The 144,179-nt window shown below is 38.8% G+C and overlaps 2 protein-coding genes and 1 long non-coding RNA gene across 3 annotated transcripts; 1 reads left to right on the forward strand and 2 right to left on the reverse strand.

Moving 5' to 3' along the window:
* Positions 1–10,941: 10,941 nt before the first annotated feature.
* LOC114470868 (uncharacterized) lies at positions 10,942–15,736 on the forward strand. Its single transcript, XR_003674924.1, has 3 exons — positions 10,942–11,065; positions 13,071–13,073; positions 15,726–15,736. It is a non-coding gene; the product is annotated as an uncharacterized LOC114470868 (long non-coding RNA).
* Positions 15,737–35,310: 19,574 nt separating this feature from the next.
* LOC114470966 (neuronal acetylcholine receptor subunit alpha-7-like) lies at positions 35,311–92,144 on the reverse strand. The gene is made up of 9 exons (XM_028459420.1): positions 91,990–92,144; positions 68,770–68,909; positions 62,128–62,172; positions 60,464–60,573; positions 51,688–51,935; positions 48,350–48,544; positions 43,618–43,704; positions 36,508–36,617; positions 35,311–36,431 (listed from the first exon to the last, which is right to left on the reverse strand). Exons 1-9 carry the CDS (start codon positions 92,057–92,059, stop codon positions 35,829–35,831), a joined length of 1,608 nt encoding a protein of 535 aa, XP_028315221.1. The 5' UTR covers positions 92,060–92,144; the 3' UTR covers positions 35,311–35,828.
* Positions 92,145–112,251: 20,107 nt separating this feature from the next.
* Positions 112,252–127,770, reverse strand: LOC114470967 (neuronal acetylcholine receptor subunit non-alpha-2-like). The gene is made up of 6 exons (XM_028459421.1): positions 127,721–127,770; positions 124,267–124,421; positions 119,141–119,185; positions 117,720–117,829; positions 113,977–114,892; positions 112,252–112,584 (listed from the first exon to the last, which is right to left on the reverse strand). The coding sequence occupies exons 2-6, from the start codon at positions 124,387–124,389 to the stop codon at positions 112,417–112,419; spliced, it is 1,362 nt and encodes a 453-aa protein (XP_028315222.1). The 5' UTR covers positions 124,390–124,421; positions 127,721–127,770; the 3' UTR covers positions 112,252–112,416.
* Between the last annotated feature and the right edge of the window lie 16,409 nt (positions 127,771–144,179).

Raw genomic sequence — 144,179 nt, forward strand, 5'->3', positions numbered from 1 at the left:
TCTCTGGTCAAACATTCTTGAGTTCTTCTGAACCGTCCTTTTTTGTTTATTCTCATCTGTAGTCAGTGTTGTCCTCCTCCTCTCTATCTTTGTTCGTGTTGGCCTTGTTCCCTTGTTAGCATTCCTCCAGTTCAAGAACAGTTCCTCTTTCGAAGGTGTTTGGAAGGTTTTTCCCTTTTCATCCATAATGTCACCACTCGGGAATGTCTCTTTTGGACATACAAGTTTGCAGCTTGTTTTGTCTCTACATCAAGGGTAATCCAGCTGTTGTCAGCTCTATTGGCAGTGTTGTATTCTCCACTGTCAGATCCAACTTGTATAAACACATCACTACATCCCAGTTCACAAGCAAGGCAGTATTTTAATGTAATATATCTTAGTTCATAAGCGTGTTTCTAACTGCTGTTGTTAGTTCTATTGGCAGTGTTGTATTTTCCACTGTTAGATTTAACTTGTATAAACACATTATTATATCTTAGTTCATAAGCAAGGTAGTAATTTCATTGTACAAGAAAACGTGTTTCTAACTGCACATATGACAATAAACACTTTGAATTTAAATTTAATGTAATCCTTAATCACCCCACCACCTAGCAATTGAAATGAATAAATGACAGACCTTTTTTACTCTTGGTTCCACATTTAATTCAGTCTCCGTAAAATAATCACAGTCTGAGTTTTGTTTCCAGTGTTTATATAGATCTGGGTCATATCCATGATTACCATCAGTAGTGTTGTTGTTTCGGTGGATCCTTTGTATTTTCCCAAGTTTTCCATCGTTTTGATGAGAACTGGTTTTCCGTCCTCTTCTTCCAGGATATAAATCCTGCAGTTTTTTGACCACGTCTTCACAATCTTTCCTCCTTTTTTTATTTGGCGTGCCTTCCATGCAATGCTTGCATTTTGTTTCGTCAGGTTTTCATTGATGTACACCTTTGTTCCCTTCAGTTTATTTCCTTGCTTGAGTATTTCTCCTTTGAATTTCATATTCGTGAAGGTTATTTTTACAGCTCTGTTATCATTTTTCTTTGGCAGGAGATGGCAGGAGTTGATGTTGTCAGGGTTCAGGACAATGTCCTTCGACTCCAGGTAGTCAATGACCTGTTGTTCAATCGATTTTGTTTCTTCGTCACTCGCGTAGCTCCTGGGTTTTATCTTTAGGCCTGTGATGATGACATCTTTCTCTCTTTCCTTTTGTTCCAGCTGTTCAACCCTCGCGTTCAACAATTTTCTCTTCAGCATTTCTTTCATTCTTTTCTTTCAGTACCTTTGTTTCGCTTTGTAGTTTTTCCAGTGAGTTTTCCAGCGTCTTTTCCAACGACTTTATCTCAGCAGATAGGTTTTGTAGACCCTCGCGTATCATCTCCTTGACCTCTTCCAAACCCGAATTGGGTTCTGAAGGGCCTCCCTGCGGTTTTTTCACCATTTTCCTTCAGTCTTGGGCCCAGTTTTTCAGGCTGTTCAGGCTGTTCAGCTGTAGCCAAGGTCGTGTTATCGGAGCAAATGAAAACACGTCTGCTGACAATCCTGGAGTTTATTGGAGAAGGTAGCTTTGGGAAAGTTGCCGAGTGTCGTGCTCACAACAGCAGCAAATTGGTGGCAGTAAAAATCCTAAAGAAGAAGTATTTTCAAAATGTGGAGGACGAAGTAAGTGTTTGGTGCCTTCAACAGAACTTTAACTATGAATTTTTGGGGTAAAGTGATAAAGATGATCTAATTGTCCTTTTTTCCCCCTCTAGCTGTCAGTGTTGAAGACCATCAGCTCTCTGAATGCTGATCACTTCAATCTGGTGACATTTTATGAGCAGTTTGAAAACCTGGGCTATAAGTGCCTCGTCTTTGAGCTGTTGGACGTGGATTTGCTCCACATGGTCCGTTAATTAAACGTCAACTTCATCCGTCCTATTGCAAAGCAGGTATGAACCCTGTTTTTCATTAAAACTACAAAGTTGGACTCATTGAGGCACATTCACCCGAAGACTGGGATGCCGAGTACTCCATATTTAATGAAAACGGCAAATGTGGACTCATGGAGGCACATTTGCCTGAGGATTGGGATGCTGTGTACCCTGTTTTACATAAAATTGTGGCATATTAACCCAAAGATTGCAGTACCGAGTACCCTCTCTCATGCAATTGGCATAATTTTGCGACATTTTTGCAATAAACATTTATGACTTACCTGCTTTGTTAATGTTTTTATAGTTTTGACCCCGTTCTCAAACATTTTTTTCTCAGCTTTTTGGGGAAGTACCTGACATTGAAGTGTGCTACATGTTCTGCAGAGCTGCTAAAAGTCCTGGATAGAAATGAAGAGGGGCTTTGTTTTTATATGTCACTAGGGGTTTGGGCATTGCCCAATACATGTCAGCCTGAAAAACTAATTCCAAACTCCAACATGGTAGCATGATCTCAGCTTCCTCCTATGGTTACCAGAGGTCCATGTGGCCTTTGTCCCATCTATTCAACCTCATGCAATGCTTCAACAATAATGCCACTGATACAATAACAGATCATATATTTAGAATTGGTAAAACATTTGTGATGGAATAAAATCTGACAAAATATTATTGATTAATGAACAGTAGTGATAATTTTGACTCTGTCCATAATCATTTCCTACTGAAAAGATCAGCACAGTACAAAAATAATTAAAAGGGTTGATGATGGGTGATCTAAAAAAAAAAAAACTACACATCAAAATAATAAAGAGCCTCTGCTCTCTACTTGGATGAATTATTCACAGTCAAACTCAAGCTTTAAAGAAGACCAGCACATGATGCCAAACTTTCTGAGTCCAATTTCTCACAGCAACTGAATCAAGAGTGAAAATCCTCCTTATGTACTCCAGTCCAGCTGATTGTCAACAACTCACAGCCGTGCTCAACTCTACAGGTGCAGCAGATCTCCCTGTTTGGCATGTTGAGCTGGACATGGCTGTGCACTTTGTGCCAATCTGTAACAGTATGGTAAATCCCCCAATAGATCCCCTGGAATTATGAAAGCTTTTGGCTTAAGTAAAAGCTAACCAACAATTTGATCTTATTTCAAATTTTTTTGGTATTTTCCTGCATGAAAACATCGGAGTGAAAGAATCTTGTCAAAAAAATTGCAAATATGGCAAAAGCTGCATTTGTTTGCACTAGACAAATGTTTTATCAAGACCTTGATGTACTTTGCCACCATGTAGACCCCTACATGTGTGAATGTGGACAGAAAAATAGAAACGTGGAGAACGATTAAAGACAGATTCACTCAAATTCAGCCAAACATTGGCTCATCCATCTTATTTAAGTTGTAGTGAGTTGTATTTCACAGTTTCAGGGTGATCAATATGCTGTACTACTGCGATACGTTCAATTAAGACTTAGACTTTCTTTATTCAAACTTCATTCAAACTTGAACTTTACAGTACAGTAAAAATGAATTGTCGTTGCATTGGCTCGTATTGCAGGAGAAAAACAGCAGCAACATAACAAATTTACATAAATGTTTGGTCAACTTATTTTTATAAAACAAAAAAGAAATAGGTTTATTACTAAAAATGTCAGTAGGTTAAATTATTAGATGAATCAAACAAGTGATAATTCTGAAAAAGATGTTTTCTTATTGTTGTTTTTTTCCATTATATATTACTCCTCAACAGGATAGGTAAAATTCTGAGAAAAATTCCCTTGTAGGGCTAAACTGCATATGACATTACATTATTATGTTTTTTTAAGTGTGGAGGAGTAGGGGGTACATGGTTTTATAGGTTAAATGTCTGAAGCGGTACAGGACTGTAAAAAGTTTGGAAGCCACTGTCCTATGTAATATTTTGGATTTTCATGCTCAGGGTTTGCGAGTTCGAGTCCCGGTTACCTGATTTTCTGTGTTGTTTTTGCTCAAAATTTTCCTATTATAGTGTTCTTTGGGTTTAGAGGTTTAAACCCACTCCCTGTTTCATCAGTGTGTTTACTATGGTTGGGTAAAAATGCAATCCAAGATAGAGGAATTATTTAATTCAGAATTTAAATCGGAATAAACCAGCCACCTAATTCAGATTTAAATTCAATTTGGAATAAAATTTGCATTAGGAATTAAATGTTTAAAGATGATTTGACTTTTATTCTGAATTAAAGAGGAATGAAAGCTCCCATGTAAACATTGCCAGTGACAAAATAATAAATAATAATAACAATAATAACTAGAACTGCAAGCAGTTATTAAAGGGGGCAAAGCCTTCCCGTGCGACTCTGCCCCCAAGTTTCGAGGAGCCCGTGGAAGTACGTCATGAAGGATGACGGGCTTGTGGTGAGCGTCAGGACATAGGCCAACGTGCCATTTGCTGTAAACAGGTGGATGTGAAGTTTTGGAAGATGTGATTTAAAGTGTGAAAGTTTCAGGCCATAATGCAATTGCACTCATTATAGCGCCACCTAGTGGTGCACTTTTTGGTATGGATGATCTCTGTGCTCTTCTATAGTTACCCTGTAAATTTCACAGCCCTCAACATATTACTTCAGCTGAAATAAAGGTTTGTTTATTTATATGTTATGTAAATTTGGTAAAAATCAGTTGGGCCATTTAGGAAATATGAATTTCTCATAATTGCAGTGCCCCCTAGCGTCCTATGTTATTCAAATTTGGCTCATACCCCCGCAGTCTCATGGCAACCAAGGATCTCAAAATTGGTGGTGTTAGCAAATATTTTGATCAAGATATGCAACAGTTTGCGTTTTAATAGCTAGCTAGAAAAGTTGACTCGTTAATATTTTGCGCATATTTTGCCTGAACAAAATTTTTGTTGCTGAACTGTAGATCAGGTCCAAATGAAGACTCTACTTGCCAAGTTTCACGCTGATTGGAAAAAACCCCAAAAAGGAATTTGAAAAAGTAGGTTTTTGATATGTAGTGACTTACAAAGAGCAATGTGCTGTGGGAGTGGGCGTGGCCTATGTTAGAAAATGCGACTCTATATTGGGAACATGTGGATATGAATTTTATGAAGATGTGAACTAAATTGTGAAAGTTAAAGGCCAAAATGTTTTTGCAATTATAGCGCCACCTAGTGGCACAATTTTTGGTATGGGTGGTCTGTGTGGTCTTCTATATCTACCCTGTAAAATTCACTGCCCTCAACATAATAATTCAGCAGAAATAAATGTTTGTTTATTTATGTGTTATGATGTCATTAGCCACGCCCACTTTGACTAATCGCGAATAACTTGGAGGTATCGCCTCAGGAGGGACCCAAGATCATATCCTCCAAATTTGATAAAAATTGGTCTTGCCATTTAAGAGATATAAATATTTGTTATTTGTAGCGCCCCTTAGTGGCCAACATCATTCAAATTTGGCGCATACCCTCACAGTCACATGCCAACTATGGATTTCAGTTTTGGTGTTGTTAGCATTAATTTTGACCGAGATATGCGCCAGTATGCATTTTTATTGCTAGCTAGAAAATTTTACTCGTTAATAATTTGTGCATAATTTACCTGAACAAACTCATTTTGATAACTGTATATCACGTCCAACTGAAGACTCTACGTGCCAAGTTTCATGCTGAGTGGACAAAACCCCAAGGAGGATTTTGAAAAAGTAAATTTTCCAGTTTTTACAATTTTGCTCTGAGAAAAGTAAGGCGGAAATGGGCGTGGCCTAGCCCAGGTAATTCAGTGCTATTCAAGGAATTTGTGGATATGAAGGTTTTAAATTTGCAACAAACGGTGTGGGAGTTATTGACCAAAACGCGTTGACCTTTGTTATAGCGCCACCTGCTGGCGGATATTTGTAATATTTGCGTCCAAGGTCCCCTGGGTGTTTTGGACCCAACCACCAAAGGGCACCGCCCTACCTTGCACGGTTTAGCCTGCAGCACCACTTTTACCCAAGGAAACACAATAATAAACATTATAATAATAATAATAAAAATCCTTACAGGAGAAGAATTAGAGAAGATGAAACGTCTCTAATTCTTTATTTATTTCCTGCACTAACAACTGAAGATCACTACCTGAACAAAAACATTGGTGTCATCAGCAAACAACACTAATGTCAATATTTCTGACACTTAAATAAATCATTAATGTAAAGAATAAACAATTGTGGGCCCAACACTGCCCCCTGTGGGACACCACTAGAAAAGTCCAGGCATTCAGAAAAGTCATCTCCCAGTTTTGCTTTCACTCAGTAAAATAACTTTTTATCCACTTATTTCCTCTGATCCCATATTTCACTAAAAAAATATCATGATTGATGTTATCAAACGTCTTCTGAAGATCAATAGATATTCCAATAATATGCATTTTGTTATTTACATAACTTAATATTCCTTCTATAAAGTCTAACAATGCATTCATTAAGTATTTTACTTTTGTCCAAAAAGTTGTCAAGACAAGTGATAAAAAGTTTTTCGAGAATTTTTGAGAATTGTGGAAACATAGAAAGTGGTTTATAGTTTGTAAAATGACCTTTGGCACATTTCCAAATCAAATGAAAATAGCAGATTAAAAAAATCACTTGCAAATATAGAAAAGAGGTTTTTAAATACCGTCAATAACATAAGTCATAATAATATTGTTACAGTCATTTGAAGATTAATTCTTACATTTTAAAACTATTTGAACTATCCGTTTTCACTGTAGAAAGGAACATTGAATTTAAATTTATTTATTTATTTTTTTTAACTTATTTTTATTGAAAATCTTCAATACAGGTCAAATACAACAAAAGAAAGCCCAGTAGTATCAGACAAAATGTAGGCACATTATACATTACTTCTTATATCTTTAAAGTAGAGCCAGCATCACAGTGGGGGGAAGAAAGAAGAAAAGAGACAGTTTATAAACATATACACGTGCATCTTGCTTCCCTTCTTTCTTTCAACATGGAATAGTATAAACAAATCAGTCATTAGAAATGTATCTTTGTATTAAGGACCATTTATCCATGAATACATCAATTTTCATTTGCAGTCTTGCTGTTATTTCCTCCATATGGTACACTTCTTTTAGTTTGTTCTTCCATTGAGTAATAGTGGGGGGCTGAGGCTTGAGCCAAGAGACCGTAATCATTTTCCTTGCAACTAAGAGTAGTATTCTGAGTATAAATTTAATATCATTTAATCTTATGTTGTTGGGAAAAATTCCCAATATTAACAAATTAGGTTCTAATGGGATTTCAATGTTGAGACAATTCTCAATTTCTCCTTGTATGTCTTTCCAATAGTTAGTTAATTTTGGACAGTCCCAAAACACATGGGTATAGTCTCCCACCAAAACACAGCCCCTCCAACACCGATCAGAGGTTCCACCAAACTTAGACGTGACAAAGGGGCTTCTAAAAAATCTAATTTTAGTTTTCCACTCAAATTCTTTCAGGCTTGGACTATTTGTTATTTTGTGTCCCTCTCGCAATGTCCGTTCCCAGTCATCATCTTTAATTATTATGTTCATTTCTAGTTCCCATTTTCTCTTAATGTCCTGTGTATTCTCTGTATTTTCTTGTAGTAATTTGTAAGCATGAGATATGTATCTACTGTTAATTTCCCCCTTTATTACATGAATAACAAATTGCTCTAAATTTGTGGGTGGAGTTTGTAACAGGGTTATGTAATTATGCTTAACAAAATAATTCCTTACTTGTAGATATTTATAAAAATCTTGGGCTGGCAGGTCATACCTCTGCTGGAGTTGCTGAAAAGACATTAAACTTCCTCTTTCAACCATTTGGTCCAGCATAATAAGACCCTTTCCAGCCCAATTTTTAAAGCCAGAGGAAGGTGGAAACTCCAAATTATGATGAATATGTATCAGTCTGCAAAGTGAACTCGAAAGATTTAGTGTCTTTCTGATATTTGACCATATGGATAAAGTGGTTTTGACCCATTCATTTGTAACTTTCTTCTTCTCTTTTGACCATGCATCTGGATTTATAAATGGAATCGTATCAAGAAACATTCCAGGACAGTCTCCCTGTTCCATTCCAAACCAGATTGAGTCTTCCTCTTGACACACCCATGTCAGCAGAGATCTAAGTTGAGCTGCATAATAGTAATTTTTTAAATTTGGTATATTCAATCCACCAATTTCTTTAGGGCACATGAGAGTTTTGAGTCTAATTCTTGGACGTTTATTTTGCCAAATAAATTTTGAGAGCCATTTATTGAGTGTTGTAAATGTAGACATTGGGATTTTAATAGGTAGTGACTGAAATAGAAAAAGAAGTCTTGGTAATATGTTCATTCGAATTGTTTCTATCCTCCCTACTTGTGAGAGGGGCAAAATTTCCCACCGTGTGAAATCTTTTTTAATTTCATCTATCAATTTACTATAGTTAGATGTAAATAATTGTGATGTTTTTGGAGTAATCATTATTCCAATATATCTAAATCCTTGATTAGAGAGTCAAAAATGAACTTTATCTCTGGAATGTGTGGGCCATTGGCCTTTTAACAATATTGCTTCTGATTTTGACTGGTTTATTTGATAGCCCGAAAGATTGCCATAATCCTCTAAAGCTTTCATCAGTGGGGTCAATGATGTTGCAAGGTCGCTGATATATGTTAAAATATCGTCCGCGAAAAGTGAAATCTTATGTTCTTTATTATTCCCATCCTCAATGCCCCTAATATTTCTATTCATCCTGATTGATGCTGCAAGGGGTTCAATATTAATTGCAAATAAAAGTGGACTGAGGCAATCACCCTGGCGGACCCCTCTTTCTAAATAAAAGAAGTCTGAGCAGCATCCGTTTACTCTAACATGTGATTTGGGGTTTGTGTATATAATCTTTATCCATTCCACGAACTGTGGATGGAAACCCATAACTGATAAAGTTTTATATAAGAACTGCCAATTGACCATATCGAATGCCTTTTGTGCATCAAAGCTGATTAGCATTGAATTTTGCTTATTGTTTTTGGCTTGTGTTATAATATTTAAAGTTCTTCTTATGTTATTGGTAATGTGCCGGCTTGGGATAAAACCCGTTTGATCTGGGTGAATAGTTTCTTTATATGTTTTTGTATCCTTTTAGCTAAGATGCCAGTCAGTAATTTTAAATCATTGGATAACAGGCTAATTGGTCTGTATCCTTCACAATGGGCTGCATCCTTTCCTTCTTTATGAATGACTGAAATTATGGCCTCAGGCCATGAATCAGGTATGTTACCATTCTTAAGTGTGTAATTAAAAACCTTAGTCAGTAATGGCAATAAAACATCAATAAAACATTTATAAAATTCTCCAGGAAGCCCATCAGTTCCTGGAGACTTGTTGTTTTTTAGCTTTTTAACTGCTTCTCGTATTTCACCCTGTGTAATCTCTGAGATCATGCTTGATGCTTCTCCTGCAGATAATAAAGGAAGGTTTAGATTTGTAAGAAAGGCATCACACTTCTCCCCCAATTTGTCATTCATTGGATTTGGTTCCTCATATAGCTTTTTATAGAAGTTTGCAAATGCATTAGCTATTTCCTTTGGTCTGTATACCTTTTTATTAAGAATTGGATCTACTATATCATGTACTACTCTATCAGCTTGTATTTTGCGAAGTTGGAAACCCAACAGGCGACCAGCTCTGTCTCCCATTTCATAATATTTTTGTCTCGTAAATCTCAGAGCCCCTTCTACTCTGTATGTGAGAGTTTTATCTAATTCTTTTCTAGCTTATTTTAGTTTTATTAGTATAGTATTTGATCCTGAATTTTTATGTTCAATTTCTAAGAGTTTTATTTTATTTTCAATCTTGATTTGTTCCTCTAAGCGCTGTTTCTTTAATCTAGAAGATATTTGAATCATTTTTCTTCTTATCACAGCTTTAGCTCCACCCCACAAGATAGGTGGATCAACTTCTCCATTATCATTTGTGGGGGGCGAAATTATTAGTTCATATATTTTAATCCTTAAGCCTTGGGTAACTTTCCATTGTGTGATTTTCATGTCTTCAACTTTGCTGGGTCAGACTGCCTTGTTCAAAGCACACGATATCTCCCCAAAACAATAATCGCACAAGGACGCATAGGCACTCTGTGTGCGCACTCACATGCTCACACAGTCACATGTCACACATACACACGCCATACACATTCATTCACACACACAAACACACAAACGCACACCCCTCCGTCTCTATGACAACCGGCAGATAACAGAACTGGTTGTTTAGACCCAAAGAAGAAACTGTTTTTCTTTTCCACCCTCTGTCCTCACCTCCTCCCTCTCCCTCTATCTCTATCTCCTGGGGGGAGGAGGGAGGGGGACTGAGGGGAATATACGTGTTGGATCAGAACTGTATGTCACTGAATCATCGGACCTCCGGCCGGGATGGTCACTTCTTTTGTTCCATCTTGTACTTTTTTTCTTAGTTTAGAATAAACTTTTTTTTATAAAATCATCAATGCTTCTCCTGGACTCCATCATTCAACCAGAGCAATAAATCATGTCTCCAAATGAGGTCAACCGCAAATTCAGCCGTAACAATTGGCGTCACGAACAGGATCCATCTTCTGCCAAGGGGGACTTCTGCCGCGACACTTAAAACCCCAAGCCTCACGGTGGTCTACCCCTCAGACAGAGACTGGATCATGAACCATCGGTTGAACCTCAAACACCAATTCGGACTAAGGTAAAGCTGCCTTTATAAATATATATATATATATATATATATATAAATTTTCATTTACATACGTATATATTCGCTCTGTGTTGATTTTTTTGGAACCAGTCAAGCATTGTATTGATTTTCAGCTTTGATCTTGATCTTGATCTTCAGCTGTTCTGTGTTTTGACGCAGTGAATAGAATGCCATGAGAAAGGCTCAAATGGTTGAGGTTCTTTGCTTTTTAATGCTGTGGGTTCCCTCTGTTTTTCTTCGGGCTCGGATATTTTGTTTGGGGCATCGGGTGCGGCTGGTCATTATTTACTTTGGGTTTTTTTCAGGCACCCACGGACAGCCTGTGAGGTCCTGACCACAAGATAGACAGGCAACCAAGGTTTCCAAAACACCCCGCTGCCATGTATTGAGTTCACCTCTGTACCGAAAGCAAAATAGATTAAAACCCCGAACCTAACCTAAATTGTGTTTCTGTGAATTAAACAGATGAAGAATCCAATAAACAAATAATATATGCATACGCATATACAATCTTGGTATGATGTGAACTCAGATCATGCTTTCGGTGAGTTTTACTTCTTTTTTGTCTTTGTTTTTATTTTGTTTAAACGTGAATCAGATTTCTCCCTTTGGGTGTTTGGCTTTAATGCTTTCATTTGGACGAGTGTCAGTTTTGGCTTCTGTGCGCCTTGGTTTTTTTTCTCTGTTTGATGGGTTCACTCTAAAATGAATATGAGCAACACACACTCAAACACACACACAGATGAATACAGTATTTCATTTTATTTTATTTTAATATTACTGTTATCATCATTATCATTTTTTTTTTTTTTTTTATTCTATTGTTAGTTTCTGTTGGCTTTGTGGTTGCCCCCCTGAAGAAACGACATCTTCAATGAAAGAATGAAATCACCTTCAACTCTTATGCTAATGAAATGTCAACATCATTCAAAGGACCAAGCATCAGAAGGAAATGGACTATCAAAGGTCTGTGACCTTTCAGGACTCAAGAACTCAACTCCCATTCAGCAAAGCAATGCTGAAATAACTCGCTCAGTCCCAAGTCAACTCTTCATCGTCTATGAATGGGCCGCATGCCAATGCTGGGATTAACACATCCTGCCCCATCATCAAAGACTGAGAACCTGTGGGCGTCGGAGTGATTGGACACTCCCCCACCAATGAGTTGCGAGTTAAACGCCACGATTACTGCCTGAATGATGGGCAGCAACTGCAGACTGATCACACGTCTGCTGGAATATCTTCACCAAAAAAAGACACTGTTTCAAAAGCCACAAGGATACCAAGCCACAAGAAGTCCACCACAGCCTCTGGTGGTAGTGCTATATCACCTTAGCCTTGAACTTTGGCATGGAGGGGGACAACTAGCAAATAGCCAACAAGCTTCTCCTTCGATAGGACAATACTAACCCCTCTATCTTCTGACTGTGCACTAGATTATTTTGTTTTCATTTATTCTCTCACACGCAGACAGACCAGATATACAGTCACACACCCACATTCATAACTATGAACTTCAAACAGAACCCTTCTGTTTGCCACATAAGACCATGTGTACCCATTATTTATCTTTGCTTTTATTCATTATGTTGCTCATTTATTTACACTGCTTTTGCCTTTATGAGAAAAGAACAAACAAAAGGGAAGAAAATAGTGTTACTGATAAGGTTGTTTTTTGTTTGCTTTTCTTTCATTTTATTTTCTTGTTGAGGGGAGGCCCCCCACAATGCAAGATATGGTTACATCCGCTGAAGAAAGAGCCCTCTGTTGCCTCAGCTTTTGGAGCTGAAGTTTTAATTTTTATTGGCCATGATTTTTTTGAGCTCACACGTTTTTCTCCTTTGTTATTTCTGAACGATTCTTCTTTTTCTCTTTTGTTTTTACTCAATTTCAGGAAAATTGAGACAGAGATTGAGGACTGCAGCCTCAACCAAGTTTACATTTTGACATTTTTTGACCGATACCCTCGTAAACAATCTGTACCTTACCCTTTTTGAAGCTGCTTGCGACAGACAGCCTAGTTCAACATTCATTGTTTTCATTTTGCGCGCCTCCCCCTTACCGCGTCAGACTGTCTTGCCGGCCCGAAGCCACTGGACAGCAGGGGGGGGTACCAAATTTTTCCTGAGAAAACTGTCCCATTAGTTGCTATGAGTACATAGGCAATTACTTTTTAAACAAGAAGTCCTGGTTTAATGTGCAGAGAAAAAAAAAAAAAAAAAAAAAAAAAAGGATAAACCTTGCTAGGGAAAGCGCTCTTCGGGGGATAGTGGTCCACCTGATTTGATACATGCTTGGTAACCGAATACCGTTCTGAACAAATTTCTACGTTCCCTTAGAGTGAGGGTTATTAGAGGTTGCGTGCTCCGTTCAATCTTAGAGGTGCCCAATAAAGTCCTGACAGTCTGCGTTGGTGTTTATAGTTCTCCCCAGCGGTAGCCGGAGGTTGAGAGTGTGTTCATAGTTCTCCCCAGCGGTAGCCGGAGGTTGAGAGTGTGTTCATAGTTCTCCCCAGCTGTAGCCGGAGGTCGAGAGTTGTTGTTGTGTCCATAGTTCTCCCCAGCTTTAGCCGGAGGTCGTTGTTGAGCTTTAGCCGGAGGTTGAGAGGTCCCCCCCCCATAGTTCTCCCCAGCTTTAGCCGGAGTCGTTGTTGAGCTTTAGCCGGAGGTTGAGAGTTCTCCCCAGCTTTATATTTTACAAAGCCGGAGGTCGAGAGTTGTTGAGTTTGTTGAGTTAGACACGGCCGTGCGATTCCTGCCTGATCAGCAGATGAGCAGACTGTCGGTACCACACGGGCAATAATCTAAGTGTAGACTCCGCAAAGGCGGAAGTAAAAAGGAGCGTACCTCTTAGTAATCAGATGATACCAGTAAAAAGCAATTAACACTAGCATGCCCAAGGTTTTCTTACTCCTGTTGCCCTGCCCAGAGGCCGCCAAATGACACTCATTTGCAACTCAGTGGGCCACCTCTCTTATGTAAATAAAGCCTTTCGATCGGAATGTGCAGCTAGGCAGTGACAAACTTTGGGGGTTGGTGTAAATGATGGCCAGTGTTGAGAAACCAGTTTCTCCCAGGTAGATGTTTGTTAATCCAAATAACATTATATGGAATTATTGGATAAGAATGGCCAAATTAATATGAGCCATGTGTGTTGTGATCAATTAATAAACCACAATAAATAAAATTAGAAAAAGAAAAACAGTATTAACAGTATTCACTATTTACCTTTATTGTTTTTGAAAAGTGCTTATAAATAAAATGTATTGTTGCTATTTATGGTAAAGCGAGATTTCCGAGTGTGAAAAGGACTGTTTGAGTTCTCAATTTAAAAAGGTAAATTCACGAGGTCCACCATTCACCAACCAGGTCCATGATTATTTTATTAAGCTATTATTTTACAAATTTGAAGAAAGTGCACAAGATGCACAAAGAATCAATGCTTCAACAGGGAAAAACAATCTAAATCTCTGTTTACATCATCAGTTATGCTGACATTATCCCTCTTGACCTTTGACCCAATGCGGAAGTACGAAGCCGGACAAGTTTGGTATCAAGTTCTGGGTGGCATGTGACCTTAAATCCAAGTATGTGTGCAAAATCATCCCATATCTTGGCAAAGACCCCAGTCGTCCACCTGGGGAGAGATTGTCTGAAAATGTGGTGATGAAGCTTATGGAACCGTTTATGGACAAAGGAAGAACTGTTACAACCGACAATTTTTTTCACTTCATTGTCACTAGCACGTCAACTGCACAGCCGGAAGACCACCCTCCTTGGCACAGTCAATAAGATTCGCCGGGAGCTTCCAGATTCAGCTAAAAAGAATTTGGCCCATGAGGAATTCAGCACAGAAGTGTTTTCAACCTCTGGTGCCACACTGACTGTTTATGTGCCCAAACGAAAGAAGACTGTCTGCCTCCTCAGTAGCGTGCACAGCGTGGTGGAGACTGAGGCTACTCGGAAAAAAAAGCCGAACACAGTCACCAACTACAACAGCATGAAATGCGGTGTGGATGTCATGGACCAGATGGTTCGAAAGTACACTGTGCGTTCAGGAACACGGCGTTGGCCAGTCGCTGTGTTTTACAACATGATTGACATTGCAGCGCTGAACGCACATGTGCTTTATCAGGCATGCACTGGGGTCAACGAGAGAAAGGTGGACTTCTTGCTGGAGCTTGCAAATGAGCTTGCCCAGTCTCATATGGCAGCCAAGGAGGTGAATGAGCAAAACCTTCAGCAACAACCACCCACACCTGATGTGGGGAAAAGGGCATTGTGCCAGGTGAAGTGTTGCTGCAGGAAAAACCGTGCCACCAAGCGTTGTATGTATTGTGACAAGTTTGCATGTGGCAAATGCATAAAGGAGGTGTGGCAGTGCCAGAAATGTTCACAAAATCTCTAATAAATAAATTTCACCAAGAATGCAGCAAACAAACTGTTGCCGTCTCACTATTACTACTTACTACTTTCTGTTGCAAAAGTTGAAATATAAGTTGCAACCTCTATGTAGCTGCTGTATGGGAAACACAAAGGAGATTACAAAAGGTCTTTGTGTCCTGAAACCAACCCAGCCACCCCCCCACCCTAGCTGAGGGGGGAGTAGTGGCCTCAGTAACATAACAATGGTCACAAGCTGAGTTGTTCACACCCGCCATCTGACACCAGCTTGGACTTTATAGGTATAGGTGTCAAATGACACCACTCTGGTCATGCTAGTGTTAATTAACACTAAAAGGTTGCCAAGCATGGGGGGGCAATAAGAGCTCATTGACCCCAAGAGACGAGGTGGACTGGCTATCGCCGCTGGTGGGTTAGATGAGACCTATATTCTACTTAGACACTATGCAGCAAAACCTTGTGAATGCATGGACGTGAAAATTGAGGCATGAACGTGTGCGGTGCATGAGTGACTGAATGATGACACGTTACGTATGCCTGAGAGAACCGTTGTGAGTGCGAATGTGCCGTGGACGTGTCACTGAGTGATTGATGAATGGCTGTTTGACTACACATGTTCCTCTGTTTCACCTTCCTTTCCTCCTGGGTTTTGATGCACTAGATCTTCTCCCTGTTTTTGCCAATTATGTAGTGGGGTGTTCAGAAAACACTGCTGCTTGTTAAAAAAATTATGGTTTTAGGCCTTGGGCCTTCTAAAAAGTTTACCAGGTTTTAAAGGTTTTTTTTCTGGGTGTTTAAAAACACCAAACGACGTTTTTTTATATATGATACCACTTTCAGTGGAATGACTGGCTTTGACCTTGACTGACCTTACTGTTCATGTTCAGTGTCCATGTTTTTTGTTGTTATATGTGTATACTCGTTGTGGTGTGCACTTGTCTATGTCTTCGTCTTAGTTGTTGTTATTGTGTAGCTTTTTCCAAAATACAGGTCGCTGGCTGTATACTCAAAGGAGACGAATCAGATCCAACTAAAGAAAAGAGATATTTTAAATTATTCATTTAAGTCTTAATGTTTTCCTCTCTTTCTGTTTCTGAGTGTTTCCTAACAGACAATGCCACCGCCTTCTCGACTCCGATCCTACCCCCTTCGCCGCCATGCCTGGTCACTGCTCTTATGATGAAGGATGAGAATTAAAGGGAAGTATTGTCCATAACTGTAACTGGGAAGCAAAGGGGAAATAGATTGAAATAGACACGTGACAATATGACATATTGTGGATGTTCTAACATAATATCTATTCCAGAGACTACAGAGACTTCCAATCCAACTGCAAAAGTGGGGACAGATCTTCAAATTTCCAAAGGGAGCGTACAGTTGACCCTGGCTTTGACCTTTTAAGGCTGAGGAGGAGGAGGTCGAGGAGGCTGGAGGGCACAAAGGCAGGCGGACACAAGAGAGAGGAAAACGGAGACACATCCAAAATGATCAAATAAGTGATTTTCCAATGATATTTATCATATGGTTTTAAGAATCCAAATGTATTCTTATGTAAAAAAAAGGGAAGGGAGCGGGCCAACGTCAATGGGTTTAGACACGTCTAAGGGAAAAATTAACTGTTCTCAACATTGGGTTGGTGGCCCAATCTGGGTCGTCTGAGATTTAAAAAAGGGTCCTCCTGAAATTCTTGATAATTGATTGAAATAAGAGATAGTTTAAAGTTAAGTAACTTCCAAGCATTATGGGAAGCTCTCCAAACCGTGCTGGAGCTCGTCACTCCTACGAATGGGATAAATGCAGAGAGCAAAAGACAATATGATTGTTCGACTCAACTTAACTTTAATCCTTAAAGGGCCAATAATCTTGCTAAACTCTGGTTCAGACACAGAATAGGAGACACTTTTGCCACCAATTGACCTTCAAAATTAAGTAAATTACATCTCAAATAATAATTATGAGGGAAAAAAATGAAATAAATGAACTGACAAATTCAGCTCTATAAAAGAATTAGGCTATGTAATTAGGTGTGGAGTGTTAACATTATTCAGAATAAATAAAGGATAGAATAAGATTTCTCCTTCACAAATAAGAGATAGCAAAGAAAAATGAAACAAACAATTTAAATAAATAAATAACATTATTTATTTATTTGGTTAAACTTATTTAGCTTTCTCACATCTCCATGTCTCCCAATTGTATGTATTCATCTTGAGAAGACATGTAACCACACTCCACACTTGTCCGACTTGCATGTCCTTCTCCGTCCGACCTTGTAAGCAGTGGTTCTCAAATTGTTGCTTCTCACCAGGTAAGTAGACGTACCACAGTTTGAGAATCACTGCAACTCCAGCTATGCTTCTTCTTACTCCAGGAAAAGAAAATCGAATTAATACTTCCTGCTTTTCTTTCAGCCTCATATTTTCCCACTCGCGTGCGAATGGGCTCCAGAGCTAGCATGGCTAAAAGCTCACTAACCCACACCTAACCATTGTGTGATTCTTTTAGGATCTGAAAAGTTTTGGTTTTGTTTTGGTGTTTTTCCCCCCCCCTTCTGTTCAGGTACCAGCTAAAGCCTACCAGGTACCAGGTACCAGCTAAAGCCTCAGTAGTGGGATCGCGCCTGTGTTCAGGTACCAGCCAATCCCAAGAGTTTTGTTTTGGTGTTTCCCCCCCCCCCTCTCTCTTCTGTTCAGGTACCAGCCGATCCCAAGAGAGGTTGCCAGGTGTGTGGAGACTACCCTTCCTCAGACAACAACCAATCATCTACAACGCCGACCTAGAAATGAACGACTGAAGGTGGACCGACACTTTCCGAATTCAACTTACGACCCACACGGCAGTGAAGGTCGCGGAGCGAGCCACGTGGATTCACGCATCACACTCCAGGAAGGTGCCAACATCACCACTGATCGTGGAACCGCAGTAAGGAGCGTTTCCTCTTTTCTGGATTAGGAGCAGTGTTTTGAGGAGCCTTTGTTTGCCTTGAAAGTTGCAACGAAAGGCAGAAAAAAAGTCCCCGGGGTTACAAGCTAATCTTTCAAACGGGGCACATGGTCTGTTGAAACCTTTGAAATCTAACCTTGAGGACATCGTGGGAGATCACAAGCATTTTCCCGCTGTGATTGAAGAGGTCACGAGCCCCTCTGTTTATGCCACAGGAGCAGGCTGGAATTATGCCACTATTCTGTCGTTTCATGTCACTCGTGTTCTGGTCATCGATTGGCACGATGGTCCTGTCCGTAAGTCCAGTACTCCTCTGGCTCCTGGCCTCCAAGGGGGCAATCGAGGACACTGGACTTGAACCAATGAATACAAGTGTTGTTCCTAATGAATGCTTCTTTTTGCAGGGTGACTAATGCAAGCAGAAATAAACGTTGGATAAACGACATCGTCCTGCACGACACTTTAGCTGCGACCGATGTCACTCATCCGTTTTTCACGAACACCTGGTACCGATACGCGCACTATCAAGCTAAAAGTAGAGGCCTATCCAACTGTTATGTTTGTTCTTACATGCCTGTGTCATCAACACACCCCCGCTTAACCGCGATACCAATGGATGCTTCCGACTCCTTTTGTTATTTGTCTTACTCTAACTTTGGCATGGGGGACCCCAACCGTTGTTCTAAACCGCCAGTAAAAAACTGACTACACTACGCGATGACACATCTTCCGCTATGTATGTAGATTACACGCGATCCACACTTTTTCCCTTCTGTTTCGCCAGAAACGGAACTCGCAATTTTACTTAGTCCTGAATGCGACACCGCAAATAATTCGCACACATGTGCCCACGTTCATACACCCGGGACTAATAGCACATTTAATTTAGCAAACGGTTTTGACTATGCTCAACTATTCCCCTTTTGTCACGAAGTAAATGCAAATCCCACACTCCTTTGGACTTTAATCCACACGACGATCTGGGGTACGGCTGCGCGTCGAAACCTTAGAATACAGGTTTAAGTCCTTCGTTAACGCGTCATTTTTGGCCCTTACTGGCCTCTAGGGGGGAAATCACGAATATACGCTTAAGGGTCCCACAAAGTAGAATGGTCCTAGACCTACAGACCGTGGCCAAAAGAGGCGTTTTGCGCAATGGTAGGTGCATCTTGCCACGCGACGCCATGAACAAAGACCGCCACGTCCTATAACCCTTCCGCCGCCGGAAGTCCAGCCTGAAGTGTTTATGATGAGTGTTTTTGATGTCTCAGATGATGACTCTGCTTACTGATGACACCTACATATGTTTTTGTTGCTGTGCTGTGCTGACATTTATACCATGTGTGTTTTTGCTACTAGTGATATATATATATATATATATATATTCCATATTCATTGATTACCAATGATGTTAGTTGCTAAGGATATTTGATTTTATTGTGCAGATGGTCTTGTCTCACGTAATATTCATTATGTGTTCATGAGGTTCTTTGCCTTCTCCTCCTTTTTCTTGCTCCGACTTTGAGGGATGCCTGTGTCCCCTGGGAAAAAAATAATGCTTATATCCATAGTGTTATAACGGTGTCAATATCATTTGTCCTATGGACCATGAGGTTGCGCTAGAATTACACTAATTTTGATTAATGTTTTATGTGTTTTGGGCTGTGCTTTGCTAAAGTTAAACAACTTACTAACTAATTTCGTTTTTTTTGTGTTGGACTTTGTCCAAAAAGAGTGGATTGTGGGGGGCGAAATTATTAGTTCATATATTTTAATCCTTAAGCCTTGGGTAACTTTCCATTGTGTGATTTTCATGTCTTCAACTTTGCTGGGTCAGACTGCCTTGTTCAAAGCACACGATATCTCCCCAAAACAATAATCGCACAAGGACGCATAGGCACTCTGTGTGCGCACTCACATGCTCACACAGTCACATGTCACACATACACACGCCATACACATTCATTCACACACACAAACACAAACGCACACCCCTCCGTCTCTATGACAACCGGCAGATAACAGAACTGGTTGTTTAGACCCAAAGAAGAAACTGTTTTTCTTTTCCACCCTCTGTCCTCACCTCCTCCCTCTCCCTCTATCTCTATCTCCATGGGGGAGGAGGGAGGGGGACTGAGGGGAATATACGTGTTGGATCAGAACTGTATGTCACTGAATCATCGGACCTCCGGCCGGGACGGTCACTTCTTTTGTTCCATCTTGTACTTTTTTTCTTAGTTTAGAATAAACTTTTTTTTTATAAAATCATCAATGCTTCTCCTGGACTCCATCATTCAACCAGAGCAATAAATCATGTCTCCAAATGAGGTCAACCGCAAATTCAGCCGTAACACATTTATCTCCAAATAATCAATCAAAGTTTGTTTCAGCTCTTGAACTACTTCTGTATTGGTGAACAATGAAACATTTGCCCTCCAATATTTAAAGACGTTCTCCTTATTCAAATCAAGGTGTAAAATCACAGGTGCATGGTCACTCAGTGTTATTGTTCCTATTTGGCAGTCGGTTACTTTGTACATATGTTGCTGAGAGACGCAAAAGAAGTCTATTCTGTGCTTGGACACAGTATGACTGCGGGATCATTGTGTGTGATGTCAGGTTAGTTGTCGCCTTCCTTGTGTCTGGTCTTGGTCGCTGTTCCTACTCCCCTGTTTTGGATTTAAGTTTTGATTTTGGAATAAAAACCTGGATTGGTTCCAGGAACGATATGCTACGATCCTGCCTCCTTCTTTCCCTGCATTTGGGTCCACACCAACACCAAACCGTAACAATATACTGTCTACTATATACTACCAGTCAGTGTTGTGCTAGTTACTGATAAAAAGTAACTAGTCACTGTTACTAGTTACTTCATTCACAAAGTAACTCAGTTACTATTTTGATTACTTACACCAAAAAGTAATGCGTTACTGGAAAAAGTAACTTTTAAGTTACTTAGAATTAACGAGTGTATTATTTATTTTGGGTCATTTGTGTCTGTACAGCTTCATATTAGTGCTGTAATAATATAATTCACTGTTGATCAACTGCTATAAAACAACCATATATGATGTGCAGATAAAGCACAAAACAGCTGCTCCAAAATTAAAACTGTAATTTTTCAGCCTTAGCTGAAGTAAAGTAAGCTGTGCATATTCCATGTGTACATTCTGCTGTTGAAAATGCTTATGAAAATAAATGTGGAAAAAATTAATTCACAGTATTTTTCTCAGCTACACAATGCTAAACATATCAGGCTAATGAGCTGCTGTTAGCAGTGACTCAGCAGCAGCGACAGGCTGCTTATTTACAACAACATACCGTGCAATAGTTTGGCTGACCTGTCCCTAGATAACAGTCAGTCTGTTAAAATCCAGCCGCAGCGTTAGCTTAGCTTCACTGATGCATCTTTTGGAGACAAAAATAATGCGCGTATTTCCACTCTGAGAAGCACGTCCTGCTCTCGCATTGACTCGCCATGATTGGCGCACGTGATGTAAACAGAAACACGCTGACAATGCTTATTCTTCTGTTTTACCGTGTTTGGCACGGTGTCCCGCAAAAAAATGTAGCGCCACTGTAAACAGGAAGTACACTGCAGCTAGCAAAGTAACGGACAAACGCACCATATTGTAATGGTAACGGCGTTATTTCTTTAGAAAAATGTTGCGTTACAGTACTAGTTACTGTAAAAAGTGATGTTGGGGCGGTAACGCGTTACTTGTAACGCGTTTCCGCCCAACACTGCTACCAGTGTGATTAGGATGACGAGCGTTCCCACTGAAGTATACTTCCAAGTTTCCCAACATGCATTTCAAACCTACAATGATAAAAACCTGAATCACACAGAGGCTAAATATCTCTGATTCTCCACCTCTGAAAGTTCTGGAAACATTTTAAGTGAGAAAATGACCAAGTAGAATATCAACATGTGGTCATTTGATCTCAAACCCATGGAAACACATTTCATTCTAACATTTCAGAGATTTTTGGAGACCGGCCATTATGCTACTTCTGGTTAACTTCGAAAAAAAGAGCCTTATTTATAAAAGTGTTAAAAACTAACGGAAGCCAAGAAAAGAAGCTTTTGATTTTTAGCTTGAAGGAGCAATTTGAGTATGGGTGGTTGAGTATGACTAGTGTGCCCACCGTGCATACCGTGCAAAATGTCCCCATATAGTATACATCTGGTTATTTCTTATGTACTCATTATTTTTCATATATCTAATGTGAACGCACTACATACTCATTTTGATGTCAAACTATAAGCTGCTACTTTTTTCTCACGCTTTGATTCCTGCGGCTTGAACAATGACACGGCTAAATTGTGTTTTTTTTCCCAGTTTTTTAAGCTTCATTCACAAAATTGAACTCCATCACATTAGACCAGGTGGAACAATGAAATTGTTAACATTGAATTGTTTTTGCTCGCACGGAATCATCACTCATTTTGTCATGATGCACACTGCCTCATCATATATAGCCCGGAAATTACGGTAGTATGAGTAGTACATTAGTAGGACATTTAGAACAAAGTCAGTTTCTGTAAAATTAATGACTACGTTGTGAAAAGGAAATTCCAGTGGAAGTGGGAATGACTTGGAAAGTGGAGTAAAAACAAAATGTATTGCATTGTGTGCATGAGCTTGTGTGACTTTTTTTGGCCAGCGTCAGTGGCAGGAAAAACAAGTGTGAACTCAAAGATTGTTTGACCAATGATGTGTTTGGACTGTGACAGTGTGAGAAAAAGCCGACAGGTGGCCTGGCCTCACGCAGGCCCAGAAAAGCCAATCAGCAGGTGTGAGTCCCATACCTCAGGGGGTTGTGGGAGTGCTGAGCGACACAGACTGGGATGAGCCAGAGTGAGAGGGAAGAGCGAGACAAGAAGGAACATCTCAGCATGTAATAAGAGATTGCAAAACTCACTTTATCCTCACAACCTTAACCTGAACTGCATTATTTGACTTACGACAATATTTGCAATGGATTGGACTTGAATTGATCAGCCATTCCTCACTTCACTTCTGTTTATTTATCACCTTGGTTCCCAAAGTGGAAGAGGTTGGGAATTGAACGATTCCAACATTAGTGCTAATTTGTATTTCGATGTATGAATTATATAACAGTATGTACTATACAAGACACCAACAAAATCCAAGCAATAGTTGACAGGTAGTAACTATATTTATTTAATTTGGGGAAATCTTTCTAAATAATTTGACGATTGAGCAGGATTTTGGAAAAATTTGGTTTCTTTCAACAATTTGAGAGTAAAAATGACTTTCAATGTGTTCTACAAGGATGGGAAAACTGCTAACCCCTGTAAATATTGTAGTGTTTCATTGAATTTGTGACAAATTCAATGAAACTGTTACTGTACTTGAATAATTGTAAAGTTCTACTTCCAAAAAAATCTGTTGCGCAATTCTTCTTCACAATGTAAATGGTGAAGCGACACTGCACCCAGCAGTTCATCTATGGTACTGCAGCAAAAATGAAGCAGAAAGCAGCCGCCGGCCTGATTTTATCATGAATTTACAACATTAATCTACTACTGAGGATTTTTAACAACGAGGTTAGCCTCCGAGAGCTGATTGTGTCTGAAAAAAAGGAAGAAAAAATAAGGGCGGAGCTCCTTTCTTCTTGTAAATAGGATGTAATATTTAATTTTTTTTTACAGCAGTTTTACTGTGTTTTGGACTAAATTCTAGGCTTCATTGGACTTTTGAATGTCTTAGGTAGATTTTGAGAACACTTTTGATAGAATATTGGGATTCCGTAAGACATGGCATTGCTTTAAAGTTGAGCAGTGCTGTCTTGTTTATGTCGCCAATTTTTTTTTCCAAGTTTAACAAAATAATTAACTGTTTGCTGTGATGGTTGTGTCTTAGAATAGTTTATATGGTTAAAAACAGAAGATTCTAAGTTTTCAAATGGTATGTGATACTTGTGATTTAACGTGTATTTGAGAAGCATTTAATCTCTTAACAGCGTGAATGAGTGAGAACATGCATTTTGACCCATAGTCAGGACGTTGGATGTTAAGGGGTTACGACGCATCGACGCAAATTTTTTTAGTCAACATTATCAATTATGTTTTTACATTATTTTTTTGCATTATTGTACATGTTACACTCATTGTGGTTGGCACAAATCTTTAGATTCTGTTTTTTCTTTTGCCACCCCTGTGGCATGATGACACACTTCACTGCAGCTCAAATGTCACCCGTGTGGATCGGATTCTAATCTCTGCTTTGGTTCATAACTTTTTTAATTCCCTGGGCCGAAGACAGCAGTAACACGCTGATCTCAGCAGTGTAACACTTTAGGAACATGCAATCTGTTCTCGCCCACGCTCCTGCAGTGCACAATGTGTGGGAGCATGTTTATGTATGTGTGAATCTGATGTGGCTCTCACATGGACATGAATCTCAGTCTGTCATAATACTCTGACCAAAAAAAATACTTCATTGTCCTGCATACTTTAATATATGTTAGCAAGAGTACAATAAATGCAAGGCTGATTGAAGGCTTATTTAGTCACCTTTTTCATAAGTAAATTAAAGCTTATAAGTATGGCTGTTTCCGCAAAAAAAACTCAATTATGAGTTAGTACAGTCATAATTATGAGAAAGAAAGTCATAATTATTTGATGAAAAGTCATAATTATGAGATACAAAGAGCATTTGCAGCAGTCTACTGACACTGACTGTTACCATTCTTGATTACACTTTGAATAATAATTCATTCAAAACAAATATTTTGGCTGTTTATTCAGTTCTTCAATATTCAACACATATTGTAGAAAATCCTTTATTGCAAAAATGATTCTGTCACATTTTTTGCATGTTTCTTTGAAAATATTTTCTTTCTGATCCCATGGATATGATTTTCCTTTTGAGCAGAGCACCCTCCAGCAGTTATCACAGTATCCATGAAGTGTTAAAGTATCGAGTTATATTTATGACTTTTTATCTCATAATTACGACTTTCTTTCTCATAGTTATGGCTTTCTATCTCATAATTATGACTTTTTATCCAAAAATTATGACTTTCCATCTCAAAATTATGACTTTTTATCCAATAATTATGACTTTCTTCCTCATAATTATGACTTTTATATCTCGTAATTATGATTTTCTATCTCATAATTATGATACAAATTGCTCTTTTTTGAAGAATGAATAATAAGCAGTATAACACACAAACATATTGCAACAATGATTGTGTGCGTTTTCTAGCAGTGGGCAGCCACTGTAATTGGGAATCTACGCAATTTCCCTATTGTTCCCAGGGATTCAAACCATCAACCACTGAATAATAAACCTGAAAACAAAATCAACAAAACAGCATAACAACTAAAACATCAAGGCTTTGTTTACATTTGTTTACATTACATTTTCAGGCCTGAACCACAAGAATCTGTTTGTTTTGCGATGTTTGTTGACATGGTTACAGTGGAATTATTATCATTATTATTGTTAAAGCAAATTGTTGTCACGTTAACAAGGCATAAGTCACACAGTCATTACATTTGTGTACATGTGTTCCTTTTTTCTGACACTTGGACACACAAGCGATTCATAAATGTGATCAGGAGACTGGCATCTGTTTTATTTGGGCTATTAACTGGTTATTATGTAAAATAGCTTGAATATAGAAAGAGTTGAGAATTTTGTTATGTTATTCCATCTTTGCAGACTCGTTACTGATTTACACTCAAAATGTTGGGTTTCTTTCATGCGTCGCTAAAAGAACACTTCATGTTCTCACCTCAGTGATCCTCCAGTTTCGGCTGAACCGTCCTCACCTCGGTGGAATAGAGACACATTTCTGATTGAATTGCATCATGTGTTGAGTGACTACAATGTCACCACCAAATCCCTGAAGAATTACACCAGCAAACCTCATTTCTAATTTTCAAGAAGCAAATTTTCCCTCATGACAAACTGTCAGGGTTCACAGCGGTCTGAAATCAATGTTGCTGTTGGTTTTCTACATTTAACCCTATATGGTATAGAAAATATATATTTATTATCTGAAATATATCTAATGTGTGATCATTATTAAATATACTTATTAAATGCTACTTTTCATTTATATAATGTATTTATACAATGATAAATACATATTCTTAATATGTACAGTTGGGTATTGAAGGGCTTTTTTTTATTTTATTTATGAGAAATGCATGTGAGACCAAATATACATTTTGAATAGTATCAACTGTAATCTTGGAATCCTAAATTAAAATTTTGGTTTTTGTTCATGATCATGTTTTATTTTAGTTACTGACTTTTGTTGTTAACCTGTTAATCTATTCTCCAGGTCTGCGGCTGCGTCCGAATAGCCTTTCCTATCCACTTTTCCTTAACCCCCGGAAGTGTTTAAATGGCAGCCATGATAAGGAGCGTTCCAGTTCCCTAAAAGCTAAGGAAAGGAGGCTCAATACTTCCTTTATAACCTCCTTTAGCCTATAGGAAACACTGATGCATCCTTTACCAAAGGAGACTAGGGCTGCGTCCGAAAAGTCCCTCCTGTCTCCTTTCCTATCCACTTTTCCATAAACCCTTGGATGACGTCAAGGGGTTAAGGAAATGTGTTAGCAGAGGAGGTAGGAAAAGGCTGTGACGTTTGTTTTGACAATCAAACGCACTTCAACTAGGTGACGTAATAATCAAATTAGTGACATCTGGTTTGTCGTGGTGAAAAAACTACTAATTTCCGAAAATGGACTAAAAACACATTTATAACACTTTCCACAGAACGAATCTAAAAAAATCACAATATTTAAATGTAAATCAAAGGAAAAGAGGTTACCAGGCTACGAGGAACAAAAGTGAAACTAAAAGAACGTCACATTGAGAATGGTTGCTCACACTCACCTTCCCAGAAAAATGAATTATGTTGAACAAAACATAATGTGGCTAAAAATGTCTCTGATCCCTTTTTCTTGAACCACTGAGTGTCTGTTTTATGTCAGTTATAATCTGATAATGTCTTACATATCATAATATATGTTTGTATATGTGTTTTAGATTATTTAAATTTATTCAAGGCATATTATTGCATCGGTAACTTACATGATCTCCGTTACTTCTCGGTCATCGTGAGTTTCTGTGAGCGCTTGGGTGTGAATGTCTCTTTAAATGTTGTCACCGCAAGGAATTGTGGGTCAGCATTATCTCATCTCCTTTTTTAAAGGATGCATCAGTGTTACCTAGGCTAAAGGAGGTAAAAAAGGAAGCATTGAGCCTCCTTTCCTTAGCTTGAAGAAAACTTGAACCCTCTTTATCATGGCCGGAAACTCACGATGACTGAAAAGAGACACTCAAGAAAAAGGGATCAGAGACGTTTTTAGCCACATCATGTTTCAATCAACATATTTCATTCATTCACCTAGGAATACTTTGTGTGGTTCTACATTCGTACAGTATGTCTACAGCGTTAGGTAGGCCTATATCTTGCATAAATGTAACAACTTCATAAAATCAAAGTTATTTTGGAATAATGTTGATATCTGAGTGGAAGGTGAGTGTGAGCAATCATTCTCAATGTGACCTTCTTTTGGTTTCACTTTTGTTCCTCGTAGCCTGGTAACCTCTTTTCCTTTGATTTACATTGACACCTTGTGGCTTGAGGCTGCCACAGTGTAGCGCCCAGGGAGCAGTTAGGGTTAAGGGACTTGCTCAGCATCCCACAGTGATGGCCCAGGTGACTCTGATTACAAGTTACAAGTTTCCTTAACCACTAGGTCACCACTGCCGTTGAGTAGGTAGGGGGTCGCCAGATGCCTTCAAGAAATGAAGAATAGTTTTATATTAATTTGAGCCATTTTTTGCCTACTTTTTACCATTTTCTGCAACTACCACAAACTTGCCATGTTTTAACCTATATTCATCACTTTTTCTTGCCATATTTTTCCTCCTTTTAATGCATTTTTGCTACATTTCTCTCATTTTTGACAAGTCTCTATCAAGTTTTATTGCCTTTTCTGCACATTTTTGGTACCCTTTCCCCCACTTTTTCCACTCAATGTTGTATATGTTAATTGGTCTCTAGATTGTAATTTATTGACAAATGGTTTGGTTTTTTGCACCTATGCCCCCAAGGAGTGGTAGTATTTGTGGGTTGAAGCCTTTAATTACACATGAACCAGTAGATGCTGAACCTTCTTATGTATCATGTTGCTATCATTTCTGTGCTGCAATCCATCATGTGCTGTCAAGCTTCTTTTTTTATCATCAGTTATGTAATGTAAGTATGTCAGTGTGGTTCAGTGACTGGTTTGCTTTGCTAAATGCTACTGTTTTTTTCACACTCAGTGAACTTGCATTTTCTCTGTGTGTGAATTTGTTCATATTTGAGGCATTTGCTTCAGTCATTTTTTACCTATTGTTCTTTCTGTCCAACAAAGTGCCTATAAATTAAATATATCAATATATTTTTCTTATTCCTCCTCGGCATCCAAAGTGGCAACAACATTTATTAGTGCAATTGTATTAGGACACAATTACAAAACTGCTGCATCTGTTTAGACTAATTGTATTATGAGTGGTGGGGCTCATCTATAAAATCAGCAAAATGATGGTCTATTGTTCTATGAATCTGTGATCACTGTGATTCACTCTTATCCAGGAAGTTTATTATCATTTGTGCCATAGTATTTAGTCATCTTAAAGATGTAAATCCTTGTTTTAATCAGAAATTTAAAAAAATGGTTTAAAGTGACATAAATTGGTGGAAAAGGTGGTGAAATGGTTTTTAAAAAAAAAATAGAAATTGGTTAAAAGTTGCAAATCATGGTGGCCAAAAATGGACAGAAAATGTGATAAAAAGTGTACATTTTTGAACAATTAGTTTAAACTGGCAAATAATGGGCATTACACATTGTGAATGTGGTTAAATGAAATAAGGTGAAAAGAGGTTAAAAGTGACAATAACGGGTCAACATATGCGACAATAGGTGGGGAAAGTGGTGGAAAGGTTTTAAATGCTGAAAATATCTTGAAAGTGGAAAAAATGTGCAGAAAATGCATTGAAATTTGATGGAAAAGTGGCAAAAATGGGAGTAAAAATGCAAAGATGCATTAAAATGAGCAAATATATGGCGAGAAAAAGTGATGGCAAGTTTGGTGTAGGTGCAGTAAGACCCCAAGGTTGAGAACCCCTGGTTTAGACTGAGTTTCTTGTATCGCTTTTTAAAGATGAACACAGTGCTTTTCTCAGCTTCTGTCATTCAGTCTTTACCTTGTTTTTTTATTTCCATGCCACACTTAATAAATAATTAGTCTATTACACGCTACAGGAGCCATAAGTTGCAACTATGGAAGGCTCTGAATGTTTCATGCACACATTGGCTGTACACAATGGGAACAATTGGATTTTAAAAAAAAAAGAACAAAATATGATCAAAAGAAGAATTATGGGTAGAAATTTCAAGTTCATAATTCAGTTTCAAAACAGTAAATTCAATTTCACGTTGTTTCTCTCAAATTCAATAGCAACTATTCAAATTCATTTTCAAGTGGCACAAATGTCAGACCATAAATAATGACCTATAAGAAATTAACGCCACTTCTCGAGTACAGTTACAGTCATGAAAACTGCAGAAGTGGTTGAGAGGTGCATGGCATCCACTTCTATCAGAATCCACCTCATTCCTGAAGGTGCTACTGTACATATGAATGCAGGTACAGCTTCCTGTGTCATAGAGGAAGTAGAAGTTAGCAGGTGGTAAATAAAGAACGACGGCAGTTCTTCCTAAAGTAGTTTACTTACAGATCTTGGTAAAGGAAATAAGAGGAAGTCCAAATGGATGTCCAAACTAAACGAATTGTTTTTGTATGTGTTTTATCTATTACACAGGAAGTTGAAATGAGATGCTATTGATGTTTGCAGTTTTCAATGTATAATATAATTGTATTGTATTTAATATTGCATTTATTAAAATAAATAAAGTGATTTGAATGTGATATTATTGCTGTAAGCAGCTGGAGAGAAGCCGATTGTTCTCCTTAATTTTTTTGCTCCTGTTTCTCCAAATAAACTTTCCTTTTCATGGAATCCTGCACAACTCTGAGCTCCATCTGACTGCTTGGAGATCATCCACAAACATCAAACAACTGGATAGTCATGTCATGTTTTTATTGACAAGAGACAAACAAATATCTGCCTATGTTCGAAATCACAAGAAGGAAAACATGACCCATTTTCTTCCAATCCTCCAATAAAATATTTTGGCCCAATTTTTGAGCTAAATTAGTTTATCAAAATAATTACTTTCCTCCAATGTTTTTTTTATATTAAGAATGTGAGATTTTTCCAAGACCAAATTCAAGTTTGTACAACTATCCAAGAACAACAGAGCAGCGGCATTTGCTGCTTAAGAAGGGCAACGAAGCAATCTCACAAGTCTCATAAAAACAAAAAAGTGGCTAGAATTGTTGCTCATCTCTTACCTTGAAAAAGAGTCAATAGAGGGTTCTAAAATTGCGCATGTTAAAATAACAGTAACTTTTTGCAACATCTAGCAACAAATCACATATGTGAATTTTTTTAAGTTACAATAAGTGTATTGTGCAACCTCTAAATATGAATTGATTTGCATAAAATTGGGACCCAAATAATTTGGCAAGATGTGGAACCTAACACAGGATTCTAATCTCGATAATCTAAAAAATGTTTTTAATTGGACCACCCTAATGTACACAACACATTTTCCACACACCCTTTAATTCTGTTCCTTCTGTTAGGTGGTTATAGACAAAATATACTTATAAAAAAGCTCGCACCATGCAACATCCATATAGGTGCTCCACTGAGCACTAAACTTACAAACAGAGGTACTCACGTTACTGTAATTAGATTACTTTTATGCGCACTTGTACTTTTTTGGCCATATTTCTAAATCAGAAATTTTAATTGTACTTAAGTAAGTTTTAAAATAAAGTAATTAATTACATTTCTACACACACCCGTTACTGAGTAAATTATTATTTTTGGTTTTAAAATGATCAACGGACAACTACAAAAAATGAAATGGCCAGACAATCAAATGCATCACTTTGGTACGAATGAGGTTGTATATGAGTGGGATTTTGTCATCCGTCAATGCTGTGTGTTGTCCAAGTGTGTGTGTTGTGTGTATGTCTTTAGTGACAGCTTGCTCACCCAATCATGCACCCCTGCTGAGCTGGAAATTGTAAGGCGATGGGTCCCTTCAGGACTGGTCGAGCCTCTGCCTGCTGACCAGTGAAAAGAAGGAGCGATGACGTCACTAGAGGCGTGGCGAGGCAGAGAGAGGCGTGTACCAGTGCCATCCTTCACTGAAATTGTTGGACAATTTTTTAGTAAAAAACATTCTGAGTGGCCTTATTTTAGTTTGGTTTGTTTGGCCTACAGCTCCCTCCTTCAGTTGATCCTTAATTCTGACGTGGGTAATTGTAAATCAATAACTGAAATAGAAGGTTTTCACCAACGTCACTTTCTGGGAAGTAACTTGGATGCGCGGCCATGTTGAAAGTAAGCGGATGTTGACACAGAGGTAAACACTGCGATGGATAAATCACATAAAAGCTCCTCAAAATGCATTATAGATGCAAAGGCACACAGGGGAGGACTTGGTCCGCAGGAAAGGGCATGATATTTAGAAAAGATACGGTTTATTGGTGGTGCAGATTCATACGAGCCGGCCAGAAAGTCTTCCGTATATTATGTATCCTGATATCGTCAACAACCTGGATTTCACCAAGTCCATACACAGCGGAAGACCTTAAATCTTATAGAAGTTTGGAGGTCGGCAGATAACTCAGTCAGTTGTAATAATTTCACAGTGAACCTGCTGCGTACTTACTCTAAAATAGTATACAACCCCCAGGCAATTTTAGATTTAGGCAAATCAAACAGTTATAGTCCGTTAGATGCGACTACTCTGAACCTTGAGCCTCGGATTGCTACGCTGGCAACATCCAGTGACCTGCAAAGCAGCGGAGCCTCTTACCAGTGGTGTCCGCCAGCGGAGGAGACGTAAGCGGTGTGATCAGAAGCAGGAGCAGGGCTAGCAACCAAGCTAAAAGCTAATCCTCAGAGAACGCTGCTTCCTTCCATCCTGTGTTCTAATGTCCGCTCCCTGCAGAACAAACTGACTACCTGAAGCTGGATTTAAATGCAAGACGGGAGATGAGAGCGGTGTTTGCAAACTGTATACACCAATAACAACTGGTGCAACAATGGTGAGCTTCTCATGTCACTACTCTCCTGATGTTGAACTACTGACTATTAAATGCAGACATTGTTCTCCCTGATTTGCTATAACTTTTGGCAGTCTATAAAACTCCACGTTTTTCACAGTTTGACCGATTAGTACAGCCAAAAACAGTATGGTTGACATTCCTCTGGGGATTTGCTCATTTGTGTGCTGTTCGTAAACCTGTTGCTTATCTCCAAAATGGCGACTTCCGGGTTGATGACGCGCTGTGAAAACCCTCTATTGTAGGTTAGTGCCCGTGTGTCTGCTTGAGACCAGGGAAGGTGGCACACCTTCATCATACGCTCCAGTACTCCTAGGCTGGGGCGTTAAATGGAGGTTATTTTCTTAGATTCATAGTTCATAAATGTATCTACACTTAGAGCCTGAGAATGTATCTATTTTTAATTTAATTCATTGTTACTTTATTTAAAAAATAAATGTACATGTTAACAAACCTTTTATTTTATACAGATGCCTTTGTGGAAAATAAATGATGTTCCAATGTTTGGTCTCTTCCTTTTTAAGTTTATACATGAGATGTTTACTGTGTGCGAGGGAACCGTAGCAAGATTTATTACCAAAAATAAACATGGGGTGTGAAAGTAACTTGTAACTTTTACTTTGTGAACTATTTCAATGAGCGACTTTTTACGTGTACTTGAGTATTTTATGTATGACTTACTTGTACTTGAGTACAATTTCAATCTGGTAACAGTACTTCTTCTTAAGTAGGATATATCAGTACTCTTTACACCTCTGTCTTCAAATGCTTTGTATTTCGCACACAGATGTATCCTGTGATGGCTTCTAGAATTATATTCTTATTGCATAGTAATAGATTATGTTATTGCGTAGTAAAAGCGTATTGTAATATTATTTAATAATGAAATTGATCCCTCACTGTGTCTGGTCATAATGAATATAGTGACACAGATGGTCACAATGCAGTTACTGATGTTCAGACTCTCAAAATCTTTTTTCGAACTTGCATTACTGCTGTAATGGGATTCTGTATTCAAGCTTCTTCTCATTATTCTCCATTTGACAGAATATTTATATTTTATACTCATTTAAGCTGATCTCTCCAATCAGTTTTGGTCTTTTCAGTTTGAAGCTTCTGTTTCTTATTAAAAAACGCTTTGGAAAGATCATGGCTTATGCTTTCATTTTGGTTTTACATAAAGCCACAAGTTTCATCCATCTAACCCTGCATCATTACATTTGGTAATAAAAAATATATACAGGGTAATATATGGCAGTAACTAACACAGCCAATAGTAGGAAAAAAGCAGAATACAACCTGAATATGTTGCCAGTCACTTTCAGGAGACGTGATTACACTGTATCTCCTCCAAAGCTAAAACAGAGGAAATCAAGGAAACATCAAAGTGATCAGCAGACGCCTCTGAAGAACACTGGCAGGTGACAGTCGAAACATGTCAGGAGAGAAAATACATATCCTGAAAATTGTTAGTCTGAATAAATGAAACCTTAACATATTATTCAAAAAGAAGAACTCGCTGGAATTATAACGTGGAAGTCAAGGAAACATCAAAGCGACCAGCAAATGCCTCTGAAGAAGACTGGCAGGTGACAGTTGAAACATGTCAGGAGATCAAAGTACATTTCCTGAAAAACATTTGATGAATAAATGGGACCTTAACATATTATTCAAAAATTACTTGCAGGAATTATTACGTGGAAGTAAAGGAAACATCAAAGCAATCAGCGGACACCTTTAAAGAAGACTGACAGTTGACAGTCGAAACATGTCAAGAGAACAAAGGACTGTAAAACAGTTGTGTGAATAAATGAAACCTTAACAAAAATGGAGTTATGCAGAGGGAGAAATACGGTGAAGAAATAGTAGTTTTATTAGTATAGCGAGTGAAAAACTCCCACTTACAATAATGGCGATAAAGAAACTAGTGATGGCGGCTACGACAGAAGGTGTGCTGTTGGCAAAAATGGCAACAAATTAAATATTCAATAGCACTATTTAGCTTTTACTGACATCTTCCTCATAGATTTACATTATTTTCTTTAGGTCAAACTTAGGGTTTTAAATTGTACTTCAAAGTTTTTGACGGTCTTTCTTTTATCTCTATCCACAAGAGCAGAAAATGTCCATCACTTTTAAAGAAACAGTATGACATCATGAAGATCCATCCAGTATTTGTCTTTTCGAGCAATGGTTTTACATTTTTATAAAAACTAAGTGTCATAACTTAAGGCAGATTATCTGTTTTCAGTGTTAACGTTAACTAGACGCCATCTTTAATAGTACATATTGCCTGTAAGACTTTTAGCCTACACTTTTTGTTTTGCTACAATATGCTAGATATTGAATCAATAAGTCTTCTTTACATAATCCTCTACATAATGTTGTACAAAGACAAAAGCAAGATGAAATGTGTTTGTATTGTTTACAGCAGTTGAAAGAACGACGCCACATTTAGTCAAAGTTGATCAAAGATTGGATTTCACAGTGAGACATCTCAGTTTAAGAACTACTCTATTGTCATTACAAGGATCACATACTTTTAGTGACATCCATGTTAAAAGTTCCAAACGTATACAGGTAATCAATGAGACACGTGTCCACCTAAGTACAGATTAAAACATACAACAGGACTACTGAGTATAAACCAACACTATGAACTATATACAGTATATATATACAACTCATCATCAGCAATCTGACTTCCCCTCTAATGTACAAAATGTGCTCTCGTATCGTTTTTATTTACTGTTTCTGCACCTCAGAATTTTGGAATGATTTGAAAGTGTCTCAACATTTTATGTATTTCATGTTACTTGCTGAATGAGATCTTTGCTAGTTACTAAGTGGCCTGTAGTGGGGTGGACTGGCCATTTGGCATACCGGGCATCGTCCCCGTCCAGTCCGCTATGGTCTGCTACATTTTTTATTTTTTTTTGACGAACGAGTGGAGGCAGACATGGCAACAGGTAGCCAAAAATGGTCCAAAACATGGCAATAAATAGTTAAAAAGGGCAAAAATGTGTAAGAAATAGAGACAAAATGTAAGGAAAAAGGAAACAAGTTTTATCAATTGGGCAAAAGGTAGCTTATTTGGATGAAAAGTGGCCCAAAAATTGGAGAAAGGACAAAAATTTGATAAAAGAAAAAAAAGAAGTTTCGATAAAGAACTTGGCAAAAGGTAGTTAAAGTCTGAAAACTGTGTCAGAACTTTTTTGAAAAGGTTAAAAAATTGGACAAAGAAAGTTGTGAAATGGCCAAAGGAAGTAGGTCAAAAGGAGTTAAAAAGTTTCCCCCTTTAACGGTTTTCCTTTTAAGGAATAATAACTAAAATAAGACACAAAGAGCCACATGTTGAGCATTACTGACTTAATAACGGCTTCTACTCGGTGTCTGCTGATAATGTATTGGGCTGGTCTGGACAGAAAACGTCAGGGCAGAATTTTTTTCCCACCACCCCTGGTATGATTTAAGGTAAAACAGTAGAGTAGTATATACATTTTATGTTAAATCATTATTTGCTAAATTGGGGGGGGTCAAAGCATTCATTTAGATTTTTCTCTCTAATTTTCATGACTACTGTGCATCGTTTGGCATTCTCTCACTTCCAGTTATGTGAAGTCTCTGGAAACGGCTTCTATGAAGTTGGGTGCTGACATGAGGATGGTGAAGGTGCAAATGATGGAGAAAAGAGAAAAGGCCACGAGACACAGACGATCCACCACTGCCGCCGCAAATTTCCACTCGCTACAGATGGCCTCGGCGTCGTCTTGGTCCCGGAACCTCTGAGCTATGTACGACACCTCTTCCAAGATGCGCTGGATCTCCGGTGGAGGGATGTTCACCCCCACACCTCCAACCCCACTGCCAGATCCTCCTGGAACTTCTGCTTCATCGCTAGGTGAGCCGTGGGTTCGGCCCCCGAGGGCTAGCCCAGAGTCGCTGGATGGTGGGCAGTGAGAGCTTTCACTTGGGTGGTAGTTACTGTAGTAGAGGCCCATGGAACCGTTGGAGGTTCCAGCTGAGCAAGGCGGGCAGGATGTCTGAGAGAGGGGCAATGTGAGACTGGGCAAGGCGCCCATCTCTATGGAGCTGGTGCATGAGTGCTGCTGGGTGGTGGTTGATCGATACTTATAAGCACGATGCTTGCGCTCATTTCCAGGCTGTTTCATCCGCAGGAACCAAGCACACCAGTTCAACAGGACAACCCGAACCTAAAGTGAGCAGAAGAACAGAAGTGTACTCAACTAATGAAAACACACATTCATCTGAGGTGATTCCCCCACTCACCCATTTAGGCATCTTCCCTCCGTGAGGGTCGTGATGGTGAAACTGCAGCACGATCACAGTCACCACCACAGACATGCCCACAATTATCATGGTGCTGGCAAAGTACTGAGCTGTTTGGAACACAGAGGAACATAAATCAACTGCAGGTGGGTTTTCTATCACTTCACATTCATACTTTTTAGATATTCTGATTCATGGCAAATGCCAAATTAAAGTCTTGATGTAGAATGCACAATGCAATCGTGGGGTAGGGTATACATTTTAGAACATCCTCAGGTCTCAGAGTGAGGTCTCAGGTATCAGGCTTCAAAAATAAAAGTCATCAGACTCAACGGCATCAGGATATAAAACACAACATGTCGTTTTATTTTGAAGGAACAGAAAGTACACGACTAAGTCATTTTTTTTAAAGTTAAGATTTATCAAAGTACTGTTTGATCAATATGTAAATACATAGTTAAATGAAATGTTGATATATCTTAACTTTTTAAAATAAATAGAAAATAACAGTTTTCACTGTCTCTCGTATACAAAGCACCAAATATTAATGGGAATTTAGGTTATCCAAATTTCTTTTTTTTTTAAATTTCTATTACATTAATAATTTTTTTTAATAAACACAAAAACACTTGTATATTGTTGTGGTATCATTTCTAAAGTGATTTCTGCTAGTAGTGGGACGGGATATTGACAGTGTTGTGTTGGGTTTTGTTGTTCAGCGTTCACATTCACTGAATATTATTTGCTGCTGGAGCACAGGGAACAAATATGATTGCATGCTTCAGTCAGGTCTGTGCTCCACCCACGGGCCACCTGGTCTGGTCTACATACTGTAACGGACTGGGTTCTATGTTTTGGTTATGTTCCACTTGTGTGTATTCAGTGGTTAACTGATGCTGAAATTTCCCATGGCCGAGAAAGCATCATGGTTATGTGCAGCTTTCTCTGCCAATGTGTGTCTTTGTTTACATGTGTTCTGAGTGTTGATTGGCTCAGAGGCTGGGGAAAGGGCGGGGCGTAAGCGGGAAAAAGACGAGTCAACAACTCTGTTCCCATGGTAGTGAGTGTATGACGGTGTAAGACGGTTCTTTGTGTGTTTGATTGTTTATTTTTGGCGTGTTACTACGACCTACATTAAAGCCTGTAAAACTGTGATAACAGCTCGAGTCACGTCATTACAATATTTTTTGGGCTGCTCCCCCTTCTCTCCCCGAGGCACAGTGCTATTAATCTACCGGCTGCAATACGTTCAAGAAAATATTAATTTACGTCGGGTTTGCTTCGGGCTCGGGCCTACAATTTAAGTTAATGGGTTGGGGTCGGGTCAGGCTTTATGCCCGCGGGCCCAGGTTGGGCTGGATTTTTTGGTCCCGATCTAAACTCTAAGGCACGGTCCAATGTATATACAGTACCTACTGAATGCCATCCAGCTAGTTCAAACCAGTGGAAAGTTACAAACTCTAGGTGGTGCACATTTTTTATTTTTTATTTATTCAGTTTATTTCCGACATGGTTACATTCACTTTTTTTTTTTTTTTTTTTTTTTTTTTTTTTTGTACATGCCGAAAAAGGAGACGAGAGAAGCAGTTTGCTTATCTGGGTCCCGTCCCCTGTTTTGCCATCGCAAATTTACATGGGTTTACATGTCTCTCTGGTCAAACATTCTTAAGTTGTTCTGAACAGTCCTTTTTTGTGTATTCTCATCTGTAGTCAGTGTTGTCTTGTTTTTATTGCTCCTCCTCTCTATCGTTGTTCGTGTTGGCCTTGTTCCCTGCCAGACGTTGTTAGCATTCCTCCAGTTCAAGAATAGTTCCTCTTTCGAAGGTGTTTGGAAGGTTTTTCCCTTTTCATCCATAATGTCACCACTCAGGAATGTCTCTTTTGGACACACAAGTTTGCAGCTTGTTTTGTCTCTACATGAAGGTTAATCCAGCTGTTGTTAGTTCTATTGGCAGTGTTGTATTTTCCACTGTTAGATTTAACTTGTATAAACACATTATTATCTCTTAGTTCATAAGCAAGGTAGTAATTTCATTGTACAGGAAAACGTGTTTCTAACTGCACATATGACAATAAACACTTTGAATTTAAATTTAATGTAATCCTTAATCACCCCACCACCTAGCAATTGAAATGAATAAATGACAGACCTTTTTTACTCTTGCTTTCCACATTTAATTCAATCTCCGTAAAAAAAATCACAGTCTGAGTTTTGTTTCCAGTGTTTATATAGATCTGGGTCCATATCCATGATTACCATCAGTAATGTTGTTGTTTAGGTGGATCCTTCGTATTTTCCCAAGTCTTCCATCGTTTTGATGAGGATTGGTTTTCCGTTCTCTTCTCCCAGTGGTGTGATATAAATCCTGCAGTTTCTTGTCCACGTCCTCACAATTTTTCCTCCTTTTTTTATTTGGCGTGCCTTCCATGCAATGCTTGCATTTTGTTTCGTCAGGTTTTCATTGATGTACACCTTCGTTCCCTTCAGTTTATTTCCTTGCTTGAGTATTTCTCCTTTGAATTTCATATTCGTGAAGGTTATTTTTACATCTCTGTTATTATTTTTCTTTGGCAGGAGATGGCAGGAGTTGATGTTGTCAGGGTTCAGGACAATGTCCTTCGACTCCAGGTAGTCAATGACCTGTTGTTCAATCGATTTTGTTTCTTTGTCACTCGCGTAGCTCCTGGGTTTTATCTTTAGGCCTGTGATGATGACATCTTTCTCTCTATCCTTTTGTTCCAGCCGTTCAACCCTGGCGTTCAACAATTTTATCTCTTCAGCATTTCTTTCATTCTTTTCTTTCAGTACCTTTGCTTCGCTTTGTAGGTTTTCCAGTGAGTTTTCCAGCGTCTTTTCCAACGACTTTATCTCGGCAGATAGGTTTCGTAGACCCTCGCGTATCATCTCCTTGACCTCTTCCAAACCCGAATTGGGTTCTGAAGGGTCTCCCTGCGGTTTTTTCACCATTTTCCTGTAGTCTTGTTCAGCTGTAGCCAGCTGTAGCCAGCTGTAGCCAAGGTCGTGTTATCGGAGCGAATGAAAACACGTCTGCTCTCTCCAAAGACCAGAGACACTACTGAGTCCCGAAATTGCATTAGACAAGTACACATAAAAGTTTTCACCAACCTTTACCGTCCTGCCAAATTTCATGAAATTGCACTCGCAGGAAGGGCCTCAAAATGTGGAGGTTAAAGAATAATAATAAGAAAAATCAGTACAGAAACAATATTTACACCACTTCTGCTGCTCGGGCCCTAAAAATGGGTTTTGGAGCAAGGGAAACACTGAGATCAATTAAAGACGGTCAGTAATCACTGAAAATAGTTAAAAAGTAAATATTCTCCTCTTTCAGAGGCAAAGAAACCCGTTACAATAAAAAATAAACAAGTCCAATTGGCACAAATACTCATTCTTGTAATGAGCTCCTTCAACAAAGAAGAAAAAAATAACTTCAGAGTCAAAAGAGGATGAACAAGAAACTGTCTTAGATTTGTATTTATTTTCTATTGTATTACACTTACATAACAGATTGAAAATAATATTTTTATTATTACCCCTATTATAATTTTTTTCATATTTCAACTTCACATCAACACGTAATAATGTCAAGCCACTGAGGACACCCTCAAGTCTTCAGCTAAATAAACTCCTCGCTGCTTATTTTAGCTCCAATTTACAGAAAGCAAATGATTACTTTTCCAAAACACCTGGAACTGTTCACATGCACGCACTCACACACATGTTCAAAACAGAGTTATGTGTTCATCGCTCTCACCTCTACGCCAAAAGCCAGAGTGCATCATATGAAAGCACCTGCCACTATTAGCAGAGTGACGATGGGTCCCGTTATTCTCATTCACAGGGAGACTCCAGCCCCCTCCTGGTCAGGAATAGCGGTTTCCTCGTCGTCACCCTGTCCCCTGGAGTGAGCAGTGTGAGCTCGCCCCGGGGGGTCTTGCCCTTCCCCACCGGCAGGGGGCTCCTCCGCTGTGCGGGAGATCCCTCTGTTGTAAAGGGGCTCCACCGCACTGCGGACAGGCCCTCTAGTGACGTACGGCCCGCTGCCGCAAGGGGGCTCCACCTTTGTACGATTGGGAAGCCTTGGGCTGCGCGGGTGGCCTCCGAAATGGGGCACCGTCACGCTACTTTTGGGCTCTCCGGTCTGCCTCCGGGAGAGGGCGCCATCGCTCCGTGTATGGTCGATCGCTTAACATCTCTTTCCGTGAGGATGGAGGAATAATTTTCCGCGCGTCTTTCACCGGAGCGGGTGGAGACGTTCGGAGCGTGTCTCTAACTGTTTTGAATGGGAAAATCTTTTCAGTTCAGATTGTTTACTCGGGTTGATGGCTTCGGCCATCCTCGTGATCCACCTTGGTCGCCTTCACATGAGGAATTTCCAACTGTGGGTGGCCTCACATGGGCTCTATCCTGTGCGTCATGGCACATGGAGGGTCTTGGTTACGCCAGAGTGCGGCGTACCCCAGGCTTCCTGACGGACAGGGTGCCTATGGGCAATCTTTACGTCCAGGAATGTGGTCTCCACAGACGCCAGCCTGACAGGCTGGGGTGGTACCCACGAGGGCGTGTCTGCAATGGGTCGCTGGGATGCGATCCTCCGGCGCGCTCACAGAAATTACTTGGAACTGTCAGCGGTGTTCCTCTCGCTGATCCACTTCCTACCGTCTCTCAGGGGACATCATGTCCTGGTGAGGACGGACAACACCACAGCGGTGGCATACATCAACAGTCAGGGCGGGTTGCGCTCATAACAGCTCCCGCTGTGCATGGACCTGCTGTCACAGGGGAGGGGCACAGTTTTCCACGCGCGTCCAGACTGTCTGGCGCTGTGGGCTTGGCCACTGAGTGGCTCAATCTGTCAGCCGTGGGATTATCACAGAGTGTGATCTTCACCATAGAGTGGTGGAGGTGGTTTTGGAGGGAATTAAACACCCTCCTTTTGAACCACTAGAGGAGGCGGGCCTGAAGTTTACCTCTCTTAAGGCTGTCTTGTTACTGGCTCTGGCTTTGGCCAAGAGGGTCAGTGACATCCATGCGCTTTTGGTTAATCCGTTATGCTATCAACTTTTCCCAGATGATGCAACCTGGCCTTTGTGCCAAAGGTTGTAGGCTTGTGTTCTCCCATGGACCTTTTCTGGCTCACAGGGTGAGCGGCGACCTAATGTGTTATGTCCAGTTTGTGCGATTCACACTTATATGGATATGATGAGGAGCCTGAGCTGTTCATCTCCTGGGCCAACCCCCACAAGGGGAAGCCTGTTACTAAGCAATGTCCGTCACACTGATTGGTGGATGCTATTGCTTTGCTTACTCATGTCAGGGTCTGCAGAAGCCTGCGGGTCTGCAAGCACACTCGACTCGGGGTCTTGCCACATCCTGGACTTTGTAAGGGGAGTGTAAGTTCAGGACATCTGTGCAGCGGTGAGCTGGACCTCGCCCCTCACCTTTGTCCGCTTTTACATGCTGGACGTTTCCGTACTGTGCGTGGCACCGGCGGTTTTACTGTCCTGATGTGATCAGACTTCGGCCCTGAAGGCTGGTACCGCTCGATAAACATGTCTGCACTACGGGAGTTCCCATATCTCATAGTGAGACATCTCACAAAATATTATGTATAAAACCCCAGTTCTATGAGTAATATGAGTAATACGTCACACCAGACAACCCTTCTTGCTCGAACAAGGAGAAGAGGTGCTTATCCTCCTTTTATAGGAGGTGGGTGACCCCTTAGCGGAATGTACGCACTTTACCGGCCAATCAGGATTGGCAGATTGAAATAAATGCTTCTGAGGAATGCAGAAAGAGGTTGCATCCCATAGTGAGACATCTCACTCATATTACTCATAGAACCGAGGTTATATACATAACTTAAAGTTCTCGCCAGCACTGTTGAACATAAGGGCCCACGCCATTGTCATCTTGCTCCCCTACGGACTAATGTCCGTTGTTTTTTCCTTTTTTAATCGGTACTGTTGTAATAATTGTTTCACACTTGGAAACAAAAGCGTGAACGGGTTGTTTTAACTCTCTTTTTAATCTGAATAACCCAGAAACACATTCATCAGCCGCACCTACTTAATACAGGCTATTTGCTTGGATGCTCCCGTCTTTACCTAGGGACCCTGACGACCCCTGCAGCCGCTTAGCTGTGCTTTATGCTGCCTGTGAGCGTCCTCTGCTTAATCACTGTCCAATATAAACAGTGAGCTTCAACCAGACGGAGTGTTTATGTCACGTGATGCTGCTTGTAATGTTTATAACTTGCAACGGATCATTCTACATGCACGCACGGATGTGAATACTGTTGGGTTGAAACGAGTTTGAGCTTAAAAAGACATTGGTTTCATTCTTGTCAGACGTGTGCGGGCAATGTTCTCTCGGGTAAGGTATTGCGGTGCACACAGGATGCTCTACTGTGTGCATCCTCCGCTTTGTAACCTATAATCACCGTCCAATATAAACAGTGTGCTTGATAATCTAAAAAAAAAAAAATCAACGAAATAAAACAATGGAAAAAGAAAAAATTAAAGAGTGTGTGTATTGGGTGTGTGTGTCCATAACAGTCAAAATATTACTGCAGGTCCCACATAATATCTCATTTCAATTCGGAAAGTGTATCTTGGAATCAGTCTTTTCAATAAAAGATTATTTCTTGTCTATAGTGTCTCTAATTATTTATTAGTGGAGGACCTAGACCAAGCATGAGTACCTATCTAAAGACATTCATCATCACCTTCACCTATTCAACAAATACAGTAACTTTTGGCTCTAAAGTAAGGCAGCTACAAAGATTAAAAAAAGGAAGCTTTACTTCTCTAAATTTGGCCCTTAGAGTGTTATACATTTCAAAATTTTCTGCGTCGGTGGCGCTCGCTCGCACACCACGCGATCTTCTAAGCTGTGAACAATTCCTGGTGAGAACCCTGTTATGGATTCGATACATTACATTTTAAACAAGGCCCTCTAACTACCAGGGATCCAAACACGGTGTGATCCCTGTCAGACATCAACAACTCCAGTAAGAAAAAACTTAGAAGGAGGTCACAATAAAAAATAAATGTTAAAGGCACAAACGCATGAGTGAAACCCACCAATTAGAGGAACGGAGTCAGACGTAGCCGGCATGATCTCTGCCACCAGAAGCATGAAGACAGTCAGCGAAAGCAGCACGGTGATGCCTGAGAACACAGCAGCAGTACACATTATGATGCCTTCAGGGTCACTGGGGTAGAAAATGACTAATAATTACTGATGCAACTGCAACCATTTATCAAATCTCAAACATTTTGACATACACAAGGTTGTTACAATCTAATAAAAAAACTCCATGACTTTCTAATTCAAGCCTGCCTTTCCATCCAGACATGGCACACTGAGATGATATGGTGGCCTTTTTTGATTGAAGATTCATCATACATTCTTTTACCACTGGGTTTATGGTACGAGTCAGGTAGGCAAAAACAGGTAAACACACATGACGCCATTTTCAACATTGTATGTTGATAACACCATCTTATTGTATGAATAAAATCATGCTGATATCTGGTAATCAAAGAGCTAAACAATGCTCACTTTGCCCATAATCTTTAATTAAACATCATAGCTTTCACTTCCGCCCAGCATCCGGTTTAGAGTTTGTTGAATCCCAGCGGTCTGCCTCTCAGTTCAGAAGTAACAAGACAGAAGCGCACGAATATAAGATTTCTGAGGAAATAGTATTTGAGTTGCAGAAGAACTTTCTGCTTGAATGATTCATTAGCCTTTTCGATAAGAAAACAATATAAATGATGAGGAAGTAGTCAGCCCGACAACTCTGTCAGTGCAGCAAAGGAGAAGGCAGATTAAAAAATACTGAAGAATGTAATTACAGTTTATATTAAAGCTTTATATTATATTCAAGGGCTTTATTTGTCATTCATGCGCATTTGAGTTTACAGAATTAAATTATGTACCCAATTCCCCTATTAAGCCCTTTTATAAATTAAATTGAAAAACACTATATACAAGTGAGCAACAAAATTTGAGTGCAAATGTGCTTTAGGTCTGGGGGTTGGGATGGGTTCTGATTGGACAGGGGGGAACGTGACGTATTCACGTCTATAGAGAAAAACACACAACAAACCTTTTCTTTTCAGCTACAACATAGAAGACCACATGATAACTGTTTTCAATTTTATTTTGATTGTACTTTTGAAGCAGCCACTCGATGCTAACATACTTTCATCCGCGGAGCAGGAGAAGGAGATAAAAGACTGTACCTTGGTCAATCAAAGCCAGCAGTTAGTGCAACAGCTGTTCCACCTCCACTATACAGGACGCTGTATAGTCCTGTATAGTGGAGCATGTGCAGATCGACCAGAATTAACTTAAAGCGGAATTAAGAGTTTACAAGATATTTTTTAATTCAGAATTAAAATCTGAATAAACCAGCTCCTTAATTTGGATTTAAGTCTTATTCTGAATTAGATTTGTTTTAGGAATTAAGTGTTTACAAGGTCAGTTTAAAGAGGAATTAACTTTTATTCTGAATTAAATAGGAATTAAAGCTCCTATGTAAACGTGGCCAGTGATGCAGGAGCACAGGACCACACAGTGCTTAATTTGTAAATCATAAGGTCCTGAACAAACGCCGGGTGTTGTTCCGCCTCTAAGAGAGAGACCAAAATGTCAGGGAATACATTTTTTAAAGTGCCTTTTGCTAACTGAATGGGCTAATAATATCACTTGAACACCAACAACCAATCAGTGTTAAAGAAGCATGGACAATTGCCCATTACGGAGCATCCGTTTTTCAATCTCTAAGCGACAGATGTCGTGTTTCAGCAACAAGGACAGGGTAAAATCACCGCTAATTTAGCCACAAAGGGCACTAAACTTTCAGAACACAAAAAACCACAAATAAAAAATATTTACAAACTTTTACACCTATTGCATGAGGCCAGACCGGGGAGTGCACTGCTCCTCGCTGTGTAGCGCTCTAAGGCCATTGTTGTTAATGTTATTTCCTGCATTAATTTGCTCCACTTTCACTCCAGGTTTGATACACACGGATTTGGCAGTACGCACATTTTATTGTACATGAGGCCCCTGGACTTTCTGTCAGAGGCCTGTGAGGGCCAATGTTTGATAGTCATTCAGGGTTGCCAAGGTGGAGCTGGTGGGGGAAGGGACGATGGTGGAGGTTTTCAGGCAGGTGGAGACAACTGCCTGTATGAGGGAAGTGTTGAAAATGTCCGTCATCACCTCAGACCCCCTGCACCCCACAGGAGGCTGCCATACTTACTGAGAGTGTCTTAAACATGATTGGTAAATCAGGTTACACTCTGCCCTGTAGGCTTCATTTTACTCCAATGATTGAAAGAAAGTACAAGACTTCAGTGGAGAAACTTAAAGACAAACTCAAAATGGCCACATCCAAAATCTCCCTTAGCACTGAACATTGTTGGAATCATGTCTCCTTCAATTTGACAACACTGCCAGTTGAATAACGCCACACAGCAGAAAACATTGCCTCCTGGCTGGAAGGTGTGGCAGAAACAATTGACTTTTCATTTCAGAACATCCTTGCTATTGTCCATGGCAATGCATGTAACATTGTGGCAGCTCTCAGAATCTTGGAAGAGAGATTTGGGGTGGCATCCCATCGGTGTGCTGGGCATACACTCCAGTTGGTAATCAACCATGCAATGGACAACCCTGTGATTGACAAGCCACTCTCAGCTACACGGTGCCTCGTGAAGCACATCAAGAAAAGTGAGCCAGCTACCACTAAGCTGAAGCAAAAACAAAAACAGATGGGCACAGTTGAGCATAAACTGATACAGGATGTAGCTGTCCGATGGAACAGTTCATACTACATGATTGAACGTCTTTTAGAGCAGCGATGGCCAGTGGTTGCGACGCTATCAAATCCAGAAATCACACAGCGTGGAAAACACTATCTTGATCAATGGAATCTTCTGGAGGAACTGGAAGAGGTGCTCAAGCCCTATGAGCAAGCCACAGTTTTCCTTAGTGGTCAATTTGAAGTCACTGCCTCTGTTCCCCCCCCTGCTGAAGGGTCTCCTGGAATCCACCCAAAATAAATCAATTGATTCTGCTGCCATGACCTTTTTCCAGGCCAAAGAAGAAGAGGAGATAATGGCAAGGTGGCAGGAGTTGTTTGTGTTTCAAGAGGATGGGAAAAATGTCTCCCTCATTGCTGCTGCAATTGATCCCCGTTTTCGGAAACAGAAGTTCCTTCCATCAGATGATGCTCTCAAACTACAAGTACTAATACAGACTGTTGCTCTTGATATGAGAAGAAAGCAGATATGGTTACAGGCAGCTGTGGGGCAGTTAGCCTCAGCAAGCTCCCCACCAAAGAAGAGGTCCTCCTGCTCTTTGTTGGACACTTTGTTGGGCACAGATTCTGAGGGTCAAGACAGCAATCAAGAAAACATGGACCAGGATGATAATGGTGGCAGGGACAGTGAGACAGTAAGGAAAGAGGTGCTATTGTATTTTGGAGTAAATCCTATCCCATTATGATAATGACCCCCTTGCATGGTGGAAGAATAACGCCATGAGGTTCCCCACCCTGGCTGCTGTAGCCAAATCAAATTTGTCTATACCTGCCACATCAACGCCATCTGAAAGGCTTTTTTCAGTTGCTGGAAACATTGTAAGAAAAGGTCAAGCCTGACTCCTAAGCATGTTGAAATGCTCCTCCACTCCAATGCATAACTGTATCTTGTCTTGAAATGTGCACACACTCGAAAAAAGATTTTTTTTACTTTGTCTGCACATGCTGTCAAAGGTCAACTCCACAAGAAGTGCAATCTTTTTTAGACAGCAATGCATGTTTTGTTATTGAAATTAAATAAATGAATTTATTTAATTGCTTAACTGTGACCATCACCAGCCCTCCCTAAGGAAGGATAAGAAACACTTTAATAAAGGGAGAATATAAAAAGAGAGGACAGTGTTACACCTGGGTGAGGGGGTGTGGGGGGCATTGTTAAGGAATTCATGTTTTTTTTCATAACCGATATGTAAATCAACATGTATAAATTGCTGTTAGTCAATTTATAGGGAGATAATCAATAATCGAATCGAACTGAAAAAATAAATAAATTCATCGTTAGATTAATCGAAGCATCGAAAAAAAATCGCTAGATTAATTGTTTAAAAAATAATTGTTTGTCCCAGCCTTAAATAACAGGAAATATTTCATCAACGCACTATTTAGTGCATGTCCTTGCATTTAGCATAAAAACGGTGTCGTGTCCTATAAATGTTTTAAGATAAAGCATAAATCCGGCCCTTTGGAGCATTAATTTCGGCCCGGTCGAGAAAGTAAAAATGATAGAAAAAACATGAAACATTTTATAAATAATTCAGCTGTAGATATCTCAGCCTCTCCAAATACAAAAAATCTATTAAAATCCACAATATTTGCAGATCTCAGTTATCCAGTTCTTTTCCCACATGACGACAGTCATATTTAATCTCAAACTGTAAAAAAAATCAGGCAAATTTTAATCAAATTATTCCACAAAATTTCTCCAAATTCCCAAAATCAGGGATATTTAAGTGAAGATCCTGCAGGGGCTAATATATTCACATACTTTTATCATTTATACGTCGAAGTGCAATCCAGGGCACAATGTTGAATTCGCACTTTTTCCACCTAAAATCTTGGATCACTTAAGCTCAAACTGGTCCATATTTGGCCCCTGAAATGAGTTTGAACCCCTAATGTAAAGGGTCAGAACTTTGATCTACATATACATTCTTCTTTTCCTTACATCTGTTCAATCATATTATTTGTGTCATTCTCACCAAGAGAGATCTTCTCTCCAGAGTCTGCAGGTAGAAGGAAGACGAGCAGAGCCAAGCCAGAGATCAGCACACAAGGAATGAGCAGATTTAAGCCATAATACAGGGTCCTGCGGCGCATGGTGACAGTGAAGGTGACGTCAGGATAAGGCTCCTTACAGCAGTCGTAGTACAGCTCATTCCTCTTGGCTGGAACACCTGGAGGAGGAGTGTTGGGTTTTAATCATTTGTGACTTAATACATGACTTATTTTCAGGTCAGCTCCAGTGTTTACAAAGCAACTGAAATTCTTCTTGTGAAATGCCTTTCTTTGTGATTTTATTTAACACAAGATCAGAGCAAAATATCAACAAATTTACCTTCATTTTAAAAATAATAAAATTATGATAATGTTAAAAGAAAGTGACTCAAAGTCAAAGTGAACAAGTAATCAGCTCATCTCCAACATAATGTCAATGTTCTTATTTTACTATTCATTAACTTTTCTTTTTTTTAACCACAGAATAACTAGATATATTCGGCTTAAATTACAGAGAAACACTAAATATTTTCACCTGCTGTGGGCAAAATTTTCCTTAAGGGAACATTTTGGAAAAAATGTAACATATTGTTCTCATTAAAAATGAGAATATTGAGAATATATACCAATATTTATTGCTTAATGAAGCAGAACAATCCTAGCTTTCTAGTTTTTCGTAATACAGGTTCGAACATTTTTCCTTTCCCTTTCCACCCAGTTATCATCAACCGTATCCATGGAAACCTAAGAACAACTTTTTGGTGTACATTTTTAAAGAGGCAATGAAGGACATTAGGTGCCACAACAGGAACCATTGAGTTGTACCTCAGTGTGTGATGTCTGTGACCAACTTTCATGTTTTCCATTCCACCCCGTTACCACAAAAAGGTAACGGAGTGGAAAGACCTTCATCATTCAACCCCAGGTTAAACCAAAATTAGGAAGAATTCAGCACTGCTGCTATGCTGCTCATACAGCACAGCTAACATGGAACATTAAGTGAGCTACTGCAACTTTTGTATTCCATGATTTTCAACATCCCAAATGTGCCCCTCATAAAATTTTCACCCAAATATACTTTTAAACTGTATGTACCAGGGTTTAATAACAGCTGTTATTATGCTGAGCAACAGTGACGTGCCGTGACCACTAGGGTTGGGTAGGCAGGGCGGTGCAAATCGAGACCACCAACGACAATTTCATGTTTCTGCTGTCAAGTGTTAATTCAATTCACTTCAACTTTATTTGTATGAAGCAATTTACAACAAAGTCATCTCAATGCGCTTATCAAAATATAAAATTTATAATAAGAAAGTAAAAAAAACCCACAAGATCCACATTAACAAGATGTGAGTAAAGTTTATAATTTCACTTTATTATTCTAATCCTGTGGTTCCCAACCTGTTTCCTTGTTGTGATCCCATTTTTATATCACAAACTTCTGGCGGCCCCAAAGCATACCTGTCAAGTATTCCGTTTTGGCCGGGAAACTCCCGTATTTTTCCTGTCTTTCCCATCATTTTCCCGTATTAGTATTATCCTGTAAATATCCCGTATTTTAATGTAATAATCATTAAAAGATGCCTTACTAAACTGAACGCCGTCACTAGTCTCACGAGAACTACCACCTGAAATGACCTGAGTGGCAGTTCTCGCGAGATTAGTGCCGACAGCGGCAACAAACTCAGAAAAAACTCAGAAAAGAGATGATGAATGAAGACATTCTGGTGAAAAAAAACAAAGAACTCGTATAAATACGTTGTGAAATGTGACAGAGAGTTTATCTTCCTAAAGAGCAGCAGGATGGGACACAGTTACACATTGTGTTAGATTAATAACTGAGATTTCAGCATCTACCACGGCGTAAGTCACCATGAAAAATTCACCAATCATAAGCGCCACAAATATACACTGCTTTAAAAAGTGTCAAATGATGTAAAGTCTGCAACAAATGTGTCTAATAAGTCATTAGTGAATACCAGAGAACCACATGAGTGAGCATGAGAAATTATAAGAAAATATATAATGAAAATAAAATGGTCTAAGACAAGCAATGTGAAATTAACAGTAAATATGAAATGTGTTGACTTGTATATAAACTGTAAGTATATTAAATAAACACGTGTTTCATAAACACATTTATGTTTTTATTTAGGCTGTTTCATAATTTAGGAATTAGGGCTGGGCGATGTATCGAGATTCAAGATGTATCGAGTTTTCTATTTTGGCGATATTGAAAACTATATTATTTCATATATCATATGAAACAAAATACTAGTTTTAGGAGTCGCTGCTTTTACTTCTCAGAACAACATGTAAAGCTCAGTTAGATGATTTAATGAGTGGCACATATTGATCAGCTGTTTGTTAATAAATGTCCCTGTGTAGCATTTTGCATCAGCAAATTTAACCCAGAATTGTCTTTCTGGTCAGACTTTATTTAATAAAATGATCTAGATTTATATCATATATCACCATTTTGAGAAAATATATTGAGATATGAGTTTTGGTCCATATCACCAGCCCTAGTAGGAATGTTCACAGCATTTTAATGTTAATAAAGGTCGACCTACCAGATTCTAATCACATAATTGTATTTAATAAGTGGTTGACAAGTGGCTATTTTAGATTTCTTGTACACTTGTCTTAAAATATAAGGGTTACTGGAGCTTGGTTGGGCGGGTGGGTTGGCTCGTAGTGGGCGCTAAAAATTTGACAGGTATGCCCCAAAGACTTTCTTTATCTAAAATTAGTTTTTTGATCATGTTTGTTATACTGTGTTACAAATACAGTGACAATACACACCAGCTCAGATATTTTCATAACGCTTTTTATTTTTACTACATTTATTTTTGAGAACGTGAAAATATAGAATACAATTAAGAGAATGCATGCAGTGTTTTATTTTGAAAAAATATTATTATTATTTAAGCTCTTTGAGCTTTTGGCCCCTTTCTGCACTGTATATCTATTGATCTTATTGTCACTATAATTTTGTATATTATTGTATATTTGCATTATTTTGTATATATTCTATTTATATTACAGGTACTTTTTTCTTTTTCTTTGTATTTCTATTTCTATTCTTTTTCTATTTTTTAAAGGCTTAACGGAGAACTTGGGGAAATTATGTTTGTGCAAATAATGCACAAACAAAAATCCTTGAATCCTTGAAGTATGTAATGTTTTTCCAACTGTGCAAAATAATTAAAGAAAAATAAATTAATACAGATTAAAAAAAAATTTAATTAAAGTTGAAAAACACTGTTCTAATCCATCAAAGTATTGGCGAATGGCATAATAAGCACATATGCTCACTTACCCACAAGATCCCACTCCCCATTGGGTATGTAAGTGGATGTGTCCACATCCAGCATCTGCAGGTCCAGCAGCCAGCCGTTGTGCGTCCACGAGCCAAACTTAAGGTCACACTTCTGCACGTCGAAGGGGAACCAGCGCACATCAATGTAACAGGTGCTTTTCAGGATGCCAGGGGGAATGTACTGACAATAACCTGAGGCGTTCACCAGGACGTTGGTGTGGAATGTAGCGTCAAACCGCTCATCCGCACTGGAAAAAAGAACAACGTGACATGGGTGTGAAATTTGGACGGGAAAACAAAGCTTAAATGCTAGAACACACTCACTATGGAGGACGAGGAGTGCCACAATTAAATAAATACACCGTTCAATAATTAATTAAATGTGTCAATAAGTCATTAAATCACATTGCAGCACTTTATGAATTAATTTTACCTGTCAAACTTGCTAATCAAAATGTCTGTGGAGGCAGTTTCCTAACACTTGATTGGTTACCTGCACATCAAGTCAAGCTAAATCGATCCCAGACAATGGATTGAGGCAGAGCTAGTATACATTGTTCTGATACACTAGATGGCGCTGTACAATCTGTATACTGCTTTTATACTATATTCCTGATTCTACATTCTCAGCGAGGTCTAAAATCTCTCAACTGGAAAGTTCATGCACATATGATGCACATTGTCATAGCCGCCATGATTGGAAAGAGTCAAGGCCAAAGCAAAGGATTTGGTTGGATTGATGTTAACCCCACCCCCACGGATTTGAACGAGCAGATAAAACTATTTTATGAAGTGCAGCAAAACCAGACCATGAAATAAATAAATAAATAGTGAAATATTTAAACTTCATAAATTTAAGAATGAAAATGAATGTGAATCTAAAATGGATTTAATTAATTATTGACAAATTTAATTTAATAATGAACTGTGTATGTATTTATTTAATTGTGGCACTCCTCGTCCTCCATAGCTCGAAGCATGTTGCATTTAGAACTGTCCGAGTGTCCACGCCAAATGTCCGTGCTAGCTGCTACATGTTTAGCATTGAGGTGGTAGTGGAGGCTAGAAGAGCTCTGGTGATCGGCAAACTCTTTTTTGCACAATTTGCACACAACTGGGCTTTTGTTTTCCATCCGGTTTTTTTAATAAACTAAAATTAACACCAACAAAGCTGAGAAATACGGTACAAAGCAAAATCCCTCACCTCAAACTATTTCCAGTAAAAACACACAATGCACCTTTTCATGCAGCCACAAATCAACACCCCACAATACTGTCTCAGGTCAGCCAGATAATGTCAACAATCAGAACCATCCCAGGGTCATCTCCAGCCCTGATGAAAGAACTACTGTAAATGTGGATCGTTACAGAGTTTGAGGAGGGGTCTGCTTTTTTGGTCCTAGTTGAGTAATATATGGCTTTTACTGGAGGTTTAGGAGTTGAGATTTATTTTCCTCCACTGTGTGAGTCGCTATCAGCTGTGGCTTCAGGTCGAGGGGGAGCAATGTAGTGAATTATTCAATCTCTGGCCTTTCTTTATCTAAAAGCATGTGCTCAACGCTTGTAATCAACGCTCACACACATTCAAGCAAAGAATGTGTGTATTAGAGAAGCATGCACTGTTCTTACAATCTGTCCTACATTTTCACCAAACTGTCATCTCAGCTTGCCTGTATTGTTCCACAAGCTCTTAAGACTATAAATACATTAAAATGCCTCAATGCTTTTAAATGTGCAGGGCAACAATGAGGAAAATAAATCTACTCAATCACATTATTGTGAATAACTTACAATTACTTGAACTTAAATGATGTGAATATTAGAATTAATCAGTGATGCGATGTAAAATGTAATAAATTAGTTTAAGTGTTTAATTGTACTGCAATAAAAATAATTCAAATGATAAAGTCTCCAGTTAATCCAGAATGCTGCAATCAGTACTAACAGGTACAAGCAGGAGAGAACATATTTCTCCAGTATTGGCTTCCTGTAAAATCTAGAATAGAGTTTAAAAACCTCCTGCTAGCCTAGAAAACTCTACATGATCAAGCTCTTGTGTATCTTTAAGAACTGTTAGTGCCCTATCATCTGGGCTGAACTCTCCGCTCTGAGTTTTCTGGTCTTCTGAAAGTTCCAAACGTGTCTAGAAGTTGAACAGGAGGCAGAGCATTCAGCTACCAGGCTCCTCACCTTTGGAACCAGCTCCCAGTCTCAGTACGGGAGGCGGCTACTCTCTCCACTTTTAAGGCTAAACTCAAAGCCTACTTGTTAAAAAAAAAGCATATATTGTATAACAGTGTGGACCTAACCACTAGGAACAAAACCCCTAAACCTAAAAATAGGAACTAACAACTAAAATGATATAATAGAACACCAATATTACATTCAAACACAATCCACCACCACCAGTAGTGGAGGGTGAGGGATGCGTGGGATGTGGTTAAGATGTGGCCTCATCTACCACACCTCACCCTCATCATTCAGAGGCATTCCATCCACACATAGTCCTCCAACAGGTGCTGGCCAGTCAGACACTGTTGTGATGGAGTTATAGCTAATCCCCTACTTCTGACCCCTATAACATACCCATCACACTGCTTACACACCATTTACACCCCATACTCATTCTCATTCCACTCACACATAGTCTAGCACCAGGTGTTTCCACGCAGGCAGACATGCTAATACTGTATCATGTTTTTCTGCAGTCTGTGCCTTCTCCTCGTCCTTCTCTCTCTTTTCTGTTTCAGGTGTCTTGAAGCTGCTGGTAGTTCCTGATCTGTGGTTCATGACTCAACTAGTCTGGGACACTCTGGTGTTCTATCTCTCTATCCTGTTCTACTCTTTTTGTCCACTAACCCCTACCAGTCGAAGCAGATGGCTGCCACCTCTGATCCTGGTTCTGCTGGAGATTTCTTCCTGTTTTTTGTTAAGAATTATTTATTTTGATAAGTACTATGAGATGACTATTGTTGAACTAAATAATACATTATACAGCACCCAAGGTCAGTTTACAAATCGCTCAGAAGCAAAAACAATGATTATGTATATTATTTACAGTATGTGCATATTATGTTGTAGGAGTGTGACGATATCTTGATACGGCAATATATCGCAATATTGTTTTTGATCGATCGATTATCGATATGCTCGCGCCAAGAATCAATTTTTTATTATTACTATTATTATCATTATTATTATTATTATTATTATTATTATTTTTTTTTTTTTTTTTTTTTTTGGATTTAAGATTTATTTTATTATTTTCAAAACCTTTTCTGCTTTTTCACTAAAATGTGCAGGTAGGTCTTCACAGAAATGTTGTCACTGTTTGTTGAAGGAACCAATATATTGTTTACTGGAATATTGCACTATAATGGTGTCACTGGTAAGAAAGGCCCTATTTTTTATTACAGAAAGCACTTTTGGAGATACTTATTTACAGAAATGTTGCACCAAAATAGTGTCGCTGTTATTTATTTCTTGTTATGTCATAGATTATCGTAGATTGATTTCTGACCAATATATCGATAATCGCAGTATCGTCATATCGTGGGATAATCATTATCGTGAGCGTTGTATCGCTTAATGTATCGTAAGGTACCCAGAGGTTCCCACCCCTATTATGTTGTATCAATATTTTAAGATTTTTATTATATCATGGAGTATTTTGTTGTCACAAAAGTGCAAAAAACACGTATACATTTTTGCTCATTTAAAAAAAGGCAGAAACTTCAAGCTGCACAGGAAACACACATTTCTATCGATACGATAGATTTGTGAAAATTTGGAGATGGCAACACAATTTTTTATAATCATTCATCTGTAATCGTTGCCTCGACCCAACAATCTTCCAACCAAAACCTAAAAGTGCATTCATTCTTCACTATAAATGGTTCCTGTCATGCCACGCCCCTCACCCTCCCACCCCCCATGCAGCTTGAATTAGTTTTCAGTGTTTGATTTCCTCATTTGGACGTCCTTTATGTTCCCCATCGATCCCCAGGCCAAACTTAGAACATTGACTTTAGCCTCTAATAAGTTAAGGTCAACAGTTTGCTGCATGGCTTCACAGCTACACACTTTCACTGTATGGACTTTATGGTTGCCTGATGAACACACAATGTACACAACAGAATCAAAGCAACATCTGAGCTCACACTCATTAACGTTGAGTAAAGCAGACAGGCTGGAGTCAAATACAGTTTACTGTTTGCCTATAATTATTGAGATTTTTAAATGGTAAATGGACTTGATTTATATAGCGCTTTATCACCACACTGAAGCAGTCTCAAAGCACTTTACATATCAGCTCATTCACCCAATCACTCTCACATTCACACACCAGTGGGACAGGACTGCCATGCAAGGCGCTAGTCGACCACTGGGAGCAACTTAGGGTTCAGTGTCTTGCCCAAGGACACTTCGACACATAGTCAGGTACTGGGATCGAACCCCCAACCTCTCGATCAGAAGACAACCCTCTACCACCTGAGCCACGGTCGCCCACGGTCTTCCATTTCCATTTGTTTCATGAATCATTTTAAGATTAGATATGGCATTGAACGTTGTTCCCAGAGATCTGGATACATAACTCAACATAATAATCTTGGTTAAACATAATATGGGGTTGTGTGAAATGACTAAAACATTCAAGAAAAATATGACTGATGGTATTTATTTGCTCCTTTGGATAAAGTAGCAGCTTTAATTTAAATGTATACAGTATTATTTTTCAGTGCTTTGAAACAATATTTACTTAAAGACTTAAAGATTAAAAAGACAGATACATGGGTTGAAGTCGTTCTAAATAAGTCTGAATCCATTCACTATTCAATAAACTGTCCGACTAGTTTCTCATTGGCTACGCACTGATGAGCACATTTACTCAGTAAATGAACAACAATTGGAAAATACTGTAGTTTGGTGATTACATGTGTTAACAGCTTTGAGGTTTGTTGAATAATTAGTTATTTTTAATCTAACTTAATACTTCTGTGCATTGGCCCTGCCATGGCTCAGGGGAGCTGGAGACGCCCAGAGTGTGGGCACACTCTGTTTACATCACCCATCATGCAGATTTATACAGGGGTTATATAGACCCATTTCATGTGACGTATGCATACTAAATTAGGTGCATGTACGCAGGCTCGGTGCAAAACATCTGGAGAACTGCATTGTACTAGCATCGGCACACGATTGAAACACTTTTGTTTTTGTATAAAAACAACACAATGCCATCGCGTTGCGTTGTTGAATGCACAAATAGGACTACCAACAATCCAGGACTTAAGTTTTACAACATACCGGCTGGTGGGCACCATTTTCAGAAGAACAGACGAGATTTATGGTTGCATGCTATCGAACAGAGGCTGACAGCTGACGTATCTGACACACACATTCTAAATTCATGCGCACCAGTCCAACGAAGGCGTAAACAAACGCGTACCCTGCGCCTACATGTCTGCATGTCTGATCTGTATTTTCCATTGACTTAGAATGGGTACATTGGCGCAATGCACAAGTCACGTCCGTATGTGTGCTTGCAAACGTGTTAACGCGTTAACATGTTAACATGTTTGCAGACACTTTAATATGCATTCACATTAAAATGTATGCACTCATACGCCACACCTGGACGTGCACCTAACAGACATAAATATATCAGTCACACATAGACGCAGGTGTGGCGTGAGTGAAGCTATAGCGATCAGGTGACCTTCACTTTCGATCTACGTCTACTTGACACTTATTAGGCGCTTAAGCATGTACACATGTGCAGGTATGTGTGTGTGAGTGTTGAGTGTATAACAGACCACCATTTAGTCTGGTTACAGTCTGTGTCACGACACCCGTCCATACAGTGGTAGTGACTGTAGTGTTACGCTCTGAGTCAGATCGTTGCTGTGATTGGACAGGACACAACACTCACACACACCGACTGACTTGCATGTGTGTACACGCCTTCAACCGTAAGCGCCTAATCATTTTTTCTAAGTGCTTACATGTCACACAGACGGTGCTACACAGTGAAGGTCACCTGATCACTATAGCTTCACTCACGCCACACCTGCCACTACACCTAACTATTTTAATTAGGTAAGTTTAGTGAAAGTTAAGCAGTCAGGTACACGTGCGATGGACTGGTGCGCATTAATTTAGAAGCTATCCACCCCCCATACATGTGCACACACACACACACACACGCACACAGAGAGAGAGCATTGAAACATTCCAGATAAAGTAAAAATCAGTCGGTTTATGATAGAAATAAACAGCATAAAGTTGCCAAATAATCACGATCCGTTTGTTCAGAAGTGATAGTATCAACGTAATCGCTGCTGAGGCGACGATGCACGGGAGCGGACGGAGCAATATCTCTGTCTGGATCCAGTAAAAAGTGACCATAAAAAGCTGTAAATGGACTGATATGCAGACGTGGAACAGTGAGGAGGAGACTTAATGTAGAGATGGAAACTCCCAGAATATGCGGAAATACACGGAAACCTTCAGTAACAGGAGTACAGGAGCTCGCCTATCTGCCCATTCAAAACAAGTAGTTATAAGTATCTAGAAACTTAATGTTTTTAGGTTTTCTTTCATTATTACACTGGGTTTTTTATCAGATATGTATAAATCTCTGGCCACATCGGATGACACTCGTTTTCAGGAATGCTGCATGGTTCCTACAATCGTTCACCTGTTCTTAAAGTAAATTTCCTTAAATAAGCGGCTGTCTCCTCAGGTGACAAGCTTTGTACATACTACAAACTATTTTTGAGCCTTAACAGCTGTTCATTCATTGCCATTTTTAAATTTTTCAAGCACATATGTGCGCACGTCAGTCACGTGTCTCATGTTTGTCCACATTGAAATTAGTCTATCGGTTGTCCCGCTCATTCTCCAAGTTAAAACGTATTAAAAACCAGTTGAGGAGCACAGTGGGACAGGAGAGACTTGCCATGTTGTCCATAGAGAATGAGAGAGCAAAGGAAATGAACATAAAGAGCATCGTGGACGAGTTCGCGGAGTGCAAGGCTCGTTGTATGCCCTTCAAATAGTGGTGAGTAGGCCTTTAGCATTTCATATTGAAATAGTGTTTGTGAACATGTGGGCCGCTGTGCCAGTTTTACTAAACTTCATAGCTACTGATACAGGCTCTGAGTTGAAATGGTTCAAGTGGGTGTCAAAATGATGTGGTCACTATCCGTAGCGCTGAGATGCTTTGATTTTGTGTTGTTTTATTATCAGTGACCATGGATGGAGCCTAATGTTTTTGTTGTTCTCTTGTTTTGTTATAATTCATGTCCGTTTGATGGACTTCAAAATGACATAGTCGCTCTCCGTTGTGCCGAAACTTGTAAGCCTCGCTGTTGCGGGCATGTGTATGTTGTAAAATTATGATATCATGAGCTTTATTAATTGGGTTTAAAAGGCCTGGTCATTTGCCCCGCCCCCGGCCCGGCTCTGGTTGGTTCAGCGAGTGGAGAACCAGAAAGGAAGAAAGAAAAAAAAAAGTGGCATAAGAAAAAGAGTGGAGGTAGGCCTGGAGGGGAGGGGGTGCCGTGGCACCCTCGTTTTCGCTGGGTTGGGATTCCAGGCTTCTTTTGGCACCAAGGCTACCAACTGAGTCCTCGTCATTGTAGTCTTTTTTTTCCTCTCTCTTCTTTTGTTATCAATATTATTCCAAATTTCATCTTTAGATGTAGCTCGGATCATTAGCTCTTGCAAACAACATATTATTATTATTATTCTGATAACGATGGCTTAGAGTTAAACATTGCCTGCAACTTCATTCCAACCACAAGTTGATGAGTTTATCAATACCTAAGAGTTTAGTGCAGATTGTGGATTTATGAGATTAAAACACAGAATAATAAAGCTAAGGAGAAGCTGGGAGTGTGTGGGGCGGATGATATATGTGTCACACTTTGAATGACAGATAAAAGTAGATGGAATGATTTATAAAGAGCAGTCAGAGGGGGCAATGAAATGTGAAGAGAGAAACTGTGTGAATGACACAGAGGGAGAGAGAGATACAAATAGAATGAGATGAAAAGAGGGGGAATGCAGAGATTAGGACGGTTAATCCCCGTAGGTCTAAAGATGAGCCGTTGAAATGTAGGTTAATTCCTCATGCTCTAAGTGTCCCTTGTTTGGTTTTTTATTACATTATAAGTTGACTTTGCATTAACTGCTTCAAAAGTAAATGCAGGTCTTCCCCTCAAATCTAAAAACACGATGCAATTAGCAGCTTTGGGAGAAAAACAACTGGCTTACGTTTATAATTGACTTGAACAAAAACATGGGAAATATTAGAGAGACAGCGCAGCAAGAGCTCAATGGTTTGACCTCATCCATCCATCCATTTTCATACCCGCTTATTCCCGTTTAACAGGGTCGGGGGGGTCTGCCGGTGCCAATCTCCGGCTCTCATAGGGCGCTGGGCGGAGGTACACCCTGGACACGCCAGTCCATCACAGGGTTTGACCTCAATAGTTCCTAAAACTTTAATTGACTTTGATCAACTTTGATCATGTCTTGTAACTTTTTTTTACGATAATCACAATTGGGTAGTGCAGTGTGTGCCCTCAACAAGAGCTTCTCTGGTGATTACTGCATTGGCTCTAAGCAAACTTCCTTATTGGCTGTAATTATTAAAAACGTGTTTTACAATTAAAGCAAAAAATCTGAATGCAACACCAAATAAAGCAAAAACAACAACAAAACAAACTGCTTTTAATCTTTGAACTTAGCTGGAAGGAGAAGTCCTCACCTGTTATAAAGTAGGATGTCAGGTGTCCAGACCTGGTCTGAAGGAAATCGTAGATTTTGGACACCAGGGTAGTTTTCTGGATTCCAGCTCAGATAAATGTCTGTCCAGTGCTGGAACAAAAAGATGAAAACATAACAGAGAATCCAGATGTTAAAGTCTCAGGTGAGCATGATTTAGGCACGATCGTAGAATTACAAATGTCACCACAGGACAAAACGCTGTAGGATTTCAAAGAAAGACATACTAAAACTGAATATAGTATACACTACCAAGCATTTTAGGATTTTGATTCTGTGTGGCATTCTTAACCTTTAAAAACCTTTAACATTGAGTCATCTGCTGCCTTTATAAACCCACAGTGCTTGCTTTTCTCTTTCCGTCTTTCCCTTACGTCCTGCTTGACATCGTGCCTAGAGGGGTGAAATATTCAGGATGCTGAGGCTAGCATATGAAGATGTACCCCGAAATTGATTTTTCTAAGGCAATATGGTGATCCAGATGGATGCAGCAGAGATGGAAGAAACAAACAAACAATCATGCAGCTAGAAATACTAAAGTTTGGGTCATGGTGTGTTCACTTTTCCCAGCCCTTTCACTAATGCAGGGGTTCTCAATCTTGGGGTCAGGACACATTTAGGGTCATAAGACACTGTGAACAATTTGAGCCCATTTTTGCTTATGTTTACACTTTTTCAGCAACTACACCAAACTTATATATATTTTAACCTATTTTCATCACTTTTTCTTGCCATATTTTTGCTCTTTTTAATGTATTTTTGCTACATCACTCCCATTTCTGCCACTTTTTCATAAAATTTCAATGCCATTTCTGCACATTTTTTTTCACTTTCAAGACATTTTCAAACCCTTTCCACCACTTATACAACTTAATGTCACATATGTTGACCCATTATTGTCACTTTTAACTGCTTTTCACTGCATTCCATGCTTATTTTTACCAATTTAACCACATTCACAATTTGTCATGCCCATTATTTGCCAGTTTAAACTAGTTGTTGCAATAATGGCACTTTGAACACTTTTGTCCACTCTAATTTGCAACTTTTAACCAATTTCTGTTGTTTTTAAAATCCAATTTTACTTCACTTTTAACCCATTTTATTTCTGATTAAAACAAGTATTTACATCTTTAAGATGACTATATACTAAAACGCAAATAATAGTAAACTTCCTGGATAACAGTGGATATTATTCAGATAAATAAATGTGGTTATCACAGATTCATAGAACAATGGACCATAATTTTGCTGACTTAATGGATGGGCCCCAAAAAGCTCTCCTCTTTATTTCCCCTTATAAAAGGACCTGTCTACACATGACCGTTCTTCAATGTTCATGTCTGAGTTCAACCACAGTGGGGCTCATCAGAACCACTGATGTATACAGTTGAGCTCAGGAATTGATGACACAGTGTGACAATAAAATATAATTTCAATAACCTTGAATTTATCAGCTCGTGGAACACATTATTTTAGATTGAGGAAGAGTTTGGAAAATTGAGCCCCTTTTATTTACCTCATTAACGCTGTGACTCTAGTGATTTCAAAAACCCAATGATGTCTTTGGAGGATAATTATATAATAATGTTGTAATTAAAGCGTGTTAAAATGATGACAGTGTGTCCTTTTCCAACTTTGACTCACCAGCTGTAGCCAGGCGTTGGTCATCAGCACTTGATTCTTCTCATCCTGAGCACAAAGAGAGAAGAAAGAAGAAAGTGAGCTTTCCTTTAGCATAAATAACGAAGATCAATTCATATTTAATAAAGTGGGAAATTTATCATCAGTAGTTGCACTGAAGAGGAACACACCAGGCTTTGTTAGTGAATGTCTAAAGGCTCAGGCTGTGTGCAACTTTTCAATCTTCTGTTGGAGAGCTCAACATGAAGCAGTGTATTAAAAACAATGAGCTACAATCATTAATTTACAGTATACACCATTAAAGGAGCATAGGACAAGATCAAAAGGACAAAAAAAACAAAAAAAACAATGATGTGATATTGCTCTGAACGCCAAATGAATTTTTTTTAATGCAACCATGTCAGAAATGAACTGAATAAATAAATAAAATAAAATAAAATAAAATAAAAGAAATAAGACTCCATAGCGACATGACAACCGTCAATGTCAACCTCAGTCAATCCTTCATCCGTGTTTTCCAGTCAGCCAAGCTACCGTACTCAAAATGCCATTCACTTTGTTGTTGTTGTTGTTGTTGTTGTTGTTGTTGTTGTGTACACTAGTTAAAATCGCTACTCCTCTGTTATTCGTGAATGAATCAGGCTGAAATTTGGTAGCTATAATCTATGGATGTGTACACATGGACGCTTGGAGCACGATTTTTGATCTGGGGCCCCAAAACAAAAACAAAACAATGTTGATTTCTCATTTAATTGCAAGTCACATATTACGACGGTAATAATTCCTGTAATTTTCTGTAATTTCCAAATTTATTGGAACATAGTCGCGTGTTATATCATTTCAAAGGTATTTGCACGTAGATTACGATTATGCCACACACAATTTGATTAGGGGTCCGGGGGCCCACCCCACTTAATTCAAAGATCCTCACTGTACTGGATACGGGGTTTGATCACAGTATCGGTGTTGGGAATGAGATTTGACCGCTCTATCAATGTTAAAAATCAGCCCTGTACGGTATCGGTGGTGGGAACATGGTCCGATATTGGCTCTGTATCGCTGCGACACCAATACCAAAATCCGACATCGATGTTGCAAGTCCAATATTAGTCTTTTTTTACTCGATGGAACCGAGTCATTTGACTGAATTCTCAGGAACACGTGCTATTCGGCGCGGAGACGTTCCGTGGGCCCGGCCGTAGTTCATCAGAACTTGTTCTTTAAGTTTAGTGACTGAGTGACAGGTGATCTGGTGTGGACGAGAGAGCCTAATCACTGTGGTGTTTGTGGATCCTGGTCTTTGTGTGTTTCCCCATCTGTCTCCCAGTCCGTTTTGGTCTGTTTGCCTCTTCCTGTCTGTGTGTGTGTCTCCATGTGTGCAGTTCTGTCTCTTGTCTGTTCCCTGCATTTGTAGCTCTAGTGTGCACGTCTGTGTGCACCGGCAGAGGATCAGTGACTAGGAGTAGGGATGGCCGATATTGACTAAAAAAATTATCCAGATAATTTCTGGTATTATCACGATAATGATAAAAATCACGATAAATAAAAGCTATAAATAAATTTAAAAATAAAAAAAATTACAATTTAAAGTGTAAACAGGTCCCTTTCAAACACAAATAAATCTGAATACATCAACACTAGGCACATTAAAAAAGGCTACAATATCTGCTGACTGATTGCTGATATTTTATGGAATATATTGTATGGAATCTATTTCTTTTCTTCACTTGAAATTAAAAAAAAAGCACATAAAAAGCACAAATAACTTCAATAGTGTTTTTACTGCTGATGAATGTTGTTTATTTCATATTTGACAATGAAAAGTTATGGTTGATAATTAACTCTATAATTTCCTATATTTAAACCAGATCAAGCTGATTTAATCATTCAGTATATTTAGGTGTGATAATCTCAATAGTTACATTAGTCTAATGGGACCAGCTTTGTCGTGGGAACACATGGAATATTATTTTAAAAAATTGCGTTTCACAAGTTGGGACGGAAGAATAGTGACATTAGTATTTATGCTAACTTTTATTTCACACGTGTGACATGTTTAGCTTTTATTCTCCACACAAGTGTTAAATCTGACCATAAACATATTGGTGGATCTCTGTGGCTTTATGACAGTAAGACATGTTCTTTTAATCTTTATTGGTCTATTCCTTATATGGAGTGGTTAGCATTAGCTCTGTGTGTAGCTCTGTGTAGCTTAGCATAGTTAGCTTTAGTTGAGTTTCCAGGTTCATCTCTGTTCCCGTGTTTGTGGAACTCTGGGTGGAACTGAAGGAGGCACTTGAATCAGTTCCCTTTGTTGGATGGTTGTCTGGTTTTAACCAAGTAGCGGTCCATGATGTATCGCAGCACGGGAGCTTCAGGTAGCCGTGACGAGCACCTCACACACACAGACGGCGGCGTGTGCACACCGTGAAGGCTGCGCGGCAGAGCTTCCGTAAACAACGTTTACTGCCCTCTAAAGGTTGAACCCTGGCTATTACAATTTAATTTTGCTATCGGCTGAGACGGATTATTTGGACCATCGTGTGTCACCAACTGTCACTGTTGGCCCCGCCCCTCCTATAAAAGCTGAGTGGAAGGAGGAGGGTATCCTCCAAGCACAGCCCTGAGTGAGCATTGATTGACAGCAAAAAAGTTTTTGACTCTGTGCTTCTATAAAGAGCAGATTCTGGTCTAATCAGAGGGTTCATCAAGCGATGTGTGTATTCCTGTTTGTCTCTGTGTGTGCGCTGACATACTTACCTTACTGGTTTATGTGTGTGTGTGAGGTGGTGGGAGGCTCATGGTGAGAGAGCAGGGCTGTTTGCCCGAGTACCCCCCACCCCCCGTTCCCCAACCCCCCAGTGGCAGGTTAGGAGAAAACAGGGATTTAGTTACTCTTTAAAACACAAAAACAAAAATGTTCTCGTCTGTTTAAGGAAGAACACACACTTGATACATGGTAAAAATGATACAATAAATGATAAATAATTTAAAAGCGCGGTAGAAAAATTAGGAAAAGTAGTTGTGTTTCTACATCTGTCTAACACATAAAACCAGTCTGATTATTCAGGGACAGATTGAATAGATGATCAAGGACAAAAACCCTTAATTCATTCTATCAACAGTTCATTTCCCAAACAACCCAATGAAAATTAGAATAAATAGACTAAATGCAAGCTAATGCAGGATGATTGAAGCTATTGAATGATTTATGTTGATTTATGTAAACAAAATTAAAACCAGACAAAATGGCTGAAAGAGAAAACCAAAACTACTCAATTAGCAGCTGTTCTCACTCAGCTCGTAATGACATTAATGTGAGAAGGCAGAACAAGATGTCAAAATAAAATGGCAGTACAAACTGGAGCTTGATGAACAATGCAGAAGAATGTAAAGGAAAGTGGTTTCAGTCCATTTAACCTGCTACAGGTTTATTTAGTTAAAATCGTATTGATTCTTTTGACTAAACAAAACTAAAAGTAAAGACAGATGATGACTAATGAGTAAATCAAGTAAAACTTAATATTTTCATTGGATTAAAACTGAGACAGTATCAGAATCAGATCTCAGAACTAACACTGCTTACAAACTAGCAATTATTGCTGGATTATATTATAATATAAGATGTAGAATAAGATATAATTGTACTACATTACAGTATAAACTTCAGAAGCTTTTAATAAAAGGCAGAAAAAGCCTTAAAACCTATACATTTGGGCCATTGTGGATTTACATATAGTGTTGACTAAGAAGCAAGCTTTGGAGATGATTTGATAGCGATGTAGCTCGTGTTTTAGCTACTGGGGGGAAATTAGCATTTCTGCAAGCTTTGGAATTCCTGCCACCAGTAAAAAGAGGGAAAAAGTCAAGAATGCCAGAGTGGGTTTTTATTAAAGGAAGGAGAAGAAGAAGAAGAAGAAGAAGAAGAAGAAGAAGAAGAAGAAGAAGAAGAAGAAGAAAGAGGAGGTTAAATGACTTTATCAAAATATCTCTTCATTAACCCAGTGCTTCTTAATAGTTCAGCTTTCACACACACATTCACTATTTTTACCACCGCTTAAGAGTTTATGCTTTTTCTGACATTTATATATTGTTGAGTCTAACTCGATTTTCGATTAAATCAGAACTGCAGGTCATATTAAATGTATAAGCTAAAATTGTGAATTTCGCTCACCTGTTCAAGGTCAGAGCGCCGGCAGCATTTTCCCAACCGTGAAACCTCACACAATACATATTTTATTTTTCTGAAACTAACTGAAATGAACAATTCATGATGACATTACGATGCTGTGAGAAGTTGTGCTGTGTGATGCATGAAATATTACTTTGACAATTGATCACAGAATTGACTGGGATGTTTTATTTGATTAGGATCCAGAAAACCAATCATGACAGGTTTTGTTCGGACATTGGCTAAAACTGTCCCGGTACAAATTTTTCACTTCCGATACCGATATTGTAGCCTTGCGTATTAGCCAATACCGATATCGAATGACACGATATCAGCAGGAATCATACATATTTTATTGCTTATTTTGTAGTGTGTAATGTTAGAAAAGGCTTGATCAAGTGATGTCATTCAAACAGAGAACAATAGTCAGCAGTATGAGAAAAACTGACCCATTTGTTATTAACCAATTGGTTACATACATTTTAACCTTCAATATAATATCTACAGTATTCTACAATTGAATAAATATAATATAATATATCGGAGATTTTAGATTAGAGGTTGACCGATATATCGGGCCGATATATTAACTTTTTTAGCACTTTAGAGTAGCCAATATAGGAAAAAAGAAAGAAGATAAACATTGTTTGTGACTTATTTTGTTGGGCGGGGCTTAACCTGGAGGCAAACCACCATAGATATAAATATAAACACTAGATGACTTCCCCACGCTGTTAGACAATGGGGAGCGACGTAGCAAAGTGGCGGCCATCTTACCTCAGACACCCTAACTTGCTCAACTTTCAACCAATTTTCATACGGCAGGCATCCTATGTCATACTTACGTATAATAAGGTTTGTAATAAGGCAAACCGTTTATAAATCTGTCAATATTTCATCAAGTTAAGGGTATTTTTGTTTAAATCCCCTTAAAGATGCAGTCTGCAACTCTTATAGAAGTGACTTTTAGTCATATTTGCTAAAGCTGTCACTATGTAAGGACAGCATTACATGAAACAAGTAGTTTGTGTGAAAAAACAGGCTCAATGAGCCACCTCTGCTGCTCCTGCAGCCTTTGGCAGATTGTGACCGAGCAAAAAGAACCAATCAGAGCCAGGATTGTGTTTGATAGACTGTCTGACAGCTGTTGCTTACAGTCCCCGCCCCTTCCCGGACCTCGAGCTTCGTCTTTTTTACAGTGTGTGGTCTGGAGGAGTAGAAGATGGAATTGGTGACTTTTCTGCTTGAAAGGTAATTACTGCTGCTTGATTTACATTTGTAATTGTACACTAGAACTCTGTAGTGCATTTGTTTGTTCATCTGTGTGGCTGCTCTAAGTGACACTGTGTTGTTGCTGCTGCTGAGGTTTGTGCACATTGAGTGAGAGAAGCTAAAGTTAGTCCAACAGCAACATCACAGTAATATAATATGCTTTTAACAGAGAATGTTATATTACTGTGATGTTGCTGTTGGACTAACGTTTGCTTGTTCGCTCCTCTGAGGGAGGGACTTTGGAAAGTTTGGAGGCAGGGCAAAAGCAGTGGGAGGGAGGGGGAGAGAGGGATCTGAAAGCACCTTTAATTACTAGCTACTGTAGAGCACGTCAGAATGTCAGTTGTCTGAGAACTGATGGCCGCTGTTGAGCCACGCTGGCGAATCCCGCTTGCGTCCTCTAGTGTTTATGTATGTCTATGCTTTAGCCAGTGGCGTTGCCTGTTTTTGCCTCCCATTAAGGGGTCTAGAGCAAAAATTCATTGTAATAGCAGGGTTTCAGCCCATAGAGGGCAGTCACACTGACATTTCACAACTAAATAGTTTGACTAAAATGTTGAGAGTTGGACCAGGATCAATTAACAGCACTACTTCATACCCAAATACATTTGTATTTAGCAGTTTTGGGGTTTAGTTACTCTTTGATATCTATTCTGCTCTCCAATGCAAATGTCACAATTCTGATAAAGACGAGCAGTCATTGAAGATGGGTAGATGATCCAGGACTATATAAAACAAAGTGTTTTATTAATCTACTACAGTATAAATGGAATGTACAGTATAAAAATTATTATTTATGTTTAGTGCATCCCCACCAAATATGCAGTTTAACATTAGTAAGCGTCTAACTTGCTGAACAGGATGATTTAGTTAAGAAGCTACGAGTGAGAAAAACCTATTTACCTACCCACACAGATGTGCGAGTCTATTCACAAGAGGAATGAAACATCTGGCAGTCATAACACTCAGCACGTCCAACAGTTTAACAGCGTCATGAGCTGACTGATTGATGACCTGTCAGATGTGTCTGAAGCTGTTCCTTCTGCTTGCTAAAGATTCCAGAGTCTATTTAAAATCTTTACTGAGCTCAGAGAGCAGATTAATGTTTGTGGAGCTGAGGAGCAAACTTTACCTTCACCTGCTGTACCTCCACCTTTCAGAGCAACTACACCAACAGTGACAAATGAATGTAGATTCCTCACCACGTCTATGATCTGCAGCAGTGTGAGGCCAAGCTCCACCAAGATGGCTGACGAGTCGTTGACCACCGGCCGCTCCAAGCGGTTGTAGTTAGCCAGCAGCTCCTTGTACAGCTTCCTCTGGTATTCACCCTGTAACGACCCTGGTGTGGTAAGAAAGAAACAAAAATATAAAATAAGGAGCAACATTTGTAAAAAAAAAATAAATACACATAAAATAAATACACATAAGAATATAATAGAAGATAGCAGTAGTCTGTTGCAGGGGTTCTAAACACCCCCATTCGGGGTCACGAGACACTGGGAGGGGGCTGCCAGATGCCTTCAAGAAACTACGAATATTTTCTGAACAATTTGAGCTCATGTTTGCTTATCTTTACCTTTTTTTTCTGGAACTACACCAAACTTTCCATATTTTAACCTATTTTCATGATTATTTCTTGCCATATTTTTGCTTCTTTTAATGCATTTATGCTACATTACTCCAATTTCTGTTACTTCTCTCCATCAAGTTTCAATGTCTTTTCTGCACATCTTTCCACTTTCAAGGCATTTTTGGTACTTGTAAAACCTTTTCACTTCATTTCCCACCTAATTGTTACATTTGTTGACAAATATATTGTCACTTTTAACCTCTTTTCATCATATTTCATGTTTATTTTTGCCAATTTTAACCACATTCACAATTTGTCATATGAGATGAGATGAGTTTATTTGTCATTGCACATGTTACAGAGCAACGAAATCACATTTCAGTTTCATCCCGTTCAAGAAAACATGAAAAGACAATCATAAACATGGGAGCACAGGAGCGGGAGAACTGTGGTTCGCCACCAGGGCGGCGCCCCTTATTCAGATGAGAAAATGGGAAACCAAACGATGGGGAGGAAGAAGAGATAAAAAAAAAGGCAAAAACCAAACTAGGCCCTTGTAGAGAGGGGCAGAGTTTGGGATCATGAAAAAAAAACTCTTCAGCAACATTGCGACAGAAACCCACAAACACAACATTCAATTCAATACAACAGCACGTTAGCACAGGGGATGGGTCTTTAGGATGGGTAGTTCGCAGGTCAGCCACAGTGTGGCGCTGCCCGTATGGCGCGCCTCCTACTGACCAACCGCTGGGAGGGAGGAGGGTTGGAGCCAGAAGAGACAGTGACAATATAGGATACGTAGTGATGTAGGGGGAGTGAAAGTGTTCGTTGAGATAAGCCTGTTTACTCAGACTCTGCTGCTGACTCTCACATAGAGATGACCTCGAGAGTTCGTTGGCAGAGCCGGGACCAGGTGTACATGAAAAGTGAGGGAAAGGTCAGAGCGTCTTATCAACATTCCGTCCTTGGAGAGTTTGGAGAGAAGAAAACAGACCACAGGCTGCTCATTCAGGGGGGGGGCGAATGAGAATAGAGAAGGTGTTTTGAGACGGGCTAGCCATAACATGGCTGCCAGCCCTACTGTTCCTGGTCAGTTCGATAAGTAATCCAATAGTGTGGCCATATCCTGTGAGACAAACTATCCTCCTCTTAAAGTTCCACGGTGGAATCCATCTGAGAGAGTTCAGAGAGTTTGGCTCCTTTCTTCGTTAACTGCGGCTTCCAATAGTGCTGACAACGTAATCCAATTTTTTGCGATAATTCAGGAAAATGCCAGATCCAATCAGCATAAGACCCGATATCATACATTCCAATCTGGTGATGGATGTCTTCCACATCCTCAGGACTTGTGAACTCTCCCATTTCCCGTCCTTCTAATAGAGAAATTTGACCAAAAGCGAAGAAAGACCAGATAATCAATTCCATGATTAGATTCAGGATTGGGATGCTGATAGAGGCTCCTGTTAGATTTGAACAAGACAAAAGAGCAGCAAGCAGGGAAAATTTGGGAGAGGGAAAAAAATAGCGTCCGTCTCCTCTGAGAGCAAGTGCATAATTTGCAACTTTTAACCAATTTCGATGGTTTTTAAAATCCCATTTCACCACCACTTTTAACCCATTTTTTATTTCTGATTAAAACAAGGATTTACATCGTTAAGATTACTATATACAATGGAGCAAATAAAAATAATAGATGGACCTGTCCACACATGACTGTTCTTCAATGTTAATGTCTGTGTTCAACCACCTTAAGATACAGTGGGAGTCCCGTCTCTGGAACCTTTATTTTGGCGGTCACTATTTGAGAATCACTATTGCAAAGCCTTGAAATGATGAATCCATGTGACTCCTCTGTAATAAACACATTCTTAAGAGAAAAATTCTCGATGTATGTTTGAAAAATTTATTAAATTTGAAAACAATCAAATATGAAGCAAATACCTGTAAAAGGTTACATAGCTTAGAGTTCAGATACTGTTACTGTTTTAATTAGGTCTAAAATGAAAATGAATTGTATATCAATGTTAATGTAATGTCCACTTCACTGCTTTGGCTTCAATAGAATTCTTCTGGTTGATCTGGATATAATTCACCTGTAAAAAAGCTGCATCCAGGTTGAATGTTATCCTTCAGAGTTTCCCATGAATTCCCTCAGTGTTGAAACGATCAGAAAATATTTCCCCTGTTGTTAATAAACAATGCATGTGAATGTGGATTGTACATTATGTGTTGTTGAGATGTGGATGAATAATAAATGCAAACACATGCTGACATCTGCATATACGTACATCTGCTGACCACACACACACACACACACACACACACACACACAGCTGTGAGCAGGTGAAGGCTTCAGGTCCACGGTGATTAAAGTGATGTGTTCGTTGGCCCGACTCTTGTCACCATTATCGATCGTCTCTTCTTTCCTTCCCTCTCACATCTGACATGACCAATTTAACCCCAAACAGAGAGAGAGAGAGACGGGGGGGGGGGGGGGGGGAGATCACACACACAGCCTCGGTAACAACCTTGAACCGACTGACTCTGAAAGCTACAGCCTAAATCAAGATTTTGTTAAAAAAAACATTTTAAGTCTGTTTGATGTTCTGTTTCATAGGGGGAGCAAAAAATGTTTCACTAAATATTGTATCATTAGTAAAACATTAAATTGACTAAAGCAAAACAAAAGAATCAAGCTTGTGTCATTTATTATCTGTAACAGATATAAAATCATATAATCGTACAAAATTTTGTATTAACGAACAATCTTACTGTAGCCAGGAGGAGGACGTGAGGAAGACTTAAAGGATCTACTGTATATCATGCTATTTTAAGACCTTCGTAAGGTAATAATGTGCCACAGAAACAAAAAATCATACAAAAGTGTCAATTTTAAAAAGGAGTACGAATGTGAGAAAGAACACATGGTAAAATGGGAGCTAGCAGGATGCTGATTGGCTCATTAGAGCTGTAATGAGAAAGTTAATGGTTGGATATAGCCTGATGTCAAACCCAAAGAAGCAACATTCAGCTGCTCAGAACAGAAAAAGCCTTTTCACAGCTTCTCTGGAGTTTGTAGACTTCATTATTATGTATAACCAACGTTCCAGAGCTGAACCAAGCTCTGCTGATGGATCACTGAGGACATGTTGTAATGTGTTTGTCCTTCCTTCTGTCAGCGGTTAGAAGGAATCCAAAGTAAGTGTTTTTTTTTTTTTCTAAGTTGCCTTAATACCACAATACAAACATTAACCCAAGCTTGTATCTTTCCAAATAAAAACAACAGATTTCTGCAATGTCGTGCAAACGCAATCAAATACAGCCAATATTAAACCTAGCCCTACAGCTGCTACGCCTCAGTCTTTACTCTGTTATTGCTCTGGAACATGAACTGAGGGCCGTACAAACTAAACTAATGAAGTCAGCAACAAATAATTGAAACTGTTGCTGCTTGTCTTATGAAATTGTGTACAGAGGGAATTTGATAATCAACCTCATCCCAACATGAATACACAAACTACAGCGTAGTGCACAGGAGGACTCTTACCATGAAGATAATGGCCTGAGTCAAATTCCCAAGAAGCAGTCGGACTAAAAAAGATAAAGCAAATGGGCTCAGAAAATAATTTTCCAGTCAGGATTAAAAAAAAAAAATAGCATTTGACTTACAAACTCACAATTTCTCCAAATTTTATGCAAGTTTAATTAAAACAGAATCTAAACCAATGGGCTCCATTTTTTTTTTTTGCACTGGCACTACTGTACAGAAAAGGGGTCTGTTTCTATTACCAAATTAATATTAAATCATTCAACAGCACAAATGTTAAGTATTTTTTTTTTTTTTTCTTCTCTATTGGGTCTTCCTCTTTTGTAAAATGACACACAGGAGGCACCACTTTAATCTCTATTACATAGAATAGCTATGATTGCAGAATCCAAACACATACACACTGTGAGGACAAAATAAAATGTAGCTTTTTAAATCTTTCATTAAAGATTAAAACATAAATTAGGTGATTTATCAAATAAAAACCATGGCAACAATTAATACAGGCATGTATTATAAACTTAACATGCATTAAACTTAAATGAACACAGTATTTATTATTATAACATGTTTTTAATCACAGTCTCCAAAAAATCTCTAAAATTGAGAACATAATTAAATGCTCTGAAAACTGAAACTGTAAAACCAGAGAATTATACACACAGAGCAGATTTTGCTTTGAACAGAAGTAGACATTCCTGAACCTAAAGGTAATTTAAAGTATTGGATGTCCCTCTACTTTAAACCCTGTACATGAGGTTTTTTTTATTTTTTTTTATTACGAGATATTTAGGGGACAAGCATGAAAACAGAAAAATAAGAAGAACAAGTTCAGACAAGTTCAGTTGTAATTTGCGCTATATAAATAAAGTCGAGTTGAGTTGAGTAGATGAGCTATGGCCGGGCCCGCGGAACATCTATGCGAGGCATAATCATAATCTACGTTGAATTACCTTTGAAATGATATATCACATGACTATGTTCCCACAAATTTGGATATTACCGGAAATGTGGGGTGGGCCTATTTAACAAAATGGGCTCCGAGCATCTCATCATATTGGATTCCGATCTAACGAGAACTAACGGAGGAGTAGTCATTTGAAAAATGGGGCACCCGGGGACCTCCTGGCATCCCTGTGACACATATATTTATATATTTATATACTGGTAAGTGCCAATGATTCGGTACCACCAACCGTTGTAATATTTGACTTGCAAATAAATGAGCAATCGACTTTAGTTTTTTTTTCCTTTTGCGGCTCCTTGGGGCCACCCTGGGCCCCAAATCAAAAATCGGGCTCTGATTGTCTATGTATACACATTCATAGATTATAACTACCAAAATTCAGCCCGAATCAATTCATGAATAACAGAGGAGTAGTAGTGTACACAAAAAGAAGAAGAACAAAGTGAGTAGTGCTTTGAGTACGGTGTCATGTACTGAATGCGCATCGTACTGAGATTGTATATGCACATGCACGCACATGCTAAAAAAAAGAATCCATTTTTGTTTATTTTTGTTTTCAAAGTGAACGAACACGTGGTTTATTTGTTTATTGGACTAGGTTAGGGTTATAATCTCAGTACAGAGGTAAACTCAGTACAAAAAACTGAGGAGGTAAACAAACATGAATGAGAATAAGTTGCTGCCACTAATGTTGTTGAAGTCTAAAATGTCTGCCCTGTCTTGTTCCAATAAAAGCTCTGTTCTCATCTTACACAATCATGACTAATATCACCTTAAAAATCTCATATTCCTACCTCCAAAAAATAAAATAAAATAGACGTCCCATTTTCTGTTGCTGGTCTGAAGACACCATGAAAACTTTGAAATTGCCTCACAGCATAATGTGACAGTTTGTTGTTGTTGTATTTGATTGGAGGAAGTACAAAGAAACACAAATAACAAATCATCAAAAACCAAATGAAAAGCAGGTCCAAACTCACTTGGCTGCATTGTGATCACCATATTATTGAAGTGCGAACACAGCACAGACCAAAGACCTCAAACAGAACCAAACACAGGGACTGACTATCTCTGATGTGCCGTACCATCACTGATGTGCACATTAAAAAACATTCCTGCAGGAATTTCCAAACTTTTATGCATATTTCTAGGCTATGGCTTTTTCCTCAGCCGGTAAACATGTCATCACAATGATTTCATAGGTGATGCATTGCGAATCGACCACCAACTGTGCAGGAAGTTATGAAAGTGTTACCTCAGGTTAATAAAATGCACTCTGCCCTGCAACTTTTTAGGGCAGCCTGAAGAATGTGAATATTAGCAAACTAGTGCAAAGTCTATTTCAGGAATACAATGTAAAAAAAATAAAATAAAATTATATATTGTGTATATATATTCAAAAATAAAGTTGCTCAAATCTCAAATAGTAAACATGGATAAATCAGAAAGGCAAACTGTAAGTGTAAACAATAAACTAGTGCACTTCTCCCAGTGTTGTAGTTTTGTAATCATTACTGCTAATTCCAATGCTTATAATTAAAGAAATTATAACCTGTCACAATAATACCAAAAATAAAAATTCTTGACTGAAACCAAAAACAAGAAATCTAAGGCCAAAAGCCAAAGCATTATTTCACCATTTGTTGGTACCACAGACCATTTCTTGTGTGCACTGCTTTATTCCCACATTCAAGTAATGATTTTTATGAATCAAGTACAGTTGCAGAGGATCTGATTAGATCTCAGGGAAACGTGTGCTGACAAACTTTAAAGCCAAATTTATACATCTGACGCATAGATTTTAGGCGGCGCGCGTCAAGCTACAGTGTGGGGGTCTGTGCCGATGCAGAGGGCTACACATAGTTATGGCGTCAACGTAACATAGAAACATGCGGAAATCACACTTTAGTGTTTACTTTTCATTGTTTTCACCCTGTGCTCTGTCTGAACCTCTGCTTACAAGACTCTGTGCTCGGATTTGTTGAAATACGTTTAGACCACAGACACGTTGGCCTGTATTCAGACAAGTGCATGCTGGGCTGGCCATGGTGTTTGCTTGCATCATCACAGCATCATGTTGTGTATCTGTGTAACAAAGTGGACGAACTCCAGCTGCTGTTAGGTAGAAACAGAGACTTCTCCTCATCTTCTGTTCTGTGCTTCACGGAAACGTGGCTGTGTGGAGCGGTACCGGACTCTGCGCTGCAGTTGGCCGGCTTCCAACTTCACAGAGCGGACCGAGACGCGGAGCTCACCGGGAAGAAGAAAGGTGGAGGAATCTGCTTTTATGTGAACAGCAACTGGTGTAACGACGTGACAGTGATCCTCCAGCACTGCTCTCCTCACCTGGAATCCTTGATTATCAACAGAAAACCCTTCTATTCTCCCCGTGAGTTCGCTTCATTCATCCTGGTTGGCGTGTACATCCCACCGTCAGCTGATGTGCGCGAGGCACAGCGCACACTCGCCGACCAGATCCTGTGCATGGAGCGGACCTACCCGGACTCTTTTATCATTGTGCTTGGTGACTTTAATAAAGGTAACCTCTCACACCATCTCCCCAAATATAGACAATTAATTAAATGTCCGACCAGAGAGGAGAAGACACTGGATCACTGTTACACCACACTAAGCAGTGCTTATCACGCCGTTTCCCGTGCTGCACTGGGCCAATCGGACCATTTGATGGTCCACCTGATTCCTTCATACAGACAGAGGCTGAAGCTCTGTAAACCTGTGGTGAAGGAATCTAAACAATGGACCAGTGAAGCAGTGGAGAAACTCCAGGAGTGTTTGGACTGTACTGACTGGGATGTTTTCAGGTCTGCGAACAGTTCCCTGGATGAGTTTACAGACGCTGTGACGTCCTACATCAGCTTCTGTGAGGACAGCTGCATTCCATCAAAGACCAGGGTGAGTTATAACAATGACAAACCCTGGTTCACAGCTAAGCTCAGAGGGCTGAGGGCAGACAAAGAGTTCGCTTTCAGGAGTGGAGACAGAGCCAGGTACAGAGAGTCGAAGTACACGTTTGAAAAGGAGGTGAGAAGAGCCAAACGTTTGTACTCAGAGAAGTTACAACATCAGTTCTCTGCAAATGACTCGGCTTCTGTCTGGAGAGGGCTCAGGCAAATTACAAACTACAAGCCCAGAGCCCCTGCTGCTGCTAATGACCTCTGCCTGGCCAACAGTCTGAATAACTTCTATTGTAGATTTGACAGACAATGGGACAGACCTGACTCCAACCCTCCTCACACCTCTGACCAGCCTCACTCCAACACCTTCACCCCCCACATCAAAGCTACAGTTTCACCCCAGCTGCCTACAGAGGCTCTCTCCCCTATCTTCCCCCCCTCCTCCCCCCCTCCTACAGAGACACCTTTCTCCATCAAAGAGAGAGATGTGAATAGACTTTTCAGGAGACAAAACCCCCGTAAGGCTTGTGGACCGGACTCTGTCTCTCCCTCTACCTTAAAGCACTGTGCTGATCAGCTGTCTCCAGTGTTCACAGACATTTTTAACACCTCACTGGAGACATGCACCGTACCAGCCTGTTTTAAGGCCTCCACCATCGTTCCTGTCCCTAAAAAGCTGAGGATCACAGGACTTAATGACTACAGACCCATCGCTCTGACATCTGTGGTCATGAAGTCCTTTGAACGCCTCATGCTCTCCCACATCAAGGACATCACCGACCCCCACCTGGACCCCCTGCAGTTTGCCTATAGATCCAACAGGTCCGTAGACGATGCTGTAAACCTGGCTCTCCACTTCATCCTCCAGCACCTGGACTCCCCAGGCTCCTACGCCAGGATCCTGTTTGTGGACTTCAGCTCTGCTTTTAATACAATAATCCCAGCTCTCCTTCAGGACAAGCTTTCCCAGCTGAACGTGCCAGACTCCACCTGCAGGTGGATCACAGACTTCCTGTCTGACAGGAAGCAGCACGTGAAGCTGGGAAAAACCATCTCTGCTCCCCGGACCATCAGCACTGGATCTCCTCAGGGCTGTGTTCTTTCTCCTCTGCTCTTCTCCCTGTACACCAACAGCTGCACCTCCTCTCACCAGTCGGTCAAACTCCTGAAGTTTGCAGACGACACGACCATCATCGGTCTCATCGCTGATGGAGACGAGTCTGACTACAGGTGGGAGACAGACCGGCTGGTGTCCTGGTGCAGCCAGAACAACCTGGAGCTCAATGCTTTAAAGACAGTGGAGATGATAGCAGACTTCAGGAAGAACCCAGCCCCCCTCACCCCCCTCACCCTGGGAGACTCTACAGTGAGCTCTGTAGAGTACTTCTGCTTCCTGGGGACCATCATCACTCAGGACCTCAAGTGGGAGCTGAACATCAGCTCCCTTATCAAAAAAGCTCAGCAGAGGATGTACTTTCTGCGGCAGCTGAAGAAGTTCAGTCTGCCAACAAAGATGATGGTGAACTTCTACAGCTCCATCATCCAGTCCATCCTCTGCTCCTCCATCACCATCTGGTACGCTGCAGCTACGGCCAAGGACAAGGCCACACTGCAGCGTATCATCCACTCTGCAGAGAAGGTCATCGGCTGCAATCTGCCCTCCCTCCAGGACCTGTACGCCTCCAGGATTTTGAGGCGTGCAGGAAAGATTGTGGCCGACCCCTCCCACCCCGGTCATAAACTGTTTCAATCTCTCCCTTCTGGTAGAAGGTTTCGGTCCATCAGGACCAGAACCTCCAGACACAAAAACAGCTTCTTTCCCTCTGCCACCATCCACATGAACACACCCCAAGTCACCCACTGAACCCCCCCCCCCCCCCACCCGATCACCACCTCCACCAGCTTGATACCATGCTGCACTGTATATATATATTTATATTTATATTTATCCTATTTATCCTTTATTCTCTATCTATCCTTTATTTATCCCTCATCCTTTATATTTATCATTATTATTATTATTATCGTTGCTGGGTTGTTCTTTGTTGTTTTGTTTTTATTTCTTTCTTTTATTTCTTTTTGTTGCTTGTTTTGTGCACCAACCACCAAGTCAAATTCCTTGTACTGTCCTCAAAACTGTACATGGCAAATAAAACATTTCTGATTCTGATTCTGATTCTGATTCTGATGTTTCAGCCGCGTTGTTTCGGAGATAGAAGTCTTTCTGCTGAAAACCGAAAATGGCCGAAAATCTTCAATGGCCAAATACTCTATGTGCATCACCAGTATTAATGCAGAAAGCACCGCACAAAGCGACAGGCTTTCCACGCAGCACAAAGGTTAATACATCAGTTACGTATTACAGTATAGTCCTTTGGAGTAACAGAGACTAACACCGTTATAGCTAAGGAACTGTGTTCTCTCTAATAATGTAAACATTAAATAATAACAATCAACTAGAAAAAATATAAACATAAATATAAACAGTAGACTCATATGTGCAAAACTAAATAAAATAATATAACAAGATAACAATAACAAGATAATAATAATAATAATAATAATAATAATAATAATAATAATAATAATAATAATAATAATAATAATAATAATAATAATGCAGTAGTGCAGGTGAACATTTAAATTAAATAGTATACGTTTATTTACATGAACATTCACAGTGACAGTTTGTTCCAGGGTTGTTACGTGTTTAGTTCCAGGGTTATTTCACAGAAACAAGTCTGACACTCTTTGACTGTTTAGTGTTAATCAGAGTGACATCCTGGGGGAAGAAACAGTTTTTATGGCGAGTTGTTTTGGCGTACAGTGATCTGTAGCGTCTGCCGGAGGGGAGGAGTTTGAACAGATTGTGTGCAGGGTGTGAGGGGTCTGCAGTGATGTTACCTGCTCGTTTCCTGACCCTGGACAGGTATAAGTCTTGGATGGAGGGCAGATCAACACCAATGATCTTTTCTGCAGTCCTGATTATCCGTTGTAGTCTGTGTCTGTCTAGTTTGGTTGCACAGTGATGGAGGTGCACAGAACAGACTGAATGATGGAGGTGTAGAACATGATCAGCAGCTCCTGGGGCAGGTTGAACTTCCTCAGCTGACGCTGGGTTCAAAGTCAGATGGCTTCTTGCTGGTGTTATGGTTTAAATGGCGACCAACTTTCATTAGCGCCGCTAGTTGCTGTAGTAACAGACAAGGATGTGAAGCTGCCTTTGGCTTCAAACATACATACCTGTAACAGGGTTTGTAAAGGACACATTGTAGTTCATCTGTTACTGCGTTTACTATACATATACACACTGCAGGAGCGGAAACAAATCTGTTTGCCAATATAATTGAAGTAAATTAACAATACAAAGAAAAGTACTTGTCCTCATTCTGAAGTATTCTTACTTGTCCAGCTGCAGTATGTAGAATTGTGAAACTTGCATATAAACAACCACGCTACCCCTCCCCTCCCTGTTTTGAAACTAATCGTCCCTCACTGGTATCTTCATGAATGTGCACAACTGTGGAGCTTTTAGCGACTTTTTTCTCAATAGAGAAAAATAACAAATGTCGGGACTTTATTTTGTCATATTAGAGAGTTTCCTGATGTTTTAGAGACTCTGACAAGAATGCACATATCACTGTGTAATTACTGAGGCTGCAGTAATCCCAGTTGGCGGTTTGACCCCCACCACTCCACATTCCAGACTGCAAAATAAATTACATCTGTTCTCTCCACCTTGGATATGCTTCTCTTAGGTTTACATGCGATTTATCCCATCTGTGCTCACTCTCCCTCTGACACCAGTACGTAGGGCAGACCTTGTAAAAAAAGATCTCTGATTGTCTGGATTTCTAAACTTCATATATAGAGCCAAGAGAAGGTGCAAAAGTGCACTGTCCTTTCAAAACACATTGGATTACAATATGCACAAAGGTGATTATGGATTTTGGACCAAATGAAGCCAAAGAAAACTTACATACAGCACCTTTAAGACAATGATGTATGAACTAAATATTAAATGTACTTTTCAATAACTGCATAAATACACTTTTTGTGATCTTTATATTGTGCAGTGTCTTCCTTTTCAACACTTTAACCCAGGACGTATAAAAAGTATTGGATGAAAAGAGTGAGATTACAGGTGAAAGATAGTGTTCAGTAAAGGCAAAGTGTATTGAGATCACAGAAATTAGAAATCACACTTATCTTCTTCTGTCTTCTGATATTCTGCAGTAACTTCCAATCCATGCATCCCTGTGTATTTTGACATTTACAAAACATTTACAAAAACTATGTGATCTCTTGATCACTCACTCACTTAGTATCAACAAAAATAAAAATCAATTACAACATTTTCACATGGCAGTTATCGCAAAAGAAATCCACATTTTTTATCTAAAATAAATAAATAAAGTTGTGTGAGGAGAGGAACAGAGAAGGTGACTGACTCGTTTCAACTCAAAGGAGTGAAATGCATTTGTTAGGGAAGGCATCGAAGGCCTATTTCAGTCTCTTTCTATCTCACATTAACATAAATGGAGGAATTCAGCTATGTGAGCTCGTCCTATTTGAATATTTTTAATGGGTCAATTCATTTAGAGCAGGCTTCCAAACACAGTCCTCGGACCAGTTATCCAGGGTGAGGAAACCAATCATGGTTTTTAGAACAGCTCACAGACACCTCAACAACAACAAAAAACAACACAATGGCTATTTTAGTCAATGGCTACAATTACATCAGTGAATCTCCCTCTGAAAACCATCCCAGGTTAATAAACACTGAATTCAACTGAGCTCCAACCAACAAAAAAACATTTCACTTGGTGTCTTTTAATCAACGGGTCTTTGTTTTGAACTAATTTGTTTACTTTACTTATAAATGATATGGAACCCATCGCGTGAATGCACTTTAGTCAATAGATCTGAAGCTGAAACATAAAGTCTTTATGCCAACAAATTAATAATGATATCAAAAGGTGGGATTTAATACCTATATTAAATTTAGAGTCACATTTAGAAATTGTTAAATTGAACATTTTGCCTAGGGGATTATATTTATTTATTCCAAACAATTCCAATTGTTATAACAGACATTCCATTTAAAAAGTGGGACAAATTGATCTCCAGGTTTATTTAGCAGGAAAAAGGTCAAGACTTCGTCTGAAAACTCTTCAGTTAGCAAAGGAGACGGGGGTCTTTCCCTACCCTGCATAAAGGATTATTATATGTCAGCACAATTTAGAACTTTGGTGTGTTGGTGTAACTCAAAATATCAAGCGAGATGGAAAGAAATAGAAAACAGATGTGAATTTGGCTAGACTAAGGCCTATCTTCGTATTGAACTTATTTTCATAATGAGACATTTTCAATTGATCAAGAGACAATACCAATTACAAAATAGTGATTTTTTTTCAGATTTCTACAAATCCGTCACCACATAAATAGTTTTATGCCGAAGAACAAAAATGTTTTAGATGTGTCTATTTTGAAGATTTTCACTATGAGGCAGACTCAGGTCTTAAATTGATTTATAGATTATATAAGGACTTTCAAGAGACTAAAATGGTTAATACTAAGGGTGTGACGAGGTCTCGTGCCATGAGATTTTGCGAGATTAAACGACGAGATTTCTCGTCGCGCTAAGAATTTGTCTCGTGAGATTTAGTTATTTTCTTTTTTATTATTTTTTTGTTTTTATCTTGTGAGATATCCAAACTTCTATTTGTGACCTGTGGGGGCAGTAATGCACCTTTGCTACGTCTATTCTACCAGAACTTAAAGCAGGCGACGGAAAAAAAAAGAAGGAGTAAATTTTAGTTTAGTTTTAATCTGTGGAAGAAGAAGTTTATTAACAGTTAAAAGAACATGGCTGTGTAGTTGCAGCATGTTGTTAATGACATACTTGGTCAGGCTCTGTTTGCATTATTTACACTTCTGTATTGATAGAGTACAACTTCGACAACTTTTGCACATAATATTGTTTGCACTTGAAAAAAAGAAAGAAATATATAATTCTATTTTACCTTTTATAAATTTTAGTTTCAATTTGTGGAAGAAGAAGTTTATTAAAAGCTCATACTTACATCATGCATGTAGAGAGTTGTAATACGTAAAACAGCTGCATGAGCAACTAGGTAAATAAAAGTCTGTTGGTCCAGTCATATGTAGTTTTCTTAAAATCTTGTCTCGTCTTGTTCTCGTGAGCTGAATGTATCGTCACACCCCTAATAAATACTGGTTATAAAAAACAAACATGGGAAAGAGAATCAAATAATTTCATTTTGGATCATATTTGGCAGCTTTCAGTGGAAAACCACTAGATCATAAGCTAATATATTTTAAAAAAAAGTCTGCTATTATTGCATATGCAACAGAGCTGGGCAATATATTGAGATTCAAGATATATCGAGTTTTCTATTTCGGCGATACAATAAATTACAATATTTTCTATATCGATATAGGTATTTTTCATAGCTTATTTTGTATCAAAATACTTGTTTTAGAAGAAGCTGCTTTCACTACTTCACAGAACAGCATGAAAAGCACAGTTAGATTAATTTCTCAGTGTGTCCTAACCTAGACCTTCCCTTAAACAAGCCACACTACAGAACTCACTCGCACGTGCTATCCCTTATAGGAGAAAAAGCCAAAAGTGGCACATATTGTGCAGATGTGTGTTAATAAAAACAATGTGCCTGTGCGGCAAATTTAACCCATCATTTTCTTTCTGGTGAGACTTTATTTGAATTAAAATTATCTAGATTTATATCGTATATCAGCATTTTGAGAAAAATATTGAGATGTGAGTTTTGGCGCATATCACCCAGCCTTACTGCTTAAATGGTGAGTGAATGAATTACAGATCTGAAGCAGCTGGTGACAGGAGGCTGGGAGTGAAGTAGACGAGAGGGAGTCAATGATTGGGACTTTCAAAGTCAAACAGGAACTCAGGCAGTAATTATGAGTGTTTACAAAAACTATTTGGAGTGTAAATAAACTAAAGGAGCTCTCACCTCAGAGCTCCCTCTGCTGTGATTTGATTCACATTTCAATCACTCACTCTGTTTGCATATCTGATATATTTTCCAGGTCTACGCTCCTCCTACACTTTCTCTAAAAATTGTGCCTTTTTTTCACAAATCCTGCTCTCCTGATTTCTGGAGCCATGCATAACAAGTTTTATTTATTTTTTCATTCATCAATTCCAATCCCAATTCAATATTTTCCTGTCCCATTTATTATAGTTTGGATGAATACATTATTATCTTTATTATTACATGACCAGCATTCAGGAATTTGGAAACAAATCTTTAGAGTTGCCACCAGCAGAGATGAGCCTCAGCTGAGCCTAAAGCAATAAACTCAAAGCTTTAATTCCCCTTAGCACAATAATCAAATATATGACGTAAATAATGATATTCAAAGTATGCTACATTTACCTCTTTGTTAGTTTTAAGATTGATTGTAACAAGATGGAGTGTGGATTTGTTTCCTACTCCTCCCCGTTTTAATGCAGATCAACCTCTCAGTGTATCTACATCTACAATGTTATGATGAAAACTACCATTTGCACACAAAAAAAACCCAAAAAACGTAAAGCAACACAACATTAGTAATAATGTGAGCACGTCTGTGGTGTGTGATGTTACTAATGTGTTTCAGAGAAGTGTCAACTAAGGTACATTAAAGTGTTCAGAAACGGTGTTCAGGTGGGCGGAGCCAGGTAGAAACCCAGGGTTTTTTCGATAAAACCTGCCAGTGACCAGGTTTAGTTCACGGACAATGTTGCCATGGTAACATACTCAGAAAAACATACCTTGCATTTAGGAATGGGATACTCAGAGTTTCCCTCATTTGAGCCTGAACATACTCAGTTTGAACAAAACCCGCTTTATGGAATACCCCTCTGAAATTATAATTGAAAAAAAACAACAAATGTCTTATTGCTTAAAAATGTTCCTTCTTCATTTATCAAGTTTGCTCGAAATTTAACATGGAAGCCATGTGTATTATTCAGCCTGGTACATAAAGAGGCTCTGATCCCAGAATGCTTTGGGACAGAAGAACCATAGTTATGAATCTAGACAGGAAGGGAAACTGTGCCACACAAAGAACGTGTTGAAAAGCCATCGCGCCCCAAGAGCCTGGAGAATAGACGACCGAACAAAGGCCACTACCTGAAGCCTTTCTGATGCAAATACGCTGAGGTTCCCTGTGTTAGCAAACTAGTTGTCAACATTTTCTCTCAGTGAAATATTTTTTCAGCCCACTCACCTGCGCAAAGCATTTCAGTTTGAAAGTGAAGACTGACAGCTCATCTGAACCGTGGTTCTTTATTTGTTTAGTTTTTATTATTGAAAATTCAGAAACTTGAACTCCAGAAATGTAATAATTTGCATAGAATGTAATATCTGTTGACATCTGAATCAGTTTTCCCACCATTTAAGCTAAAAAAATGTATGTACTGAAAGAATGTACTGTACGTCCAAACGAACAAACTATGGATCGTATACATAAACCGAATGGATACTATGAAAATTAAGGAAAAATTCCCAAAGAAATGTTATCAAAATGAAGCTAAAGCCACAAGCTCTATTAATATATAGCAATTTCCAGTGAAAATTCAAGGTATGTCCGCCATGTTTTCTGTTTCTCAACAGGACCAGACGTATGCCCCATAGAAAAGACTGAACAGATGATGCATAGTCATTATAACATTTACGTCCAAAGGCAGCTCTCTACGCTGCCTTTGGACGTAACCGTGCTATGCTAAATGCTATACGTAAGTTCACAGTGCATTAGTGAAGTGATATCACGTGGCCGCTGCTGCTACGTTCTCTAACACGGGATAACACTACAGGCAGGATGACAGCGCTATCTTTTGAGGAAAACCGACAGCTTTTAAAAGATGGGAGACCAACACCTGAGCTACCAGACCTTCAGCAAAAGGTAAGGTCAGAAAATAGTTCGTATTTTCAACAGTGAAAGGTAGGATTGACTTTGTTGATGCTCCTCACTGAGGCTGTTCTGAGTTGTTGTTGTTGTCATATTCTCCGTGTTTCTCTGTTTCCAACACAAACAACGAATGTGCTGTCGTGTCATGAGATATGTCATGTTGGGAGAGTATGGAGGCTATATTAAATAATTGTTTATGTTTCTTTAATGGTGTTTTACAATGTTGATTTTGTTAGATGCTAAATGCTTGTTCATGTGGATCTTATTGGGTTTTTTTCTTTCTTATTATGAATTTTATATTTTGATGACTGTTGTAAATTGCTTTATACAAATAAAGTTGAACTTTATTGAATTAACATTTGACAGCAGAAACTAATGAAATTGTCATTGGTGGTGTCGATTTGCAACACCCTGCCTACCCAACCCTAGTTGTCGCAGCACGTCACTGAACGCAGTGGTTCTCAAATGGGGGTACGGGGTAACTTATAGCAGTATTAAGTGTTTACAAGAAAGAAGAGTAATTTAATTCTGATTTAAAATCAGAAAAACCAGCCAGTTAATTCAGATTTAAGTTTAATTCGGAATTAAATTTGCGTTAGGAATGAAGCGTTCAGTTTAAAGAGGATTTCACTTTTATTCTGAAATAAAGAGGAATTAAAGCTCCCATGTAAACGTGGCCATTCTTTAAAATGTGTGTTATCACCGCTTCATTCCATCATTATGCTCTATGGTTGTTTTTAAATTGTTTTGTAAGCAAAATATTGTAGTCGGACAAAAGCAGTGTACTTGGGTTCAGGAATAAGAGAAGTGAGCCAAAAAAGTTTGAGAACCACTGGTCATAAGGACTAAAATCAACCCATCAAGTGACTTCAATCACTATTGTGTCAACACGTAGTCATGTCCACCAAAAAAAGCTCTCTACAGTAAATATTAGTGTTAAACCCTCAAAATTATGCTCTGATTTGATTTAAGGTCACTTCTAAATGGGTACCTCATTATTTTCCCATCAATCATTTAGCAGGAGAGAGAGAGTCATTGGAGGAAGGTCATGGGAAGAGTCCAGATGTTCAGCAGCTTAAAACCTACATCTCTAGGCAGGTTTCTACCCTGAAAGCTAATGTCTTAAGTTACAGACACAAACAGTGGAGAAGCTAAAAATGTCATCCATGTAATTGTGTAAAATGTAAGAATATAAACTAAAAACCAGACACAATTCTTCCTAAATCATCTGGAAAATATTACCAACAAAAAAAAGTCCTGCAAAGGAGGAAAATCAAATGTAATTGCAATGTAAGCAATAAACCCATTTTCACTGGAAATGGAAAAAAAAAAGATCTGTACTAACTAAAGGTAACCTGTAGAACAGTGGTTCCCAAACTTTTCACAGTCAGACATTAACTGCACACTTAAAAAACACAATAATGTAATGTCATATACAATGTAGCCCTGCAGTGAAATTTGTCTCTCAATTTTACCTATCCTGTTGAGGAATAATAAATCATTAAAGAATAATAATAATAATAATAATAATAATAATAATAATAATAATAATAATAATAATAATAATAATCTGTAAGCACAAGAAAACATCTTATTTAGAATTATAACTCATTTTATTTAATTAGCCTACTGGTATTTTCAGAGAGAAAAAAGAAGTATTTTTCATCACTCTGAAACTGTGTAGATAAATACATATAAAAATTCAAGTGTAAATGTAAATACAACTTTAAAAAGTAACTAAACCCCTAACCCACTTTTTTCTGCTGAATACATATGTATTTGGGTATTAAGTAGTGCTTTTTATTATTCCTAGTCCCACTCACATTTTAGTAAAAGTATTTGAATTTTTGTTTATTTAGTTGTAAAATGTCAGAGTTATTGCCCTCTAAGCGTTGAAATGGATTCTTTAAGATTCCACTGCATCATCAACTTTCACTGTTGGCCCCGCCCCTCCTATAAAAGCTGAGAGGAGGGAGGAGGATTTCCTCCAATCACAGCCCTCAGTGAGCATTGATTGACAGCCTCAATGAGGAAGTCCACTGTGTTACGTGTGAAACATAACACGTGTGTAGTAGTGCCGTGTTTGACTCTGTGCTTCTATAAAGAGCAGATTCTGCACCTTCATCAAGCTATGTGTGTATTTAGTGTGTGTATTCCTGTCTTTCTTTCCGTGTGCGTGGAGGTGTGTGTACTGTGTGCAGTAGGTGGAGGAAGAGCAGGGCTGTGTGCCCCTGAGTGGTGTCTGTAAGGCTGTGTGAGTTTCACGTTGTGATCGTGGGTGCCTGTGGTTGTAGTGACAAATCTCACCATATGAACTCGCTGTGTGTGTGTGTGTGTGTGTGTGTACAGACACATCATTTTGTGTATTACTGTCTGTCTCTGCGCACAGTGCTATGGGCTAACTGAGTGTGCGTGTCTTAATGCTACATCAGTAACGCCCATAATCAAAGCATTTTGTGAATTTCCCCCCGAGTCGCAGGTCAGCAGAAAGCAGGGGATTAGTTACTCTTTAGGGAGATTGAACGGATGCACTGAACTCTGCAATGTTTGGCTGACTTTGAGATTCTGAGTCACAAACAGTCGACAGAGTATTTAATATTAAAACCCATCCATATGAAGTCTGCTGTGCTTAAATCCAATGTGTTATTTCCTTGTATCGATACAATCGATTGATTACCTTTTAAAATGATTTTAGATCGACTACTGGTATATAATAATTATCAATCTCATTAATGCTGCTCACTTTGTGTGTTTCTTTCTGATGTGTCTTTCCACAAGCGAAAGTGTATAAAGAGTTCATAGTGTTTACGTCTAGTATGTGTGTAATCCACAAGTGAAAGTGTACATAGTGTTTATGCTTTGTATTATTTAATTCTATTGTATGCTGCTGCAAAAACTATAATTTCCCCATTGGGGGATCAATAAAGTTTTATCTTATCTTAATGTAATCTGGAAAGCCAACTTGCCGAGCACAGATCAACGTAGCTGGATCGTGGGAATATAAATCGATTCATCGATGTAATGGATGACGTGTTACACCCTGATAAAGGTACCATCCCCAACTATGAGCAAATCTGTCTGTAAGATTCAAAAATATGAGGAACAGTTGAGAATTAAAAAGGGACTGATCCTTTTTAAACTCTGAATGTTCAGGACTATTGCATCAGTGCACACATGTACAGACCATTTTATACCATGTGTAAGAGGTTCAGATCAAAGTGACGAGTCACGAACCTGTCCATTAGCACATCGTCTCCAAGGCCACGTGACTGGGATCAGATTGTAAGGTACTGTGCGTTAATGGACTAGTGAAAGGATGAATTAATATACAAGCGACTTATAATCTCTGTGGGCAGCTCAGAGTCCTAAAACCACTGGATATTTAATCCTAATCCTGGGTTAAGACCTCTGCTGTGGTGCGATAGTGAGTGCAGAGCAGCCACATCTCAGCCCTGAGGAACACCGATGGTTGAACGCGCTGCTGGTGTGGAAACGCTCCTAATCCCAGCTGATATATACATACAGGTTTCTGAACACATCACAGGCCTTACATCACGTTAACAGTGGATGAACTGCAGACATCACGTACAGTAAATAAGGGCTCCAATTTTTTGTGATCTTGGAAAACAGACGGAACAAATGCGATTCACTTCCTGAAACTGATATGGTAATAAAGGGTTTTTCCATATCATTTCAACAAATGGCCCACGCACTACGGCACGTGTCAAACTCAAGGCCCAGGGACCAAATCTGGCCCTTCAGAACATCCGATTCCACCAGCAGGAGAAAGTGAAAATGAATGACCACCGGCAGTAGACCATAGTAAAAGACTTAGGTTAGGTTTTTTTTTTTTTCGCATTTCAAAAAAATAATACATAAACATAAATTTCTCAAAAACTCTGGATATCAGCATTAAACAACTCAAAGTTAGTATTAACAATAGTATTTTTTTCTCCTGTGTTCCAAGCTTTATTGTTTGTAGATATCCTAAATTGTGGAAGTTTGTTTTATTTAGCAAATGAACCTGTATATTGAAAAAAAATTCAGTAATATCAAATATAGATATATACGTATATATTTGTTTTTTTTTTTTTGTTTTTTTTTTCTATATTTGTTTGTTGAGTGTAATAATCGAATTGCAATTAATTGCACAGCCTTACCTCACATGCATGTTTTGGGACAATATCACACAAATATCACACAATATAAACTGGTCTATTGTGTAGCAACTTTAGCAAACGGACAGATGTCAATTCTCGTACAAAATCCCCCCCTGATTTTAGTGCGTGCATTCGGTGCAAATACATCAGAGAAATATGCAATTACTAACAACTGTTTACTCATTAAACCGTATTAAGAATGTTTGGCACGACTTTGGTGAGTTTAAAAGCCAGTAATGACATCAAACAGATACAAAAACAAACAGGGTGGAAGTGAGTATAACCTCTAAAAGAGAATTTGACAGTTTCACACAGAAAATCAGAGGCTCTTATCACATTAGTATGAGTCAAATGCCTAACATTAACATTTTATTTTTCAAAACTATGGGAACGGAGAAAGGAAAGTAAAAAGTGCTGACTGTAGATAAAGGTGGAACGTGAAAGACTGCTTAGGAATAAAATGCTTCATCAGCAAGGCATTAAGTCTGATGAAGCATTGAAATCAACCATATTAATGCAGCTTTACTAAGCAATTTCACTCCAATGAGTCACAAGAGCGTCAAATAAAGGAGAAGTTTTCTGTTTGTGATATAAAGGAATGTGCAGCTTACAGTCGACATCATAATGTTCCTGTGGGGTCGTTTAAAAATACCATTACAGAGTCAAATATGAGCTAATATTGTCCCTTGTTGCTCCTTTTAAAATCATGTAATCTTTATATAAGCACTGAAGGCAGGTGGTTGTTATTCAAGCTTATTGATTAGCTGACATAAAAAGACTGGAAAAGCCTAGTAAAAAATTACTATTTTTCATTCATAAATTATATACTAAAAGTTCATATTTTGGAGCAGTAATCATTCCAAGCCTCTCACCCATTCACTCACACACCGCTTTAATAAAAAGTGATTTTGTTAGAATAAAGCTTTTCATGAATGCCACATTGAATGTGCAGAATCAGAACTCTTTAATCCTCTGACTCAAAGCATCATGAGACTCTTTTCAGCCTCTGAAACTCAGATATGACTCGTCTGGGTATGTTTTAGGATTATTTTAAAGAAATACATTATGAAGAATCTCATTTTGTAAATAAGTGGAATGAAACAGTATTTAGTGCCTCCTGAATAGATTTATTTCCAAAGTTTCTTTTATTTTTGGTCATCTCCATCGTGATGTGGGACCAAGACTGATCCTTGTATTTTCAGTTCATGTTCTAAAAAAAAAATTATTTTTATCATCATTTTGTGTGTTTTGGTGTCATTTTGAGTGTTTTCTTGTTGTTTAACTGTTTTTCTTTTTTCTTTTTTTAATTTCTCTTTTTTTTAGCCTGTTTTCGTTGTCATATTTTTTTTGTTATTTGTTTGTTCGTTTCATTATGTTTTGTGTGTTATTATTTTCATGTGTCGTTGGTATTATTTAAATTATTCTATCTTAGTGTGTGTGTTTTTGGTGTCATTTTGTATGTTTGTGTTTATTTCGTAGTGATATTTTTTTTCTCATTTTGTGTGCCTTTGTTGTCAAATTGTGTGTTGCTGGTAACTGTTTATCTTTATTATTTTTTTAACTCTCTTAAGTGTGTATGTTTTTGGTGTCATTTTGTGTAGTTATTTTGTTGTTTGTTTGTTTTTTTTTATTCCATATATTTTTCTCTTTTTTTGTTGTTGTTTTGTGAGTTGCTGGTAATATTGTGTATAATTATAATTTAACTAAAAATAAACATTATAAAACCCCATATTTGTCATAGTCTCATTTGTTAGTTTTCCCTCTCTCTCTCTCTCTCTCTCTCTCTCTCTCTCTCTCTCAAGTAGTGGCACCGCGTACCCCCATTTGAGAAACCCTGGTCTATGCAAATAAATAGGAGGAAAATGATTTTAAAACAGTATCACAGACCGTGTATCACTTTTTGAAGCATCTTTGAGAGGATCAAGGATACATAATAATATTAACAGATTTGTATTGCATTACTGTGTTGAAATGTGGAGGACACTTCCACTGAGATTGGATGCAGGGTTTAGGAGAGAATTATGGAATCATAAATGCATTTCATTGCACACGAATGGACATTCATTTATTTGATTCGTATTTATCTCAAACGAGCACAAAACAAATATGTAATCGTGAAAGTCACTAGACAAAACTATTGTTGTAAGTTTTTTTTTCTTCTTTTCTTAAATGAGTAAATAATTGAAATTCAATATAATGAAAAATTATTTTGTAGTCATAAAACCACAAAAAAAAAAAAAAAAATGATAGACAAGTATTGATAAAACCAGGAAGATATAAGTTATTAGACAAAGGTGCCTACCTTTGAAGAGCAGTGCTGTCCAAACACAACATCCGATCAAACACGGACTCCACAACTTGTGGCACCGCATCCTGGAACCGCTCACTGGGACTGAGGAGCCGGCTGTCGGCCGGGAATGGGCTCCGTTAGTCGGCTACAGAGCAGCTTGTGCCCCGGTGTGGTGGAGTGGGTGAACATGAGCGTGCGTGCGTGCGTGCGAGAGAGAGAGAGAGAGAGAGAGAGAGAGAGAGAGAGAGAGAGAGAGAGAGAGACCGAATAACATCCACCCATTTTCAGACCCACTTGTTCCTATTTTTCAGGGTCACGGAGGACTGAATAACACATTGTGTAAAATTCATCATCTACCTATAAGAGCAAGGGAGGTGTGTGTGTGTGTGTGTGTGTGTGTGTGTGTGTGTGTGTGTGTGTGTGTGTGTGTGTGTGTGTGTGTGTGTGTGTGTGTGTGTGTGTGTGTGTGTGTGTGTGCGCGTGTGTGTGTGTGTGCGTGTGAGTGTGTGTGTGGCAAATATCTCCCCGACGCGGTGCCAGTTCGACCTGAAATTCGGTCGACCAAATTCCAAATACCCCGAGTGTGTGTATCTGTTATTTTGGAGAAATTAGGTCATTTCAAAATGTTTATTTTAATTTTATTTCACTTCTGGGCCCCCGAAATGAAACCTATTCAACTTTTGACCTCAGGGTGTGAGGGGGCGCTAGCCCGGAAGTTGTATAACGGACCACCATTTAGTCCGGTTACAGTCTGTGTCACGACACACGTTCGTAGCGTGGTAGTGAGCTCCCGTTGACTTCTCTTTTGAGGAAACATACTTTTTACTGTTCCTTATTTGGTGATAATGTTTCAAAACGTTTATTTTCATGTTAGTTTGACCTTTCGCTATTTAGACCGGACAGAGCTCACCCGGAAGTTATTGACGGCAATGGCTGCTGTTGAAAGCTGCACATTTTTTCGCGGCGCGTGTGTGTGAGAACCAACGGAGGAGATTAGAGTCTCAGGTAGAGAGTCTGTCTCTCACACTCACTCACACACACACACACACACACACACACACCGATCAGGTGGGCTTCACTATCGATCACCGTCTACGTGACATGCGTGCAGGTATGTGAGTGTTGAGTGAATAACGGACCACCATTTAGTCCGGTTACAGTCTGTGTCACGACACCCGTCCATAGGGTGTTATTGACTGTAGTGTTACGCTCTGAGTCAGATCTAAGTGTTTACATGTTACATAGTGAAGGTCACCTGATTACTGCAGCTTCTCTTTCAACACACCTGCCACTACATCTAACTACTGAAAATAGAGAAGTTTAGTGAAAGTTAGGCAGGTACACGTGGATGGACTGGTGCGTATGAATTTAGAATGGATCCCCCCCAAACACACACCAAACAACAAAAATATGAAAATGACTCAAAATACACAAAACTAAATATTTAAATAAAAAATACACAAAAGAAAACAGAAATGCAAAAAAACTACACTAAAAAAAGATACAAAATGACTCCAGAATCACACTACAAATGCAACAAAAAACAATAATTATACAAAAAAATGCACAAATGACTAAACAATATTTATACAGAAAATATACAAAACAACAACAGAAATGCACCAAAATATACAAAAGGCTCCAAAAACACACAAAATGACTCCAAAAAACATATATTACAGAAAAATACACCAAAGAACAACAAAAATGTGAAAATGACTCAATATACACAAAACTAAATATTTATACAAAAAATACACTAAAATGACAACAGAAATGCACAAAACTACATAAAAAATTAAAAAAAATACACAAAATGACTCCAAAAAAACACTACAATGGCAACAACAAACAATAATTAAAACAAAAAAATATAAAAATTAGTAAAAAAATAAATAAACAACACATTCATCATGCGCATGTCTCATAGAATTAAACCAGGGAAATTGCACACGTTATTTTACTTTGCACCTGCAAATATGCCCCTTAATAATGCTACAGAGTATGTTATTATTATGCCCGTAATTGACACCTCCCCTTAAGCGCCCACTATATGAATGCATACTTCCGACGGGCACTGTACTAGTAATGTATAAATACACCTTTCCCATTGGTATTCACATTGTTACATTGTTACACTTACCCTCATGCACACAGGTGTGGCCAATCAATCATCTAATCCGGTGGTTCTCAAACTGTTTTGGCTCAAAATCCCCCTTTCTCTTGCTTTTGAATGCACGTACTGTACCCCCTAATGTCTGACTACTACCTTTTGCTCAGATTACTATGAAAAAAAAACTATATATAGAGCATAGTGATGGAATGAATGAGTGACAACACACAATTTAAAGACATTTACATAGGAGCTTCAATTCCTCTTTATTTCAGAATAAAAGTTAAATCCTATCCTCTTTCTTGCAAACACTTAATTCCGCTTTCAGTTCATTTTAGCCATTCTGTGCAATGACGCGCTGGTGACGACATAGTCCAGGATGAATGAGTGTTAATACAAATTTTAGAGAATCTTGTTTTGTGAATAAGTAGAATGAAACAGTATTTAGTGCCTCCTGAATAGATTTATTTCTATAGTTTTTATCATTTACTGTCATCTTCCGCATGATGTGGGACCAAGACTGACTCATGTATTTTCAGTTCATATTCTAATCAAGATCATTTTGAGTATTTTTGGTGTCATTTTGAGTGTTTTATTGTTGTTTATCTGTTCTTTTTATTTATTTCTCTTATTTTTAGTGTGTTTTTATTGTCGTTTTGTGTATTTAAATGGTTTTTAAAAGGTTTTTCTCTGGCTAGGATCTTTGCGAGTGCTAAAGTCCCGCCTCCTGACCAATCAGATCTCTTAGAAAGCGACTCTTCTTGGTTTCATTCCTTTCCGTTACTGCTGATAGGTTCGTCTCATCCAGTTGTGATGTCACTTTCAGTTGTTTTGTCAAGTCTGGTTGTTTTCTTTCACCTTTATCAGGTGTCTCCTGTTTCGCTGCAGTGTCTGTCCATGCTCTGTAATGATCTCACATGACCATGGTGTTGTCTCTTTAATCACTTTAGCCAGTTGCCCCCAACTGTCCATCACATCTGACCCGTACAGTTTCCTCCTGGGCCAGGGGTTTCAGTGGCACCGCTGATCTGTAGTAAGCATTGATCTGACACTCTTTAGGAATGTTTGCAGCATTAAACATCACGATAAATAAAAAACTATAAATAAATAAAACAATTCCCAACTTATTGTAAACAGGTTCCTTTCAAACACAAATAAATCTGAAAACATCAACACTAGACACATTTATAAAAGCTACAATAACTACTGACTCAAAGAGTTCATGAGCTGATATTTTATGGAATATATTAGTGCATGTGGGTCACTCTATTAGTGTTATGTATTATGTAACTATTTTCTAAAAAAAAGCACATGAAAAGCACAAATAACTTCATTAGTGTTTTTACTGTTGCTGAATTTTGTTTCATTTATCTGATAATGAGTTTCATAAAGTTATGATTGATAAATAACTCTCTGATTTTCTATAATTAAACCATATCAAGCTTGATGATTTAATAATTCAGTATATTTTAGTGTAATAATCTCAATAGTTACATTATTCTAATGGGACTAGTGAATAGTGACATTAGTATTTATGCTGATATTTATTTCACACGTGTGACATGTTTAGCTTTTATTCTTTCATACAAGTGTTAAATCTGACCATAAACAAATCAATGGCTCTCTGTGGCTTTATAATAGTAAGATGTGTTCTTTTTACTTGGTCTATTCCTTATATGACATGGTTAGCGTTAGCTCTTAGCCCAGTCTCTTTGTTGGTGGGTTAGCTTAGCATAGATAGCTTTAGTTGAGTTTCCAGTTCATTATCGTTGCTGCATGTTAATCTCTGTCTCCGTGTTTGCGGGAACTTTGGCTGGATCTGACGGAGGAACTTGGATTGGTTCAGTTTGTTGGATGGTTGTCTGGTTTTAACCAAGTAGCGGTCTGTGTTGTATCACAGCTTCAGGTAGCCGTGACGAGTACCGCCATCTGTGTGTGGTGTGAGGGCTGGGGGCGGGAGCGGCAGTGGTGCACGCCGTGGAGGCTTCGCTGCGGAGCTGCCATGAACAGCGCTCCGCTCCAGAGAATAATAAGTTGTTGACAACAAACTTGTGGGCAATTTTGGACCCTGGAATAAGCATTCTTGGCTAAATTGAGGGACAAATGGCCCGTGGCCCTCGCTAATTTTCGACATGGGCATTTATCGTTTCTATCGTGGGATGACATATTCTTAACAGTGAGATTGTTTTTTGACGATATATCATGAACGACGATATATTGTACATTCTTAGTTCAAACCCATAAGTCTCTGCAAACTCCTTAGAGCTCTGGCTGCTGAATTTAGGCCCATTGTCACTTATGACTGTAGCAGCAATCCCATGTCGTGCAAATATGGCTTTTGTGTGTGCAATTACTTGTTCTGCCGTTGTGGAGGACAGCTGACAGAACTCTGGATAGTTGCTATGATAGTCAATCAAAAGCAAGCGATCCTTGCCAAGGAATAGGCGCTGTATATGCGGTGGCGCATCACCAAATGGTTTCTGTGATATGGTTATTAAGGGTTTGTGATCTGTTTCTAATATGACTGACCTCCCATATACATACTCATGAAACTTCTCACAGCTGTACACTGCCCCCGCTACTTTTCTATTTGTGCGTAACTTCTCTCTGCTGATGTCATAGTGCATATGCCACTGGTAACCACTGTGCATCATGTTTTTGAAGTAACACCGCCCCTAGGCCGGCTTTTGAGGCATCCGTGGAAACTTTTAGTGGCTTTTTTTTCATCATAGTGTCATGGCAAATTTTATATTCATCATCATATCCTCAAATGTATGTTCATGTGTACAATTTGTCATGTTTTAATACATGACGACTCCATTAATCTTTACACTTTTGAACAGCTGAATCATGATTAAACAGTACAGATCGTATTATTCTCAGTGCAGCACAGTCCCTGCCAAGGACATACACTGACGTACACACTTATCAAGACAGATAAAGACTGGAGCCAAACCTTCTCATAACATCTTCATCATCCTCCAACATTGCCACTATGGGCATCTGACTCCCTCCCTTTTGTCTCTCACTGTTGGGACCTTTTCTTATCTGTATAAAAAGCTTAAGCTTTGAAACTGTTGGGGCGGGGCGCGGCACTTCCTTCGGACGTCCGCCTGGACGGACGCTAATTTTGTTTCACTTTGTTCCATTTTGTACCTTTTTTCTTAGTTTAGAATAAACATTTTTTATATAAAATCATCAATGCTTCTCCTGGATTCCATCATTCAACCAGAGCAATGAATCATGTGGTCAACCGTAAATTCTGCCGTAACAATTGGCGATCACGAACAGGACCATCTTCTGTCCACCCCTCGGACAGAGACTGGATCACGAACCATCGGTTGAACCTCAAACACCAATTCGGACTAAGGTAAAGCTGCCTTTATAAATATATATATATATATATATGTAAATTTTCATTTACATATATGTATATATATTCGCTCTGTGTTGATTTTTTTTTTGGAACCAGTCAAGCATTGTATTGATTTTCAGCTTTGAGCTTTGATTTTGATCCTCAGCTGTTCTGTGTTTTGACGCAGTGAACTGCCATGAGAAAGGCTCAAATGGTTGAGGTTCTGTGCTTTTTAATGCTGTAGGTTCTCTCTGGTTTTCTTCGGGCTCGGATATTTTGTTTAGGCATAAAATACGGCTGGTCATTATTTACTTTGTTTTGTTCGGACACCCACAGCCTGTGAGGTCCTGACCATAGATAGACGGGCAACAAGGTTTCTAAAACATCCCAGCGGTGCCATGATCTGAGTTCACCTCTGTACCGAAAGCAAAATAGATTAAAACCCCGAATCTAACCTAAATTGTGTTTCTGTGATGAACAACCCAATAAACAAATAATATATGCATACGCATATACAATCTTGGTATGATGTGAACTCAGATCATGCTTTCAGGCGAGTTTTACTTTTTTTTATCTTTGTTTTTATTTTGTTTAAACGTGGAATCAGATTTCTCCCTTTGGCTTGGCTTTAATGCTTTCATTTGACGAGTGTCAGCTTTTGAGAAAGGGAGAGAAATACAGAGAGCCAAACACACACACACGTCGCTGCTGTGTTTTTCTTTTTTTTTGGACGTGTGACCACACACACACACACACACACACACACACACACACACGTACAGAGAGAGAGAAAGGGAGAGAGAGAGAGCACACACACAGGCACGCGCACGGGCGCACGCACACGCCACACCCATCCCAAGAGAGAGGTGGCGCCCCTCACTGGCCAGTTTAGTGCACTACACACTTGTGACACAACATTGTGATTTCTCACTTCTCCCCTGCCGATAGAATAGTGCCATTACACACAGACACTATTTTTATTTTTATTTTAAATTTTATTTTGATTTCATGTTTGATGGGCAACACACACACACACACACAGATGAATACAGTATTTCATTTTATTTTATTTTAATATTACTGTTACCATCATTATCATTTTTTATTATTTAAATTGTTAGTTTCTGTTGGCTTTGTGGTTGTCCCCTGAAGAAACGACATCTTCAATGAAAGAATGAAATCACCTTCAACTCTTACGCTAATGGAATGTCAACATCATTCAAAGGACCAAGCATCAGAAGGAAATGGACAATCAAAGGTGTGTGACCTTTCAGGACTCAAGGACTCAACTCCCATTCAGCAAAGCAATGCTGAAATAACTCGCTCAGTCCCAAGTCAACTCTTCATCGTCTATGAATGGGCCGCATGCCAATGCCCCATCATCAAAGACTGAGAACCTGTGGGCGTCGGAGTGGTTGGACACTCCCCCACCAATGAGTTGCGAGTTAAATGCCACGACTACTGCCTGAATGATGGGCAGCAACTGCAGACTGGTCACACGTCTGCTGGAAATCTTCACCAAAAAGACACTGTTTCAAAAGCCACAAGGATACCAAGCAACAAGAAGTCCACCACAGCCTTTGGTGGTAGTGCGCACGCGCACGCACAGGCACGCGCACGCACAGAGCTAAATCACTTTAGCCTTGAACTTTGGCATGGAGGGGGACAACTAGCAAATAGCCAACAAGCTTCTCCTTCGCACAATACTAACCCCTCTATCTTCTGACTGTGCACTAGATTATTTTGTTTTCATTTATTCTCTCACACGCAGACAGACCAGACATACAGTCACACACCCACATTCACAACTATGAGAAACACAGGACCACCAGAACTTCACACAGAACCCTTCTGTTTGCCACATGAGATCAAGTGTGCCCATCATTTATCTTTGCTTTTATTCATTATGTTGCTCATTTATTTACACTGCTTTGGCCTTTATGAGAAAACAACAAACAAAGGGGAAGAAAATAGTGTTACTGATAAGGTTGTTTTTGTTTGCTTTTCTTTCATTTATTTTCTTGATTGAGGGGAGGCCCCCCACAATGCAAGATATGGTTACATCCGCTGAAGACTAGAGCCCTCTGTTGCCTCAGCTTTTGGAGCTGAAGTTTTAATTTTTATTGGCCATGATTTTTTTGAGCTCACACGTTTTTCTCCTTTGTTATTTCTGAACGATTCTTCTTTTTCTCTTTTGTTTTTACTCAATTTCAGGAAAATTGAGACAGAGATTGAGGACTGCAGCCTCAACAAGTTTAAATTTTGACATTTTTTGACCGATACCCTCGTAAACAATCTGTACCTTACCCTTTTTGAAGCTGCTTGCGACAGACAGCCTAGTTCAACATTCATTGTTTTCATTTTGCGCGCCTCCCCTTACCGCGTCGGACTGTCTGGCCGGCCCAAAGCCACTCGACAGCATGGGGGGGGTACCAAATTTTTCCTGAGAAAAAATGTCCCATTAGTTGCTATGAGTACATAGGCAATTACTTTTCAAACAAGAAGTCCTGGTTTAATGTGCAGAAAAAGGATAAACCTTGCTAGGGAAAGCGCTCTTTGGGGGATAGCGGTCCACCTGATTTGATACATGCTTGGTAACCGAAGACCGTTCTGAACAAATTTCTACGTTCCCTTAGAGTAAGGGTTATTAGAGGTTGCGTGCTCCGTTCAATCTTAGAGGTGCCCAATAAAGTCCTGACAGTCTGCGTTGGTGTTTGTTATTGTTGTTCTCCCCAGTTAGCCGGAGGTTAGAGAGTTGTTCTCCCCAGTTAGCCGGAGGTCGAGAGTTCTCCCCAGTTAGCCGGAGGTTAGTTCTCCCCAGTTAGCCGGAGGTCGAGAGTTGTTTGTTTTGTTCTCCCCAGTTAGCCGGAGGTTAGAGAGTTGTTCTCCCCAGTTAGCCGGAGGTCGAGAGTTGTTGTTCTCCCCAGCTTTAGCCGGAGGTCGTTGTTGAGCTTTAGCCGGAGGTTGAGAGATCCCCCCCCATAGTTCTCCCCAGCTTTAGTTGTTGAGCTTTAGCCGGAGGTTGAGAGTTCTCCCCAGCTTTATCTTTTACAAAGCCGGAGGTCGAGAGTTGTTGAGTTTGTTGAGTTAGACACGGCCGTGCGATTCCTGCCTGATCAGCAGATGAGCAGACTGTCGGTACCACACGGGCAATAATCTAAGTGTAGACTCCGCAAAGGCGGAAGTAAAAAGGAGCGTACCTCTTAGTAATCAGATGATACCAGTGAAAAGCAATTAATTAACACTAAAAGGTTGCCAAGCATGGGGGGGCAATAAGAGCTCATTGACCCCGAGAGACGAGGTGGACTGGCTATCGCCATTGGTGGGTTAGATGAGACCTATATTCCACTTAGACACTGCAGCAAAACCTTGTGAATGCATGGACGTGAAAATTGAGGCATGAACGTGTGCGGTGCATGAGTGACTGAATGATGACACGTTACGTATGCCTGAGAGAACCGCGTTGTGAGTGCGAATGTGCCGTGGACGTGTCATTGAGTGATTGACCGATGAATGGCTGTTTGACCACACATGTTCCTCTGTTTCACCTTCTTTTCCTCCTGGGTTTTGATGCACTTGATCTTCTCCCTGTTTTTGCCAATTATGTAGTGGGGTGTTCAGAAAACACTGCTGCTTGTTAAAAGAACTATGGTTTTAGGCCTTGGGCCTTCTAAAAAGTTTACCAGGTTTTAAAGGGTTTTTTCTGGGTGTTTAAAAACTCCAAACGACATTTTTTATATATGATACCACTTTCAGTGGAATGACTGGCTTTGACCTTGACTGACCTTACATGTTCAGTGTCCATGTTTTTTTTGTTGTTATATGTGTATACTCGTTGTGGTGTGCACTTGTCTATGTCTTCGTCTTAGTTGTTGTTATTATGTAGCTTTTTCCAAAATACAGGTCGCTGTAAGGAGACGAATCAGATCCAACTAAAGAAAAGAGATATTTTAAATTATCCAGTTAAGTCTTAATGGTTTCCTCTCTTTCTGTTTCTGAGTGTTTCCTAACAGAATGCCACCGCCTTCTCGACTCCGATCCTTCCTCCAGCCGCCATGCCTGGTCACTGCTTGTTATGATGAAGGATGAGAATTAAAGGGAAGTATTGTCCATAACTGTAACTGGGAAGCAAAGGGGAAATAGATTGAAATAGACACGTGACAATATGACATATTGTGGATGTTCTAACATAATATCTATTCCAGAGACTACAGAGACTTCCAATCCAACTGCAAAAGTGGGGACAGATCTTCAAATTTCCAAAAGGAGCGTACAGTTGACCCTGGCTTTGACCTTTATGGCTGAGGAGAAGGAGGTCGAGGAGGTTGGAGGGCACAAAGGCAGGCGGACACAAGAGAGAGGAAAACGGAGACACATCCAAAATGATCAGATAAGTGATTTTCCAATGATATTTATCATATGGTTTTAAGAATCCAAATGTATTCTTATGTAAAAAAAGGGAAGGGAGGGGCCAACGTCCCTCTGATTTTTTATTTATATTTTATCATAGGAAAATATACATCAAACCCTCCAACTATTTTCTTCTTGTTCCACCAGCACTTAGCGTGCAAGACCATAAAACACCTTCACTGGGTTTAGACACTTTTAAGGGAAAAATTAAGTGTTCTCAACATTGGGTTGGTGGCCCAATCTGGGTTGCCTGAGATTTAAAAAAGGGTCCTCCTGAAATTCTTGATAATTGATTGAAATAAGAGATAGTTTAAAGTTGAGTAACTTCCAAGCATTTAAGGAAGCTCTCCAAACCGTGCTGGGGCTCGTCACCCCTACGAATGGGATAAACACAGAGAGCAAAAGACAATATGATTGTTCGACTCAACTTAACTTTAATTCTGTCTAACCTTAAAGGGCCAATAATCTTGCTAAACTCTGGTTCAGACACAGAATAGGAGACGCTTTTGCCACCAATTGACCTTCAAAATTAAGTAAATTACATCTCAAATAATAATTATGAGGGAAAATAATGAAATAAATGAACTGACAAATTCAGCTCTATAAAAGAATTAGGCTATGTAATTAGGTGTGGAGTGTTAACATTATTCAGAATAAATAAAGGATAGAATAAGATTTCTCCTTCACAAATAAGAGATAGCAAAGAAAATAAACAAACAATTTAAATAAATAAATAACATTATTTATTTATTTGGTTAAACTCATTTAGCTTTCTCACATCTCCATGTCTCCCAATTGTATGTATTCATCTTGAGAAGACATGTAATCACACTCCACACTTCTCCGTCTGACTTGCATGTCCTTCTCCGTCCGACTTGCATGCCCTTGTAAACAGTGGTTCTCAAATTGTTGCTTCTCACCAGGTAAGTAGATGTACCACAGATAATCACTGCAACTCCAGCTATGCTTCTCCTTACTCCAGGAAAAGAAAATCGAATTAATACTTCCTGCTTTTCTTTCAGCCTCATATTTTCCCACTCGCGTGCGAATGGGCTACAGAGCTAGCATGGCTAAAAGCTCACTAACCCACACCTAGCCATTGTGTGATTGTGCAGCAGCACCTTTTAGGATCTGAAAAGCTCTCAGATCCTGACCTCTGACCTGTCTCTGCCTTCCTGGCCATACTAACTATTCATTTAGTTAGTTAACTAAACCTAACACCCCTAAACTTCTATTCTATTCTATTCTATTTTATTCTATTTTATTTTATTTTATTTTATTTTATTTTATTTTATTTTATTTTATTTTATTTCATTTCGTTTTATTTTATTTTGTTTTGTTTTGTTCTGTTTTGTTTTTTCCCCCCCCCTTTTTTCTGTCCAGGTACCAGCTAAAAGCCTACCAGGTACCAGGTACCAGCTAAAGCCTCAGTAGTGGGATCGCGCCTGTGTTCAGGTACCAGCCAATCCCAAGAGTTCTGTTTCGGTGTTTTTCCCCCTCTTCTGTTCAGGTACCTTCCGATCCCAAGAGAGGTTGCCAGGTGTGTGGAGACTACCCTTCCTCAGACAACAACCAATCATCTACAACGCCGACCGAAATGAACGACCCACACGGCAGTGAAGGTCGCACAGCGGGCGACATGGATCCAAGATGATTGCCGAGACCAGCTGATGCTGAGACGGAGGCTGACCGAACAATGAAGGGGGAACCGACAAGGCCACTGAGACACACACACAAGAAAACTCTCTAGAACAAGGGCCTAGCTTTGTTTATAAGCCACACCAAATGCTCATAGCTAGGTTGAGGGAGGACAACGTCACACCTAGCTGCAGGAATACAGTCATAAACCCTTCTGCTACGATTGAGGAAAATACTCAAGGTTCTTCACTCATGATGCTATTGGTTACCCCAGTTACCACTGAACTCAGCCGATGAAGACGAGTGATGTCCTTGATGCAAATGATGATTTTTGCTTATCTAGATGCAATAAAGGATGATTTTTGATGATTCATGCCATTAATAATAATGATGAAGAAGTTTATTTCCACATTTTTCTTGATATATCTGTGCCTCACAAAAGAAGAATATATCCAATGTATGACAATAACGATGCTAATGGTTAACCCTGACAGACAGCAAAGGTGGAATATAATAATTTTGTTTCTTGATTTGGTCGTTGAGGCGACCAAAAGTGGGGAATGTCATGGCAAATTTTATATTCATCATCATATCCTCAAATGTATGTTCATGTGTACAATTTGTCATGTTTTAATACATGACGACTCCATTAATCTTTACACTTTTGAACAGCTGAATCATGATTAAACAGTACAGATCGTATTATTCTCAGTGCAGCACAGTCCCTGCCAAGGACATACACTGACGTACACACTTATCAAGACAGTTAAAGACTGGAGCCAAACCTTCTCATAACATCTTCATCATCCTCCAACATTGCCACTATGGGCATCTGACTCCCTCCCTTTTGTCTCTCACTGTTGGGACCTTTTCTTATCTGTATAAAAAGCTTAAGCTTTGAAACTGTTGGGGCGGGGCGCGGCACTTCCTTCGGACGTCCACCTGGACGGACGCTAATTTTGTTTCACTTTGTTCCATTTTGTACCTTTTTTCTTAGTTTAGAATAAACATTTTTTATATAAAATCATCAATGCTTCTCCTGGATTCCATCATTCAACCAGAGCAATGAATCATGTCTAAAATGAGGTCAACCGTAAATTCTGCCGTAACAATAGAATCGTAGGACTGGTTCTTTTGTCAGAGAGTCCTTTAACCACTCCCATGCTCCGCAACCTACCGCCACTCTGCGATTGCCATTAACAGGCTTCTCAATGCCCTTGTGTTAGCTGACAAGTTAGGAATACATTTTCCCAGGTAGTTGAGGGCTCTTTGCAGGTCCTTCTTGTCTTCTGGTGCATGCATGTCTGCTATAGCACTGATTTTTTCCAGGTCATGCTGCATCCCTGCTTCTAATAGCTTTTGCACCAGGTAAGTTATGTTACTTACGCCAAATTGGCACTTCTTTTTGTTCAGTTTTAAACTTGACTCTCTTGCTTTCTTGAACACCCTGCATAGCCTATCATAATGTTCCTGCTTAGTGTGACCACAGATGACTACATCATCAATGAAGACTCCAACTCCTTCTATTCCATCGAACATTTGCTGCATAGTTTTATGGAAAACTTCGGGAGCTGAACTTATACCAAAAGGTAATCTCGTGCAACAATGCCTCTCGAATGGTGTACTGAATGTGCACAATTTAGCATTTTCATCATCTAGTGCTATTTGGTACATGATGAGACATCAAGCTTATAATAGCGTGCTCCATTCATGGCACTGATTATGTCTGATTTGGTTGGCAACCTAAAATGCTAAAGCTGGATATTCTTATTTAAATCCTTAGGATTTATGCACAGCCTCAGGTCTTTATCAGGCTTTTCCAAAATGACAAGGGAATTAACCCATTCTGTCGGTTCTTCAATCTTCCTGACAATAATTTAATTTATCAAGGTACCCAGCTTCTGTCTCAGTCTCTTTTTGAGTGCCACAGCCACTTTCCTTGCTGGGTGAATTACTGGCTCTGCATCTGCACTCAGTTTAATTTTGTGTTCACCTAGCAGACGGCCTATGCCTTTGAACACAACGTTGTGTTCTTTAACCCAGTCAGTAGCCTTTGCTTTCTCTTGTTGTGTCAGCTTCTCTTTCTTGATGACATGGACTCTTTTAATTAGTCCTAGAGCTATGTATGCTTTCAACCCCAGTAGCGGTTGTCTTTCCCCATCAACCAGAACAAAAATTGCATTCACCTTTTTCCATTGCAAGATAACCTAGCTCTACACACCTTCTTAGTAGGTATAGGCTTGTCATCATAGGTTCTCAGGTTTACCTTTTTAGCACACACTCTGGGCTTCTTCTAACCTTGCCTGCAAGATGGATTCTCCTGGTGCTCACAAACATCAGAATCCATCTTGTGCTGTTTCCGCCTTTGCCTTTCAAACCCGAACCGATTCGAACCAATCATGAGGCAATGTTATGGTTTAGGGAGGAATATCCGGGTGTGACGAAGGCAGAAGCGCCAAAGCAAAACTGGCGCATGCGCAGTTGCGGGGAGAGGAACTAGCTGGGCTACCGCTATTAGCATAGCTCCAAATAAAAATAAAAAGATGTTGACGCAGGATGATGAACGTGTGGAAGCTGCTATAAAGTCAGTTTTAGAAGAATCCAGCATTTCCTTTTTGAAAGAGCAACAGCGAGAGACGCTTTGTGCATTTTTTGACGGTAAAGATGACAAAGCAATACCTTGTTATTGTTGTAGGAGTGTCTTTGCAGTGCATGCCAATGATGACATCATCATTTGTTACCGTGTGATTGGCTAAAACAATCATGGTGGCGCTTCGCCCAATCATCTTCAAGCATTCTGTTCTTTTCTCTCCTTGGTTCCGAAAGGATTCTCCAGACACAGACCCAGGTCGATGTGGAGAACTCGAGTTAAAGGGAGGGTTACACGTCAATCTGGCTCTTGCCAGGTTAGGCTTCTTCCTCAGTCTGTAAAAGTCTTTCATAGGCAGGACATTCATCTGTGCCCCTATGTCCAGTTTCATCGCAACATCTGTGCCATTCACATCCACCTCTGCAATCCATTCGTCTTCTTTGGTGTTGTCATCCTCCACCAGATATACATCTTTTTCTTCTTCTTCTTTGGAGTTTTATGACAGTTGGCATCCTTATATTGCATTACTGCCCCCTTCAGGTTTTAAACAGTCATTTATTATCCTCCTCTTGATTTATTGGATTTAAAGTATTTTAATATGTCCCTTCTTTGTCAAAAATTGAAAGATCACCTTCATCCCTTCATCTTCACCTCCACATTGCAAAATGTCTTTGATATTGATTTCTATTCGCTATTGCCTTTTAAGTGTATTCATCATATTTCTCCTTTCCATTTCATACTTCCTGCATTTGGTTAATACGTGGTTCACAGTGTCCTTCTCCACACACAGACAATTTCCTGATGGATGTTTGTCCATTATGAATAGGGTACTATTGAGCTTTCTGTGCCCAATCCTCATTCTGCTCATAGTTGTTTGTTTTTTTCCCTGCTGTGTCCTCTGTTCACTACTCTTCCTATTAAGTTCTGAACTTTATGCAGATGCCTTCCCTTAGTTTCTCCATCCCAGCACTGTTGCCATTTCCCCCCCAATTCCTTCCAGAATATACTTTTTCTCTCTGACTTTGAAAGTTTGACCCTTATTTCTACATTCTCCTCGTTTACTGCCTCCTTCGCCAAATTGTCTGCATTCTCATTTCCTGGTGTTCCGGTGTTGGCTGGAACCCACATAAATACAATGTCTTTTCCTTGTTCTGTTACTCCATTTAACATATATAATATCCCATACAGTTGTTCTTTATGTGTTTTGGCTGCTCCTGACTTGACAGTTGATAATGCTGATACTAAATCACTACAGATGATAATTTTGTTTGCTCTATTGTTTTCCACCCAATCTACTGCTAAAAAAAAGCGCACATAACTCCACAGCATACAAGCTCAAATCATCTAAGGTTTTTTTGCTTACCTCAGATTGAAGGCTGGAAACCACCACTGCTGCCCCTGTTTTCCCTGTTAGAGTATCAATTGATCCATCTGTAAATATCTGAAAAAAATCACTGTAATTTATTTCTTTATGATAATAGAATTCATTTATAAGATCCACTGTTCTGTTCTTGTGCTTAAGATGTAATAGATGCATATCTACAACTATGCTTTTCATTTTCCACATTGGTGTTGCAGGCCATAGCACGGTTGGGCAGAAGTTAATTACACATGCTTTCATTTCTTCAGCTATAGCGTTTCTTACCCACCCAAAACTTGATTTCTGGTTTTTCCCCCTCTCCCAGCAAGCCTCTAAAACCCCCTTTGTTGGATGATTAACCTCATGTCCCCTTAAATGGACCCAATAGTTTGCAAGGAGTCTTTTCCTTCGGAGTCACAATGGCATTTCTCCTATTTCAACTTAGATGGCACACACTGGAGCTGTTTTCACTGCCACTAAACAAATTCTAAGGGCCGGCGCCTGAATCATCTCCAGATCTGTCAACACTGGTTTACTGATTTAGCTGCCGATCCATATGCTACACATCCATAGTCTATTTTGATTCTAATTAGTGCAACAAATACATCTCATGATCAAGATGTAATATCTCCCCCCATTCTATTCCTATTAGACACCTCATGATGTTAATGACTTTCTGTGATTTTTCTACAATGCTTCTCACATGTTCTCTCCAAGTTAGCTTCGTATCACATTTCACCCCCAAGAAGCACACAGTCTACTTTCTCTAGATTTTCCTCATACAACTTCAAAGTTATATGAGAGGTTGGGAGTTCGATCCCAGTCTATACCTGTCTATGTGTGGAAGTGTCCTTGGGCAAGACACTGAACCCTAAGTTGCTCCCAGTGGTCGACCAGCGCCTTGCATGGCAGCCCAGTCCCACTGGTGTGTGAATGGGTGAATGAGTTGATATTGTAAAGCGCTGTGGGACTACTTCGGTGTATAAATGCGCTATAATATATAAATCAAGTCCATTCCATTTACCAAAGCCCCACTTTTCCACTCTACTTATCTCTTCCTGGAGTTTCTTCACTGTATGTTCCACATTTCCTCCCTTCTTCCACAGAGCTCCATCATCTGCAAAAAGCGATCTGCCCATACCTGCTGGAGTATTCACAAATAAGTCATAAGTAAAAACAGAGTTGCACTTATAACACTTCCTTGAGGGGTTCCGTTTTCGACCGAACCACTCTCTGATAGTTCGGTTTCTATTTTGACCTGGATAGTTCTTCCACTTAAAAAAAAACCTTAATCCAATTAAACATGTTTCCTTTGATTCCTAGATGATGCAGTTTGATCATCCATCCTTCTCTCCACAACATACTGTATATAAGCCTTTTCTACACCAGAGTCCTGAGTCAGAAAGCTTTTTATTTCCTCCTCCCTGCTCTATCCCCACTTCACACACAACCCTAACATTCCTGCCACCTGATGGTGTGGCAGTATAACTGCATGAACTGGCACTACACATCAATACACTATGTACTGTTGGTATTATAATAATGCACTTATTTACACTGATCACTCAAGTAAGTCTTTACCTACTTTTCTACACAGATTTCAACAGTATTTTTATACAAGCATCTTCTCATATTTGCTTTTGTAATCATGCACTACTAAGTTGTTGGTAAACATAAGTTAAATATTACAAAATAAATCAATTTAAAAAAAAAAACAGTTTAGAACTGCTGAACTGTAGGATTGATGCAGTTCTTTCTTTTGCCACTGGGTGTCACTGTAGCCTGAACATGTCTATTTCCACATTAGTGGAGAGTGAAATAGTGAGTGATGCACTAACACACACTCTAGGGCAACCGTCGATTCCCAATTTAGTTTATTAAATTAAATTAACTACTAAAACCATGATAAAGCTCTAATTAAGTCAGAGATACTCAACATGTGGCTCTTTATATCTTAATTGTACTTATTATTCCCCCAGAAAGCCATTTTGCAACTGCCTTTGTCCCATTTTTGCCCCTTTACCTATAAAAAAGACACTTTTTTTTTTTTTTTTTTCAAATTTAAGCTTCCTTTTGTCAATAAATATCCCCTTTTCATAATTTTTATCCATTTTTGCAAGTTCTTTTTGACACTTTTATCCAACTTAAGTCGATTTTTTAAACATTTTTACCGCTTTTCATCCAAATAAATTGCCAATAAATACCACTTGTGTCTTTTATTCCCTACATTTTTCCTCTTTTTGTTTCACATTTTTGCCCTTTTCACAATTATTTACCACATTTTGCTAATTTCAGCTACCTTCTTCCATTACATACCACCTTTTTGCTTTTTTTTTGTTATTTTTTCCCCTCTTGGCTGCTTTTGGTCTATTTTAGTCAGTTTTCACTATTTTTTGCCACCTGTTGCTCATTTTTATGTCACTTTACTTACACTTTACTCATCGCTGTAAACTCTTTGTTTACCTTCCAGCAGGCTGTGGTTGGCTTGATCACCATTGACTCTAACTGGACCAATACTTTTTCAAAAAAAGAAAAGTATCTGATTGATTAGTGTTGAATACAAATACCCAACACACATTTAATATGTTTTAAAATTAGATTAAAATACTCGCCCCCCCAAAAAATAAAATAAAATAACATTTTCAGCAGGATTACATACAAAACTTTTAAGACAGCTTTTTTCAACCTTCGGGTCGTGACCCTATGTGGGGTCGCTGAGTATAAATGTCTAGTAATAATTGATTAATTTTAAAAATATTGTTTTTCAAAAAAAAAAAAAAAATCTTTAACAACTGTATTTTATACTTGCACTTTATCAAATATAGATCTCTTTCAAATAAAATGCTGGATAAAAATATCTACACTGGCGCTTGGTTGTTTCTACTGAACACAGGATAACAAACATAATCAAAATGTAAATTTATGACATCAAAATGGGATCACGATCCAAAGAAAGTTGGGAACCACTGTTTTAAGGTGTTATATGGATGTATTTCACCCCTCTAGGGATGTAACAAAATAGTCAACTCATGATACAAAATACAATATAGGGCTCAAAATACGAAATACATGAAAAACAAAAGGTGGGAACAGCAACAAATGTTTTAAACGCTTTTGTCTTCGGGCCTTTGTACTTTGAACTTTCCATTCATTGTCTGCCAGTTTTGGCCTGTGTGTGATTCAAATATGGCTCGTGTTTGGAGCACGTACTGTAGCTTTTCATTTTTTCATTTTCATCTCGGCTAAATCGTGTGTCGTGCATCGTGTAGTATTCATAGGGTCACGAGAAGCGATTAACACCTCATGATCAGTTACCGATCAGCAATCGTATGGTTGTAAGAAAATCAAACATGTTTGAAATCCTGGTCGCCCCTTGTGAGGGTATCGCACAGTTGAAGCAGTTACTTCAAACTCTCACGCTGCGCATGCACGAACACTGTAGAACTGTAAAATTGACAGACCGTACTGCGCACGTCTGTCCAGCCATCGCATCGCCACCTTTTCTTTTTTAAAGCTCTTTTGCTGAAATTTGTGACTGTCTATCCACTTCCGGTGTCACGGCCTGAGTTCAAATCGTACTGAGTTCCTCTTAAAATCTCAGCACGTGACTGCTACGTACTGAGATGTACCTGTACTGGGTTATACTGATTTTAAAAAATAAAGTTACATTATGTTTTAAGTTTTTTACTGCAATGTATATTATAATCATGTTTTTTTGGAAAATAAACTATTTATTTTTGTATGGAGCTTTATTATAATCATGTTTTTTCCAACATGGTGGTGATGGCGTGCCCTATACCATGAAGAAGATTAACTGTCTATCATTTCTTTGTGGCGTTGGAACCTCTCCTGCCTCATATATTGAGCATTTGTACAAGAAAAGTAGCCATTCAGCACTCGTCAAATAACATTAGCTTTGAACCTTAGCTTTGAAATTACATTTTTTTTATCTCAGCACGGCGGAAGTAAAAAAAAGCTAAGCGGAAGTAGCTTAAATTCATTTTCCGGTAGTGCGCATGCTCATAACCGATCTCAGACCGATGTGAACTCAGATTGTGACACCGGGTTCTTCTTCTTCTTCTTCTTCTTTCCTCCTCCTCCTCCTCCTCCTCCTCCTCCTCCTCCTCCTCCTCCTTCTTCTTCTTCTTCTTCTTCTTCTTCTTCTGTTTTAATGGCGACGCTTCAGAGTTCTTGTTCTTCTTCTAATTATTGTGTTGCATTTCCGGAAACAACACTCCGACGTGTCGTGTATGGATGTACAGTGTGAGCAGTCAGGTCGTGTCAGAGTGTCGGTACGTACAGTGTGAGAACATGAATCGTGAGATGCGCACAGACAGACTCTGCAATCGAGTCGCACAATTTGTGCTGGAGCTGAGTACAACGCTGAGTACAAAAATCAGAGTGTACGCCCGCCTTCAGAAGACGCGCTAGTGCTCAGATGTGTTGAAATACGGCCGCCTCACAGACATGTCGATCCGTTTGCAGACAAGCGCTCTCGCTCACTGTTTCATCACTACACACAGCCGACTCATGAGTTGACGTGCATCCATCTTGTAAACGCTGCTACTACGGCAAGTGAGAGGGACAAATGTCATCACGTCCCTTTGCTTTCCAGTAAACTTTTACTGCATTTTATTTTGTAAATCTCTGAATTTTATTTTGCCTTTTTTTCCTGCCACGAAATTTCGCTACATTCCTACTACTGAAGATATTTTATTTGTTTTTTAAATAACGAACTATATGTAGAATAAAGGTTTTTTTTCATTTACTATCGATAACTCAATAGCTCAAACTCAGCACGTGACCGACTGTTACAAAGGTTGCTGTTTAGGTAGTGATGGATGGGTTAAGAACACACTGTGTTTTACATAGTGAAACAACAATAGATGAACTCAGTCAGTGCTCCTGTACAAAAAGTGAATGTGTCTTATTTCACTCTTTCTTGCTCAGACATAAAACAAGCAGGGTGTGGATTACAAGTTTGATGATGACTCCTCGGTTGCATTTGAAGGACGTATTTTTAGGAACTTGTGCACAGCTGGAGTGAAGATGAGGATGGTGACCAGAACTGCGACAGTGAGGAAAGCCCACAGAAAGATCCGGTCCAACACCTGAGCCACAAACTTCCAGTCTTGTACAACCTGAAATGAAAGCAAAACGTTACTTAAGTCTGATAGGATAGGAAGGTTAGTTTTAACCTTATTGTCCAGCTGTGATGTATTCTAACACAATCGTTCCCAACCCTTTTTTGGGCCGTGACCCCATTTTGAAATCACAAATTTCTGGTGACGCCACAGACTTTTTTTTTTAAACACTACTTTTTTGACCATGTTTGTGTTATAGTGTTACGAGTAGCACTATAATGACGGGATGTGCCAGCTCAGTTATTTTTATTCTGTTTTTATTTTTTTACTAGATTTATATTTGAGGAAGTGAAAGCATAGAATACAGTTGCTTCAGATTGCTTGAGGCGTTTTGATCTTAAAAAAAAAAAATCTAAAAAAATTACAAAAATATTATTATTTAATGATGACATATTTATACTGTATTTTCTTTAACTAGATTTATATTTGAGGAAGTGAAAGCATAGAATATGGTTGCTTGGTGGTGTTAGAATTTAAAAAAGAATAATAATTACAAAAATTACAAAATTATTATTTTTATTATTATTTAATTATCATGACTATTTAATTATATTTTTTATACTGTATTTTCTTTATTTAGATGTATATTTGAGTAAATGAAAGTATAGAATAAAGTTGCTTGAGGTTGCTTGTGGTGTTATAATTTGAAAAAGAATGATAATGTAAAAAATTACAAAAATATAATATTAATCATAATAATGGCTTTGATTTATATAGCGGTTTTTTCCAAAAAAAACTCAAAGTGCGTACAGAAACTATTATTCATTCAAGCCAGTCACTCACAGTCATACTGGTGGTGGTAAGCTACAATGTAGCCACAGCTGCCCTGGGGCATACTGAGTAAAGTGTGGCTGCCATTTTGCACCTATGGCCCTTCTGACCACCATCAACAGTTACACACAATTCATACCCATTCATACGAGGCAATGCATAAAAACCTTGCCCAAGGACACAACGGTAATGACTTGGCCAGAGCAGGATTTGAACCAACCCTTCAGGTATTGGACCACACACTCTAGGTTGAAAAACACTATTCAGTAACACTTTACTTGAAGTTTTATACATAAGGCTGATATTATCTGTCATTAGCATTAATAAGGTGTCATAAAGGCTGTCATTAAGTTTCGTTCACTAAATTATAACATCCTTTGCTAAATTATGACACCTTTGGAGCTATGTTGGCATTTTTTTGGGTTAGGTTGAGGGATCTAGTGGGGTGAGGTAGGGTTAGGGTTGAGGTTTGGGGTTAGGGTTAGGGTAACAAACAACACTTAATAACAGCCTTCATGACACATTGATCATGCTAATTACAGGTGTCATGTCATATAAAAGACAGCGTAATGTTGCCTTTATGTATAAAACTTCTAACTAAATGGATGTTCCTGTTACCTCACGGATGAAGTGCTCCTTCCGGATGTGTCTGCTGATGTAACGCACAGAAGAAATGGCTTTTTCCAACATGGTGGCCCAGGCCTCGTCCTCCTTCCCATCAGTCATGGCCTCCGTGTGTCGTCCACCACTCATCCTCAGACCACTTCTCCGTCCCCCAGATCGAGGCTTCAGCTCTGGGCTCTCAGGGGCCAGCTCGGGGTAGTGGTAACGGTCGGTGTGTCCACGCATGCAGAGCAACGTGGGCAGTTTCTGCAGGAAGAGGGTCCGAACCCACGGCGACATCGGGTGGTACGTGGTCGAGGAGCGATGGTGCACGTTGATGACAAAGACGGTGACGATGATGGAGAGGGTGACGAAGATCATGATGAAGAGGAGGTACTCTCCGATGAGTGGGATCACCTTGGAGGAGGAGGGAATGATCTCTTCGATGACCAGGAGGAACACGGTGAGAGACACAAGCACAGAGGTGGAGAGAGACAGTTTCTCTCCTTCGTCTGATGGGAGGTAGAACACCAGCACGGTGAGGAAGGACAACCCCAGGCAGGGAATGATTAGGAAGAGCGTGTAGAAGAGCGGCAGCCTCTTCAGAATGAAGGAGTAAGTGACGAAGGGGTACGAATACAACTCGTCCTTCCTGGTCCCTCTGGCACCGGTCGCACTGAGAATCTGCCACTCGCCGTTGTCAAAGAAGTCTTTCCGATCCACCTGGTGATCCGATAGGACTATGTCCACCATGTGGCCGTCATAAGTCCACGATCCAAACTTCATGGTGCAGTTCTGACGGTCAAAAGGGAAGAAGGTGACGTCCATAGTGCAGGCGGATTTGTAAGTGACAGGTGGCGTCCAGGTGACGGCTCCAGTGTACTTCACAATGGCTTTGGTCATCAAGGAGCCTTCAAAGCGTCCATCAGCACTGTGGACACAAACACATTTACATTTAATATCTCACTCCTTCACTCTTTATTTCTCAAAGCTACTGGCAGGGTTAGGGTTGGTTACATTTTTCAGTTACAATTACATTTTCAATTGCCTATGTTCAATTACAATTGGCGACAGTGGCTATCATTACACAGCAACAGTGGCTCAGTGGTAGAGTGGGTTGTCCAATAACTGAAGGATTGTGGGTTCGAATCCCGCTCTATCCAAGTCATTGTCGATGTGGCACTTTACCCACTTTGCCTTGTATGAATGGGTTGATTGTGAATATAGCTCTTCCGTTCGCGTCTTATAATAATAATAATTACACTGTTACATCAAAACGTGCGTCCCGGTCGGGAATCGCGTGCTATGACTTTTAAAAGCGATTCGTTAAAAATTCGCAAAAAAGTGCGATTTTAAGGCCCATTGAAATGAATTGAAACTGAGATTTTTCAAAAATACTTAGGAAATTTCACCAAAAAACAGGAGTCTCCCATTGAAATGAATGGGGTAACCATGGCAACTAGGCCTCTGACAGCCCAAAAGTGCTTCTCAATGGGGAATTTACAGGTTTTCTGACTGGTTTCAACTGATTTCAACCAGTCAAACCTTCATCATCACCCATCCTCTTCATCACCAATACTCCTTTATTGTGGGGTTTGCAGGTTCTCAATTCACATTCAAAACTTAAATTGTTGATTACTTAGCCATTTTTCAACCGATTTTCACCATTCAAACTTTGAAATGTGTCAAAAATTCAGCTCTTCATCATCACCCATCCTCTTCATCATTAATTTTCCTTTAGTGTGGAGTTTGCAGGTTCTCCTTTCTAACTTAAAACTTAAATTGTTAATTACTTGGCCATTTATTAAGCAATTTTCACCATTCAAATGTTGAAATGTGACAAAAATTCAGCTCTTCATCATCACATATCCTCTTCATCATCAATTTTCCTTTAGTGTGGAGTTTGCAGGTTCTCATTTCTCACCTACAACTTTAAACTTTAACTGTTTGGCCATTTTTCAACCAATTTCCACCATTTAAATTTTGAAATGTGTCAAAAATTCAGCTCTTCATCATCACCCATCCTCTTCATCGTCAATTTTCCTTTAGTGTGGAGTTTGCAGGTTCTCATTTCCCACCTACAACTTAAAACGTTAATTACTAAGCCATTTTTCAACCGAATTTCACCATTTAAACTTTGAAATGTGTCAAAAATTCAGTTCTTCATCATCACCCATCCTCTTCATCACCAATTAACCTTTAGTGTGGGGTTTGCAGGTTCTCATTCAGACTCAGAACTTAGTTCTTTCACAGCTCAGTCATTTTCCAATGGATTTCAACAATTCAAACTTTGACATGTTCAGCTGTTTGTTCACTTTCAGCTCATACTGGGATTTTTAAACACACTACTGTGTGAACTGGACTTCTAACTGGTTTAACTGGTTTTCCCTTCAAACTGGGATTTAGACACATACTGCTGTCTAAACTGGACTTCTAACTGGTTACACTGCTTTTTCCCTTCATACTGGGGTTTGTACACATACTACTGTATAAACTGGACTTCTAACTGGTGGTACTGGTTTTTCAAGGTTTACTGGTTTTACTGTTTACTGGGCTAATGTTAATGGTAGTGTAATGCTAATGCTAATGCTAGGGTAATGGTAATTTAAGGCTATTGCTAATGCTAATACTAGGTTAATGCTAATGCTAGGTTAATGTTAATGATAGGACAATGCTAATGCTAGCACAATGCTAACGCAATGCCAATGTTAGCGCAATGATAATGCTAGCGCAATGCTAAAGCTAGCGCAATGCTAATGCTAGCACAATGCTAATGCTAGCGCAATGCTAACGCAATGCTAATGTTAGCATAATGCTATTGCTAGCGCAATGCTAATGTTAGCGCAGTGCTAATGCTAACGCATAGTTAATGTTAGCGCAATGCTAATGCTAGCCTAATGCTAATGCTAGCACAATGCTAATGCTAGCGCAATGCTAAACACATAAAACTTAAAACTTAACTGTTTGGCCATTTTTTAATGGATTTCCACCATTCAAACCGACAACCGCCCACGAGCCCCTCCCACGATTTCCGCGGAAATTGTCTAGTTATTATTACGATTACAGTGACCAGCATTTTTCCAATTACAAGTAAATTACAACAATTTTTTTTATCCTTAGAAAGTCAATTACCATTAAATTCTCAATTACTAAACTTCAATTACAATTAATCACAATTACAGCACCTGATATAAATAACCTAATAAAAGTTAACATTCCTCTTGTGTTAGCTTTCTGTTAGCATCTCTTTTGATAACTGATCCTAAATCAGCTGTAAAATACACTAAAAACAATCTATCATTTAATTCATTTCCTATCTATTGGTTACCTTGTTATGCGTCCTTAACAATGAAAATATAGGTTTTAATATTTTTGGTGTGGGTGTCTGAGCCTTTTTTCCTTTTTTCTATACCCCTCGATTTTTTTTAAAAGGTAAAACGTGGCAAAGCTTGATTTGGAACATATTTTAATAATTGATGTTGACTACATATTTGTAGAACTGTGCATAAAACTGTAACATGGTTCCCCAGTTTTGCGTTAAATTCTAATTGACCATTTTTATCAATTTTTTTTATGACAATTACAATTATAAAGTAAATTATCTGAACTAAATTACAATTTAATTATGATAACAACAGCAACAGATTTTTTAAATTACAATTATAATTACGCTATAATTGTAATTAATTATCATTTACGCCATTACATTCGACCCCAACCCTGTCTTCTGAGTTCAACATTTTCCAATTTCCAATTACTTGTCATAAAGGACGATGTCGGGGAGCCAGATGTTTTCTGAGGGAACTTTGATGGAGGTGATTCCTCCATACTTGGATGGACTCCAGCGCAGCTTGTAGTCAGTCCACTCCTGGACACAACACACACAGAACCACACAATACTTTAATACTCTATATCAGTGTTTCTCAAAAGGTGGGTACGTGTACCCCAAAGGTTACGCCATGACACAACAGGGGGTACTTGATAGAGAAAGAGAGGAAAATTAACAAATGAAAGCATTAAGAATATTGGGTTTTTATAATGTTTATTTTTAGTTAAAAATGATAATTGTATGACACTGAACAAAAATATAAATTCATCACTTTTGTTTTTGCTCCCATTTTTCATGAGCTGAACTCAAAGATCTAAAACATTTTCTATATACACAACTATTTCTCACAAATATTGTTCACAAGTCTGTCTAAATCTGTTAGTGAGCACTTTACCTTTGCAGAAATAATCCATCCCACCTCACAGGTGTGGCATATCAAGATGCTGATTAGACAGCATGATTATTGCACAGGTGTGCCTCAAGGTGGCCACAATAAAAGGCCACTCTAAAAGTGTTCAGTTTAATCACAGCACAATGCCACAGATGTCACAAGTTCTCAGGAAGCTCATCTGCATGCTTGTCATCCTCAACCAGGACTCAACCTGACTGCAGTTTGTCGTCGTAACCGACTTGATTGGGCAAATGCTCACATTTGATGGTGTCTGGTACGTTGGAGAGATGTTCTCCAAGGTGGAATTCTGGTTTTCACTGTTCAGGACAGATGGCAGACAGCGTGTGTGGCGTTGTGTGGGTGAGCTGTTTGCTGATGTCAACGTTATGGATCAAGTAGCCCATGGTAGTGGTGGGTTTATGTATGGGAAGGCGTATGTTATGGATAACGAACACCGGTACATTGTATTGATGGCTTTTTGAATGCACAGAGATACCATGACGAGATCCTGAGGCTCATTGTTGTGCCATTCGTCCGTGACCATCACCTCATGTTGCAGCATGATAAAGCACGGCCCCATGTTGCAAGGATCTGTACACAATTCCTGGAAGCTGAAAACATCCCGGTTGTTGAATGGCCAACATACTCACCGGACATGTCACCCATTGAGCATGTTTGGGATGCTCTGGATCGGCGTATACGACAGCGTGTTCCAATTGTGAGGCAAATGGTGGTCACACCAGATACTGACTGGTTTTCTTTAGATTTCATATTTTATGTATTTTTATAAACTGCAACCCCAGTTTGTCATTGTGTCCCCATTCCTCACATCATCCCTTGTCATTTAGAGACTCTAATTAACTAAATACCGTATGTATGTCTTTGGACTGTAAGTGTAATGTAAATACAGTTATTCAGTAATATTGTGGCTTCCAGCTTTGGGTCTTTGATGTCTTACCTGACACAGCCAAACATTAGTCGTCATAAGTTGATTTTTTTCATCCTGCAACAGAAAACATTGAAAATCAGTTCATGTAGGTGGTTAATCAGCCCGTTTTTCCCCGAATCTATTGGAGTCTGATTATTGAAGTCGCAATTCAATTACAAACCGATCTTTGATTATAAACTATTATGGATTCTTGATGATTATTAATCTTCAGTGTAACATCAGTCTTTTGAGTGACATCAGTACCTTCAATATTGTAAAATTTTATGTAAATATTCAAATCAGGATCAATTTACAAACCAGGACTCACCTGGTTTGTATTACAATTTGAAAAATGTGAATAATCGATCTTTGGAAATTTAAGAAGCGATTCATAATAAAGATCGTCAATAGTTCAGTTGCGATAATCAATTATCTATTTTCATTTTCTGCTGTGCTATGCTGTCATTAGAGGAGTTATGGCCTTATGGGTATAGAAGTTTGTAAATACAGTAATTTGTATTTCTGGGTTTTGGTGTTGAGAAAGTTTACCATCCTTTGTGTTCTAAATAAATGGTGGTTTTGCGCTGTCCTTGGTGCTGAAACATGACAGATTTGACAGACGTCACTCAGAGTGAGAGACGGATGTGCGCCGTAACGGGCATTTGTCCGTGCTTCTTTAAGGTTCATTTATCATTCTTTTATTGAGGCCTTTGAGTCTGATGACTTATTTTGAAGCCTGAGACCTTTTCATTTGACGGAGGTTTTGCTGAGACATGAGCCCGTTTGGTCTGATAAATGACAGAGGTTTTCCTGATACCTCACTCTGAGACCTGCGGATGTTCTAAAATCTACACCGTACCATTTAGAAGTTAACCAGTGTCGTAGTACAGGACACACGGAATAAATCCCGGAAGGCCTTTGATAACTCTAGGTGAACAACAAGCTTGGCTGAAGGTTGACCAAAGCCTCTCTTTACCCGTATCTGTCACTTCCTCTACATACAACAAAGGAAACTACGTAAGTAAGAAACGTAGGTACAGTGGACCAAGCTGCAGAAGTATAATAAATACATCAGGCTGTAAACAGAAGAGGACACAGGAGCACACTGTGAGTTATTTCCACATCACTGGAGTCACATTTGGGATATAGTCGGAGGGAAAGGACAAAGAGTCCTATTGATAGCTGGAGCTGCTGAGTGTCTGTTGCCCAGGCCTGAGCTGTCAGAGCCACTTGGATGTTTTGATGATCACATAGAGCAGAGGTGAATCATAATCTAATACAAAGCCATGCATCAGCCCTGGGAGACCTGGGGGATGTGCTCAGCACTGAGCGCTCCCTGACTCCAACACACTGACCTCTATGTTCAGCTCCAATGGATCCTGTTTAATTCATTCTCTCTGTGGCGTTTGGTGGAAGAAGGATCGGCCCAACTGAAATGCTTCAGATAAATATTTTAAAACCAGAGGAACGGTGCCTCCATTAGCATTCGCCGTTTTTCCCTCCTTGAACACCTAAACCATCTCAGCCTATCACAAGCAGCTGCTGAAATATTAAAGGAGACGCTCCAGAGAGAGAGAAACTGTGTAGTAGTTGATATGAAGAGTGTTCCTGATCTATTTCAGGAGCATGAAAAGCTTCTTACTGCACTCCATGGATTCAGCTTCCCAAACATTGACACTGCTAAAACTGAAATATGGAACATAAACCTGTTTGCTTCACAGCAAACTACGGATGAAAGGGTAGGATGCACCCTGGGAAGGATGCCATGCTAGATCACTGCAGGGCAACTGCACCTAACAGACATGTTTTTGCACTACAAAAAAGTAAAAATAAACAAGTGAAAGGTCAGGAAGCACATGCAAATCTTTGAACATATGATCTTCCATTCTTAAACAATATGATTTATTTGATGATAATGGTCCACCAGTTGCAGCTTTACCAGTTTCAACTCTTCTAAGAAGGCTTTCCACAAAGTTTAGAAGTGTGTTTTAAATAGTGCTATTAAGAGAGTAAAAAAATGTGCGATAAATTAATTATGCTCCCTGATTAATTAATCTAATTCATATATTTTTAAATCTCACCTAAAACTTGTTCAGAAACTTGAGGTATTTTCATTAGAATTACATTATTGTGGCAGATCAAAAGATTGATATACTAAAACAAAGTGGCTTCATAAAGTCATGTATTGTTTTCAACAGACTTGAACAGATGTAGGCATAGTATTTACATTCCACTGTATGTGAGACTAGTCCCAAGGGCTGCTGACACCTTTAGTTTTCACCATCAGGGGAAAATATTGATGTGTACTTTTGTCGATCTCCAATTAATAGAAAATACAAATGAAATAAAACATCAGGTTTATATGTGGTGCTATAAAGTAAAAACACAGTATACAGTAAAAACACTTTTCTGAGCAATACAATTATTGAACACCAAAAGTATTTTTCTCTCCTTCAAATAATAATATTTATCCACTGACTTTGTTCAATTGTCAGTTAATGGACTCTGTCATCTTGTCCAGTGTGGATTGGAGACATGGCACGCTCGCAGCATGTTGCAGTTAGAGTTAGTGTCCATGCTAGCTGCTACCTGCAAAGCTTCGATTATCGGCAAAGTCTTTCTTGCACAATTTGCACACAACTAGGCTTTTGTTTTCCATCCATTTTTTTTTTATAAGCCAAATTAACATAAATGAAGCTGAAAAGCTTGGCAGTCTCCCTTCTTGTATTGTAGTCTGTGAATCAGTATTATAGGTATACCAGGAGGTCCGAGAACTGCTGAAATGAGATTTAAAAAAAAAAAACGATTAACGGCATGTTTTTTTTTTTTTTGACCATTCATACAAAAACCATTTATGAGGTCAGACACCGATGTGAGACGAGAAGCCCTGGCTTGCAGTCTCACTCCAATTCATCCCAAAGGAGTTCTAATGGGTTGAGGTCATGATGCTGTACAGGCGAGTCAAGTTTTACAACAATAAACTCACACTTCCATGTCTTATTGGAGCTTGCTTTGTGCATTGTTGCGCAGATATTGGAACAGGACCTGACCATCCCTTAAATTGCCACAAAGTTGGGGGCGTGTCTTAGCATGCAGAAGCTTTCGGAGTTGCTTTCACTGGAAATAACACACCAAATCCCCCTCCACTAAACTTAACATTTGGTACAATGCAGTCAAAGGCTGTGTTGGAAATGTCACACTCTGTTCTATACCCTACAAACACTGAGTATATACTGTCTGCTACAGTATATACCATAAGTATGATTAGGATGATGACGATGATGAGCGATCCTACTGAAGTATACAATTTACAATGAATAAAACCTGAAGCACACAGAGGCTAAATATCTGTGGATTCTCCACCTTTGAAAGTTCTGAAAACATTTTAAGTGAGAAAGTGACCAAGTAGAATATCAACATGTGGTCATTTGATCCATAAAACACGCGGAAACACATTTAATTCCGACATTTTGAAGATTTCTGGAGACCCGTCATTGTGCTACTGACAAAACTGACAAAAACAAGAGCCCTATATACAAAAGAGTTAAAAAAAACTAATGGAAGACAAGAAGAGACGCTGCCTTCACACCTTTATAAAGGACGAGGGTTACAGGCAGAGGCGTTGCAACGGGGTAGGAAACACAGGCAACTGCCTAGAGCCACGAGCTGAAGGGGGCCCCCGAGGGACGGCTGACATTAGTCAATTTCAATGACAAAATAATGTAACTGCTTTGAGACGCTGCAACAACAACGCATCGAAAATCCCCCGCACGGGACCCTTTCTGAGTAGTCACTGGCTAGTTGCTAATAGGGGGCCCCGATAGACGGCAGATATCAGCGGCACAACTTGACACATTACAGTGTCACGTCGGGAGCCTTCCTAATGGGGCCCCACTATTATCGGTCCCTGCATCTTTTCAACCAAATACATGTGCTCTGTTCTTTTTCTTCCTCAAGGTGCTATGTTGAAGTTTTTTGGACCACCACCACAACACCAGCAACAACAGAAACAGCAGACCTCTCCACATGAAAGTAGGAACTTATTTAGTTTAACTTTTTAAAATACATTTTAATGTTTAAAATATATCATGGGGTCTATCTAATTTAATAAGACAACACAAATATTTGTCTTAAACAATTGCTTCTTATACTATTTTCTTTCTAGCAATATCAACCTCAGATCATGAGGGGGGTCTTGAAGAAGAAGAGTGGGACATGATGGTACCTTCATGTAGCAGCAGCAGCATGGCAGCACAGCATTCCATCACCACCTCCTCACCACCCCATGACACCACATCACCAGAACAGAAGGTACTCAAATAATAGTAAATCAAATCATATCAGATGATCCTGCGCTGTGGTCAAAAGGTATCGATGACAATGCTCGGTGTCAAATTGTGAGAAAAGAACCACTCGAAATAACAGACACGGACTTCCCCAAAGTTCATCAAACCCACCTTGGAGATTCACCAAAGAAAATTACAAAATGACAATGAGAAATTGTTGGAAAATCAAATGTTTATGGTTAGTGTACTCTGTTTCCACTTCAATTCCTTGTTTTTTGTTGTTTTTTTGCTTGGTTGCATTTTCATCATACTTTTTTGCACATTTCAGTTGTGTTTGTTTTTCTGGCATTTACTGTATATATTGTGTGTAAAGTTTGCATTTAGTTTAGATAGTTACGTTATTTATTTCATGTTAATTATTTATTAAGGTATTTCTTTACTGATCCGTCGTCCTGGACTTCATTCATCATCATTCTTGCCTAGGGCCCCCAGTTGGTCTAGAAACGCCCCTGGTTATGGGGAAAAGCTACCTTTGACGAACGAGTGCATGTCTTTAGTGCCTTGTGTTTTTAAAACTTGGAAGAGCTACTCGTGTTAGATATTTTCCGGCACCGCCATCTTGGTTTTGGTCAGATGACACATCGGCGCGCACATTTTGCATTGATGTATTTTTTGCGTCGACCGTGTTGTCCCGATCCTAATTAAAGTGTATCTCAGTCCACATTAGGTCTCTTCTACTTTGTGTAGCCATCGGCTATTTCAAGTAATTGACAGAATTAATCATCAAGTGAGAAATCTTCATCGCACAAACACAGCAATATGAAACTGGGGTTAAGAGGAGTTTGGGTTCTTCATTGACAGTGAACGTACCACATCCACTAGCTGAGAGATCTTGAGTCCAAAGCGTACTCTCACTGTGTCGTTGGCGCGAGTGATGGGCCTGACCCATCGGCGGTAGCCCTGGAATAGGTTCTTGAGGAGGGCGTCCTCCATCTCTGCTATGGACACAAACTCCTTTGGAACTGCTGCAAACAGGAGAAAAAGAACACTGATAGATGTGATGTTTATATCGCTCTGCTGTTCTGTAAATCAGAGATTCTTGCACTTTTTTCATGCCAGAGGTACCTTTTAAGGCATATGTATCAAACTCAAGTCATGGCCCTTTAGGGCATCCAATTCAGCCTGCAGGACAGATTAAAAATGACACAGAAAACGTCAATCATTGTGTAAATAAAACTATATTATGATATTAATATTCGCAGGGGCTTACAGCTTTTCCAGTGCTCATATTGCATGATAGCAGTCAATTTTAATGTTAAATAGAGGAAAAAACTCTTCAGTTTTCCTCAAATTATACATAATATTGCTCTTAGTTAAATAAAAATTGGTCACAAAATCTATCAAATTTAAAGAATTCTGTTGGGACTAATACTGTATGTATCACTTATTGCTTGGATATGGTCTGTTTCTGATGTCAAAATGTTCCTTTTTTGACCCCTGAACTAAAATGAGTTTGACACCCCTGTTTTAAGGGAAAACACATTCCAGAAGAACTTTTACTATGCTTCCACTTTACTTCCACAGTTTCTCAGGAATTATCAAGCTTTTCCACAATGGTTAAACTTGTTTCACAGAAACTGAGTGGTTGCAAATCCTAACGACAACATCAGGAAGTGTTCAAAATCACGTCTTGCATCTCTTGATGGATTTTGACAATCATCATGAAGGATCATCTGAAGTCTGCAGCTTCTGGAGTTTAAAACTAAACTTGTTTATTTTCAGTACAGTGAGTATATTTGCATTGACAGGGTTGACATAAAAAAAGTCTGATTCTGAAGTAACTTTTTGGTTTCAGGTTTAGTTTTAAACTATAGGAAATGTTTGACTGCATAGGTAGAAGAGAAAGGATTTGTCTTTGTCTATAAAACTGATGCATTATACATCTGGTCATCTGGCATATCCAAAGTGGGGCAGTCTGGTCCGCTATGTTTTTTTTCTTTCTTGCAAGCGAGTGGAGGCAGACATGTTAACAGGTGAGCAAAAATGGTCCAAAAGTGGCAAAAATGTGGCAAGAAAACAGTGTAAAGTGACTAAAATGGGCCAAAAGCAGTCAAGAGTGGCCAAAAAATGAGCAAATAATGAGAAACCAGGTGCAAAAGCAAAATGCGGCAATCAATAGTAAAAAAAATGTGGGACAAAAAAATATAGGGTAAAATAGAAACAAGTGGTATTTATTGGGCAAGAGTAAGTTTATTTGGATAAAAAGTTTAAAAAAAAAAAATTAAAGAAAAGACAAAAATTGGATCAAAATAGGCAAAATTGCCAAAAATAGGTTAAAAAAAAAAAGGATGTTCGTTGGCAAAAGGTGCTAAAATCTGAAAAAAAGGGGACAAAGAAAGTTGCAAAATGGCCAAAGGAAATAAAAAGGGGTTCAAAACTTTCCCCCTTTTAAGTTTTTCTGGGGGAATAATAATTAAAATGAAGACAAAGAGCCACATGTTGAGCATCACTGACTTAATAATGGCTTCTACATGTGTCCTCTGATAATATAGTGGGCTGGTCTGGACAGAAAACGCCAGGACTGAAATTTTTTCCCAGGGGTGGACCATGTGATAAAACCTTGAAGTCGCTAACCACCCCTTCAAAATAAAAGTGTAATTCTGCCACCGGCACCCAGCACCTGTAGCCTGAAATGATAAAAGTCTCTGAGAAACCTGAAACAATAATATAAAGAGGAGCAGGATACGTGTCAAACTCAGCATTGTTCAGAGGTGTACGTGCATTGGGTTTATTATAACTGAGAGCCCACAGCTGGCCTCTCCTCTGGCTTCACATCTGGCTGGTCTGCTGCATGGGAGGATACATTACAGCACATGGAAACCCACAACACTGAGCCGACTGTGATTCTACACGGCAATCAACTAAAAGGTCTTAACAGTGTCATAGAGGAGCATTAATACCCTTTAATATTAGGACTCTTCAAAGACCTGATTAACCTTTAAATACATTTTTAAAAGTCATGTCTGGAGTTGACAGAAAGCTTATATAAAACAATATAATGTGACAAAACCATCATAGCAAATACATGATAGTTTACTATTTGACTGATTTGGTGGTGGGATCTATCAGTTAAAATTAAAGCAGTGTTTCTTTTTACGGCAATTTTTGATTTAGTTGTAACTTAGTTCGAGTCAAAAATTGTAGTCATGTCAGTTATAGTTTAGTTTTAGCCAACTAAATGTCATTAATATTTTAGTTGACAAAGCACAAGAGTTTATGCACTTTCTATGATTAAATTAACATTTTTAAACCCAATATGTGATGATATTGTGAATACACAGGCAGATTTGATGTGACCAATGCTTATAAGACCAATGATTAAATCTCACCCCATGTGACAAAATTATAGTTTTTATTAATCAACAAAAATATAAATATGTTTTTATTTACTTTTTCATTCACATTTATTTCTTTTTAATTAGTGATAATCAAGTTAATTTCACTTAAAACATGTATTGGAAAAAAAAACTATGGCAACATATTTTCAGAGGTGAAAGTAATAGATTACAAGTACTCACGTTACTGTAATCGAGTTGCTTTTATGTGTACGTTTTTTGAGTATAAGTATGTTTTAAGAGAAGTAAAGTAATTAATTACATTTCTACAACCAACCGTTACTTAGTAAATTACTTTTTTTTTTTTTTTTTAAATGATCAGTGGATTTTGCAAAACTACAAAAAAAATGAAATGACCAGACAACAATCAAATGCGCCACATCATAGCTATATTTTTCATTGTCATCATTTACTTGTTACTGTATTTGTTTTGAATTCATTGGTGTTTTTTTTTTTTTTTTGTTTGTTTCTTTGTTTGAAAACAAAATGTTTGAAAATTTTATACAGATGCCCTTGTGGAAAACATATTAACTTCCACTTGTGAAAGATCTCATATTTTCCTCTTCAAGTTTATACATGAGATGTTTACTGTATGCAAGGGAACCATGGCAACATCCATTACCAACAATAAACATGAGGGAGGAAAGTAACTAGTAACGAAATAATAGTTTAGTTTTTATTAGTCGAAAAAAACATCAATGTATTTAAATGTTTCTTTTTCATTCACATTTATTTCTTTGTAATTAGTGATAATCTAGTTATTTTATCTCAAAACATGTAATGAACGAAAACTATGGCAACATATTTTGGTAAACAAAATGAACAGTGACCGCATGGTGCGTTCGTAAAACCGTGCGTAAAACCGATGTGGGATGTGATCTCCAAGATCTTCTCCCTTTAAAAAAAAAAAAATAGAAAAAAACTCTTACCAGCGATGGTGAAAAAGCAGATTGAGGAAGACAAAGCCAGGAGGAAGACGATGATGTCCGCCGTGAACTTCATGCTGAGGATGAGGAGCGCGTTTGTTTAGGATCAGCTGGAGGATGGTGGCTAGTCTCACCCAAACTAAACATGCACAGAGGAACCCATCTAAGATGATAAATGTGTAGAAAATGGATAAATATACATGCCTTGGTTTTCTAGGGGGAATAGGCTGCGCTCGGAGTGCGCATGGATGGATGGATGTGCCGGTGTCCGAGGGATTGGACTCCGGTTGTAGCTGCACGGGAGGCGGCTGTGCGTCCGCCGGGGTGGGGGGTGGGGGGTCTAACCAACAAAGCAGCTCCTGAAGAAATGCGTTTATACAGAGATGTCAACAGGAAGAGAAGAAGAGACAGATCAACATGGACCCTTCCCTGCCCTGACCTCTAAGGGGCGCCCATTGGAAAGCATGTTATAATGAACAGCAACATTTTTTTGGTTTTTGCATATTTAGCAACAAACCTCGTTTAAAGATGTATGTGAATTTTATGTGTTACTTTTGACCAGATTTACAGCAATATTTGTGAAATTTGTGATTGTTTACTTTTTCTAAACTTTAAAAAAAAAATCTAAATGTTATATATTAAATCAAAATCTAAATGTTAGTATAACATTTAGTTTCACCAGTGACATTTAGATTTAATATTTAAATGTATCATTTAATCTTAGATTTAACAATTTGATTTGACGTTTAAGATTTACATTTAGCATTTAGTATTTATATTTATTATTTAGATTTAACAATTACATTATGTTTTTACAAAATAAGTACATTTCACAAATTGCACAACTATTGCTCTAAATCTGGTCAAAAGTAACATAAAAAAAATCACACGTTTTTTAAACGTGGTTAGTTGCTAAATATTACAAAAAGTTGCTGTTTATTTTAGCATGCGTAACTTTACAATAATCTAAATCCAAATGTTAAATATTAAATCTAAATCTTAATGGTAAATGTAAATCTTAAATGTTAAATCTAAATGTTACGGGTGAATTTAAATATTTAGCTATTATTCAATTTCACCGGAAGTACCAAAATAAAAGATAATTATAATAATACTGGAGTACCTTTCTAATCCTAGGTTGGATGTTGTAGCATTACTACCAAATATGTAAAGTCGAAAGAAGCGTTTCACGCATTTAAAATTTGATGTGGAATGGGAAAAGTAAGGTAAAAAAGAACAAAATCTAAATCATGTATAAAAACTTTATTCACATTTTTTCACTGCATTTTCGTGCACATTACCTTCATAACGCTCACTTTAGGATTCTCGTGGGGTACCAAAACATCTACACATTTCCAGTGAGAGTTTCAAAAACAACTTTCTTAAGTCAAAAGTAAAATAATAACAATTGAAAAAAAAAAATTATTATAAGATATTATCTCATGAGAGAGTATCTCATAACTATGACTGAGCAAAACTATGAAGTCATAATTATGAAATAATATCATAATTATAACTTAAGAGTTTTTATTAAATTATTATTATTTTACCTTTCCTAAACTTTTTTGTTTTTGTTTTAGTTTTTACTGTCAGGATGTTTTTGTTTTTACAGGTGGGAATGGACTTTCATTATGTAAACCAACGTAAACTAGTCAGTGGTGTGTGTTTTGAGAAGGACTGAAGAAAAGCTCCTGGGTATGGTTTTGTGTGAAGCTGGAGGTGTTAGTAATGACTAACTCATGTACTGTGGCTTAGTTCTGATTCTCTTTCTCTGAAATCAATCAAATGTTAAAATGGAGCATTATTCCATTAATTTGCAATAACTGTGCTGTGTGTGGCAGATGCTGGATCTTTTTACACCAGTTACCCTTTCAGGATATGCATGGCCTCCAGTAATACATAAATACTGTAGATCTCAATATACAGTGTGTTTACTTTTTGATTAATGATCTTATTCAAGGTTTAAAAAGAGGAAATGCATGTGAAGGCAGCACAAATCTATAAAATCAATAGTAAATACATAAATACATTCCCATTTTCTTTATATTTTAATATACAATAATAAAATGATTGGCTCTACCTCCTGGTGAACTTTAGATTTGATCATATTTTACTTTGTTTTTATCACACACCTGTCGTGTCATGCTATAGAAAAAACATTGGAAAGCATGCTAAAATAAACAACTTTTTTTTTTTTTTTGCAAATCACATGATGTATATGAATTTTCTATGTTACTTTTGACTAGATTTGCAGCAATATTTGTGAAATTTGTGATATTTACTCTTTCTAAACTTTTTTTAAAGATCTAAACCTAAATGTTATTTATTAAATCTAAATGTTACATCTAAATGTTGAATAATCTTTTATTTTGGTACTTCTGGTGAATTTGCATATTAGCTAAATATATAATTTCACCAGTGACATTTAGATTTAATATCAAAATTTATCATTTAAATTTAGATTTAACAATTCGATTTGACATTTAAGATTTACATTTAACATTTAGGTTTAGATTATACAATTCAATTTAACATTTAACATTTCACATTTAGATTTAAGAATGAAACGAAAAAATCACACACATTTTTTAAACGTGGTTAGGTGCTAAATATTAGTAAAAGTTGCTGTTTATTTTAGCATGGAGTGTCTGGAATGGGCTTCCATAAGACAAAGAATGAAGTGAAACCCTCGTAAAGTTGTCAGTGGTGTGTGTTTGAGAAGGACTGAAAACAAGTTAGTTTTTTTTACGCAAAACTTTCCATCTTTTGGTTTTTCTCTATTTTCCCAAACCCTTTATCACTGAAAAAATTGGAAATACTGTATACATGATCTCATTAATGTTTTTATTATTGAATGTAATTTAATGTATAATAGTACGTGATGCATCACAAAATATCTAACTATATAATATAAAACTACAGGCTAAAAAATATTTTTGATTCGTTTCAAATTGAAAAGGACTTCAAAAGTTTTAAATTCTTATCAAGTTAAAATTTTATGTTTAGTAGTTTTTTTTCATCATTTTGGCATAAAATATTCTATAATTTTCTATGTGCTGATTGGCTGGACTTGAGCCCACAGGCTGTTTATTAGAAACTATTTATGCGATCATACATTGAATTATTCAGTTATAAAACTCAGGCAACATTCTGCCTGTAGCTAAAACATTATTTTACAGAGCTTTGAGTTATTTCACTGAATTGTCATAATATCAGTTGACTGCTTGTTTTTTTTTTGTTTCATTGTTTGTTGTCAGACTGTTAGCCTTTCTGCTTGACAATAAAATATTGGTGTGGCATCAAATCTGCACTAACAGACAACTTGGATTCACTAGAATACACAGCTGTCCTCTGACTGTGGGAGTGCACAGAGAAAACCAACGACTCAGCAGAGAGAGTCCATGTTGGCTTCTGTTGACTAACCAAAGCACCGGGATTCCAAATTCCTCAGTAGGTGTGATCACACTGTGTGCCACACCTCTCCTTGTTGTGTTTGCTTCCCAAAGAGAAAAAAACAAACACTCTAGAGTCTGACCATCAGGTTAAGACTTGTATTATATTGGTAATAGGAAGTGTAGATGGCATTCATGCTGCTAACTTTATCATTTATTAAGTTTAACTAATATTTTATGAACTGTACCTGTATTTTATGCCAGTCTGACCCATAAACAATGGCAGAGTGACATCTCTGGTGTTTTCACTGGGGGTGGGAGGATGGAAAAATACATATATAAAAACTGCAGTTGGGAAAATAACTATGCCTTTATTTAATTTAATCTCTGGACGTAATGAGTATATGCCCTTTTCAACCCAATAGGATTATTAAAAACAAGAACAAACCATAACAGTCTGGTGTGATTCCCAATCTTTTCTATCATGTGTACCAGGGTTGGGATTAATTACATTTTTAAATTACAATTACTTCTTCAATTATCCATTTGCAATTACAACTCAGTTAAGATTATGTTGACCAACATTTTTTCCAATTACTATTATTATTTTCCTCAAGTCAGTTACAATTACCTCTCAATTACTAAAGTTCAAATTACAATTAATATCAATTACTGAGCCTTTAATAAATAATCCTATAAAACGTAACCTGAGTCTTGTGTTAGCTTTCTGTTAGCATCTCTTCCGATAATGAGTGCGTTTTGACCCATGTCTTAAACAGCTGTAAAATACACTATAAAATATTATCTATCATACAATTTGTTTTTCATCTCTTGGTTACTTTGCTTGTCAGGCTTCCTTATCCATGAAAATATTGATATTTATTTTAATGGTATGGACGTCTGAGCCTGTTTTGTGTCAGTATACGCCACAGTTTAAAAATGTTTAAATGGTAAAATGATCCCTAAGAAAGCTATCAGGTAAACTTGCTATTTCAAATATTTGAATAATTCACTAGATATGTGTAAGCCACAGAAGTATAACATGGTTTGATTAAACACTGGGTGGGTCTGCTCTGACCCACAGCAGTAACAGTAACTACCGAGTGATACGTGCTTTCATGTCAGTCTCTAAAGCATCAGAAAACTCTCCAATAACATGATGTGTCACTAGTTACTGTTGTAAAAAAAAGTCACAAAGAGCTCTAAAGTTGTGCACGTTCACAAGGATACTAGTGAACTTGAAAGAGGGAGGAGGGGGGGGAGCATTGCCCCCTAGTGGTCATAATGTTTCATTACAGTTTTCTTATCTTAATATAATCTATATAATATAATGTATAATAATATACAAATATTTAATTGCCATGAAACACAGTGACTACAAAATGTATATGGATTTATTTGGTGTTCTTTAAATATACAAGTTATTTTTTGGCTCTTGAGTCATGTGACTTGGTTCTTCTTCACAATGTAAATGGTGAAGCAACACTGCCCCAGTAATTTATGTATGGTACTGCAACAAAAATGAAGCAGAAAGCGGCCACCGGCCTGATTTTATTATGAATTTACAACAGAAAAATTTTCACAGAGCTAAAAAGTAAGAAGAAATCATAACATTTTTAATTTTGTTTTGGAATAAATTGTGGGGATTTATTGGAATTTGAAATATCTTAGGAAGATTTTGAGACCACTTTTGATGGAATATATGGATTTATTAAGACATGGCAATGATTTAAAGGTGAGGGGTGCTGGCTTGTTCAAGTTTGACAAAATAATTGACTGTTTGCTGTGATGGTTGTGTCTTAGAATGGTTTATATGGTTCAAAATGGAAGATTCTAAGCTTTCAAACGGCATTTGATACTTGACCCGTGTTCTGGATGGTGGCACGAATCTCTACATGGTCTAATTATTGAATTCTATTTTTTCTTTTGCAGCATGGGAAACAGGCATGCCCACCAAACTTGTAAACAGTTCCAGAGATGTCGGAGCGTTCTGTGGAGCCTTACGTTTTCGACCCAGAATTGCTAACAATGACAAACTTTGGGACTGGCCAAGGTTCACCAAGCAGTCTTCTGTAAAGTGACGGTCACACACTAACGAATGCTGGATGGTGTGTCGCGTGATCCCAGAGACAAATTCCAACCACTTCTGACTAGTAGACTCTTCTTTAGGAAGTCTGAACAAATTCTGAGGACTTTCGCATTTTTGGTTGCCAGACATTATCTTTTGGTACAAAAACAAAGACCGTTTCTTTTCTTTGTGCAGACTGGATAAGAAAGGACAATGACCATCCAAACAGATGTTCTTTGGCCGCTCGCATGCCTCTAGCACCAGAGAGAATGAATGGGTGTGTATGTTCACTGTGGAGGCGCGGCACCAGCAGCAGGCACTTCCTGGAGGGGGCGGTTCATGATTCTCTTGACGTCACAAGAATTTGAACCGCTCGTTTGTCAGAAGAGGGCAGAGAAGCTGCTCAGAAAGCAGGATTATTCAGGATTTCTAAGAGATGCAGGAAGGAAGCCTAATAATACTTTGGGGATGTTTTTGATAAGGAATTAACATTTTAACAAGATTAAAAGCTCAAAAAAGCTGATTTGCTTGATATATGACCTTTAAGTCTGTAGGTAAACAGTAAAACGGAGGAAAAACTGCTTAGAGATGATAATCCTAAACAGGTTTGATGAAATGAGTGAAGTAAGGTTGCAACATGAATTAATTCAGATATGTTCTAAACAAAGCCACAGTGATGACGAGGTGAAAGAGAAGCTTTGTAACTCACAGCTGACAGCGACACATTTGGTGAAGAAAATTGTGTGATGTGAAATGTGCACCCTGTTACACAAGCTGACATCCAGGAGGGCGAGGAGCCGTGGAGCAGCTCTTTGGTTTGCTTTCATGTCCTCACACACACACACACACACACACACACACACACACACACACACACACACACCTTCAGTTAAAGATTTCACTTTGACACCACAAAATTGAAGTAAATGAAACCCATACCACAGCATCAGTGTCTGTGGATATGTAAATCCAGCACAGAGCAGGAAAACACAGTCTGCACATCTAACTCAGACAAATATGCACATATTCTGCAGCTAATCAGGCATGAAAGCAAACATTTTCTCTCTAAAGAGCTCTCTCTCACTGCCGGCTTCTCTCGCTCTGCCTCTTTTTCTCAAAGGTTGGAAGTGACAGGGATAACGGGAGGCTGATTATCACAATGAAATTATCCTGATTTTCTGCTCCACTTGGAGCTGTGGGGTGGGCAGCTGCTGCCTCCAAGACGGTCCCATCCGTTTGGCCTCCAATCATTCCCAAACCTGCTGGTCCTATCCCAGATCACCCTGGGCAGCTGCAACAGAGTTGGTGTTATTTTCTGTGTGAACGGATGAAAAGTGAGTGTAAAACACACAGAGGCCACAAAGTAAAGGAAAAGGTTGATTTTCTGCATCAGTGTGCTGAGCAAAATATTGTGGGCTGTTTGTGTTTGGTGTTGTTTGTGTTTTCGTCAGGCTTGTAATTGAAATCTGACTGATTTCGCTTGATGCAGAAATATTTAATCAGAGGGCGGAGACAGCACTGGATCTGATCCTAATCGCTTTGTTATTTTAAGGTTTTCACATAAAACGATAAAATAACCAGTAAAATAATATCAAGTAACACCAAGAGGCTGCTCATATTTACACATCCTTCAAGGAAAGGGTCTTTAAGAAATTAAAATATATATATTATCAATACTTTGCAGAAGTGAAAGTAATGGATTACAAGTACTCACGTTACGGTAATTGAGTTGCTTTTATGGGTACTTGTGCTTTTTTGTGTATATTTCTAAATCAGTCATTTTACTTGTACTTCAGTAGGTTTTAAAAGAAGTAATTTGTTACATTTCTACACACACCTTTACTGAATAATGTATTATATTTTGTTTAAAAATTATCAACATACATTGTGAAACTACAAAAAAAAAAAAAAAAATGACCACAACAATCAACAAGCGCTATGTAACCCATGATGACAAAGCATATGTCATTGGTGTTATTTTATTTTATTTTAAAAAGAATTGCACATTTTGACAAACCTTTTATTTAATACAGATGCCTTTATGGAAAATAAATTAAGTTCCAATTGTGCAAGATTTGGTCTTTATACATGAGATGTTTAATGTATGCAAGGGAACCGTGGCAAGATTTATTACCGAAAATAAAGGTGAAAGTAACTTTTTCATTGAGCTACTTTGTACTTGGACTTGAGTATTTTATGTATGACTTATTTGTACTTGTACAATTTAAAAAAAGTTACTTTGTAATCTGTTGTATCTTGTAGGAAATAACTGTTACTTTTTTGATTTTCAGCTCTTTTCAAACGTAAAGTATAATTTCATTGGTATGTGGCGCAGCAGTCAAGCACGTTTAGAAACCTGTACAAGCCAGAGAAAATCAGAGGAAAGAGAAGTTCAATCATCCCTCACTTACCTTAGACAAAAAGGCAGTGAAATGATCTCACCACAAACATACAACCAAAATATTCATCAACTCTGAATGTGATACACTACCTTTGCATTGAAAACTTACACTAACTTTCCATTTGTTTCTGTCTGAGTGTGGGATTGAAAAAAAGGCATGTGAAGGAAACTTAAACCTGTCAGACAGGGTTACACTGCTGTCTACCTCAGATAATAAGTACACACACACACACACACACACACACACATACAGACACACTCAAAATGTTTTGAACAGATTTCAATGATATTTGGCGAGCTGATAGACAATGACAAAGAAAGAACGAGTTTGATTTTGAAGATGATTTGTCATGTATTGTAGATACAGTATCCAGAACATGATTTGGAGCATAATGTGGATGTTTGGCTGGTTCAGCACCACCTGCTGGTGACTTTGAACTTTAGCTTTTAAAGGGGACATATCATGCCTTAAAATCCTTCCTTTTTACATATAAATCATACAGTTGTGGTCTATATAAAGCGGAACTGCAATGCTTGGGTCTGAATTCCTCATTATTATAGCTCCACCCCTTTTCTACCCCTTTTCTGATGTGCTTCTGAGAGCAACTCGTTTTGGTGCGGTCTCTTTAGTTTCTTCAGGTTGCAGAGGTGACACTCGGTTCAACTCCACCCTGTTTGGCCATTTTTGTAGTTTGATAGAAGAGATACGATTATGTAGTGGCGCAGAAACTTTTTATTCACACGTTATTTACAAAATGTTCGAGCCAGAGTCGGACCCGGCGGAGCAAGAAATCACGTAGGCCACATCATCAAGGATCTAAAACGAGCACACAGCGCTAACATATGTAGACGGTGCAACTGCTAATGCTAACAAAACAATGACAGGGACGTCTTATCATCACACTTTTTAGCGTTATTTACAGCTTACCGAAGTGCTCTGTTCATCGTCTCCAAAGATAGAAGGTATTGAACCCTCAATCAGACAAAGTCTTTCAGCAAATCCTTCTTTATACTGGCGGAGGTTGCTGAAGCAGTCATCCTTGAAGTGCTTCGCGCACACAAAAATGACCTTACCCACAGATGTGGGTACATTTCTGTGAAAAATAAAACTCAACCAGGCACTTTGAAAAGGTTCTGATGCTGGGAGACGTTGTAATGAAGCGTGTGGGTTACTACATCCAACAACCCAACATTTTGACTTATCCTCTCATAACTTCTGCATCTTTGAGCTTGGACTACAAAATAAAAGCGAGAAATAAAAATGGCGGATAGCTCGAAGTGTTGGGTCTGGAGTTGATGTCCTAATTTGGCAGTTCTGCTGCAAATACTGTGACATAATTGTTCAAAAAATGTAATCAAGAACAGAAAAATTGAAATTAAAAGAACATTCAATTAAAGACTACATTAGATATGTGACTGGGATCAAAATGTAACGTGGAACTAAAATGCAAACATAATGATTTACGTCGGCATATGAAGTGGAGCGGAACCAGAACAAACTTTTATTAGCTGATTTAAAACATTTATTTACTTTTTTTGTTTTCTTAAGCTTTTTTGGCACATATTGTAAACAAAGTGTTGTTGTTTCCTGAATATTTGGACTGCTGTATTTTTACATTTGTTTGTTTATGCAGGTAAATAATTTCATTTAGTTTTTCAGTTTTTTATTTATTTATGAAATATACTTGCATAATGAAACATGATGATACTAGTTTGCCCACCTATGTCTAGAGTGATGTATGATACGACAGAGGAAGGAGTGAAGAAGATGTACTGAGACATAATGTCAATGCTGTAGGCTACCTGACTACTTACTATTGTGAATTAAACGCGTGGATAAGAAACCCACAAGTGTCTTATTTCTATGACACAACATTTTGGCAACAAGGATGGCGGCCCTGAACCTGAGTCAACCTCCAGCTTTTCTACAAAATGTCAGACAACCGCCGACGCCATTTAAATCATGGATATGGAGCTTCTAGAATTACCTACTTGCTATGTCCGAACAAAACAGAGACTCAGAGAATCTAATTGGTGGCCGGGCATGGATGCTCATCTCGAGACAGCCAATAAAACATGTAACACGTGCCAAGCTCATGACAAGTCTGCAGTCACCCACACTACTCCACTACAGCCTGTGCCATATCCAGAGCAGGCATGGGAAAAAAGTTGCAATCAATGTGGATGGGCCCTTTGATAGAGCACCTATAAACTGCCGTTTTGCGCTCACACTGATTGATTACCACAGCATATGGCCTGAGTTAACCTTTGTTCCACGTTACTTCAGTTTTTCATCTGCAGTATTCAGCAGAGAAGATAATCCTACAGAACTTGTTTTATGACAATGGCTCTCAATTCTTGTCTTTTGAGTTTGAAACTTTTCTCCAGGACAGAGGCATCGTACACAGAAAATCTTCTGTTTATTATCCAAGGGCAAACGGAGAAATTGAACGCTTCAACCGCAGCCTTTAGGACAGTTTGAAAACCACTGTGCTGGAAGGGAAGCCATGGAAGGAGTTCACATGGGATTTCATACACGTGAATCATGCGACACCTCATTCCACAACTCAGCGCTCACTAGCTGAGCTGCTGCATGGTCGACCGATGCGTACTAAGCTTCACGTGGGTGGACGTCCACTTCCATGCAGCACACCACTCTCATCACAACAGATCGCACTCAGAGTGGCAGAAAAACAGGAAAAAAGCTAAGTTTACACTGATCAGAAACGAGGTGCAACTGCTGTATCCTTAGCATGTGGATCATATGTGCGGGTGAAGAACCCAGGTATATATGTATACCTGTTGCTATTGTGAATTAAACACAAGGTTAAGAAACCCACAAGTGTCTTATTTCTTCGACACAACAGGAGGTTTGCGCTCTCTGAGTGCTCTTGTTTTTATTTTCAACTTCTATTCCATTCCATATAATATTCAATATTTCATTCAACCCAAATGACAGGGATCGGTCACAGTTTTTACAGTTGCAACTGAATAAATAATGTATTAATAGTCAGGATGAAAGCACCATTTCACCCAGTATAACATAAGGTGTTTGTGAACAGGACTGGTGACCCTACCTTTAACTTGTTCCAGTGTTGTTTCAACATATCATAGATCAGAATTATTTGCTTTGGAAGATAAACCCTTTAGATTTATGCATGTCATTGCTAAATAAAATTACACACCTTAAACCTCCTTACAATCAAAAACAATCACATGATTCAGTACACCTGAACCTGAACATAACATAGAGCTGGAAAACACAAGTGTTTCTTTGCCAAAGTTGAAATAAATGGAACAATTTGAATGCCAAATATTTTTAGCTTTTAAATGTACTTTCCAAGACGAATAATCCATGAAATCAGATAATTTAAGTGCAGAGTGTTAAATCATATGAAATTGAAACTATTTTTCAAAAGAGTGTATTTTCCTTCTAGTTGAAACCAAGATATTTTACTCGAGACCCATTCCCAGTGCTGATGTGTGTGATGTAATCATGCCCGCTAGCATTTAATAAATATTAATATAATAAATTATCTGATTGGGTGACTTGATTAGTAAGATTCCATTCATTCTGTCTTTTATCCTCAGAATCAGCATCTAATTGATGTTTTTATATGAAATATGAGTCCATGTGTCAGGTCACTGTGGTATGAAGCAGTGAAGATGACTCAACATGCGAGTGAGCTGCGCTTTATGGGTTTGTATGTGTGCAATTATACAGTTTGTGTGTTTTTGTGTGTTTGTGCATGTATGCAAAATGTTGTCCACTTACCTGTTTCAGGGGCAGATTCACTAAGATCTGAAATAAAGGGTGCTAAACCAGGAACGTCCCTAAATCCTTTGGTGGCGCTGTTTGCTAGTTTGTTAGTCAGGTATGAACCCAGCTCAGATCTATGGACACAGGTCAGATAGTGGAGCCCAGAGCTCACAGTAAACATGGTGATGCTGCTTTTAGTTGTTATGCTGCAAAGAAGTGGAATAAACTGCCAGCAGAGCTGAAGTCAGCATCCAATGTGAACATTTTTAAATCAAAGTTAAAGGCACTTTTTTTCTCTACTGCGTATGATTGAGAGAGAGATTTTTGGTCATGTTGTTGATGTAATGTGTTTGTTGATGATTTGAATTGATTTTACTGATGATTTTAAATGTTCTTATTGATTTTAAACAATTGAATGTTTTATCATGTAAAGCACATTGAGTTGCCTTGTGTATGAAATACGCTATACAAATAAATTTGCCTTGCCTTGCCTTACCTGCTGTGGGGAATTCACTGGCATTGTGGCATTAATAGGTGTGTGTGTATAGACGTGGTTGCCACCGCCCTATTCAAATGAACATTTTGCTCGTACAATATGGAGAGGTGAGTTAAAATGACATTTGTAGAAGTGAAATTGGAGGCTGGTGGACTCCTCTTTTTTTTTTAAAAAAAAAAAAAAAAGCAACTTAAAACCTAATTTAACGTGGCTGCTTCGCCAGGTCCTGTAACTTTGCTCTTAGTCCATGGAAAACAGGCAGATGTGGACAGAAACTGTCCTGTTGCAGTGGTGTAGTCTACGTGATATGCCGGTATACGTAGTATAACCACTAAGAAAGCCCAAGAATTTCAGGATACCCACTAAAAATTGCCTTGATAAAAAACAGTATCAAACAAAACGCTATATTTCCCCGTTTTTTCAAAAGCGGACAGCAGCTAGCCACCCCTACCGAAGTGTGTGTGTGTGTGTGTGTGTGTGTGTGTGCCGTCCTGGCCTTCCAGAGTTCCCACAGATTAGTGTGTTTTGATTGGGTGATTCTGGAAAGTGGGTGGAGGGAGAAACAAGAAAGCAAGCGACAAGCAGCATACGATGATCTGCCAAGTCACGGAGATTGTAGAACCGTCTGTAATTCACATTTAATCCCTTGCAATGCCTTCTCTGTGTTATATGTCTGTGGCCCATACACACATAGCACATCCAAAGGTTTTTTTTTCTCTGCCAAATCACGCCATTTGCTAATCAGGCTCATATCAGCAGTACAGACAAATTAGACAGAATTAATCAGAGCTCAATAGACCCTTTGATTGTTTGTAAGCATTGTGACGTATTTTGTTGGGCGGGGCTTAGCCTGGAGGCAAAACCACAATTGTCTTTGTTTTTCTGTGCACGAGTGTCCGCTGGAATCCTATAAAACTTTAATTTCCCTCCACTAACGTTATTCCTCCTATTCTGGCTCCCAAACACACAACAAGACGACATTCTAAAGCTGTAACATTACTACAGTATTTAGCCAGCGGTGTTTCCAGTTTTTGCCGAGTGACGTGGTGCCTTTAAGGGGTCTAAAGTGCAGATGTCCAGTCTGTCCTCTGTAAACTCCATCAGTTCTGAGTGTTGAAGCACTGAGAGATGTTTGAGCAAACAGTGCATGTATTTCTCTTTTGTAACAATTTTACTCAGCTGACTTTCTTAAAGGGACTCAAAAACAAATGGAAATCACTAGACTGATATGCTGCCTTGTTGCACGTGTTGCTAATGCTACACCACTTTAGTTAAAAAGATTGTGTGACAAATAGAACATGAAGTTTTTAAAAAAATGCATTTTCTTCAGGAAATGTTATGTATTAGTGAGCAGTGTTTCTGTGTTTACGTGCAGGTGTCAAGTGTAGAGTACCAAAATGAGTAACCACGGTACTATACCAAAGTATAACGGTTCCAGGTAATATCGCAATACTGAAGAATTTTTTTTTTTAATTATTATTATTTTTATGAATTGCAATGTATTTGTACAAGTTAGAAATACTTATTAATTACTTATAGTGTTGTTTGGTGCATGATAAGAGTACATGAACAAAAGCATATAAGCAATAAAAAAAAAATAAATAAATGAAATTAGAATTTACTTGGTTGAAACTAAAAAAATAATCATTCAGTTTCCTTTGCACATCAATTTGTTTAACTAACATAAATAATAAACTTAGAATAACAAATCCACTGTCTTTTTTTAATAAAAAACTTTTTGACGATAATGCTTCTTCTCCAACATAATAAATAGAGGATAAAATACAATAAACAGGAACTGATTCCCTGAGAAAATTATATTTGCATGCATTTTCAGGGTGACGTCACTGGTGTTTTATGAGAGTGAATGTATATAATTTGTAAATATTGCTTGTATATTGTAAATATCTCTGTAAATAAAAAAAAATGAAATTAAAAATTTAAAAAAATATTGCTCTGAGTTCGCGTGAAAAAGAACACAAAAAAAGTCTTCCCTCCTTTGGCTCCTATAGCTGGTGACAGCGCCTGCACAGTAGATCTCCTATTGCTTTACTGTCTCTGCCTCGTTTAAAGCCAAAAATAGCTCCAAATTGGACTTTTGGAGTTTGGTTTTTTGAGCAAAATTAGTGATGCCACTGACGACGACGTCGTTGCGGCAGACTTGCTGCTCGGGCTCGGTGCTTCTGCCATGTGTTGTCTCATGTTTGTGACTGTAAGCCGTGCTCGTGTCCAGGCGAGACAGAACTTTAGCTTTCGGAGAGTAGAGGCAGCCGCTATGTAGTGGAAACTGGCACCGGTAGTATCGTGATCCACGGTAGTACCGTCGCGTAGAATTTCTAGTATAGTAGGAACCGTTACAATTTGGCACCGCGGGGTACCGTGGGCATCATGCAACTATAGTCATGTGTGTGTATATGATGATGATATATGTTAAACACTAATACTAAGTTAATGTTAGCGAATTGTAATTATAGCACTAATGCTAATTATAGCACAAATAATGCTAATATTAGCTAACGCTAGGTGTCAGCAGACTGGGTGTGTTTAATGCTAATGATAACTTACAGTATGCTAGTTAATGCTAATGCTAGCTCATGCTAATGCTAAGCTAAGGATGCAGGCCAGCACCTGCATCCTCACTTGATGAGCCGCGTGTCTGTGTTTATGTGCAGATGTCAGTCATCTGTATATGATGATGATATGTTTAACACCCTGAGGTGTCAGCAGACTGGGTGTGTTTCATCCTGTCTTCTCATATCTAATATGTCTTCTCATCTTCAGTTGCAGAAGTGTTGTATAACCTTTAACTGCCTTTGGTCAAGACCAACAAATAATGAGACATCTTCTGTCACGCATTCACTTCAGCAGTGTGTCACATTCACATTAACATACAGTGACAGCGTCACAAAGCCTGTGTGACACGTCCGAGTCTTTCAGTGTGTGCTGCTCGCCCTCACATTTGGTCACTGCGGAGAACTTTGTGTGCAAATGTACTAGTGAATACAACTCTCTGAGCTCGCAGGAGGAAACAAGAGAAAACTATCAGCAAATGGAATATGTTCGTGAATCTTCAGCCACAAAAATACTTTTCGGGATTTCTTTTTCAAACGTGCTGAAAGTAAATTATTAATTCAATAATACAATTTAAAATCAGAACAAAATGACATTTCATATAGTTAAATATAACAGTTTAATTGAAAACAATAAATAACATGAATTGTTCTTACTCAAACAGTTATTGTTCATGAATAAAGATGAGAAAAGATCCAGAATTGGTCTCTTGGCAGGCAAAAAACCTCCTACTATATGCAGAGAATTTCCTCCCTGTTACACAGACTGATGTACATGTTTAGATACATTTAGTATTAAATTCAAAGGTAGACAACAGTAATAATTCCAGAAAGATCATTTTGTATTCTTTTTGAATAATATGTTCAGGTTTCAATTTTTCAGACAAACGTTTTTCAGGAAATTTATTTTGATCTGTTGACATGTTTCAACTGTAAACTGCCAGTCTTCCTCAGAGGTGTCTGCTGCACGCTTTGATGTGTCCTTATGAGTTCTCATGTGTCTGAATAAATGAAACCTTAACACAATATAGGTACACAACACGCTTTGGTTTGAAGCCTGTGCTCAGTGTACAGTGTTCTATCTTTATTGTAAATAGTACAGTGCCCGTCGGAAGTATGTATTCATATAGTGGGAGGAGCTTCAGTAGAGTTGTCAATTATGGCCAAATGAGTATGTGTTTGAAGGTGGGATGTACAAATAAGAGGTGTACATACTTTGTACTCTGTAGTGTTATAAAGGGGTATATTTGCGGGTGCAAAGTAAAATAGCGTGTGCGATTTCCCTGGTTTAATTCTGTGCAGTGTTGGGGGTTACCGCGTTACCGCCCCAACGTCACTTTTGACAGTAACTAGTACTGTAACTCAATATTTTTCTAAAGAAATAACGCAGTTACCATTACAATATGGTGCGTTTGTCCGTTACTTTGCTAGCTGCAGTGTACTTCCTGTTTACAGTGGCGCTACATATTTTTGCGGGACGCCGTGCCAAACACGTTAAAACAGTAGAAGACGAAGCATTGTCAGCGTGTTTCTGTATATATCACGTGCGCCAATCATGGCGAGTCAATGTGAGAGCAGGACGAGCTTCTCAGAGTGGAAATACGCGCATTATTTTTTTCTCCAAAAGATGCATCAGTGAAGCTAAGCTAACGCTGCGGCTGGATTTTAACAGACTGTGACTGTTATCCAGGAACAGGTCAGCCAAACTATTGCACGGTATGTTGTTGTAAATATGCAGCCTGTCACTACTGCTGAGTCACTGGTAACAGCAGCTC

This window comes from Gouania willdenowi, chromosome 10, assembly GCF_900634775.1.
Source record: "Gouania willdenowi chromosome 10, fGouWil2.1, whole genome shotgun sequence".
NCBI classification, from domain to species: domain Eukaryota; kingdom Metazoa; phylum Chordata; class Actinopteri; order Blenniiformes; family Gobiesocidae; genus Gouania; species Gouania willdenowi.

Coding starts and splice junctions, on each gene's coding strand:
- LOC114470967 (XM_028459421.1), bottom strand. CDS start 124,389: ATGGAGGACGCCCTCCTCAAGAACCTATTCCAGGGCTACCGCCGATGG. Junction 119,186..124,266: donor TCTCTCAGCTAGTGGATGTG/GTACGTTCACTG, acceptor TTTCTGTTGCAG/GATGAAAAAAATCAACTTAT. Junction 117,830..119,140: donor CTAATGTTTGGCTGTGTCAG/GTAAGACATCAA, acceptor TGTTGTGTCCAG/GAGTGGACTGACTACAAGCT.
- LOC114470966 (XM_028459420.1), bottom strand. CDS start 92,059: ATGCGGTGCCACAAGTTGTGGAGTCCGTGTTTGATCGGATGTTGTGTT. Junction 60,574..62,127: donor CCAACGCCTGGCTACAGCTG/GTGAGTCAAAGT, acceptor TTTTTGTTCCAG/CACTGGACAGACATTTATCT. Junction 36,432..36,507: donor GAGGGAAGATGCCTAAATGG/GTGAGTGGGGGA, acceptor TGCTCACTTTAG/GTTCGGGTTGTCCTGTTGAA.